Consider the following 130,507-nt stretch of genomic DNA (forward strand, 5'->3'; position numbering starts at 1 on the left):
CACTAATGCAGAATCTCTCTGCTGGGTTGATGCAAAGGTTTTATTGACCTTGTAAAGACTTTGGCACAATTTGACCAATAATTTTAAAGCCAGAAGGACCTATTGAGTAATTAAGTTATTTGGGTTTAGTCTAAAGAAAATGTTCTAAAAAATATTTCCCCATTTGCACTTACATAGGGCAGATAAATGTGAATTAGGAAATGAACACAAGTACTTTGAACAGCATCTGCTTTCCTTTTTTTTTTCAGTCTTTAGTGGAGGTGTTGTTTATTTATAGAAAGATAGAAGCTTAATCAGAATTTGCAGTCTATGTGGAGCTCGCATTAAGACAGAGAAAAGGCTTTTTTTTTTTTTTTCCCCAAATGGCCTCTCCAAGAGAGAGGGAAGCTGGACATCAGATGTTTTTGCAAAGCACAAGAACTGCATTCTTTTCACATTACATTTGAACAAGCAGTTTCTGGTTTCTTCTGCCTCATCCTGCAAGTGCAGGAGGAATTTAGAGGGACCAAGTATTCTAGAGTGTCAGCTCTGTCCAGTTTTCTCACAAATAAAATTACTTGGCCTTAGGTCACTTTGGAAAATTTACATCATCAAGCAGCCTTTTCAGAAATATAAATAGACATTGATAGTGACATTGAGACAAACCCTCTGGATGAGATACAGACACGGTGCACTGGGATCCAAACATTCCCTGGTGAAAAAATTTATGACTTGAATGTTTTGTTTTACAGGCATGTGTTCTCTTCATTCTAGTTACTGCAGCATTAGCCGGTTGTCTGCATTAGTTGGCTTGGAGCAGTAATGCCCTTTTAAGCCAAATCAAGAGCTGCCTAAGGTTGATTAAGTTCTCAGTAGTTTTGAATTGTACCCTCTGAATGCCTTTCAGAGAAAACTAAACTGTGCCCTGTGCCACAAATAAGCTTAATGGGGGCATTGTTTTTGGCTTTGCTCTGTCTGAACCCACCCAGTCATAAGACCAGCTAGCTTGCACTTAAGACTTATTTACCAGCGATGGTCTTTGAAACCCTAGAAAGCCCCGTGACATGCTGAGGAGCTCATATGCTATATAAAGAGGTCAATGCTCTGTGCAGTGTGCTCATTTACACAGCATTTATCATTCTTTTAAAATCAGCTATTAAAGTAACTTAACACTCAGAAGTGTCCAGGAAAACAAATACACATTAATAATACATTTTAATCACTTAATCCAAAGACTGACATTTTGTTGTCATAAATTCTACTCCTATTTAAATGAAACTTTCCCAGTCTCTCCTATCTTTGCATAGTTTGTCACAAGTGACGTGCAGGTGATTTTCATTCAAGTTGTTTTACAGATGATTTAGATTGACACTGCTGAGAAGTGCAGCACTCCTACTTCCACCTCTCCCCTGCCTCCCTCACTTCCACTGCCAGAGGTGAATTCTATCAGAAAACAGATCTGGATGAGTACTGTCCTCTCGGATCTGGGAGTTTTGTTGTGCTTGAGGTGTGTGTTGTGTTTTCTGCATTGGGTTTAGTCTGGATCACTTTTCCAAAGTTCTTTTTAGATGTTGTGCAGTGGGGTTTTTGTTCTGGGGTTTTTTAAATATTTTCAGATTATAAATTAGTGAGTGGAAACATGAAATGCAATTTGCATTCTTGAAACAAACTTATTTTATAATGGCTCTGTGCGAAAGAATTGAAGGTGAGGTTGTTCCAGTCCAAATTAAAGTAATTCCACATTGCTTACAGCACGTATTAGCAGAAAGAGATTAAGAAAAGAATGTTCACTTAGTCCAAGCCATGATTTTACTGAAAATGTAGGTCACACTAAATTTTCCACGTACTTAAACAAAATGAATAAAACTGATTAAGATATGTTCTGAGTGGGTTTGAATAACACGCTGATAAAATGGGATATGTTTTGGAATTCCCTGGAATTGCAAGAATATGAGAGACTACTTAAGTGGATAGTGGGAACAGAAGTTTTCTCAGCCAAAAAGAGATCTTTTCTCTTTTAACAGGACAGCAATGGCAATCTTTGCAAACTGTGTGCTCTTTATTAAACTGAAATTCTTGCCTATTCAGGAGAAGAGGAAGTTGAAAGCATCCATAGTAAAAAGGCAGAGTAGTTAATTTCGTGCTGAATCACAAAGTGCCATACTTATTTCTGAGATTTCAGAAGGAAAATACCAAGTAGTGCAAGTGTTGTAGAGTTTTGCCTTCATGTAGAGAAACAAGAACTGTAGAGATTATATATTGATTCAATATTTAAATTAAAATATTCAATTTTCATTTTTAATGCATGTGATGCTGTAGTACTGAAATGTCATATAAAGAAATGAAGAACAATATTCTCTCTCCACAAAAGAACCAGGGAGGGATTTTGCCCCCAGCTAAAGTTGCTATGCTGTTGTTCTTCTCTCATAGTTGGAGAGGGGAAACTCTGAATAAAGAAACACATCACTGAATTGCATTTTAGTTATGTTATTGTTAATGTAAGAATTTGGGGTCTGCAGACTGTTATGTCCATGTACCTGATAATTCTATGAAAGGCCTGGATAGTTTACTAATTGAATCAGTGAACAACATAAGCCTAAATGATGTAAGTCAATTCTTGTTACTCTGTGAGGCTGAATATGTAAATGCTGTTAGAAGTAATTTTTCCCAGGAAACATGTATGTTGTGTTTCAGATTGAGATTGGTGATTACAGTTTTGATATTCCTGTACTTCAGCAAACCCATGGAATCAAAGAATTGTTTAGGTTGGAGAAGACCTTTGAGCTCATCAAAGCTCTCCTCATCACTCTGCCAAGTCTACTGCTAAACCATGTCCCTAAGTGTCACATCTGCACATTTTCTAAATGCTTCCAGGGATGGTGACTCAACTACTTCCCATGCAGTCTGTTCCAATCCTTGTTTCAGAGACTTTTATCTCAAATTTTGCTTTAGAGTCGTAACACTAAAACCATGCCTTACTTCCCTAGGGCAGATGACTTTTTTATTTTATAGCAGTTTACACAATTTTCAGGATCCCTTTCAAGAGATAAATCAAATCATGTAAGAAGATAGTCACAGAAGGCAGTGCATGCAGCAGGTTTCAACCATCCTTCAGTCAGCTATTCTCTTGTAATGGAAAAACAGTTTTAATTATAGTCCCTGTTGCCTTATCAGGTGACATGTAATTAATGCAGAGCTACTGCTGAAGGCCTTTGGATATTACAGCTGCTGTTGAGAGCAACTGCCTATCCACCCACCCTTTTGTTAAACCTTTGGTTCCTTTAATCCCACTTTCCCACATACCTCAATTCTTTTACCTTGCCGTCTAAACATTGAAGAGGATAATCTTCATTCATGTAATTTGAGTTCCTATGACCTAACAAACTATGACTTAGCAACAAGAACCAAATCACTGTATAAGGCAAGAATTTTGTTCATCTCTGTTATAACTGAAGGCAAAATTATTGGAAAGGCAAAAAACATTGGAAGAGGTTTGCCAGTAGAATGTTCCCCAATTCTGGAATGTCTTTGCTTAAATCTTGTTACATGAAATTCACTTTTGATGCTCTTTCTCAATTTCTATATAGCAAAAGAGTATTCCTTTCACTTTTGGATGTGGAAATAATACGTATTTGTATGGATTCAGGTGAGTAAGGAGTACATTAGCAATATTGTATGAAAGTACTAAGAAACCATAATGACTACATTGAATAAATCAGCAAAGATACAAGGAAACACTATTTGTGATAAATGCTTTTTACAACATGCAATTGTATAGATATTAGGTTCCTGACGTATTTCAGGTAGGTGAAATTTCATAAGTATTTGGTAAATAATGTTCAATCATTGGTAGCTTTTACAAGAACTGGACCAAATAAACAAAAGAGATTCTGAATATCAATGCATCTATCTGTAAGAATTCAATAAAGCAGTTTTCACTAACTCTTTCCACTTATAATTAATTTACAAGAGAAATAGCATTTGTATTGAATGAAAAAAATCTCTGTAAAAAAACTTCACACAATAATCAAGAAGTGGGATGTTGTTCAGTTAGATTAACCTTTCATTTTGTCCCAAAGGCATTTGAGAGACAGAGACTAGTCTGGATCAATGCTGAAATGCAGTAAGACATTGCTATGCAGCCTCTTATGTCAACATCTTACTAGCTGTTGCCTGTGGTGCATGTAAATTAAAGAGCATTTTGCCTTTTGCCTCTTGCCTTGAGAGGACAAAATAATAGAACATTCATTACTATCATTTCATCTGTAGGTTGCACTTTATAAATAAGACTTCTACTGTGTGTTTTAGGATCATGTGGTGCACTTAAACATTTAGTAAGAAATTTATTATCTTCATGTTATTTCATCAATACATTAAAGCTGGCAATGTGAATCAACACAGTATTGTTCTCTTTCAATCTGATTTATATTCCATTTTATTTCAGGGAGGTTATTTTACTGTCTCTTAGCTCTGCTTGAGGTACTTTGCTAGTAGCCCAGTATGAGGGCAGAATAATATCCAATTGTTAAATACTGTTTTTAAATTCTAGCTGCAATAATTTATTTCATGGATATTGCACTAACAAAAGTTAAAGTTTTATTTCATTGTGGAATTAAATGATCCATTTTCAGTATTTATTTTTTCGTGTTCTTTCTGCAATTTTGCAATAGCTTTCAGTTTAACAGTCTCCTCTTTTACAGGTGTGCAAAGTAGAAAGTATTTTACTCCAAGATAAAAATGCACCTGGATGAGGGAACTGATGACGAGGAACTATAAAAGATGCTGATGGAATTCTATCAAGTAAGACATCACCAAACTGAAATAGAGTACAGAGTTTCCAGAAAGCTATCAAGAAAATAGGTCCTGTGGCAGATAACTTTTCCATATTGCTTGCAAGCCCTGTGCTACACCAGGTCTGAACATACTCACTAGACCAATGGACAAGATACTGTGCATAACTAGTCACAGGATGTAAGTTTAAAATAATTAATTTATTGGAATCTTATTATTAGAGTAACACTTATGGGGGAAATTCAGTGCTTTCATCAGGAAGGCCAGTTGCTCTTTAAATGGTGACAAGAGCTCCCATGGTAATCATTGTGAGGGCAACTCCAGCTGGTTCAAAGGAGAATCAGGGAACTGTTATAATCATCCATTGATCCTAACAAATACTCCAGCATATATACATAATTAATTTATCTTGATTATCCTAAACTATATGCAAAATATATCTGAGCTGTTGTAACTGCATGCACAGACTGCTCTGTGTTCCCTTTCCTGCATATGCCAGAACAGTTTCCAGAGATTATTTAATATTACCAATCTATGTATAGCTTGGTCTCCTCCTTCACCTACAGCATAAACTGCTCAGGGGAATTCATTGGACTGCCTGGATTGTCAGAGCAAGAAGTTAGCCAGCCTATCTAGACAGATAATACCTTCCAGCTGGCCTAAGCACAGCTGGTCTGCCTAGGGCAGTCTCCAAGGGACTCCCCCTAAGCTCCTGTGTCAGTTCTTTCATTTTTAAGCTGGGTAGGGGTTCAGTCAGTCAGGAGATGAGTTACTGTGCTGCAGGTCAGTCCATTGCTTTCTCTCTGCAGAAACCAGCAGGGCAATGCTCAGCCTGCTGGGGAGGACTGGCGGTGGCTCTGGGCGTGCAGTGTGCCAATAGGAAGATCAGAGCTGGTGGCCGTGACTGCTGGTGTTGGTAGCCAGGGTCAGTCTGTTTGGCCTCCTCATGCAGGCTCGTCTGCAGGTCCACATCAAACCAGGAACTTGAGTCCATGAGGATCTGGGACAGAACCAGGGAGGTACAAGGCTGGATGCAGACATTTTAGCAACATAGTTCAGCTGAGAGACCATGGGTGAGAGCCCACACTCAAAGGCACATGAGCAAAAGAGAGGCAGGAATTTGCTGTCTTCTCACAGCAGTCTTAAAAGGCTCCACAAATATGCTGATAAGGCTGGCACTGAGCCCAAGCCACCAGGCCCTCTCGAGAGGTGACAGTCAAAACTCTGACAGCTACATCATTCTTGTAAGTATGGAGCAAACACAAATTTTCCTCTTTCAATGCAATTATTATATAAATTCCATAGATCCTGTCAGAGATACCTCTTTTTGGGTTTTTTTTGGCAAAGGATATCCAGAAATTTTGCCTTGCTGACAATCAAATAAAACCATTCCAGCCTGTAATTGGAACTAGAGCAAGAGAGCAATGACACAGAGTCATTGTCATTTTACATTTACAATGTCATTTACAGTGTGCAAGTAAGAATTTTTTTCTGTTTATATATTGACTTGTTCCTTGAGTTTCATAAATGCTTATCAGAACCCTATTTTGAGTACTTGTTTGAAGTAAACATAATAAAAAGTAATTTGTTATTTGTTTGTGGATGTTACCAAATTAGTGGTTACCACGCGGCATCTGTGTAGCATCTGCTTAACAGATTTCCTACAGGCATAATTACCAACAGCAGTTGCAACTCCGGCCACAGTGTGTTTCAAGAGAAGAAGCAAAGGAAGTACTTCTACATAAATTATCAAATGGTCTTTAAATAATTCAAATGCAAGGTTCTGAACAAAGACCTTGTAAAGCTTAAAAAACTATCCTGAACTCATGATCCCTTAGATAGACAGCCTGCAGATCAGCGGTGCACAACACAGGTTTTCATTACAGAAACTTAGTGTTACTTTTGTGTTCTGAATCTCATAAATGAATGTGGGCCATTGATAAAGGATTACTTTCAATCATTCTTCCCATGTGTATGCTTCAAAAAGTAGCATTTTAATCTTTCATAAACTCTTTAATCAGCCTATGCATTACCAAATGCAAATCTTCCGAATCCTGTAAAAACTGGTCTTCAGGACAGACTGGGAAATGCATTCCCTCTGGAAGGTGGGAAGGTGTGGGGGGTGGGGGGGATTCAATCTCTAAGTGAAGGCAAGTCCTGAAACTGAGTAGAAATAGTTTTTATTCTTAGAGGGGCAGTCAAACAAATACCTAAAACTCTTTGGTCACTGAAAGGTTTGGCTCTATTTTTAAGTCTGGTTTCTGCCTATGTGTAGTCAAGTGATTGTTGTCGAGAAGCTTTCTGCAGCAGCATGAGCATTCTGTCCTCTTTAAAAGACCTCCTTGGCTGAACTGTAAACTATGAGGAATACCTAGGATGATAAAAGGTTTCTGGAAATGTATTTGTGTTTTGATTTTGGCTTTGGTTAGACAACCTAAGTTAGCTGTTACAGGTAAAATATCAATCACTCCAGAAGAAGTTGCTATTCTAACCTGAAAATAAGCTAATAAAAGTTAGCCAAGCAGGGTAGCTTGGTTTTTTAGTACATATTCCCTAAGAACACATTCTGTCAAGTCACAAGTCTTTTCCAATCCTGCAACATAATTCCACAATCTCCTCCCCTTTCAACTACATCCTGCCCCAAGCAGTCTTGATCATGATGGAGCTGTGGCTTCACCAAATCTGTCACCTGTGTCTCTGCACAAGAATCTGTATTCAAGGGGTTTAAGTGCCAAAGCAACCTCATAAAAGCACATAATGGTTTTTGTGCTATTACAGGCATACTGCAGAGGTAACTCCTTTTGTAGGCAATAGCTTGACATCCCCAGCTCTGCCAGTGTAATAAATAACCTTTAGAAGGCCATGTTTTCCTCTTCTTCTGGAAGAGATTTGATTAATGATTTAGAGAATAAAATTCTACAGCTGTATTTCTGGAGATGTCTATTTGTCAAGAACTGATGAATATTATACCTTCATTTCTAAAGTATAAATAGAAGTTCTAATTGTGGCATGCTGATTGACATTTTGTAGGGAAAAGCAGTATTACATTGAAGGTATTGATGTTTTAATCACAATTTAAATATTGCACAAAAAATACTCATTTTGGGTAGTGATGTTAGCGCCTTACGCCAGTTAAAACAATAAATCAGTTGAAACTAAATATATCTTTCCATTGGATGATAAAGCTGCCATTTATGGATTTGAAGCTTTTATCAAGGGAAAACTCATCACTGGAGAGAGAAAATATTTTTGTAGTTTGCCTTTGATGTAGTTCCTTCAATCTCAAGATCTGAAACCACTTAATTAGTAATGAAGATGTACAATGCTAATCTTAGTTTCCCTCATGACTTTTGTTGTTGCCACTTAGCAGTATTTCAATGTAGTCATGTCATTTAAGAGAATATTGGCTGAGTTTTATGTCTATAGAGATTAAATTACTTATTTTGGAAAAATCTTTCATAGGTTAAAGAAAAGAGTGAATCAAAAGAATAGGTAATATCAAAAAGCTATCAGTCAGGGTGATGGAGCTTAGCAAATGGACCAAGAAGCACCAGTATATTTAATATCGTGGTTTAGTGCCTACCAGAAAATTTAAAATTGTCCAGTAACAGACTCTTTGCTGAGTCATGTCTTTGTTGGGAAACTTCCTTTTACTAGAACTTATTTAGACCATTCATTTGATACCATTCATCATTTTTGCCAGAAATGAAGGAATTACGAGAAGTTTGGCATTTCATATTATTATTATAAATTCATTATCATTTCAATGCTTCATCAAAAACAATTAGTGGATTCTGTTTTAGCTTTTAGTTTCAGTGCCTCTAAACACTAATTAAATTATTGTTTTGGAAAACATGGGTTTTAATGAGATCATTAAATTTTGTTTCTGGTTTTTGTTTTGGGGTATTCTTAGCATGTTTTTGTAATAAGTGTTGGAAATTAATGTTCTACAGTTGTGATCTAATCACCTATGTCACTGCACTGAGTTTTCAGAATGGCTGTAGGTCCTTTTACGTGCCAGCTTCCGTGTCACTATGGCAACAGGACAAAGCATTGAATGAAAACATGCAGGTTTGTTAAAACACAGTCTTAAAATAACATCCTGTTAAGAAGCAAAAGTTCCCCGCCTGGAGGGATGCAGTTACACAAGAGACTTAAATAAGCTTACGATTGTTTTCCTTTTAATTTCACCTCTTCTGTTAGAGGATAATTGTTTGTAATCATTCTTGTCATAAAGCAACTAAACCATGAACTTAGGCTTGCTGTGATTGGTAGAAGGCCTTCTAACTATCTCTGAGGATGTATTTGCTCCTGTAGGACTTGGAGAGTTGACTTGCATTGGCACATCTCCTTTTTGAGTTATCTGCTGTGTCTCTGCTGCGATTTCTCCTTTGGCCTGCACATATTGTCTTCTGTCTGCAAAACGGGAGGTGATTCTACAACATCATGTGGTATCTTGGGTCTTTTTTGTATCTTGGTTGTATTATTAGACCTATCAAATTGCTTTTTTAATGCTATTGTGGAAGTAAACTAAGAAGCAAAATCTGCAAATTAAAGCAAATTAAAGCAAAAAAAAAAAAAAAAAAAAAAAAAAAAAAGGACATGCTGTTTTACCAGTGAGGTTTGGAATAGTTAGCCTGGGAAAATTATGAACTTGCCTTCTCTGAAATCCAGTCTGCCTGGCTGTTATAAAGCTTTGCTTTAGAAAATAAATTTTATGTGTTATAGAGGAGATCATGCCAAATGACCTCTTGATCCTTTCTAACCTTTTAAGCTATGAATCATTTTAAGCTATGACCTGTAATGAGTCATTGTGGTTATTCTTTGGGTAGCCTAGGAACAAAATTTGTCTAACAAGTTTGATATTCCCCACTTTCATCTAAAGAGTTAAAAAGGACAGAAAGCATAGCTCCTTCTCATGGATATGTCATGGCATGCAGATTAAACATCAACTTCCCTAGTGTGCCATTCATGGTTTTTTTCTTTCCTCTTTATTTTGTGGATTTTCCATGGATATGGGTATTAAGATACCATCTAATATTAAACACATACATAGATGTACAGATAAAGGTAAATTAATTTCACTGTAGTCATGTTTCTGCCTTGACAGTTCTGTTGTGTATTTAAAATGGAAATTTTATCCTAGAAAACGCTTGTGTCTCAACTCTTTGGCTTTACTGTTCATTCTGCAAGCAGCTTGGTTCTCTGTTTCAGCTGAAAATTTCTGTTGTGCTGGAAGCATTTACGGTTTGACTTCTAATCTAAAAACGCATTGGGGAAAGTGAATGATATTATGAAGAACATAAAATGTATATGGAAACTGTACCTTGTAGACTTTCTACAACCTCTTTGGGAATAGGTCTTGGGACTACCAATTAAATCTACTATTGTCATTCTCTGTCCTTACAAAATAATATTCACTATACTGTTATTAAATAAATATTTAAGTGCTTTCTTTTTCCCCATCTAGAAAACAAACTGCCAAGCTGTAATCAAATTAGTTAACAAGACTTTGTTCTAAATCTAGATTTCTAGATATCTAGATTCCCCAGGTGTACCTACCTCAAACGTGGGTAGAGAAGCATCCCAACAACATGAGAGACATAATGCATAACTTGTACTGTTAATGATGTAATAGTGAATATGCTAGAATATCATGAACAGGAACAGCTTCGTTTTAATGAGTGTTTCACACCGTGGAAGGGAATGCATTTTGATCTGTTTTCTTAAGTTGAGCATTCTCCAGAAATTTTCTTTTCAGTCACACAGAATCTTCTGGAGGTTTTTTATCCTTTGCCTCATACAAGTAGAATGTTTCAACACAGTGTCCGATCATTTCTGTTAAATCACTTTTTTTTCCCCAAACTGTTGTGCTGCTGTTTGTATTTCCTAGGAACGTGATTACAGTGTTGGTACAGGTGTTGCATTTGGAGCAGTGGATGTGAACAAACAAGTCACAGCTGAGGCTGGAACTAAGTGGCATCTGTGAGTCATGTAATTGCTGTACAAATTAAATAGAAACAAATTATTAAAACCTTACATTTTTAGCACTATATTTACAATTTACATGCAAATATTTATAGAATCTGTCAGTATTTTGCTCTAAGGCGTCTGGCCCTCCTAGATTTTGCATTCTGCTGTAGTTGTTGCTGCTGCAGTGATTTTTCTCAAACATATTTGAATCTTTTTCACTAAAAAGTGAAAAAGACAGAGCTGGCACTTCTAGCACTCTGAAGCACCCACAAGCAGAATCCAGGTATGGCTGTGTGACAGAAAAGCTCATTGTCACCACAGGAAAACATTAATAAAAGGTTAGGTAGGAACAAAAAGATCAATTCAACTCCCTTTCACTCACAGAAACTATTTGCCTGAGAAATACACTTAAAACTCAAGCAATATCTTAAAATATGTGATTCCAAGTTATTATTTTCCCACACATTTTATGAAGTCCCTGGAACTTTTCATTCTTTTCAGCTCCTTTTTTTTTTCTTACATAAGCGGAGGTGAAATGCAAAGTCTTCACACGACTAATCTGTCCATCCACTGCTGAAATTAATTAAAATAAGTGAGATGACTGATAATATTTTCTTTTCCACAATGATGTCTTTTCTTATTCTTCCTTTTCATCAGTGTTGCTTAGTTTAAATATATTAGTTTTGGGATTTCTTTCTGATGACTGCAATAATACAGCAACTCCCTCAAAGAAAGGAGAAAGGTTTGCATAAATAGGAATCACTTTCTTTCTTTCCCTAGTGGAAACACTTGCACTTCTTCAGGCATTTGATTGTTCCATTTTTGAAAACCTTTGTTTTTATAGCACCTCTGTTCTTAGGAAGGACAGTATGTACTTCTGGTTTACACTTTTTTTTTTTTAGTTCTAGTACTTCTCACAAACTGATGGTGGCAGTGATGACTAAAAGATTATATCTGTGGGTTTTTTTAAGATTTAGAGTCATTGCTGTTTGCAGAAGAGTAAATTGGATAAGAATATGAAACCACAAAATTAGTTTTTCAGTTTTTCATGTGATACCTGGGACATAGGTACAGGACAAGGAATTTTCACTTTTCAGGCATTAGAAGTAAATGACACATATATTTGTTAAAACTCTAGAATATGGCGGTATTCTGCTCTTATTATTCAAATAAGAATAATGAAGCTGTTTGGGTTCACTTGTAATGAAATAATATTTGTCCACTGCCCTGATAATTTTGCTTCTCCTCCTGTAAGCTTGCGTGCTTTTGTTTCAAGCAGATTTTGAAACAGCATTTGAAGAACAGCTGTCCAATGAAATTGTTATTTTTATTTTAATATATTGCTCAAATTCTATGGCAGGCTCAGCTCTACACCAAGCAAAGCCAATTGCTGTATGTGTTTTGGAGGGGTTTTTTTCAGAGAAAGAATGAATACAGTCAAATTTGGCACAGATGAGTTACTCTACTTCCTTTTTACCAAGAGCCAGCTGTTACTTTCTTGTCATGGCTTAATTTTATGTACATCATTATTATCAAACCAGCAAAACACACTGAACCATGACCAGGAATGTGTGGCAGTTTGTAATACTTCTATTCTGATATTCCAGTCATAAATATTAAGTTTGTGTTTCAACATTGTTGCTCTATGCTTAATATTTTAATGGTCCCTCACAGATTTCACAGAATTTTCTTCATTTTCAAGGAACATCATACATGATTTGACACCACTTGAAGGGGTTTACTACAGTAAGTAAATCACCTAGGTTGTATTCTAAAGAATGCTTTTTGTATTGAATGCTTATCATTGCAAAACTCTTAACATGCAAATTTTCATCTTTTTTTTTTTTTTCTTTAGGTCAGCTTTTAAGATTTTTCTTTAATTTAGTCTATTTGAAGTAAATTTGCCCTAATAACAAGCACAGTCACATATGAATATTATGTCCCCCTAAATATATCTTTTGAAGTCTCATACCTCTTACTGCTTGCTCATAGCAGAAATTACTTCCTTCCTTCTGGAAATCTGTAATGTGTCAGTGAAGGCTGCACTTAGACCAAAGAACATTCAGTGAAAAGGAAAATGCTTTCGCCACCAAAGGATCAGATGTAGACTACTTAGGGGAGGAGGTTTTGGTTAGTGCTGTATTTCATCAGTGCCAGAAGTAGATTAGAACCTAAGCAAACACAAACTGCAAAATTCCCAACAGCCCATGACCAAGTTTAAATGTGAAACCCAGGAGCACGTTTAACAAACCACTAATGTGAATTCTCTCCCTAGCAGTGATTGCATGGTGAAACAATTAATTGGCATCAGGCAAATGCTGGTTTAAAGGCCTTTGCAGAAAGTACTGGTTTTGTTGTCAAGAAATCATTTAAATAGCAATGTTGCTTGCCTTTTCTTCTTCCTTGGTTCCAAATGGAAAAGAAAAGCTACTGCCATTGATTGTTACTGTTCTCGTGCTCCAGTTCTTACAATGCACAAAGGAATTCAAAGGGATAGTTTTCAAAACAGTAATGAAATTGCAAGATTCATCTAATTGAAGGTGCATTTTAAAAAAAAATCTTATATTTAAATCCTCTTGACATACAAAGTCTAATATCATCCTGGAGATTGAATGCCTGTATTAAAGACTATCAGAACCAATATTTAATAGATTCCTTGTGCTGAAAGGGGAAGATTTACAGTCTTGATACTTTACTGGGCATGTAGGAAAAGGATACAGAAACAGTCAGGAGAGCCCTGGAAATCTTCCCTCCTCTTTTGAGGAATTTTATTACTCATTCTCCATCAGGTGGTATTTTATACATGCTGGATCATCATACGATAGAAAATTCTGTCTTTAAAACAATTATCCTTAGAAGCATTGTTTTTCCTGTTCCTTTGGTGGACTTACAAGATTTTATTATAATGAAACTTCATTTCTACTTACAGTGGTGTTCATTGGGCTTTTGTGTTGATGAAGAAAGCAACAGAAGTGATAAGAAGGCAATTTCCATCTATTTGCTACCAAGATGTACTTGGGAAAGATTGGGATTCTGCTACCAAGAAGATATTGGGTATCAAGTTTATCTAACATGAATTATCTTTCTGCATAAAATATTTAATGACATCATTCTTTAAGATAATAACAGAGTTAGCTTTCCTTGCAGTTTTATATACTGTCTTTAAGTTGAGGATGTTTGATCTTATATTGTTACTAAATAATAACTTCCACAATCACACACTTTAAGGTATGGAAACAAAAGGTCTTACAGTTAGTAAGTGTTGTTTTTACATATATGTCATATTTTACTTACCTGTAACTGTTTAAAGTACCTTAATATTTAATTTTTTATGCTAATTTCTGGTTTGTTGCACATTGTAAAGTACTTTTTTGATATCTTTGATTTCTGCTAAAATATCAGTGTTCTTAATTGGGTGGTTTTGTAATTCCTACAGTGTGCCAAGAAATGCAAACAGCAGAACAGTATTTTTCTACTGCACTGCTTTTCTTACTGATCATAGGTTAACTTCTGAATACATAGGTCAGTTTTTTTTAGGAGGAAAGAGTTCTCTCATTTTTCCCTGTTGTTACTCTGTATTCTGATTTTATGCTGATGAAAAAAACAAAATAATTAATTTTATTTTATACCGGACCGAACACTGTAGCCTAATAACAAAACCAGACTAACATTAATTTTAATTTAATGGGCTTTTCACAGGTGTTTAATGAACACATCATGTCTTCTAAATTAAGGAGCTGCACAGAAGGACACTTTGGTACTTTGTGATCTGATGAAATGTAGCTGGAGACAGCACAAAGGCTTGCACTGAGGGATCAAGTGGGTATGGACCATACTCCACACTTGTCTGTCCATCCTTTGAAAATATTCAGAAGCAGGAGATTCAACAGTACCATGGGTAATGCCTTATACTGCCCTTGCAAATGAAGAATGCTCCCTGACAGTTATACAGAACTAAGAGGTTGCTAAGGCAAACTGCAGAACCTTTTTCATGGAGGTTTTCCTGATGATTTAAGCAAATGTGCTTAGAGTGGAGTAGATACACTTGATTGTGGAGAGGACATTGCCAGGAGGGATATCCCGATGTCCTTCAGTTTCTTAGATGCTCTGAATCCTTGTTCTCAAGATGGAAGAGACTGGCTCTTTTTAGTAAAAAATACAAAGGAAGTATTTCTACTACATTATGAGAAGAGCTAGGATATGGGTTTCTTAAAAACTAGAAAGACTCCTTAATATAGACAATGATAAACTAGCTTCCAGATCTGCTGTTCAGTCTTTGCATAGTCAATTGCTCCATTACTAGAGTTACCTTAGAAAGCAAGTGCTGGCAAAAATAGGAAGATGTATTTTTTCTTCAGTACATCTGTCATTCTTGCAGCAATATATCCCACATGGATATGTGTGTGTGGAAGACACACATTCATGCTAAAACCCGAGTTTTGGTTCAGTGGTGTGTGATCCCTAAGGATCTGTTTCTGAGATCCCATATACTAACACTCTGGCTCTAGCAAAAGGCAGTGGAATAAGCAAATAGGGCGTGGTTTATTTGCTATTTCTTACAAGACTTCTTTTTTCTTCCTCTTACCTGTTAAAGAAAAAAAAGCTACACTTGCCAAGTACTTCAACATGCAAAATACTATGAAATTAAAACCAGTTCTTTTTCTGTAGTAAGGAACCCTATCAATGCCACAGCAGGACCTTGCCCTGAGATATCCATGTGTATCTTTCTTGCGCATTTCTCCAAAACCTCATCCAGCTGAGGGCAAAGAATACCTTTGATCCAACAAGTCCAAGTGGAAGATGCTGCATTTGGATTGGGGCAACGCCAAGCAGGAATACCGTCTAGAGGAATACACTGTGAGCAGCCCTGCTTGGACTTGGGAGTGCTGGTGGGTGAGAGGCTGGACATGAGCTGTCATTGTGCACTCGCAGCCCAGAAAGCCAAACGTGTCCTGGGCTGCATCCAGAGCAGCGTGGGCAGCAGGGCCGGGGGGGGATTCTGCCCCTCTGCTCTGCTCTGCTGAGACCCCACCTGCAGTGCTGCATCAGCTCTGGGCTCCCAGCACAGGGAGGACAGGGACCTGCTGGAGCGGGTCCAGAGCAGGGACACCAGGATGTTTAGAAGGATGGAGAACCTCTCCTAAGAAGACAGGCTGAGAGAATTGGGATTGTTCAGCCTGGAGAAGCCTCCAGGGAGAGCTTGTAGCACCTTCCAGTACCTAGAGGGGGATTACAAAAAAGAGGAAGAGTGATGGGCAGATAGCGACAGGGCAACGGGGGATGCTTGTAAGAGAGGAGAGATTTCGATTAAACGTTAGGAAGGAATCCTAAGGGTGGTGAGGCGCTGGCACAGGTTGCCCAGAGAAGCCGTGGATGCCCCACGGCTGGAAGTGTCCAAGGCCACAGAAAAGCCGTGGGTGCCCCATCCCTGGAGGCGTGCACAACGAGGGCGGACGAGGCTCCGAGCACGCCGCTCCCGCGGTAGATTTCCCCATCCATGGGAGGAGCTGTCCCCAGTCACGGCCGGGGCTGTCCCCAGCCATGGGCGGAGCTGCACCGGAACGGTCCCTGAGGCGCCTCCCAAGCCCCGCCCAGCGGCGGCCGCGCGGAGGGCTCGCGGCCCCGTGCGTCACGGGCTGCGCGCGCGGCCATTGGCTGGGGCGGCCGGTGCCCCGCCCCCCGGATGTCAGCCCCGCGCGTGTCGCAGCCGCCGTGCGCCCTTGTCGTTTGAAACTCGGCCCAAGATGGCGGCGGCGGCCGGGAGCCGGGCCGAGGCGGCTGCCAGGCTGGAGGGGGCGGAGGGGGAGAAGGAGGCGGCGGGGGCCGCGGCGGCGGAGAATGAGGACGGGGGAAAAGACGGCGGCGGGGCGGGCAAAGCGGCGGGGGTTGCGGCAGCAGCCGCTGGGGAGGCTGGCGGCGGCGAGAGCGAGGCGGACGAGGAGGAGGAGGGGGAGGACGTGTTCGAGGTGGAGAAGATCCTTGACGTGAAGAAGGAGGGGGTGAGTGCGCGGGTCTCCCACACTGGGCGAGGAGCACGTGGGAAGAGTAATCCCGTTACAGTTGCGATGTAAAGCGCTCTGCACAATTGTGCAAGGAGGCTTTTTGTCCCTTGTTCCAGGTTCAGTCCTCTCAGCCGAAGATAAGTTTTTGCTAAGTAGTTGGGTTTTGCCTGCATTGTTAAACTGCTCTTGTCTCTTGCGGTGCTGTTTTGATGTGAAATCTTCTAGTGTAGAGATGGGCAGGGCTGACTATAACTGAGAACTTTAGAGGTGTTTTCAAGGTATGTTGCCAGGGGCCGTGTTCACACACAGAAAACGGGGGAAGACCGCCTAAAATAAGAGACTCTTCTCCTAATTAAAATAATTAGCTGCAGCGATCTTGCGTTGTTTAAACTGAAATACCAGACCTTGATTTGTTTCTTTGACAGCAACCTAGGCTGATTGAAGTTCTTGAAAAATTTTTCTAAACCGCAAATAGAAAAAATAGTTAACACGGGGGGGAGTTATGATTTTGTGCTTGAAAGATTTTTATTGTAACTAATTTGTGTTTTTTTATTTTGGGCTTCCGTCGGGTACATGACATTATAAAATTCTGTCAATTTCACGTAAACGTTCAGAATCTTGGAACCCTTAGGCTGGAGAACCTTCACATCAGCATTTTTCTTGGATATTTGTGATGTTATTAAACTGCACCTTAGCAGAAAAATGATAATGTTTTAAGATAATGTTATGCTTTTAGGGTAATACAGTATTTATAGCTTTGCCTGTTCGAAGTGTTGGACAACATGAGTCAGGCTTGAAAACAAGAGGATTCTTTTTCTTTTTTTCCACCCGCCCCCAAGGGATGGAACCTGAAATCTCTGGGTTTAGATGGTCGTCGTGGTGAGACATACCATTAAAGAGTCCTGGAATACATCAAGTGCCATCTTAAAGATGTCCTTGGCACGTGCTGGTAACAGGGTGTCTCTTTTCCATCCCCCTCCAAGCACGCAGCACACGTTCTGAGCTCTGTGTGCTTGAGTTTTCCAGGCTGGGTCAGTGCCCTGAGCTCCAGCGTGTGGGTGCACCCAGCACATGCTGATTTGTGGCTTTGTGGTGTGAGCTCCAAAGGCATCAGGTGCCCTCTCAGTTGCTCTGCCGCAAGGCCTGTGCTCCTGGGCTCCACCAGTGCAGGGCAAGGCAGGAACTCATAGTCAGGTGTAACTTCCAGGATGGCTGGGCAGAGCCATGTGTCACCACAGAGTGAGTCAGCCACTGTCCAGAGTGGGTGAGGCCACTGGGGGTGTTCTGTCACAGAACAGCAGTGTGACAGCTGGAGAGCCCTGCACAGAGATGCTCTTCCTTCACACAGTACTGGTGTTGCTGGGCCTGGCAGTAGCAGTAGGGTGAGAGACAGCACTCCTGGGTTGGGGTTGGGCTGGGGAGTTAGACCTGTGGATAAATAAAACATTAATAAAACATTAACGTGTCCTACTTTACAGAACAAGCAGGGAAAGTTTGGAAATGTATTCTCTCAGTGTATCTATAATGTCTTTCATACTGCACCTCAGTTAAACAACAGGCTCTGGTGCAAATTGTGATGTTGCCCAGTGGAAATGGGAAGTTTTAACTCTGCTGTTTAATGACATGGTGGTACCCCTTTCCATATGAGTTTGTTCCAGCTCATCACTAGTTAAAGCAGTATAAAAATGCTTGGAAGCATTTTTCTAAGTGATAACAGAGGAAAAAAAAAAAATTGAGTGAAAGAGTGTTGATAGGTGAGTGTAAAACTGTGTCTCTTAAGTGCGAAGATCAGTCTTCTGTCTTCACTTAAACTGAATTTTGTATCACTCTCCTAAGCTGCATTTTTCTGTCACTTTCCATGTATAGGATGTAGTTGTTCAACAGCCAGATGGTTTTGCATTTGCATTAGACTTTATTTTATACAGCTTTCTCAGTTAATGAAAAAAGGACTTGTAGGTTATTTGGTACCTGAGTTACAAGGATGTACCTAACTCTGCAGCTAGAAGAAGTCCTGCATCTGAAAATAACCCTGTGTCACCAGGCAGGTGAGAGTCAGCTGGCTAGGATGCAGATCTGCAGCAAAGGAGCTGGGAGTCCCCACAGGCAAGTAAGGTGAACATGAGTCAGCAGTTCTTGCAGCAGAGAAGGCCAGCAGCATCCAAGAGTGCAGCCAGAAGATGAAGAGGTGCTTCATTTTCTCTTCTCAGAGGGCTGAGAAGCACCCCGAGCACTGTGTGAAGTCCTGAGCTCCCCAGGACAGAAGAGACACGTGCACAGCAGAGGGAAGGGCAGTGAAAACAGTTAGGAAGCTGAGAGCTGGATTTGCTTTGCAGTAAGAAGAGAAGAATCAGGGGAGATCAAAGTAATACCTGTATCTAACAGAAGGATGTCGAGAGGACAAAATCAGATCCTTCTTGGGGGTGCACAGGGAAAGGATGAGACAGACAGTGGACACAAGCTGGAAGACAGGGAAACCTGCATAGACACACTGACTGGGCAGATTGAGCAGCCTGATGTAGGCAGTCCTGCTTTGAGAGGGCATTTTACTTGTTAGCTCTGGAGATCTCTTATAACCTAACACACTCTGTGACTGTAATGAGAAAGTTGCTGGTTGCTTATTTTATAAGTAACTCAAATAGAAGAAAGAAAAAGGAGAGGGGAATATGATTTTGAAAACTTAATTCCTAAATCAAGTGATGGGTTAAGCTAAATTTTAAGAGAAATGTTAAACTAAGATGTTTGAATATAGGCTACTTCTTTATTTAGATATCTGTGAAGCAAAATACAGAAGATTGTAAATAGAGTTGGTTAGTTGGTTGCTGAAGTTTAGTGGCATGTGTATACACTTGGCCAAAGGTTCATTATGCTCAGGCAAAAATTTGTGCATAGACTTTTAAAAGTAAGTGCCAAAAGACAATTCTTCTGGAGCTTTCTTTCTCCAGGCTTGGTTAGCACTGTAAGGTCTTTGAGAGCATTATCAGGCCATGTTTGAACATGAGAGGTACTATTTTGCCTCTCCAAGGGTGCTTTCCTTATCACATTTGCTAAAAAATTAATTTTTTAATGGAAAAGGATTTCGTAATTTAGTAGAAAAAACTGGATAGAAGCTCCAGGGTGCAATTTTATCCCTCAATGAAGTTCAATCCTGTCAGATTTTTGTATGTAATCTACCAAAATCTTTGTAACTAACTCCACTGAGATGCACAGGCTCAGATTTTTGTCTAGGTTTAACTTGATCTCATTGCTGGGGTTTTTTTCCTAATTGTTGGTATTTCAGTTTATCAAAACTAGAATTGATTACCAATAAATGTGAAACTTGGTGAATGGTGTTAATTCATTAGAAGTCTTAAGGGTTTGTATCAAGTTAATCAGCAAAGAGAAAACAATCAAGCTTAAAATTTTTATGGAAGAAATATTAAAACTTTAAAAAAAGTTTCATAAGTGTCAGAAACCCTATTTTGATAAACTGACTGGGAATTTATGATATGTACATTGTAGCTGTGGTTCTGAAAAAATGTTATATACTGCAAGTATTTTGGATTAAACTATTCCAGCTACAGAAATACTGATTTTTATATACACAAAATTGTATATCCACTGATCTCGGGTTTCTTCTCCACTGGAATGCCCACCCAGGGATGCAAATTCTTGGGTTTGGTTTTCTTTTCCCGAGATTCAGGTGGTGGTTCGAGTGAGCCTTTTTTGCCCTCTGAAGGCCCCGAGCCAGACGCGAGAAAAAAGCGGAGTCTTCAAGGTCTTTTTCTCTTTGGTTTCTCGTGTTGTTTATTGTTTTCTTATCTTACAATTTTCTCTGTGCCTGGCCTAGATGTTCACAGCTGCTTGGACACAGGACGACTCCCCTTACGATGGGAGGTTGCTGCCTTTATACAGACAACTATGTACACCTTATTTACAATTATGTGCCAAGGCCTATTACCTATACTAAAGGGGTCTTTACTCTACTCTGACCCAATCTCCTTTAACTACTTTGTGCCACCGTCACCAGAAGATGAAGGCCAGGGGAGAAGAAGGAAGAACTCAGGGCAACACCCTAAATCCTCCATCTTGTTCCCCATGCACCTACATACTAAGAATCCTAAACCTACAAGATTTTCCACCCTGTGACACACTACACTACTGTCTGTCACATCTTTGTGACTTGTAATTCTTCTCTCAGTGTTAGAAGCTTTTTTCCATGGACTGAAGTCAAAGACGGTGTCTCTCTGGGCTCTGTGCCAGGGTCTACAACCCCCCTGTACAGATTCCAGACTCCCCTGTACAGATCTCAAACCCTCTTGCTCGGGTCCTAGACCTCTCTGCCGAGGTCTGTGGCCTCCCAGGGCGCCCAAAGGAATGCCCTGGACTCCAACGCACTGACATCTTCAAGAACTGACTATCTGATGCAATACTGTGCCATATGGGATTAAATGTTGCGGGTTTTTCTTACAGGGTAAAATTCTCTATAAAGTCCGGTGGAAAGGATACAGCTCTGATGATGATACCTGGGAACCAGAGGTTCACTTGGAGGACTGCAAAGAAGTGCTTCTGGAATTCAGAAAAAAGGTTGTGGATAATAAGCTTAAACCTGTTAAAAAAGATTTACAGGTGTATTTCAACTTGTGGTATCTTACATTGGAGACATAATTCCTATCTAGACTCTAGTAATGAGAGGAGGGGAGAAGGGAAGGCATTTGAAATGTGGAATTAGGAGGATTTAAGGAATCTCATCTAAAACTGCTTTGTTTCTTATGAAACTTAATTTTGTTGCTGTTCTCTGGTTAGGATTTTTTTGCTGACGAGTTTGCTTGTAGACTGAATCCATCAAAACTTCATTTCCATTTCTAATGGGATTATATAAGTAATGTGGGGTCATTATAGTTTGTTTTTGACAACATGAATAACCCCCTTTCCCTACCCACATGCATATTGTCTTGTCACTCTCACACTATTTCAATCACCCTTCTGCTTTCTGTAGGAAATCAGTGAGTTTTAACATGTAATTGTTAAGTTTGGTAAGAGAGGAATACAGAAAGCTTAGGTGCCAGAGGGAAGAGCATGGCTTTTTCTTTTCTTCTTTTTAACTGCTCAGTTAGTTTGAGAAAGCAGTGTAAGGATCCTTTTTGGAAACTGGTACCCTGCTTCTGGCAAACCTGGAGGTAAATCTTACAGAATCAGATCAATTATTTTTGATGTAAAATAGCTCAGATTTAGTTCTGTTGTGGAATCTGGTTGTTGGATGTATATAATTGGTTTACTTGAATTGTTTGTGCATGTATTGATTCTCATCCAAGCAGATAGTAATGTAATTTAGGTAAGTAAGCTAGAATTGTATTATCACATTTTGCAATTTGGCAATGAGGAGTGATCTTGGCAGGGATCAAAAGATTAAAGTGCTTAAAAATTTACTTTTCCCAAGCATGACCACTGCCATTTTTGTATAATTTGTACCAAAGTGATAGTTTATTGGGGAAGGAAAAACTTGAATTTTTTTTCTTTACCTTTTAGAAACTATCTCTAAATGATGATATATTTGAAGCAGAGTCTGACAGCGACTGGCAGAGTGAAACAAAAGACGATGCTTCATCCAAGAAGAAAAAGAAGAAGTCGAAAGAGGGAGAGGATAAAAGTTCAGATGACTCGAAGAAGAAAAAATCTAAGTCTCCAAAAGTCAAGGAAAAGCCCAGAACAGAATGTGAAAATTCCTCAGATACTTTGGTTTTAGATTCAAAGCCAAAAAAAAGGACTTTAGAAACTGAGGATCCAAAGGACCCAAAGAAACAAAAGAAAGAAGATACTAAAGAAATCAAGAAAAAGAAGGGAGAAGTTAAAGATTCAAAAATAAAATCTAAAGAAGATTCTAAAGAAAATAAAAAATCACAGAAGGGGAAGCATGGAGATGTTCAGTTTGACTCAGAATCAAGCACTGTAGATAATTCAATTTGTCAAGGAACTGATAATGAAAATTCAAACATAAATTCTGAAAACAAAGATGAGAAACAAAAGGTAATTAGTGGGGAAGAGAGATTGGAACCAGAAGTTGATGAAAAAGATGTCATTACTGATAAACATCTTGATGGATCAGCAAGTAATGAAGATGATGGTATTGATACTAGGGCAAAAAGAAAGAAGAAAAAAGTTCAAAAAGCAGAAGACTGTAGAGAAGAAGGTGAAAAAGTAGAAATTCAGGACACTCATTTAGAGAAGAAGAGCATGCACAAAAAGCAGACAGGTCAGGAAAAAGTACCTGGAGAGCTGGAGAAAGTGTCACCTGCTCCTTCACCAGTGCAGAAGAGTTTGAGATTGAGTGCTGACGAAAGGGTGTGCAAGCCCACTGATTCCCCTGGGGAGGTAAGCATGGTTAGGGTGGGGGCTGGGGGTAAAATTAGTCCTCTTCCAGGTACAGATACCTCAAACCATGACTGTTCATGATGGCAAGGAGAAAAGTACAAATTGGAAAGGTACTGAGCTGCATGAACTTAAAGAAACAGCTGCTGTACAAGGCATGCTGTTGTTTTTAGCTGTGTTTGTGCCCACCTTCAAGAGTTTCCTCCTTTGACTTTTTTTCTGCTTGTGTAGTAAGATGGAACAGTGTTGAGCAACACTTGCTCTCTCAGGCACTGGCCATTCCCTTAGGGCTTATGTGTGGTGGCACCAACCTGAGAGCTAGGATGCTGAAATCACTTCTAAAGCCCAGGTCTCTCAGATAACTGTGTAGCAGGCTTGTCTTGTTAGACATGGAGTGCTTACAGCAAATGCTTAATTTCATGACATGGTTTAATATTAAATAGAAATGCTGTTCCTGTTGTAAGAAATGAGCTAAGCACATACCAGGATGTTTATTTTTCCTTATTTAATACAGCAGTCTTTTAAGAAGAGCAGTATCATAAAGGCAAAAGAAAAAAATTGTGACAAAAATAAATGTTTTTTGTAATGTTTCTGGGAATATAATTTCTTTCAGCTGCTTCAGCCTGTTCTAATACAGTTTGCAGTTCATGAAACATTGGCTGCTCAGAGCAGCCGTGTTCTGATTTAACAGGATTGCAGCCAAAGCACCTTGATACTTACTGGACTATATCCCACTTCAGAGACCATAATTCCATGGTTTAAAGTTTCTTCTGCAGGCTCAGCAGTGGTCCTCTGCTTGTGGTTGTTTTGTGTATGGAGCAGGTCGCCTTAAGTAAGTTATTTTGGGGATAAAGAATTATGGCATAATCTCAGAGTAGAGCTACACAAAAGAGTGTTTTTGCAGGATCTTAGTGGTGAAAGCTCTGGAAAACAAGGAATTACTCTGAGGGATAGGCCAGTTTCAGAAGACTGTTTAATCAGTTGAAATGGTATGGTCCTTTATTAGCCAAATATTTTACTTATAGTTTGAGGCTATAGTATTTGTGAGAGAGAGAGACAGGAATTGGAAAAATCTTCAGAATTCTGTTCTATTTACCAGTAGTATAGAACTCCTGTCATCTTGACCATGAATAAAAGAACAGCAGAGGAAAGTGGGTTTCCTTGTGGCTCTTCAGTCAGCATTCTCACTAAGTTGTCTCTATGCTTTTCTCGTGGTCATGCTCCGAGGTACCAGGAAAGTATGGAAGGTGTTCTGCTCTTTGCTTCGTTTGAATATAGAAGGCTCAAGCAGTGTTTTCTGTAACCAGTTAGTTATTCTCTGGAGCAGCTGCTGATTTGCATGGGTAGGTTCGGTGGAGAGTTCTGCAGGGGTTCTTTTGTTCACTAAGTTGTCAGCCCAAGCAGATGATGCCTTTCAAAGAAAGTCATTACGTGTATTTCAGGTACCTGTGTCTGTAACTCTGCTTATAGAACAGCAATCATGTCAATTTGTAACACAGTATTTTCTGTTTGGGGTCAGTTTGCATGCTGAACCATTCCTGCCATTTCATTTGCCTCCAGAAATAAATGTGTATGTTGTGCACGTGATCAGCATTAGAAACCTGGAATAGAATTCAGGATTACTGATTTTAACAGTCCCACTGTAGCAAATATCTGGTAGTCCCTTCAGTGAGTTACGGATTTCCTCCTAAATACCGAGCATCTGGCAGGATTAACAGCTGCCTGTGTTAGCAGTAATCACGTCAGTGATCAAAAGCCAAGCTCTGTGAAGGGAAGGGAGGCAGTGAGGAAAGCAATTAAATGTCTCAGCTCTGCTAATACATAATGAGACACCAAATTAATCTGGTTTAATTAAGGTTTTTGCTATTCCAGATGGTAGCATATATATAAATTTTTTGTGAGGGCTGTTTTTCAGAAAGACAGTGCTACTCCCTGTGCCAGGTTAGTGTCAGAGACTGATAAAAAGCCATGCCAAGGAGCCTTGTCCAACCTACTCTGCAGTGAATTTGCTGAGTGGAGAGAGAAGATTAAAGAAGGAGAAAGGCAAACTTTGGTAGAGACAGTTGAATTCCATTTTAGCAAATTTGTTTACATATCTATACCTACAGTAAGATTTTTTCTGTGATATTAGATACTGCTAAGCTCAGACATCTGCAGAGATATCATGAGTTCGGGTGGATTTTGCTGAGTCTATTTTCCAGAAATAACTGTTGCCATAATTTTCTGTCTGTATAAATTGGAAATCTTGGAACCTTTTGTGTCCAAATATCAAGTTTTCTCAGTTGAGGTTCAAGTTGATGTTATCATAATGCTTTGAATACGGTGCTACAAAATTGTTAAATACTCTGAAATAATTACATTCTATTCAGGTTCACTATTTGGAACAAATGAAAAGTTAGTAATTTTGAATTTCCTTCAGAATGCTGGTTTTGTCACATCTGCAGCTTTTCCATAAAGCAACTTGAATGGCTGGGGTGCAGTAAAAATACGAATTGAAGTTACTGTGTTCAGGAAATAGTACCTCTGCTGTTAGGGAAGAAGCCTCCACAGGCTTAATTCCTGACTCACCTGTTTAATTCTTAGGAATGTGTACAAGATTGGTGCATACCGGTTTCAGTAGTATTAATTGTAAATATGCTTTATTGTTGGTCAAAGGAGTTTATTTTATATTTTCTTTTCTACCACTGAAATTTGATCTTTGTTTTCGATTTTAGGAAAAAGAAGTAAAGAAAACTGAAATTAAAGAAAAAACTCAGAAGAAAGAGTCTGAAAAAGAAGAAAAAACCAGAAAAGAACAGAAGGTCCTAAAAAGTAAGTGCTAAATTTTTGAAGCAGAGAAGGGAATGATCCTTCAGGGCATTCTCTTCTTATTTCTACAAGGGCAGATATTGTGTAGTTTTGTAACAAATACATTCACCAGAAATAAGGCATTCTGTTTTTATTTTTGGAAGTGAAAGTGTTCTGTTTAATGGCTTTGCTAGCACATGCTTTGTGAGAATGTTAATATATACTTCCTGTATGAAGCACAGAAGTATCTAGAAGTCTGACATTTTTGTAGACAAGTCATGATTTTGCCCTTTTTAATTTAACATTGGCAACTGTGCTTCGCTGGCATGTGATAGTAACCTTTTTTTTTCAGAGGAATTCATCCAACTATTGGCTATTTTCAGAAGTGTTCTGACAATATGCTGTGTATACCTAAATGTACCTTTTATATTTAGAAAAACTAGTAGGGGTTCCCATCAGACAAACATCTTGCCTCCTGCTTTAGCGACAGAGACGAGTTACGTTATACAACCCTGGATGATTAGATACACAGTGAAAAATGTCTGGGTTCTGTTTCTGTTCCCAACAGTAAAGTGGATTATTAGTGTTACTGCTCTTGATCTCAGAACAACTCTGGATTACTTTTTTCAGAATACATTCCTTCTCTAGAGAAACACCTTTTTCTGAAAGTGGCATAGATGCTTACAGTGCTTAAGGAAAGTAGTAAGAAGCAGAATGATTAATGATTGTTTCTGTGCAGCACTTGTCCTTTGTCTGGTCATCACAGATACTGAACTATAATTTAGAAATAGTAATTTATGCACAATTCTAAACTGCGTTTCTGAAAAGGAAGATGGTACCATGTGGAAAGCAGTCGGAACTCAGACTTGCCAGGGTAGGTGGGGGTGGACTAGCTCTCCCTGACTTTTGTCTTATGTTAGGCTTGCTCCTGTGCTCCAGTACTTACAGAAAGAGAACAAATCTTTTCTAAATGGATGCTGGTCATTTACTCAAATTTTGTTATGTAGTAGTCTTTAGTGGCTCAAGTAGTCACTTTTGGTAACTGTCTTAATATTCTAGGCTTTAAGGTCATCAGAAGTGCATTTGAGTTGTTTAATGTAGCTTCAGAAGAAAAAAATAGTAAATATTATGAATAACTGCAAAAGAGAAGAATCTTTGCTAGAATATAAATTCATAGAAGAATTAAAAGAGCAAGGTGTACAAGGAAAGGAGAAATGAAAGAGCTGCAGCAGAGACATGAACTTGCATTGCTGCAGAAGTTGATTGAGAAGTTCTGGGTGTGTGTCCAGTGGAGAACACTGGTGGTTGAGATTTTCTCCATTCCTGCTACTATCTCTGGTGCTCCAGTTCTTGTCTCTGCAGGGGGCTGAAATGAAGTTTTCTTTTGAAACTCACTGGTACCTTTTCAGTGTGTTTCCAGTGCTTCTGCTACTAAAGTAATGGAGTGTTCACCTCCCCATAATCACTTCAGCCTTATTTATTACAACAAATTAACAGTTTCTTTCAACTAAAAGCATTTTATGTAGCCTTTGTAACCTAATGTAGCCTTTGCTGCTGAGAACCATTTCATGCTGACTGCCAGAGTTTATTGGAACGAAAAGTAGCAGTAGTTGTTTGTTAAGCTGCTGCTCATTGAAGCAAGGGCAAGCGTTCCTTAGCTTGAAAATGTACAATTTGTTACTTATTTTACATGTTTTTTTCTTCCACAAAATTAAACACATGATAGATGGCAAGCAGCAAGTCCTGAGTTTGGGTATGGACATGCAGTTAGAATGGCTGACACTAGAAGAATTCCAGAGGCATCTTGATGGAGAAGATGAGAATCATGTATCAACGGAACCAATATCAAGTAGTGAGTATTTTTCGGGAAGAAGGGGTATTTCTTAGCTGACATTTCTAAGGGAAAAATCCTATAACAGCATTGAATTTATTTTCTAGCTCTTCTGAGAGATGCTGTTAAAAGTGGAGACTACATGACAGTGAAAATGGCGCTATCTTCAAATGAGGAATATAATTTGGATCAAGAGGTAATTTTTGTGCAGTAGAAGTATTGGAAGACAGTAGGAGGGAAGAATACAAATTTTGATTTGTTTGAAAAGCTTTCCCCTCTTGTGTTGTAGCAGATTTCCATCTCACCTAGGTGAAATAGCACAAGGTATGAAAAAGGAGTACAGACTTGGAAGTTTCGGTACTTGTTATCCATTTCTTCCAAGAAAAAATAAAGTGTGATAGAACCATCCCAGTAGCTTTCCAACCAACTTGCCCAGTGTATTTAACTGACCAAGTGTGGAACTTTGGATGCTGTTAAGAATGATAGCCATCAGTTCAAGTGGTTAAACTGTGTGAAACATTGTGCATGGGAAACAAAACTCTAAAAAGCCCCAAAAACCTGAAAGTTGTTTGACACACTGGGACCACTTGACTTCATAATTAGTTTCCTGCTAGCTTGTCATCAGTGTTGTTACTGGGTTTACTTTCAAGGATCTATTTTCCTGTTGAATAGTACTGTAGTTCCATTTTTGAGTTTCAAAATCTCCAATACTGGTATTTTCACTGGTGATCTTGTGTAGTTGTATTATGTAGCATTTTGAGAACTTGACATTATGCTAAGACTTCTGAGGTGTCATAGGGAAGGTACCAAATGAACTAGTGAGGCCAGCATGTATTCTGTGAGTTGTAAGGTCTGGTGAAAAATGCAGGAATGAGTGAGGAGACTGGCTGGCCACAAAGTGTCTTTGTGCTTACACTCTGATAAAATTGAAAAGCAGTGTTGTGGGAGCAGCTGACATGCGCCATAGTGGTTTTTCTCCAGGGGTGCTAACTTCTATTTCCAACAGTCTTGCTGTCTTCCCCACCTCAAATACCTTACAGCCTTTCTTCCTGGTTCATTCTGGTTTTCCTGCTTCTGGTTCTGGTCCTCAGAACTGCAGGGGATATTGTAGATTGTGGAGCTCAGAGTGTGAGACCTGCAGGCCAGAGGAGTGGGAGGTGATGGTTTGCTGGTATCTGGCAGCCCTGTATGTGTGAATTCCTGCCAGGGAGGGAAATCTTGGTGAAACATGTTGATGCACTTGAAAGTTTTGTCTTGCAGCTTTGATTTATCTTGAAGTATTTCTTTTTATTGTTATTATTTTTCATAATGGCAGTGATTCTTGTTCCAGGACCCGAGTGGAATGACCCTGGTAATGCTGGCTGCTGCTGGAGGGCACGACGACCTTCTGCGGGTGCTAATCAGGAAGGGAGCTAAAGTTAATGGTAGACAGAAAAATGGAACGACTGCATTGATACATGCAGCTGAAAAGGTTGGCTTGGTTTTTGTTGTATTTGTGGTTCTGGGCTCTTTTACTTACGTTTAAAAGTGGTACACAATTTTTTACCCTTGCATGATGCCTAAAAAGTAGTTAGCAAGATACAGCAGGGTGACCTTAAATGCCTAATTTCAGCAGCTCTGGTTATTGTAGTGTAAATAAGTTCTGATCACAAACCCTGTCCTGGAGAGAGAATATCATAGGAGCAAAAGTGGAGGCAGAGGGTATCTCTGAATTTTTTGTCTGTTATGAGAGCTTAAGTTCTTGTGCTAGAATTCCGTGTTATGCTGTCTGGCTACACAGGATCCAAACTGGAGACACTTGGAAAGAAAATCTCTGATCAAACACGATTTGGTATTTTAAAGCTGCTGGGCAATGGGCACGGAGGCAAGCTCTTCCCACACTAAGACCAGCCAAAGCAGTAAGTTAGAGCAAGTCAGGGTTTCATGGGTGCGCTCTTCATTCACGTTGGTCCATGTGCTTTCCCAGGTACAGAAGAGAGCCTCCTTCCACTTTGGTGGCAGATGCAAATACACTGCTTCCTTGCTGTGATATTTATTATTGCAAGATTTAGAAAAAAGTAAGAACTGTAAATAATTAGGGCTGTCCACTTGCCTAAGTCTGAACTGCTCTTTATTAGCCATGGGAAAGAGCAATGTTAATTGTGCCATGACTCATATTTTGAATTCTGTGGATGAATTTTAAGTAAGCGTCATTACGTATTATGAAACAAAATCAGATATCTTTTACTTGTGTTGTGGTTTGGGTTTTGTTTTTTTCCCCCAGAATTTTCTAACAACAGTAGCTATTCTTCTGGAAGCTGGAGCATATGTGAACATGCAGCAGAGCAGTGGTGAAACTGCCTTAATGAAGGTAAATCCTGTGTTTCTCCTTACATGGTTTTATAGGAATACCTTTGGAGAACTAATAAATCGTAAAAACATATTTGTAGAACTCATTTCAGCAACACGTACCATATTTGAAATAAAAATACTATCCATGGTTACTCTAAGCAGAGTTTTAATCCATTTCTTTAATGTACTAAACATCTAAACAAGAAACGCAGATGCCTTCAGCATGCAGTGCTAAATGTGGATCATCATTCTCTTCTGTTGTTTAGCTCAAAGAAATGCAGATGTGGTCTTCCAGCTGAGATAATCAGATTTTCAGCAGGAAAACTTCCCAAAAGGAAAATCTTTCACTTGGGTGTTGCTGTGATTGACACCTGCTGTTTTATTGCAGTCCAGAAATAAAGTAGCTGATTTACGGTCTAATTCCCAGTGCCTGTTCTGCACCATTTCTCTCCCAGTCACAAAAGAAATTTTTAATTTTGTTGTAATGGGAAAATTCTCTTAAAACAGTCTGTGCTTTTAATATTTTTTTCTTTATGTGATGAATTTCACCGAAGTTCCCCTTTGGATGAACTTGCTGTATTTATATGTAGGCTGTTTGTGTAGTTTGTTTGTTGAAGAGGTTACAGAAGCTTTCCTGCCCAGACAATGTGGTATTGTTTCTGTTCTGCCTCTGTGAGACTTAACAAGTGTGGGGAGTTGGCATTTTCTATGAAGACAACAACTCACTTGCGGTTTCCTCAGCCACTTCAATCCAAAGTCCCCTCATAATTTGGCCACTTCCATGAACCTCAGTCTTGACCTTCGCTGTTTTTAAAGTTTTTATTAGTCTTTGATGCACAGCTATACAAACTAATTAGCAGCCAATGGTGACTTATTCCAGGGGTTTGTTTTGCAATCCAGATCCAAAGAATAGGATCTTCATTTCCAGTGACTTCCTGGGACAAGGTTAGTCCTCTGTGGATAAACCTATCAATGTGTTTATCAAGTCACTCTTACTTAACCTTAGGAGTTCAATCATCCTTTCTTTAGGAGAGATAAAAGATCTTAGCACTCAATTCCTTTCTGTCAGGTGGTGTGAGGTTTTTCTGTGTTTTTTGGTTTGAAGAAGGCAGGTGGGTTGTTCTACTTACAGAAGATGATGGAATGAAGGCGCAGATGAAAGTTCAGAGCAGAGATAAATTTCAGAAGCTGTCTTCTGAAAGGTGTTACAAAGATAAAAATATTGTGTCTCTTGTGCCTTTCCCTAATTTATCTGAGTGAAGTGTTTGAAAACAAGTGACCAAGAGCATGTGTTTACTTTCTTCAAAGTAAAACCTTTTTTAGGTTTTCCTGTGCTTTTTTTAAGTGTCTGGTTGATGTGCCCCGAAATTCTTGCTGTAAGTAACAGAGAACAGCTCTGAACATTCACGCAGAGGATAACAGTGGCTGTCTGACGCAGCTACGTACCAGTCTGGGACAAATTCTGTACATTTACTGCATACCCAAAGCACCATTTTAAACTGAGATGCATAGAAAAACAGACACTTGGAAATGTTACTTTAATAATTTCTAAATAGTTCTACAAAAACATATTTATTCAGGTAAACAATTGCAATAAAATTTATAGTTACTGAACTCCAGCAGATCAGATGTTTTCACAGAACTTTTGGGATTTACTTTCTTTTTTTTAATTTTTTTGATTTTTTTCCTCATTATGTCTGCTTGGTAATCCTCAGCGTTGCTGCTTCTGTAGGGTTGGTTTTGTAGTATTGGCCTGGATAAAGTATTTATGGGGTTTCAAGTTGTGTTACCATTCACAGAGCAAATAGTTGAACTTCTGAATTGTAACTAATTTTGGATTTTAATTCACTTCTGCAGTTCTGTTCAGTGTCACATTGTGTTGTGTTCTATCAGGTTTGTCATTGTTTTCTGTCCTTCCACTTTCGCCCTTTCCACACAGGCTTGTAAAAGAGGAAATTCTGACATAGTGCGGCTCATGATTGAAAGCGGAGCCGACTGCAACATTTTGTCCAAGCATCAGAACACTGCCATGCATTTTGCTAAGCAGTGCAATAACAGCCTGGTGTATGAGCAGCTCAGGAGCCACTTGGAAATGTGAGTAATCTGTGCTTGGAAGTTTGTTCTGACATTTGCAGTGCTAGGCATGTCATAATTCTGGTTTACGTCAAGGAAAATGTAAGGAAAGAAACCAGATCTGATTTGAGCAGAAAGCTAACTAATAAATTGTGTGAAATTAATATTCTGTGAGCTAGCAGAATTGGCATACACTTGCTCAAACACTGAGTATAAGCATGGAAAGGAGGAAAAGGTAATTCCTAGAAGTGAAAGATACCTTTAACTTAAGGTACTGCAATCTTGAAAAACTTAGCAGTGTATAAGCACTGGACCATTGAATGTAAGCTCTTAGTAGAGCATGCCAAATAAAATACCTTGCTGGAAAGCATAGGAAAAAATCAAACCAAAGAACACCAAGCATAGACACCATGAGAAGTCTGTGCAGGCAGCTGTGGTGTTGTCGGACCTTTTTCCATCAGCTACGAGCTGAAAGTGCCAGGCATAAAGCTTTCATGCCAGTAGGTGATGGAAATCGTCACCGTCATCATCATCATCATGCAGCAGGATGACTGAAGAGCAGTGCAGTGTATGTGACATGTGAAGTGTTGATGTCATATGGTCATGTAAAAATATACTGAGTTAAACTGAGACAAACATAAAGAGAAGGAGGAAACTCTTCAAATACCCATTTGGAATACTGTAGTTAATGTATATGGGCAGAAAATTATACCCAGCAATCTCTAAACTTGGGGAAGACTCAGGGAGGGTTTCAGGGCTTCTGCAGCAGGTGAGGTTTTGTCATGAATGCATAGTTAGTGCTGGAAGAACACTGTCTCAGTGCAAGATTTTTTTCTTGTTTCATGATGATTTAGTCCTGGTGTTTTGTCTGTGTAATCTAAGACAATCTGTCAAGTAGTTTGTAATCCAAATTTACTCTATTCCAGTGTGTGGAAAGCCCTGGCTGTTTTCTGCCTCATAGCTCTTGTATTTCCCATCAGCTGACTTTTTAAGTCTGTCTTTACAGAAGCTGCCTTGTAATGGTCAGTGTGTATCAGTCAAAAAACACCTGAAGTGATAGGGTAAAGGGGATGGAGTCACATTGTTCTTAGTGGTTCCCAGTGACTGGACAAGAGGCAATGGACTCAAACTGAAACACAGGAGGCTGGCTACCTCTGAGCATCAGGAAATACATTTTTCCTGTTGGGTGTGATGCGGCACTGGCACAGGCTGCTCAGAGAGATTGTCAGGTCCTTGGAAACTTTCTAAAGATATCTGGACATTGTGAGGTTTCTGTCAGCCCACTTGTCAAGCCTGTTGAGGTCTCTTGTGGATGACAGAAATACAGCAGAGGCTATCAGCCACTCCTTCCAGTTTTGTTTCACCCGCCAGACTGCTGAGGGTTTGCTGCACCATCCTCTGGGTCATTAATGAAGGTGTTAAACAGGACCAGACCCAGTATTGATCTCAGGGGTGCACCAGCAGTGACTGGTTTCCAGCTAGATTTTGTGCTGCTGTTTTTTGCTGAAGTAACGTTTGGATCCAGTTTCATACCAGGAGGAAAGTATTCTGATGGCACCCTTGTTAGTGCCCTGTAAAGTTTGTCTGAGATACTGTAGATCACTGTATCAAACTTCTGTCCTGAGCCAATGAACACTATAGGGAATGTCTTTCTCTTGTAGAATGCTAAAGGGAAATAAAAGTGCCAAAAGCATGAAAGCTAATAATTATTTTTCAGAAATTGGATACCTGTTAAAGTGAGCAGGGGCAGCTGAAGTGGGTGAATGGAGTATGCTGATTCTTGCCTAGGGAAGCAAATCATGACTTGTTAGTTAAAGTTTTGAAGGCAACAGCAAGCATGCAGATAGATAAGTGATCTAGGATCTAGATCAGTGTAGTGAGACTTTGTCACTCATTCGATGTTTGATGCCTTGCCGATTTGTTTCCTATTTGACATCTGCCACCTTCAGTTTTGGCTCATCTAAATAATGAGTTTTGGAAGATCTTGACTATGTAATTTTGCCAGTGAAGTGGCAGTTGAAATTAAATATTGATGATTGCAAAGTGATGTCTGAGGATATCACTACGCTGATGTGAACTATACAGGGAGTAACACAGCTCTCGCTAATTCAGGAAGCTTTTAGACTCACTACCTGAAAATACCTGTTCAGTGCTTTTTGTCAGTCAGAAAGGATGACAGTATAGTAGTAGTAGTGAAGCGGAAAATAAAATGGTTAAAAGATCAATATGTAAAATCAGGAAACAACAACAGAAAATAACCCAAAGCCATGAGACAGGTTCTGCAGGCCATCCTACTTAATGATCTAGTGATAGGTTTGAAGTGGAGGAATATTTTCGCACAGCAAAACTGCCTCATGAATCTCGTTGTTGCAGAATGCTCTGATCACAAATACATGGGAATTAGAAGGGATTAAGTAGATCTAAGGAGATGTGATTGGGCTGCAGTTTCTAGTTCTGGATGGCTCTTAATCAGGTTGGAGGAAAATAGGGCAGTACTAAAAAAGGACGACTGTTAATTTCTCATATTTAATATGGCTTTGTCAAGCATATAGAAAATAGGCTACATGGACTTCGGGGCTTGCTTAGGCATTCTTGTGGCTTCTTTCCAGTGAAACACTCAAGTTTTAGATTCTGCAGATGATAGCTTCAGTTAGCAGGGTGGGGAAGTGTGCTCTGAATAATAGCTGGAAAAGCTACAAAGCTGCCAGAGGCGGGACCTCTGCTGTGCTAAAGCATTTAAACCCCAATTCTGACAAAACAGCTTTCTGAAGAGGATTACTGAGTAATCTGCCTGCAAAGGTGCCAGACACCGGTGGGTAATGTGGTTTCTCTTTGAAGTCTGGGCTGCCACTCTCCCTGCCTCCCTCACCCACCCAAAAAACAAACGAAACCCCCACTTTGCCTATTTAGTGGTAGAATAGCTACTTTTTCACTGTATTATTCACAGAGTTTAACTAGGAACTGCATTTTTCCCCTAGTATTGCCAGTAAAAGTATACAGGGATGTACTTTTTTTTTTATTTTTGCTTGCAGGCAGTTTGATAATTCAGTCAGGCTGGGAAAGTGGGGATGTCTGTTTAGGTATATATTGATGTTTCTGGGATATCTTTCTGTACATACAACCTTCGAAATACATGACTAGTCAGATTCTTTCTTTTAATCTACTGTAGTGCATTTGTATTAACATTTTAATTTTTTGGACCCAGTAGTAGAATTTCACAGATTGCTGATATTTTATTAACAAAATATTGGGACCTGTGGTTCCTCTATGCATAAATGCTAGTGAGGAAGGCATTCACTCCTGAAAATCAGGAATATAAAAAGGTGATCTGGTATCCTTTTTTTGTGTGTGTATCAGGTTTCACCAAGCCTATGTCTGGTAAAATAATTCACTGTGTGTAGCACAGGCTTCACTTCTTTGGTCTTTCAGGCTCTCAAAAGTAGCAGAAGATACCATCGGGATTTATTTTGAAACTCGCCTTACTCTGCTGGAGCCTGTGTTCCCACTTGCGTGTCATCGTCTCTGCGAAGGGCCAGACTTTTCTTTGGATTTTAACTATAAACCTCCACAAAATGTGCCAGAAGGTAGGGAGGGTTTGTTGTTGTAGTGGGGTTTTTGTTTGTTTAAAAAAGGTAGAATATGTTTAAAACATGTCTTAAATTATCTCCTATGCAAAATTATTTTTGTGTGACTTTGCAGTACATCACATTAAGAATGCTCTGATTATGGAACATAGGGAGCAATTACATATTGATGTATTATGGGTGTGCTTTGTGGGGGGGAGGATTTAAGACTTTTTAATTGCAATGTACAGAGTGTCAACTTCTTTTTGTTCATGGGTTACATTAGCGCAGTGACAGGCATTATAGGAAAGGAGTGGTTAACTTTTACCTTAGAATTAATGATTCAGGAAAATCTAGGCTTACTAGATTACTAGAGAAGATCCTGTAGTGGATCCTTGTGTTTCATGGACAGTAGGTCATGTGTTGAAGACTTGGAATGTAGTCCTAGCAGTGCCCTGAGACAAATGCAGTCTAGAAATACTAGGAAAAGGAAGCAGCTGCAGTCAACTGTTTTGCCCACAAACCCTTTGAAAAAGCTGGGAATCAAATTCCCAAGGTATTTGGAAATGTTTCTGTATTTTTCCAGGAATTCAGATACTATTCTCTGCTGCTTGGCTTAGCTAAGTCATTTTTGATGAGTATATCAGGGAAATATCTACTGATACTGATTTTTCTTAAGGTGATAAATCAGTGCGACTATTATAATCCACTTAAACTGAGATTGAAAGTGGATATATCTGCCCAGTTTTCTGGTTGTTTAGAGTAGTTGGATAAGTCTTCCAGTTCTTGACTATAGATATCCTATCTTACAGAACTAAGAAACTTTACGTAAGTTTATGTATTAAAATGAAGTATTTGTGGGTAGTTCAAGTTGCTGTTTATTGAATTTCAGTGCGGTTCATAAAGATCTATAATTGACTGGGCTCAGTTGTTTTTCCTCTTGACTAGGCCCAAACCACACTAAATTCCGTAACTCTCTGTGGGTAAACCTGAAACCACAGAAGTGAACTGTGCTGAGGATTGCTGTTTCCATTTGCATTCCTTCTGAACAGCCACATAAAATTGCTTTTGCTGTGAAAAGTCCTTAACTTGGTGACCAAGCCAGTTGTTTTCTGGATCCGCTGGCTTGCGAAATGTGATTTTTGCATGTTGGTTTGTTAATATATATATACATCATATAATGCATTTTATTTATCTGTATTTGCATCTGTCTTCAAAGGTCCAGTGTAGGCAGTTCTAGATAATGGATCTCATTTCAAATTCATGTAACTCAGTTGCCTTCCCTTTCAGGATCTGGATTTCTTCTCTTTATTTTCCATGCAAATTTCTTTGGTAAAGATGTTGTTGCTCGGCTCTGTGGACCATGCAGTGTACAAGCTGTGGTTTTAAACGACAAATTCCAGCTCCCCGTATTTTTGGTAAATCTTTTCATATAACTGATTGACTGTAAAACTATTTCATAAAGTCTTTGTAGAGCGGCCTGGGAGATCTCAATGCTGTAATTTGAATTTACAGTATTGTGATGAAGCATACTTTTTATTATGATGAGGTTTCTCTAAAATGAAACTTAATTTTCTTTGGATATGGAGAGAACTATAAAGTTGCTTGTGCTAGATTCCATAAAAATTTACAACTTAAGTGTCAGGGACATAGTGCTGGACAACCTTATTCTAGGTGGCCCTGCTTGAGCAGGGGCTTGGATTAGATGTCCTGGAGAGGTCTTCTCCAGCCTCTAGCCTTCTGTGATTCTGGGACTAAGGCTTCTCTAATTGACCAAGCCTCTCACATTTTTGAGCCAAGTAAGTTCTTAAAAACCTACCTCAAAGTTCTAATAATTAATATCTGGGGTTTCTTTTTTAATTCATTAAATGCATCACTCTGCACAATTTTGAAGTTCTCTTGTTTTCCCAGTGGCTCATACATCAAAGATTCATACACAATGTTCTTTCAAAAACAAGCATAGTGAAAATGTTGTGTTCTGGTAGTCTTCTTACATAGCTCTTTCAGCTATAACCTACCATTAACTTTGTCCATTTTCTTTTTTTCTTGTAGGATAGTCACTTTATTTATTCCTTCAGCCCTACTGCAGGCCTTAACAAGCTTTTCATACGGCTGGCAGACTCTCCTACTGCCAAGGTACAAAATGTTCTCGAAATTAAATGTGTGTGTTTATTTGTTGTACAATAGCTCTTCCACAGTCTGAATGTTTTACATTCATATAGCTTCTAGCTGCATGTTGCAAATGTAAAACTAAGGATTTTCCTCTGTCTCCTCATCCCAGTTTCCATCAGTTACAGTTATATCCTGTGACATTGCCAGAACTTGGGAACATTGCCAGGGGTTAGTTCTGTTATAATTAAATGTTTTTATGTTGCAGTCAAAATAATTCATACAGTAGGATAAACATCTTCTCCATCTGTATTGTGAATTTGATGACTGAAAGAGTGGCTACCATTATTTTGCATACAGACATTTTTGCTTGTGTGTTGGAAATATTTACTGGGGCATGCACTCTGCTTTTAAATAGTCTGTTGCATTTTACAGGTGGTTTGGGAAAACCAAACTGCATGTTGCAAGATGAATCCTGTTCTGCTAGCACTGATTTTGTCTTAGACACACAAGTAAATTTTCCAGATCTTTAGATTTAAAAGTTGCACTGAAGATACACTCTTAAATATTTTATTGTACTTTCTTTTCTTTTTTTAAGTGGAAAAATGCGTATTCAGATGGAAGTATATGTTTGTCTGGTTCGGATTTGGGGCTAACTTGTTCAAACACCACCTGATGCTGCAGTATTCTAATGGAGTCCTCTAACAAGCCATCTATATTTCAGTAGGGCTACTATAAACTGATTTTATTAAGGACTTTGTCATTCCTCTTTTTTCCTTTCTTAAGTCAGTAGCAATTGTGTGCCTTTTCTTGTGCCACTCCTGCATTAGGAGCGTTTAACACAGTAATCACGTGTGGCCATTGATATGGAAACCTTTGTTTGCCTTTACAGATAAAGCTGCTCATAGGAGCTTACAGAGTGAAGTGCAATGATGACCTGTGAACATGAGTGAACTGACACTTTTTTGGATATACTTCCCATTCCTCTCGTCAGAGACTGACAAAGCAGTTTGGAACTTTTTGGCACCACACTCTGAAGACTCAGTTCCCAGCTTGCTGCCACTAGTTGCCGTCACAGGAAGTGTGTGTTGGAGAGCAGTTGAAAACGCTGCACTGGTGGGACAGGGTTGTCAGCTTTTTTTACTGTGTACAGATGTAGATGTAAGTATTCGTGCCAATACATACAAATTCTGTTTTTCTTTAACTTGTGGAGTACAGACTGCATATTTCAGCTTTTCCACAATGTGGAATGGTGCATATAAGAACTATTTAAGGTAATTACATGAAATCTTTTTTAAAGATCTTCTTCATTTGTAAACTAAAGTTTTCTACTTATTTTAACGTTTCTCTGTGAAATGCAGAACTGGCATATTATTGGAATGGGTAGAAATTACACTTTCAAATGACTGCATTAGGTTTAAATTGCTGAGGGCTGTGTTCTGGTTTAAAACCCCTCCTGTTCTGTCTCTCAGTGAGACACCAGTTATGCTTAGAGTGGTTCCCTTTAAACAGAGTTTAGTCTGCAGGCATGAGCAAAGACCTGTGAACAGGCTCAGTCCACAGAAGGGTCAAAGTCAGGTTCCCAGTTAAATCACTGCTTAAACCTGCTCTGGTATTAGAGAAGCAACTGGTAGTTTTACAGACATCTTAACTTTTGAGGTCTTAGGTGACATCTGGAATAACAAACACAAGCTGAAAATAGCAAACCAGAAAACTTGTAGCTACCTTCAGTGTCCAGGCAGTGGTTTTTGTAGACGAGAAGCTACATAGAGAATTTCAGATGTCCTCAGCCTGACAGATGACAGAACACATGTTGTCCTTTACTTCAGAAATTCAGTTCCTCAGTGCAAAAAGCTGCTATCTTTTTATTATTATTATTATTATTATTTTATTTAAGTAACCCATTTTATCAGATGACAGCAGTTTTGTAGTGGTCGTGTGCTGTAAAATATACATGTAATACTTCTGCATGGAGTATAGAATATTTTTCTTCATAAATCAACCAACATCTTGAAAGGTAGGAAAAACCAAACCGGATCGTGCCTTTGCTGTTCTAGTTGTCATGTGTAGTTTACATGCCACTATGTGCCTATTTTATTAGCAAAACTATTGTGCATAAATTCTTGATGATTTTGACTGCTCACCATCAAAATGGTGCAGCTGTATGAAGTATCCTTTTAAGAACTGTGACTTTTTTTAATATAAAGTTCAATTAACGAGTTTTTAATTTTTGGTTCTTGAAGCCTAAATCTTTCACATTTAAGAGATGCCAAATGAGTAACAAAGGACACCAATTTTGTGGAATGTCACATTAAGCTATATAAAACTAGAACAGCAGCATGACATACAAATACTCATTTCTGTTTTGATTTAGAATAGTTGCTTATGTTTTTGCACAGTATTGATGAAATCTTAACAAATGTGGGTTTTGAACAGACTTTTGATACCTCCACCTCTCTGAAATATGTCAGATACCTCACTTTGCTAAGTGTGAATTCCTGAGATGCACGAAAAGCACTGGCTGAGAATCAGGTATGTCGCTGCCAGCACTTGGGACTTTGTGTAGCTGAAATTTAGGTCACTGTGCATAACCCTGGATGATGCATAAGGAGAGGGGCCACTGGTGTTTCCTTATGCTGGAGTACCAAGTTTCATCTCCGTGGCTGCCCCTCGCAGTTACTCCGGTGCGGGACATGTGGCAGCACAGCGTGTGTGGGACAAGCTCGGTACAGCACCTGCCAGTGGGGAATGCTGGAGCTGCTCCAGGTGGGGATAAAAGGTGTTTTGAACAAATGTCCAAATGATAGAGATGCTGTTTAGAAACTGTTGTACAGTCTAACCTAAAAATGTCTAGTAATGCTCCAAGAGTTGATAAAGCAACTAGTTTGTTGTTTAGCTGTTGATTTGGGGGTCGTTTCGTTTTTTATCTTGAGACACTTGGGAGAGGAGGGATGAGTTCTGCAGAATATGGGAATGAAATCAGGGGTTCATGATGCTTTTATTAGGGATGGATATTTTGCAGCCATCTTCCTCTTTTAGTCGGCAATATAAATTCAGAATCCCTATTGAAGATGCATAAGAAGTGTACGAAAAGCTGTTTGAAGCTGGGTTTTGTCCGTTTTTATTGTAATGGTTTTATCCAATTGCTGAAAATGGTTTTGGTGGACAAAAGATGAAGTAGCTACAATAAAAGCAATTCTTTAGGCACTGTGGAGAAATACCTGTGAAGTACTTGCTCAGTTTCTTCTTGCTGCCACCAGCAAGGGCTGCAGCTGCAGGTCCCATGAACTGCAGTGGTAGCAAATGGTTCTGAAGGCTCAGGGTCCTTACCTTCACTGCTCCAGCACCAGTACTGCTGTGCCGGGCTTCTTTCACAGGTGCTGACAGTCAGTGAGTGACACAGCTAAACATGTCGCAGGTCTTCTGTGCTTTCCGCACCCATTTGCAAAAACACGATGGGTTTGGATCAGTCTAAATTTAAGAAACCTGTTCCAATATGGGGAAGAGACAGCACAGTGTTGCGCTGGCATCTTAGCCAGCCAGGACTGGTACCATATGGTACTGGGAAACAGCCAGTGTAATGTCATTCCTTGCGTTAGTCTGTCCAGATGGTGGCTGCCCAGGATCATGGGAGCAGTGATGACCCTGCAGGATGCATTGCTGTAGCAGTGCTGGAGTCCATAATGTTTTTCAAGAAGGCAAGAGAACTATAAAGGCTGTGTGTTTCTAGGCACTTTTAGCATAGGCATGTGCTGTAAGCCCATCACTGAATCCTGACACTTCAAAATTCGTGGTTTTCTGTGTCCCATGTAAACAAGAAAAGTATTTTTCGCCTTCTGAATGTGTCTTAAAATGTTCAAGTGAGGGGCAAAGACAAGTTTGGAAAAAACTACCTGAAAAGGACACCACACACTACAAATTTGTGCAGAAGTGAGGCAGCAGGAAAAATTAAGCTTAGGGTCTCCCAAATCTCAGATACCTCAAGTATAGCAGTCAGCAGGAAGGGACCAGGCAGCAGATAGTTCTTTTTGATTTCAAGTCACCTGTTTTTCCACAGCAAAGTCTCACCTATCATGTGTGGTAGCTACAAATGAATCTTTTTCCAAGACTGTCTGTAATACTTCCTACATGATCTGAAGTGTAAGGAACTCCTCTGATCAGTTACTGGTGGCAGTGGCGCAGTTACAGGAGAGAGGTCAGACCTTAGCATTGTCTCCCTCCTCTGCTGTGCCTGTTGCTCTTAAGGGAAGGCACAGCTCTGCTGCTGTGACAACCCAAACCCTGTGTACGGGAACTGAAGATATTTTCACATACCCAAGGAGATGAGGACCTGCTCCAAAACTGGATTCATTGCAGCTGTGTGGGCATAGGCCACCAGGGCTTGAGGGACAGGATTGCCCATGTGGTGACATCTCAATCTGTCATCTCAATTCCTCTCTCCGAGATGAATTTGGGAAGAAAGCCCTGTTAGGCCTGCTACAGCAACTGCATGTCTTAGATTGAACACAACCCTCCAGCTGGGGAGAGGGGAAGGTGCAGTTTGGGCCCCTCCCACCTGTAAAGGCTGTGCTGACAGAGTTCTTCTCAAAAAGGCTTTACAAAGTTGGGTGAGACAACTTGTATGGAAAAGCTTGCACAGGAGCTTTAAAGGCTTTGAAAGTTCCCTCACCTTCCTAGATCTGTCAGCTCTACCGTGTCAGAGAATAGTTCTTTCTGTGAACAGCAGGGTTATGATCCCTAAAACCACAAGTGAACCCCCAGACCAGGTCTGCTGCATCCACCCTTCCTGAATCCAAATGATTACCGGGAGGCCCCCAATGGTTCCCCAATGCAGGGAGTCCAGGTAAGTACAGCCACACATCACTGCCTTGCACTGTTTTTCTTAGTGGTATGGTGCAACACTTCCATGCACTGAAACAGTGATACAAGACTGCCACCTTGGCACCACTACCATGAGCCTGGCTCCACCGTCTCTATTCACTTCACTTACACAGCCAGATTAACAGGACCTCTTAACCCCCCCCCATCTCCTGTTCTCCAGCTGGAAAAACCCTGCTGCCTGGCCCCATGGCTCCTGTGCTCCAGTCTTCTGATTGCCCAGTGGATTCCATGGGACTTGTTCCCACATCTTCTTGGCTTCAAGATACCAGAACTGGGGCAGTGTTTCAGGTGCAGTCTCAGAAGTCCTGAACAGAGAGATTGCTCTTCTGGCCCCTGCTCAGCCATGATCTTCTAATGGAGCCCAGGATGTGGGTGGACACTTTCATCTTCATTTGTCCCTCAGGGCCCCAGACCAACCTCTGCAAAGCTGCTTTGCCAGCAGTCTGTGCCCAGGATCTACAACTGCATCAACTTAGTTCAGTTCCTGCTGCCAGGCTTAACTCTGTGAGGTTTCTGTCAAGCCTTCAATTCATGTCCACTGCCTTGCTGATTTCAGGAAATAGAAAATAAACATGCTGTTAGTAATTTAATTTGAAACAGTTTTACAATAGCTATATAAATTTTTAAAAACCCTGGTGATAAATTACAGGCCAGTGTTCACATCACATAAAACTAATTTTTCATTCTTCATTCATGGTTTTTCATCTTTTTATTGGACTACATTAAGACAGCAGGTTTTTGTAGCATAACTTCCTACTCAACCGTACAGACAGCTTACTGCAGCTGTAATCTCCCCTATGATTAACATTTCCTTCCAGTTCTTTTCAGCTGTCACTGGCTCATACCATTTTTGTCTAGGTAATTAATACTTTTGTGTTTGCCTAAACTTCTGCAGCATAAACACAATCCCCATTACTGCTTTTTCTTTAAACCCTACCACTTTCCTGTGTTTTTTCATATATTGTAGGGCTTGAAAATATTTTCATACTTTTTAAAGTCCAACAGCAATCATTTAATATATCATTTACTCTTATTATTCTTGTAGATTGTATGAACTTTAATCCTTTTACTGACACCCATTTCCCTTAACACTGATGTTTCTAGAAAGAAAATCTGCTTCGAGTGGAGTCTAGATGAAAAGGGCATCAGTACCTCAGTTACACATCAAAGTAGGCCAACATCAGCTCTACTCTGAAATGCTGAACTGGCACCACCTTCTGTGCCAGAGGCTGAAGACAGTAACATCACAAAAGCTGTAACTTGTCTCCTCATGTAGGAAGAGGTCTTGGAGCTCACAAGCAGATGTATTCACATTCTTCTCATGTCTTTTTCAAGCTGAGGTATTGATGGAGGACACACCACCTCCAAGCTGAGTCCTTTTGTATCATTTCAAACAGCCCTTTTCACTCAGGTCTCACAGGTCCTGCCTTTCTGCAAGCAGAGAGAAAACAGCTTAACTGAGAATGACCAGTTTGTCCTTCTTCTACCTTCAGCCAGGTGTGACAGAATTAGTTACTGTTTTATTAGATAACAGCATTATTTGTGTGCCCAAGAGCACAGAGAGATAAAAAGAAAGACATACACACATTAAGCACAAAAATAGTACTAACTGAAAACTGAGTAAAAATGTACCATTACAGGACTTCTAACAGGCGACAACATTATATTCTCACCTGGATTGTCCGTGCAACTCCAAGGTGCAGAGCAGCATTTTGCACATCATCACAATGTAACAGCTGTCTTCAGTTCTGAGGCTGGGCAGCCACCAGCAGCTTTCATTGAAACCTAATGCATTCAATGGAGAGAAACATTTCCAAGATATAAGTATGATTCAGGCTGAGGAGTTACAAGAGACACTCGAGTGATAACTTCCTTTGAAAGTGTGCTTCGTCATCAAAGTGGAGCACTTAAGAAGACTCAAATGGCAAGTAACAGGGCAACACATCAGCAAATACAGCTGGATAAAGAGCTGAAAAATGCTAGCAATTTTTCAGACAGCCCTCCCTCCCCCCCCAAGGTTACCTGGAGCTCCCTCTGTTCAGGAAGCCCAGGAGCAAGCACCCTGGCACAACACTTAACACAGTTTCATTAGGCCATTGCACTTTGTCAGCCAGGTTCACACTGCAGTCTGAGGTCCACACACAAGTGACGGAATGGTGGAAAAGAATAAAGGTTTTTATCACTTCACTGAGACAAGGAGTTGTTATTTAGCCAGTAAAAGGAACACTTGTATCTCCAAAGAACCTTGACCATCCTTTTTTATCCCTCACAGGAAGGAAACTAAGCTGACAGAAAAATTCTGAGATGCCTGGGAAACCTGCCAAACACTGAGGTTCCCAAATGGCTCTCATGCACAGCAGCACTCTCATATGTAGTGACAACCAAGACTGAATTTCAGTTGCTACATGGTCAAGACAAAATGTCCTCTGGATAAAAAGAAAAAAAAATCCACCTGAATCAAACTCTGAAAAAATTAGGCATTTTCTGGTTTACTACTACTATTCTGACAAAGAGCTTTAGCTGGTTGGGTTTTTTTTTGGATTTTGTGAGTAAATGCTTGTAGCTTGCTTATTTCCATAGTCTGGTTTATATTACAAATCATTGTGTGATAATTTTTATACTGTAATTTTACTACAACTAGAAAATAATGGGACTCCTAAGTAAAGGGCAAAAGCAAAACCACAAAACAAGGTGTGCAACAACTTTCCCACCTCCTCAGTGCCCCTCCAAGACCATGACAAGGGTCCAGGTTAGGGAACACAAACTGGACAAGTCACATGTGCTGAGCCTGATGGGATGCTCCCATGAGTGCTGAAGGAGCTGGCTGCTGGTGTTGCAAGGCTACTCTCCATTGCTGACAAAGTGTGGCAACTGGGAGACGTGTGCAAGGACCAGGGGAAAGCAACAGTCACTTCAAGAAGGGCAGGAAAGGACTGGGGTAACTACAGGCCCTGGGAAGGTTATGGACCAACTACTCCAGAAAACCATTTCCAGACCAAGAAGGGCAAGAAGGTAAGTGGCAGTAGTCAGCATGGATGCTGCAAATTCTTAAGGATCCCAACTGGAGAGCCTCTCTGGTGGGTGACCAGTTCAGTGGATATGGGCAGAGTGGATATTGTCTGTCTTGGCTTAGGAAATCTTTTGACACTGCCATAGTATCTCCAAGTTACCATTTTTGATCCTGTCATCATACTGACAGACTAGTGACAGGCTCAGTAAGTGGACCATGAAGTGGACTAAAACCTGGCTGAACACATGGGCCTAGAAGGTTGTCAGTGGCATGAAGTCCTCTTGGATGTGAGTGAATAGCAAGAGTATCCCTGTACTAAGGCCAGTCTTTTTCCAGATCTTCATTTCTGCCCTGGTTGATGGGACAACACATCATCCAGTCTGCAGGTAACACAAAGCTGAGAGGAGTGGCTGCTAGGCCATGGTGTCATGCCACCATCCAGTGATCTCTCAACTGACTGGAGAAATGGGCTTACAGGATGTCATGAAATTCCAACAGAAGGAAATGCCAAATCCTGCACCTGGGCAGAAATAATCCCAGACACCAGGCTAGGCTGGAGGCCAGCTTACTTTTGCAGGTAAGGACATGGTGGCCCTGGTGAACACCAAGTCCAAGAACCACCCTGAGCAAAGAGCACAACCTGGCCACAAAGGCAGCCAGTGGCATCCTGCTTTACAAAGGAAGTTGCCAGCACATGGAGAAGGATGATCATCTGGTCTGAACCCCTGCCATGGACTGGGACACCCTTTCCATGTGATTACGAAACAGATGAATTGGTCTGGTCCTTTATATATCCAAGTCTCTTATTTACTGTTAACACAACTACTGAGACAGCTCTGAGTCCTTTTGCTAAGCCAGAAATACACAGGAGAATTAACACGAGTTTCTCTTGCTTTACCAGTAGAACTTCCACGTCTTGGTCAAATCCCACCAGTGTTTATGTATAAAAATAACTGGTATTTTAGAATTTTTAAATTGAACTTAGCTGCATAGAACTCCTTTTAAAACCTTGCTATCTGTCAGCCCCACTGAGATGCTCCCCACAGTCAGGGCAGATGGCACTACACCCGTGTGCACGCAAACCAAACTGTGCCCTGGGCTTCCCAGAGCACATGGACACCACCTTCCAGACCAGAGCCCTCTGATTAATTAACAGCCAAAGACTGTTTAGAATCAGTAACTACTGTGTTGGTTGTACAAGCCAACAGGATTCTGAGTGCAATGTACCAGTAACATGCAGGAGCTCAGACATAGCATCATATTAATGTGGCACTCTGGGGTTTGGACAGCTCGCCAGAGCTTGAGCTGACTGCTAGAAGCTGTGTACATGTGCTTGAAGTCCTTCAAAAACATAACACACGGCAGGAATTATGCCACGACTTGTATTATCTGAAATCAAGTATTACTTGAAGTGTAGAAGCACAACTACATCAAATCACAAATCTGAACTAAGAGTGGGGTACCTATTTCAGTAACTGCTGGATAAAGCCATATACCTTAATACGTACCTTGTACTAAAACCTGGTTTAGGAGTCCCTTTTGTCTGCGTAAGATAGCAGAAGCGTTCTGCACAAGCCAGTCTTCATCTGCATTTTAAGATTTTAATAGTAACCTAAAAAATAAAGAGACAGTAAATAACTGACATTTCAAGCAAAAGGGAAAAACGCAGTAGCTTCTCTTTTCAAACACCCATTACATATGGAGTAATAAACCATGAAAAAAACTTCCCATTACCAGAAAAAAATCCATTTATTCTCTACCCATTCTTTCCACTTGGCTGTTTCTCCACAGATTTTTAGTACCCGAGCAGTTAAACAACAGCTGCTCTAAGAACATTAACAAGTTCCTAGATTTTCATATTTCTGCTTGGAGTAGATTAACTGCAGTTCTGCTCCAAAGAGCCCCAAGTCATTTCTCTTTGGCGGTTTTCTAAAACATACGTACTTCATGTGACAGAAGACATTCTACATGTTGTCTTCTAGGCCTGCCAAGGCACATGGCGAAAGTGGCATTTCATCCTTCTAATATTAGTGCCACTAAAGTGATCAGGATCCCTGCACACAACACTGAGTCATTAGTGACACTTGAGAATCAACAGCACTCACTGCAGTCTCCTCTGTCTGCAGTGTGTTGTTGTACATTGTTAACTAGGGGCAAAGTTATCTATCAAAATAATACAACTAAACTGAGCTGGAGTAAAATGTCCCACTTTATAATAACATCTCACAACAGAACTGCATACTAGTACCATTAAAATAGAGTTTAATACTACAAGCATTAGAAATTGATGCAAAAGTTTAGGACCTCCATAATTTTACAACTTCTGCAATAGATCTGCTTGCATTTGCAGTAGGTGCAGTTAGAAGAACAGCTAGTCAATATTATTCCTACTACATTTACTAATTAATAATTAAATTATTGTAATTTTATTAAAAATGCCTAAAAAGAAGTGTTAACAGGGGTATCCATCTTGCGCAGTGTGTGTCTTCTCATAGAGCAGACATGCAAAACTATCCAAAGTGTTTAAAATTCAGCAGCTCCATGCCCCAGCCATTCAGGCTTCAAAACAGCTCTCATCTGTAGGCACGTTCCCTCCTCCCAGAATTAAAATCACCTCTTCTCCATAAGTGCCTCCAAATTATAGTAAGATGTGAACACTGCAATGTTTGATAGGCTTAGCGTAATCCCTTACTCAGGCACAGAAACGCATTGCAGAGCCTGAGAGCCCTAATGAAATGTCTACAGAGAAGACTGCCCGGAAAGGTCCTGATGACAACAGCACAGAGGGGTAGAGAACTCCCCATACTCTCAGGTAAAGACTTGTTAAAACAATTTTCCAACATCTTGAGGTCCTGTTTGATGATCATAAAAGTTAGCACACCCTGGAAAGTATTACAGAAAGAATTCCTTTGGAAAGCCACACACAGGTTGCACCTTTCAGGCTAGCTTCACTTTAGGAACAGTCCCAAAAAGCAATTCAAGAAGTGACATACGTGTAAATTGCAACACACAACCACAAACATTTACAATAAAGGTAACATTTACCTTATCAGGCACAGCTGAAAACAGGCTGAGACTCACAGCTCAGAATAAACAGTTTTAAACTTGGCATGATTTAATGTCTGAGTCCTATTAAATCAATTCTCCCATTTGGTTCCTTTTTATCTTCCCCCCTCCCCCCCCCCCATGGTGAAGCTTGCTATCTATCACATTTCAAAAGTTCAGTTATCTATTCTATCTGCACCAGATATTCAGCAAGATAGATACTTTCTTCCTAAAGCAGAAATGACAGCACACAGCCCACTAACCCTTTCTAGCTAGAGCTGTAACTCTGCAAGTGTTGATACTACAATCATTTAGCAAGTCAAATGCAGTAATAGTTGTAGTGATGAACATAGGGAGCTGGCTGGAACTGTCATGTGGACAAATGTTACTGTCCTGAGACATCTCAACATGGTGAAATTAAGGCAGCTATTGATAGGTATGTACCTATCTAACAGGAAGGCTAAAACTAAAAACTGCACATCTTTCAGTCTGTATTTCAATATGGAAAAAAGCAGTGATTAGTTTCTCCCTTTTCCCCCCTTATCAAGAAAGCCAAAGCATCATGGCCTAACCCAGTCTCTCCAGTTTCTGTAAGTGACAGTGTATATTGATTTCTCTTTCTTAGCCACACAGGTTTACTGAAGAGAAAGCAGTGAGCCATATTCTTGGCAATCAGGAGTTATTAGTGACAAAGCTGTAGCCAAATAATTATGGTGTTTTTGATGACAGGCTCTAAAACCACCAGTAAGACTGCTGGGAGTATTAAAATGTGTATGGTTTTTACTAGGAATGTGCCTCTGCACTATTTATTCACGATTCCCTCTCTTCTAAGATCATTCCAACCTCTTTACCCTATATAAACCTATAGAAACTCTACTGTTTATGATTAGCAGTAATTTGTTTGTTAGATCTGCATGTATCCAAGCAGCCAGTGATGAAAAAAGTGATTTCTAAGAGTGAACTGGAACACAACAGAAAGTTGTTTTCAAAGTAAGAGACGGAATTTTCATTCATATGATAATGCTCTTCTTTAAATTAAAGTTCAAAGTGGGTATGGTGCCAAGCAAAATGAATCCGAAATAGTCTAAAAGGCTAACAGCATGATAAACATGCCTGGAGAGAAGAGAGGCATCACACACGAACTGATACTGTGCATATATTGTGTCATTATGAAGGCAAATTGGAAACCACCTCCGAAGTGCACCTATCTCAGGTAACGCATACTCAGCGTGGCAGGGTATCTCCAGCTGTGCGGGACAAGCTCCAGGCTGCCAGCGCTAATTCAGAGCAGGAACAGCTGTGACACTACAACACTGAAGGACATTTCACACATTTACCTTGCACACAGATGCGCGGCAGCTTCACCAGCTTGACTGACAACGGGGTTTATGGCTTGGTTGCGGGTTTTTTGGTTTTCGTTTTTTTAATTAATAAGATTATTGGTGACTACTGTAACAAAGACCTTCCCCCCTAAGTTTCCCCTTTATTTTAGGTCCACTGAAAAAAATTACCTAGCAACACACAACAGCAGCACAGGTAAATTTTGACTTCCACTGAAGTGACCGTATAGCATTTTGCACCAGCAGGCACAGGTATGATTTTGAGTAGCAGAACCACTATCCAGCACACAGAAAGAAGAACTCCAATGCCGAGCTGTTCTCAGGAAAACACACAATCCCTTGTGGCCACTTATTTGGGGTTTCCACAGGGAACCCGAGATGATCCGCAGAGCTGTGTTCATGTTTGCATTTGTTCAGGCTTACCTATCAAAAGGTAACAGATAACAGTGTTGGCTGCTGACATACTAACAAAAGATATAGTGCTAGACATTCTTAAATGGTCAAGCAATCCTATCCTCCCCATTCTTCTCTTAGTTTTAACTTTTGTCTGGCCAAACCTGCTCATCGTAATTATGAGTAGTCCCTGCTGAGGACAATAAAACCATCAGAGACTAAATCATTACCTGGCATCACTGCATAGCTGCCAGGGATTATAGGTGACAAACTGCAACATAGTTTTTCTCAATCTTGTGTTTGTCAAATTCTCTTAAAAACTGCATATACTTGCAGAGAAGTAGAAGCAAGCAAGCAAGCATTTAAGGGAAAAAAATATTACCAAATTAGGGCTCAAAGGGAGAATTAAGTTCCTAGAAGCAAAAGGGAAAACACTGCTTTAGCTCACCCAACATGGCATTTAATTTCCTTTGCAAGATTATTACAAATATTTTACACCCCATTTCACAACTTTCAAGTTACAAGGTGTAAGGTACCTGAAGTTAGCATGTTACACAGAATGAGGAATGTGAATGCAGTAATATTCCTCTTCTGGGATCAGATTTCAAAAGCGAACAAATGGTGGCAGTTACTAGTAGCCAGGCAATGAACCCATGCCAGTGACAATCTGCGATCAAGGGACATTTGTTTGTTTTGCTTGGATTGCAAATCTTCACCATACAGAAATTAGATGATTTCTTCAGTGTTTAGGGAATGATGAGCATTCTGAAAGTATTTAAACAGAAGACACAGACGTTTTCATCTGCACAGCTTCAGCAAGGTCTGAACTCAAAGATACTAAAATGTGTAAGACCTTCATAAAATTAATAAAAATTGTTCATTTGCAACTCATTACATTCCTAGATGCAAGACACAATATCATAAAAGTGGTGTGTATATATATACACACATATTATATTTTTTGCAAAATTTTGTGCACTGTGAGGCAGTAGTCCAAGTAATTAAGATAATCCTGTATGAAACAGCAACTAAAATCTGTATTCTTTAATACAGCCCCCTCCCCTACATGACACTCCCATTTCAAGTTGAGGAACCTGCAGCACCAGAATAGCTGGCTCATCAGTGATTTCCATAATTACCCATTTTACAAAAGATGTCATTGAAGCAGCAGAAATATCTTTCAATGTTCAGATTTTTACTTTCAATGACTCTGTTTATGAGGAGCAACTTGGAAAAACGCCCAAGTAAGGGTGTAATTTTCTCCATTCACAACTCCCATGACACATTACATGGACGTGAAGTTCTGAGCATTTTGTGATACTTTATCATGAACAGCTAAAAAGTACAAAACTGTTGAGGGAACAAGGGAATAACCTTTAACCCTCATCATCTCTTTCACCTAGAAATGATGTACAGAAGTGACTTCACAAAGAAAACTTAAGAATCCTGACTATGAAAAGCATCTGAAAATGCTGCACTTGGCACTGGAAGCTACAGTTAAAATTTCACGATAGTTCTGCCAGGTTTTGGAAACTCTGAAGTCACCTATTACAGAAACAGATTCAGAAAAGTCTGTTGTAAACAAGACATTAAACCAGCATAGCTAGCACAGAGTTAATGAGGATCAGTACAGTTCTACTACTTGAGAGAAGTCAGGATACCATTGTGCTACACACAATGCAAACAAATTTACACTTATGCAAGGAGTTAAGAAAACCACTAAGATTTTTGCAATGTTTGAATAGGCATACTTCTATTAAGACTGATTTTTTTTTTATTTCAAAATAATTTAAAATTGTTTTAAAGTAGCAAAAATGTGTATATGCAAAGCCTAAGAGACAGTGTTCTCATATCTTACTTTTAAGACTACAGAAAATCAGCTTAAGCTTTGTATTCTAGAAAAATTCTTATATAGTGATGACCTCACTAGTTTGAGGATATTTTGGATCTTCCAAAACCTATGGGTGATTCTAGTTTCACACAAAACTTCCTGTACTGTGCATAGTACATTTTTCTCTAATTTTCTCTATTTTTTCTCTAATTCCTAAGGAACTGTGAAACTCACTAATACACAGCTTCTGAAGTGTTTGCAATTCTGTTCTACAGAACTTCACACAGTGCTCCCCATTCCCTCCTGTAAGGTTCCTTACCTGTCATTTTTGCAGCAGGTGCCAAGTTAGGCCAGTGTCCTAACCTCCTCTTCCAAAATAATGACAGCAGAACTGATTATCTTTGTGGGGCTAAAATCTCTGAAGCCGTTAAGACTGGGCTGGGGAAGGGCAGGGCAAGACGTGGTCACACAGTCTTTATTAAACGACAACTCATTCACTCCGAGAGCTTTCATCCTTAACATGCTTCATTTGAAAATGTAAAATTTAACAATACTACCCAGTACATACATCTACATGGAAATGAAACCTAGTAAGGAAGGATTCAAATACCTAGGCATGTAATAGGGTTTAACTGTTAATTAATTCATATAAAGTTTAATAAATTCAAAGCTTTGCTTAGATGACAGAATTATGGACATGTTAATGTCAGAATGGATCTCTAGAGATCATCTGGTCCTCAGCTCAGGCAGGGCCACCTAGAGCCAGTGCCCAGGACTACAACCATATGCCATGTGGCATCTCCCCAGAATGGAGACTCCACAACCTCTCTGGGCAGCCTGTGCCAGTGCTTGGACACCCCTCACATTAAAAATGTTTCCTGATGCTCAGAAGTAACCCCGTGTTTCTGTGTGTACCTGTTACCTCTGGTCCTGTCAAAAGATTTGTTATTCTTTGTGCAATTAAGTAATTTCCTTCCAGTACTAACTCTACTGGGTGACAACATCCATTTCAGTTTACTTTATAACAAATACAGAATACCAACTTCTGGCTTCCACCATAATAAAACCGTATTTGGTAGAAAACAGAAAACCTTACATTAGATTTGAAATACACAGGAAAAGGAATCTGTATTTCAAAACAAAATCAACAAACAGCATTAAAAAACTGCAGGGTATCCTGCAAATGTTCTACCCTATGTTGGTACACCTGACATAGACTTACCTGTTTCTGAAAAAACCCACAAGGCAATGTTGAATAAAGGAACCATTTCTCTATTTGCTACTCTTGTACTGCCTGGCAGGCTGGGACTCAAAACTTGGCTTTTCGTCCTTTCCCTGCACAACTGGACATATTGCTGATGTTGCACTATCAGGATTTATTTCAGCTTTATACTACCATAGAATGCTGTAAATTCTATGTACAGCATTCCTTATTTTAGCAGAAGTCACTACTAACTGGAAGATAATGCTATTCTTCCTACGCAAAGTGAAATAGTTTTTTAAGTTAATATCAAACGTTTTTTAAAAATCTTTAAGTTCAGCTGTTATATGGTAAGCAAAGCAAACACCTACCAACATGTAGCAAAGAGGACTAAAAAGAACTGTATTAGAAATAATTTCAAATCTGATTAACAGATTAGGCATCTTAGTGAGTGTTAGGAACAGTATTAACCATTCCGCCATACACCCCCCTTAAAGACACTCCAGTTGGTTACCATTTTCTTCACTTGAGAGCAAAGTGAATGCCTAAGTGATGACTCTTGCACAGGACTAGGCCAAGACCACATTGTGAGAAGTGGAGAACTCCCTTTTGATATCATCTCATATACAAAGGCAGTAACTTGGCATCATATTCAAAATAAGTATTTTTAATCAGAGACTGATTGTTGGTACTGTTTTTCATTATAGCTCATTCAGATTTCAAGATGCAAGCTCACACTATAATTCTCACATTAAAAATACTAATTTACAAACAAGCTACCAAAATTAACTTGGGTGCCAAATCTGTAAATATCAACACATTAATGAGAAAATGGTTATGCACACAGACTAAAACATAAAAGCTGTTACTTCAGTTACCTGTTTGTGACTTCTAATAGACACAAGTAAAAAACATCCATTCTAATACACTACAAACGTTACTTGTGACGTCTTGAAAAAGAAACTCCACTTAGGCAAGCAGCAACTTCTCCAAAGAAGTCTGCATTTCACACTGAAGGTCTGCCTCCTGATGCATCCATTTCTCTGAACGAATAACAGTACATACTGTTATCAGGTTTTTTCATACTACTTTTTACAGACCACCTTCAGAGCTGTTTGCTCTTCTATTCTGCTCAATCTTGTTCTGGTTTCCTCATAACTTTACTTCCATCTTATTTAACAACTTAGTTTGGTCAACTTACTTTCCTTCTGGACTCTGAAAAATCTTGTATCTGATCAGCACCTTACTGATAAGTATGCTCTGACTGGGTATATATATGCATAAAGTTTGGAGGACTCTAGTTTATATCAAGCTATGAAAATTAAAATAAATGGAGATGTCCATACAGTTTAAAGATGAACCTCAGAAAATGGAAACAGAACAAAATCCAAGTATCTTTATTACAAACTTAGGGAATCAGAACCATCCAAGAGATTAATTTTCTGTAACACATCTGGAATTATTAAAGGAATTTGTCTCATTGACAGTACAAATGTAACTAGTTTGTATTTTCTGTATTTGCTTAAGTCTCTACTCAAACTTGCTCAGATCAGTACCTCAGTGAGAACAGAACTTTCACTAATGGAAAGTAGTATTTGGAAGTGCACTGTAATGACAGAAGAGTATAAACTAAGATGACTGCAGCTGACAGGAGCAAATGCTGTTTTAAGCCACCACATGACGGCACCACTCTCAACCCACAACTGCGGTGGCTGTCACTACCTGAGGGAATTTGCTAAGCAGAAAAGATGACTTTGAAAAGCATCCGTGCAGCCACGAATGAACTTTATTAACTGAGGCACATGAAGCAACTGCTGAAACAACCACAGGCACTACCATATTCTACGTCCCAGGGAAGGCTGTGACAATCATGCAGCTGTACACACACCAACTCACCAGACAAACTTATCTAAGATGCTGACTCTTCTGCCGTTCAGATATTTATCACTGTGGCAAGATAGCTATGTTCTTCATAAAATTAAATCCTGATAATCCTATTCTTGGTTTGTCACAGCCAAGGCAAAGATGACATTTTCCTGCGATAAGAACAGGATCAGATTTGGACAGCACTTGTTTCTAAGCAGGAGCTCTCTAAATTCACGACAGAAGTCCTCTGCTGGAAGCACTGGTACTTAAGTTATGCATATTTGAACTTCAGTCCTTTCCCAGGAAAATTTTTCCTGTACATTTCGCCTTTCCCTGCACATCATTAATTTTGCCTCTGTTCCTTTAAGGTTATGTAGTCAAAAAGTAAAGATACAAGTAAATACAACTAACTCCCCAATACCGTTACTCTTCTTATTTTGATAAAATACAGGCTTTCAGAATTACTTTTTCTATTAAAGCATGTATTTTATTTGAATATTTATACTGAACTAGTTTTGTTTACAGCAGAACTCGAAAACATTTAAGATTTTTAGATGGGATTTGTAAGAGTCATATTTGGGGGTTTTAATTATATGGTAGTTTCCAAATTCTTAAAAGCTGCAAAGTGAAAGATGAGATCAAGCCACATTTTCCTGCCTTTGCACAACAGCATCTTTCCCATCCATAAATCCATGAAGAGCACTTATCTACTTTTACTTTTCTGTATTAGTATTTGCACACATCCGTGAGTTCAGAAAGCCTAACTATCTATGAAGTCCTCAAGTACTCTGTCACTTAATTCTTGTGTACTTACTCAAAAGAGAAACTATGAAATTAAATTAATCCACAACAATTTTTTTTTCACCCTTAAAAGACATAAATCTATTTTAAAGGCACAACAGGTTAAGAATACATACATGATATATACTAACAAAACATATATGAAGAGGTAAGTAACAATTTGTCATATCATAGACAGAACTGGTTTTTACTATGCATCTAACATCTTCCCCTTATTTTAAACCATTTCCATCAAGTTTAGTGTTAGAATCCCCAAATAAAGTTTCATACAGCTCAAATCTTCCACATTATCAGGAAAACGTGAAGCCTTTTACAACAACAGAAAACCTAGAGTACAGAAAAGGAAACAAAATCCTGAAAGGAATGGATTAGAATTATCAGAGCAGGCTAGTGACAAGCATCAAATCTGAATGATTTGGCCCAATCCTACAGTCAGTGGGTCACTTAAATGCTCACATCACTTTCAAAGCTTGGCAGAAGCTTGCACAGTTTCCAACATAATTGTAGCGTAAGGTTAGAGTTAAGACACCATGTCCTCAGTGTCAAATCAGCAAAAGGTTTAAAGATCAAGTAAGACTTCCAGTAAAATACTTTTCCTACATTCTTTAAAGATACACCATCAGGCTTCCTTCACTCTGGACAGTTTTAAAAATACAAGACAGTTTTTTTAAAAAAGTAAATTTTTAAGCAATCATATAAAGAAGATTCTACAATACCAGTTTTCCCACAAAAGACCTCAAGAAGCAAGCAACATACCATAATCAATCCTTTACCCTCCTCCATATATTTAGATGAACACTTTCAAACCTGCGAGTATTTTTGTGATTACCACTGCAATAAAGCAGAGAGGCAAGTGCAGCATCAAGGTTCTGAACCACTGAGTTCTAAAACATGGTTATGCTCCATATGTATCAGCTCTTATCCAACTAGGCTTAAAGGCACAACAACATATCATCAGTAACTACCAACACTTGAATTACCCTATTTTTGATATTTATACTACATGCCATGATCTCCAGTAAAGTAAATGTGCCTAAACTAACCAGTTCTATTTTTACAATGTAGCAATGAACTAATAACTGGATAAAATACGATAAATTATATTTCCTTTTAAATCTTTGTAACAAATGGTCCCAATGTAAACAGTAAAAAAATGCATGCCCAGGAACACAATGCAACTGAAAACAAGAGTATAAAGAGTATTCTCCATAAATCTGTGCTTTCTCCACCCCCACCCCACCTCCAGGGGACTGGCTAATTCAGTATTTAAAAACTATGAAACCCAAAAAATTATTTTTCTTTATGCTTAATACAACTTGGGGAGATAAGAGTACTATTCAGAGCAAACATCGAGACATTTGTGTTTAATTTACTGTCTTGTAAACACACTTAGGATTACAACAAGACAGACATTAAACGTTTTGTTTTTAACCTTGAATAATGATTCGTAAGCGTGCTGTAAGCAGGAAAAAGTCTAGAATAATCATGCAGAAAGTATAACAAGTGATTTTATTCTCTTGAGTCAGCTGTCATTTTAGAAGCAGTAAGAAGCATTCAGGACTTCCATTCGCTTTCCTAATAAACACTTTTTCATTACTTGCTACTTTTTCCCCCTATATAAAGTAGAGAAAGTGTATTTTGCTCAGAACATGCAGAGTAAACACAAGACAGAAAACAAGCTTATCAATGAAAAACCCTACTTACCAAGTTACATAATACTAAACAAATGCTCCAGTACCCCCCATCTACAGACAGTTGCATTCATCAGTGTGAACAATATATTAAACGACACAAGTGTGATGCAAGAATGATGCCAAACACGCATTAAGTGGTATTACAAAAACTACACAAAGTAGAACATGGCAATAATAAATTGACACATATCCCAAAATAATTTTACAAGTACAGCCATCCCTGCTGCCAAGTTGACAATTTTCACTGTTAAGCCAGCAATTCAATAGATGAGAATTCTTTCATACATTTTCTTTCAAAACTCAGAACATTCAGCTTTTGAATTGCAGTAATTACACTCCTTACACACTAAGGCAAAAACTTTATTTGTATGATTTGGCACAGCTCTGGTTCTGAAAATGTCAGATGTGTACTGCTACTGGTACAATGCTGGAAGCTCTAAAAATACAATGTTCCACACTGAAACAAAACTGAAGATGAACTACTGTTTCAATATTACAGGTGTGTCTTCTGGGAAAAACCTTTTATTTGAAGTTGATTAAAACTGAAGCTGTGGCTTACCTTTCACATGTTCTCTCCCTTAAAAGCAGAACATAATATATGGAACAACACAATGCTATCATGTAAAAGAATGAAGAATGTTAGCATTTTAAAAACCAGTATTTCCCATCTTTGTAATGGCAGTTTATATCTTTTCTTCCAGGAAAAAGTACATGTGAATAGTCTTGCTTCTTTTTAAAGCAACTGTGTATATCATCATCTCTCCTGGAGAAATCACGGAGAATACTATTTTCCATTTTTTTACTGGGTTGCATGTAACCTTCTTGGTAACTGCAGAAAGTGAACAAGACAGATCAAGCTCACATAAAATTTGGCTCAACATTTTAGTGTACATTTCTTTCTTCATTGCTTGAAATATTTGTCCTCTTGGACCAACTATCACCAAGAATGTAAACCATAACTGTGTTATTCAGACATCTGAAGTCCTCAGCACGCTTTTTACCCATTTGTTCTAGGCTAGGTATTTCTTCCAAACTCACTTAATGAGAACATTTATTAAACTACATTCTGTGTCAGCAGCACAAATTACCCTATGTATGCACAGGTATGAATCTTGCTCTACTGCCCCTCCTTGCTCTTCTTTCCTTCCACACTGAAATGAGCAGAACTGATAATTCTCACTGAGTCTCCTTTACCCACCTTTCCCTGGGTCTCCTGCTCACTGCCTGGGGACACAGAGGAAGCAGCACCAAGCAGCAAGGAGGGCAAAAGGCTATTCATATCTGCAGCAAGGCATGTACTGGATTATTTTAAATGTGCACACAAATATTTCAAATTTCCATTAGCATACAAATATTTAAAACATTTGTAAGCAGCCTGGAAGATCAATTCAGCTGGCAGTTCAAAGACTGCATTCTACAGTACTGCAACAGCAGTTTTTTGCAATTTTACTGTATAAAAATACTTAAAAATTAGTAACAATAAGTAAATTTAGCAGAATAAATCCCCTCACAACAAATAATGAGCAGTAATGGAACCCTTTTTTTTTTTAAAGAAGCAACACTTTAAAATGACTAGAACATCAAGAGCTAACAGATGCAAAAAGAATTACAGTAAACCCTTGTTTTTTACATATTTTTAGATTTATTTTCTCTTCCACCTTGCTTAAGTATATGTGATTATTTGAAGTGGGAAAACACATTTTGCTTGGGGTTGGGTTGTACACTGAGGTATTTAGGGTTTGGGGGTTTCTTTGGTAGAGGTGTTTTGTTTTGTTGGAGATTTTTTTTCTTTCAAGTATTAACTGATAATAAAATTAGTTTCCCTGTCACACACACAAAAAATGATTACAGTGAATTAAGGCAAAAAATTAATGAAAACACCTTAATCCCATTCCATCACTACTAACAGATGTGTATTATTTCATTTTCCTTTACCATGGTCTTCTGTTTGGTGCTTCTCTGTCTATGGTGCACTCAGGTTTAAGACTGGATTCTCACTGGTTTGAAGAGAGGCTAACAACCTTTAAATCAGCTGTTACATACTTACATGGTGTGTGTACACTGCATACAGTTGCTGTATTCAGCCACAAAATCAAGTCCTACACAACAACTTCATAAAAACAACACAGAAGGGATATATCCAACTGCAGTGATCCCACCCTATAACCCAGGAATATCAAAATTTTTTAGAACATTAATTCATTTCAGTTTTTTTGCTATTCCTTAGCCATCTGCACAAAACTAAATTCAGTTCAAAAAATCCAAGACATGAATGTAACTGGTATTTCCACTTCTTCTATTAAAAATTATTTGGTTTGTGGTTTTCAAGCGGAACAAGATTTAAAGTTATTTCTCTGAATCTGCTGTAGATATAAAATTAAACCACACTTCTCTCACTTTTATTATGTTACTTTATTCCCTCTCTCCCATTTCTTTTTTTGTTCAATTTACATACAGGACCCTCCACACTTATTCCTTTCCAAGGATCTTCACAGTTTTTACTTGAAGTCAAGAACAGTATCTTTATTCTTGCTGCAATTCTTTCAAGTCAAGCACTTCATGTCCCGCATACAATCAGCATGTAAATTCAATCAAATTATACAGCTATGCTTTACTCTACAAAAATTGAGATATAAAAGCACACTAGTAAATCTAGGAACAATGGAAGCTCTAGACAAATCATTTACCCAAACAAATGGAAAAACCTTATCCACACGTGTACGTAGCAATACAGTCCAGTTCCTCTTGAATCTCACACCTCTTATTATGAGCATTTTATTCTCCACTCAAGGGACCACATACCAATCACTTGAGTTTTTTACCCACATTAACAAAGTTGCTTTTTTTCCTTCAATGTGATTTGTGTGTATAATAATCATTACATTAGAGAAGAGTTTTTTAACAGTTTTTCGTAGTTTTAAGTATGCTGTACTTATCTCTGAATGGTTTTCTGAATAGCTCCTTCAATTAGGAAAAAAGGGCTGCTGTTCCAAACAGAAGAAACTTCTTGCACTGCTTTTAAAAGTCAGGCTGAAGTCATTAATACGGATGCCTCCAAATTTCAATTATATTAGCTTTCAGAGTATCTTAAGGAAGTTCAAGATGGAAAAGACCTATTAAATCTATCCCACGGAAAATGAACATATTGAGGGATTGTTTCCATGCATTTGAAAACATTAAAAGCACTCTTTTCATGAAAATTTCATGTTTAGTTTATTTATTCTACAAATAACATTTTAGACAATTTTATAACTAGCTTCAGTATTTCATGGATTACTGTGAAAACACACGTGAAATGCCTACAGCTATAATTTTAAAAATACTTTATGGGAAAACACCCAAAACTATTAACAAAAAATAGTAAACTGGGGAGGTTGCTAAAACTACTTTACAGGATATCTGTAAAGGTAACAAAAGGTAACATAAAAACAATCCAATGGGAAAAATTATACCTGACATTAGGTATTACAACTTTTTAGTCAATGCTCTTATTACTAAGAACTTATTACTAAGCTCTTACATTTCAGTAAGTGAATTCTTAAGAAAGCAAATGCTTTCAGGTTCCTACATTTGCCACCAAACTATCACTGAATAGCCAACAATCTAAAGTAGTTATGTCCAACCTCCGCATTTCCCATAGGCCACACTCACTCCCTCCTTACCACTCATGAATCAGGAAAGCTCGGACTGATATTCCCTCGTGCTAGGAGCTAACACCAAAGTCCAAGATGAGCACCTTAGCAGCAGCACAGCACCCATATTAATAATTTGAGGGCTCTGAGAAGACAATTAAATTGCATTGGAAGTATGTGCTCTCTGAAGTCCCCCACTCTTGGCCACAAGCAAACAACAGATGCAGACTGTAAAACTACCCATGAATATGCACTTCAAGTCTCAGGAATGGGATTTAGAACCCCTTCACATTTGTGGTCCAACATAAACTAAGTCTAGTGGCTAACCTACCTTCTGTGCTATTTTAGTAATTCAATTACACTTTAGTTTGACTTATGAAAGGAAAAATCATGATCCAACTTCTTATAAAAAATAGATAAATTACGAAGTATGCAAAAAAAAATTGTTTCTGCAACATACTTAAGTAAAATAAACTTCATGCCACCAGAGCACACCACTTACTTGCTGAACATCTCACCACCAAGCATATTTTCTCCCTTCAAAAGCCCTACAGGGTTTTGGTTTTCACTTGAGAATCTGCCTTTAGATTGGTTATTTCAGCATTTTTGAGCCAAGTTATCTCAAGGCAGATTGCAAGATTTAACAACACATAGTTCATAAATGTCACCATGTTTGTGTTTAGTACCTTTCAAAAAATTGTAATTACAAATTATTCTGTATCTGAAATAAAAAGTGGAAAAGAGGGAAATTAATTTGGTATAACATTTTAAAATGTGGCAGCATACTTCAGATCAGAATGCTCCTCAAAGAATGCATACAATAAAATCCTAGTGGATTATGCTTAAAATTAATTAATGCAGCATTTAGTTCATACTGTCTGACAGACATCTAATTTAAATTCTGTTCTCGTAGGAATCTCCATCTTAATATATCTTTATGTACAACTGCATTAAAAAACCATGGACAATAAATACAACAACTGCACATCAGGAATTTTCTTTCTAGGTAATCCACAGTAGTTCATGATTTTCTTAGGAAATAAATACACTACAGTATATCAGGATCGCCACAAAGTTTCCAAAGATACCAACATGCTTTATCTAATGAGCACATTGGTCAGAACAGTGTTTAAAGTAAATGGAATAGTAAAGCTTTGTTATCTTTAAGTACCAAAGTGTATCTCACAGGAAAATTAGGCAGTGTAGGAATATGAAACTTCAGGAATAATGTAAAAGCTCAGTAAGTACATTACAAAAGTAAGTGCATTGTAGCTGGCAGATTCACATATATTCCAAGCCTATTTGTTTTAGCATACCATGTAGCCAAGAGCCAGGACTTCACTGTGCTTTACAGTCAAACAGTGCAAACGTAGTTAAAAAGTTGAGTACACGTGTACACAGAAAAAATTATAAACTGATCAACCAGATGAGGAACAAGAAAAATAAATCACTTTAGCAGAAGGCCAGAACCTTCATGCAAAAACACTGGTTGGCCAGATCTACACATTTTTAGGGAACAATTTGGGACCATTCCTTTTTTAACAAAATTAGGTGTATAGCTAGGATCAGTTACTACCACATTTGGCAAAATAAGAAGCACTGCCTTTAGAGTTGAGCCAGGCAGCCCAAAGAAAACTTTTAAGAGCTGAACTTAGCAGCGTGTCATCAGCTACAAAAGGCAGTCTTCCTTAACTCTTTACAGTCTGCCCAAAAATACATTTCAGTATTTATTTGTTAGGACTTGGTTCATGGACATTTAAAAATAAATTATTTTCTGCAGTAAGGACAACTGACAAATCCACTGCTACCATGCAGGACAGCAATCCAAGTCAGAGGTTTACAGGAAGGGCAGGTCACAACTGTGGAATGACAACCACTAATGTTAAACAAAATTTACAATAAATTTCAAATACATGCATACCTCCACTTGCTACCAAAAACACAGTGCAACAAATATGCACTTAAAATAGCACAAAGCTGGCATGAAAAGTATAAACTACTTTTGCAGATTCAGTATATTTAATGTTCTCCTGAAACATACTCAGACACTACAAGGAGGAGTGTTTACATAGCTAAACAAATATACAGGAGCTAGCTAAAAAGCGTGAACAATACAGCCTTTTCCTTTGAAGAAAATGCACCAACCTTTTGAATGTAGTTTAATTTGTATTTAAAATGTGCCCTGTACAGGTTTACAGTTGAGAACTACCAATTCACATCAATACTTTCTCAATCCCCTAAAAAAAGTCATGTACAAGGGCAAAAAAGATGAGAAAAAAGTAATCTAATATTTAGAAACCTTACTAGATACCAACGTAAACTATTTTTAACTGAATAAAGGACACTAGAGCAGAGAGCTGAAGTAGTTGCCATATGCAAACACTAGTTTAGAGCAGTGAAAAACAGTACTTTTCCCAAATCTCAAAGTTTAGGACCAGTGTGTCAAGTAAAACTATTTGCAGTTTGGCTGAGGTTCATTTTAAGAATGAGTGCTATAATATGATACATATACAAGGGAAAGAGTATTTCAGACTCAAAAGGTAACTCAGTATTGTATTATGAAGTGTGGCATGTATCAAGTCAAGCAAAAAAAAAATGGCAACATTAAAGACAGTCTAAAGGACAATGCTTAGCAGCTACAGATATCACAAGTGAGGACCCACACACTTAGTCACACTAAGGTAGCTCCTGAATTGGATGAAAACCATATCTTAAGCCATAAAACACTGGTAATTTAAGTAACAGTGTATTTCCAAAATGCCAGCAATGATGCCATTTTCCTGTTAACCATTTGTTCAAAATTCAAGCCACCAATATCACTGCTACATTAACAAGTAACACACACAAGCCTTCTCTGTTGCTTGCAACCCATGCTGAGCTATGCATATACCATTTGGATGTTATTAGGGCACCAGGTTATTTCCAAACAGTTTTTAACTAATTTAGTATCACAATTCATGCAGATAAAATTTAGTAATGTCTACCTCTGAAAATGTGGGTAAACTGATAAAAAAGAACACTACTATTTTACAACTACTTTGCACAGGAAAAAGAGTAATAGTAACCAACCGATAACCCTACTTATTTGCCATTACAGGAATAGAACCAATAGGTCTTTTCCATCCATCTTCCAAGACTGACAAAACAGAATCATATTAAGCTTCCTAACAGCTTTACTATTAGTTTTATCTTAAAACTCAATCAGCAAATCGACCCTGAGTTGTGCTGTAATGGGCATTTTCCAAGTTCCTTGTACTGTAAAACCTTTATGAAGAATTCTTCTACTATTTAAGTAGCAGAAGACACTCACGCAATCATTCTAAATGCATATTACTCAACTATAAGCAAACACTTACTGGAAAACACGTATTTGCTTCTCAATTAAACAGTTAGTCATTGATAACAGACATGTTTTTATTCAAACCAACCACTGGGGAAAATGTATACTTATTAATAATGATGTGCAAACACAGTGGGAAGCTTTCGACCAGCGTGCAGAAATGTTTCCTTCCTTGCAATGGAAGACACATTAACCATCAGCAGAACACACAGATGTCACAACCAATTTTCTCCTCTATCAACATAGTTTAGGTAAATTCACGCATACTGTTATGAATAAAGCATACATAGAGATTCCTTTCCAAAGTTGTTTTTTTCCCTCTCCAAGTTAAATTTTCTAGTAATTTGTCTCACAGAAAACCTCTGTTGATAACTGCTTACTGTGACTAAGTTTGCAATGGAGAATTGAGATGCAAGGACACAGTATCTTTGAGAACACTTTGTATAAAATTTTATGCTCTTTGAAAGTCAAAACAAAAGCAGTTGTGTTATAAGTTTTTCATAGTATGTACTGCACCATGCAGTTTAGCTAAACACTATTAAGAATGGAACGTTCTTGACACATAGTAGAAACTATGTAAAAATGAAAATGATGCCACTTAAAATTAAGCATGAACTTATTTTTACTCAATATTAGTAATAACATTCCCAAAATCCTTTCCAGTGATGTTTTATTGTAATCAGATAACTGCACATTTTACAGCATAGTCACACATTGTATTTTGCTAGAGTCACAAACACATTGCCTTACATAATGATCCGCATCATTTCTGCTCTATACTACAAAGCCTATGACTGAATACAAAAAAAGTTTTACAAAAGAAACTGTTTTCAAGGCTACAATAACAATAGAACCGTTTCCAGATAACAGCTAAAATTATAAAGGCATATCACTGTATAATTTTACTGGAATTTCTAAAACAGTAAGGAATGAGTTTAGATTTAGTATCTGCGACGCTTGTTAGGTCCTTCAAAGTTGCCCCCTGGGTTTCCTCTACCAAAGCCACCAGGTCCACCACTGACGGCACCTACACCACTCATTGGCGGCTGAGGAGTTTCAGAGCCCGTTCTACTAACCAGAGGTGAACCCATCTGGGATGGGCCTCCTTGAGGGAATCTCTCATTATGCTAACACAAGTCCATTTGGAACATGCCAAATGTGAGTTACAACAAAAACCACAAGTGATGTTGTCATGGAGTTCAGCAGAAAGTCCAGCAGAATCAGGATCACACATAGAAGGAAGAAAGGAGCAATTCAATTAGTTATTATGGAAAAAGAGCTGGAAATTAAAGAGTGCTAACGTTATGCTCCAAATTTGTAAAGTAAATTAAAAATTAAAAACAATACTTTAGACCAACTCTGGTGCTGAATGTAACCTCATCCTTACAAGCACATCTGAAGCAATACATATTTCTCTGTGTAACAGAGGAGACAGCAAAAAGTTTTACATCTGAGCCCTACTCCGCTTAAAATACCAACTACAAAGCTTCTCCTTTAAATAAATTAGACAGAGACACATTGTCAAATTAGGAGGGAAGGAAATCAGCTTTTGTATATCTAGACACAGTGTATTTATTCTTTTAATAGCCTTAAGACTCCTATACCCACATATCTATGGATATTTCAATTCCATGCTACCTGGAGTTGGCCTTTTGTATGACACTTAAGAGATCTTAAGTTAAGGTTTTCAAAATTCTGAAATTCTGTCTGAACAAAACTACATTAGTGACAAAAGGCCTTAATTTGGACTACTCCTAGTTTATAAAAAAACTCTATATTTAACTAAGGCTCATTCTGAAATATCAGTGTGAGATAAAAATCCAATTAATATTCCATATTTACTTTCCTTAGCTCTATGCTTAATATTAATAAAGGTATCTATCTTTACGCAATTTATTTGCTTAATTTCTAAGCAAAAAACATCCATCTGAGCACATACAGTTCAGTACTAATGCAAGTGTTTAAAAATAGAACCCCACATTGACAAATTTAAACTCAACATAAACCACTAAAAGCATAGATACATGGTACAATCAGATGTGGAAATAACTGATCATTCACCAGTTAAGGACAGTTTTGCTTTCAGAAGAAACTCCTTCTGCAGAGAGATCTACATCAACTCCCCAGGTATTCAGAGTTCAATAAAGGACATTTAAGGTCGACCAGCACTTTATTTAGATGCCTAAATCAGAAAAGAATTCTTCTGAAAGCCTAACTCCAGTACCAGTAGTAGTGCTCAGCAGCTCTGGAGTCTGCTAATTCATATATTTATGTATATGTATATGTATATATGTATATATATATATGTATGTATGTATACATAACTAAAACCCCAGCATTTTATCTATACAGATAAAAGTACATGCAACCTAGATCATGGTTGTGCATTGTTTCAAGTGTAACATTGTATACAAGAAAGGTCACTTCAAGAGCTGCATAAAGATCTACTACTGAGCCAAAGCACCTTTAAATCTGTAGCAATGGGTAGTAACAGCTTTGAAATTATCTAAATGCATGCCAGCTTGTTAGCAATGGATATGAATCATTTCAACAAGTAACTTATCACATACTCCTGACTCCTTTTACCATTTGAATTTTGGACAAAAAGTCAAGTCCTCCTTCTAATAAGGACCCCTCTTTCCAGCTAACAAGAAAACTGCTTATAATTAACTACCTACATTAGTAAGTGGGGGAAGCTACTTTTAAAATGTTACATTCAAAGACAATCCAGGTTTCAAAAGATTGCAATGAAACAAACAAAAAAAAAGATTGCTACAATTTTCCCTTCAAGACAAACATCCAATTAAAAACATTAAATTTGCATTTCTGGTCTAAAAAGCATATTCTTAATTTCCCTCAGTGGAAAATAACTTACAGTGTTTTAGTAAATAGCCCTCAAAGGATCTTTTAAGTATCTTTCTAACAACAGCAATAATACAATAAGGCTATGCCTTTCTGCAGGTCATTTGGCCTGATTCCTCAAGTTAAAAACCTTCGAAGACCAAAAGGAAGAAAAACTAAAATCTAATTTGTCCTTCAGAAGCATGCATAAGAAAACGGAAGAAAAAAGAATTTTTTTTTAAACATGCATTTTGAAGTGTCGGTATATTTCCTACATTTCCATACCTGGAATGACTTTCTGTAGAAAAACAACTGTTTAAGTTAGGTACTGTGATTTATGACTCCACATTCTTTTCCACACATCTTTTACAGTGTCTATATAATCACAGAAGAAGGTTCTCAAGGTGACCAGTAACACAGTGGTCTCCAGCAAAAGCATTCACAAATCGAGTATTTTGTGAATAGCATCCTCCCCACTTTGTGAGAAATGACACAACTGATAAAATGAGCTGACTCCTATGACGAGAAGTAAGACCCTCTCCTTTTTATCTGGTAAAGACCAGACCCACAATATATTTTGTGCAAAATCAAAATCTCATTTTCTTCTATGGAACAAAGGACTCTGTTCTAACTTTATTATACCGATTGCTCAATCACAGACAGATACTGTTGAGAAGGTATATCTAAAAAAACACAGCTACAAAATGCTTCTTTGTTCCAATAAAACTGTAACAGAATAACTGTTAATATTATGTATTCCTTTATATTACACCACCACTAATCCAAATATCTAGTAACAAAACAATACTGAAAAAATTATGCAAAAGTCAGATTTCAAATTATATAGTTGTTTCTCTACATAAGACATTACAGCTAGGAAAAGTGACTGGCTATGAGAACAAAGCAAGAATGGCTAGTGCTTTAACTGCATCCCAATGGCCTATCTGCTCTTGATTAAAAATCCCAGACATAAAAAAAGACATTCTCTATTAGCCATGGCAATTGGGCAATATTATTTTTCCTGTATTGATATAACAGTTATCAATAGCTGTTGCCTACTGATTTTCTAAGTGGCATAATTACTGTCAATCTCATGCATTTAACAGTGTTAGAAAAGAAATACAAAGAACACTAAAGTTGCTTCAAAAATTTAAATAGTTTACACAAAGGTATCTTCACACTTTGCACCTTCCAACATTTAACTGTTCATCAAAAACCCCAAGAAACTAATTCACAGCATTTGGTTTCACTAAAGAAAAGAACCGCCAAAGTCTAATTTTACAGATTTTTGTTCCTAAGGGAAGTAGGATTTTCATATTAATATCAAAAAAATATTTCTTTTTTTTGGGTTGTAAATTGTTTCCATGAAAAGGTTTTATCAATTACTTTTAACAGATCCAAAACATGTAACACATTCTTACTCAGTGTGAAAATACCTTTGGTAAGAAAAATGGGCCATGAGACATGACAGCTATTCAAAGGAATTAAATTTGTGATACATTACCACTGTTCCATTATCTGGCATCATTGGTGTTCCCATATTTGCAGCTCCTTCTGGTCCCATGGAAGGACCAGGACCCATTGCAGGGCCAGGTAAAGTTCCTCTGTTGTTCATATTCATACCCATCATTGGAGGAGGGCCTTGGTTACCAGCAGGTGCTGGGCTAAACGCATCTATGCAAAACAATCTATACTTAGAGCTGTCCTATCTTAATTTTACAAGAACAAACAAACAATTTACAATGTTTAAAAAGCCAAATGTACAAGACTTCAAATACTTGAAAAAAAATATCCTTTGAGACTGTACATTTATCTCAATCATCTGCTTTTAAACAGATTTTAAATAATCTCTATTATTCTGCATTACAGAATTTGCCTCACATTTTTGAAAATCCCAACCTTCACAGCTAAATATAGCTGTATGGTTTCTGTGCAGGAACCAAAGCATTCACATTGCCTCTATACAGAGTATGCACACCACAAATTAGCAAAAATCTCAAGTGATTTTACACATATTGGCAGCTATATGGCAACTTGCCTCTTCAGGGATCCTAACAGATGAAATGCAGATTTGCAAGAAATCTTCTACCAGTAGTATGTTAATTGATATTGTGTACAGTAGATTAGTCTAAGGTCTAAGACATCTATAACAGAGATGGTACTCAACAATAAATTATTTGCAATATAGAATCAAAAAAATCTTGCATTTAGCTGTAATTTCTTTTAAGTACCAGAAAACTAAGTAGTTTTGTTAGAACTTGAAATGACAAACAATCTCCTCCAGAAGTCTGAATCAAAGAAGTAGATGATGATCTTGAAAACTGAGGAGATCATCTAGCTGTAATATTACACTAAGAAGCACCACTCTGCCAGTACTCACGAACATACTGAACACAGAGGTAAAAATGCCTTCATGCTGTTTTTGCACGTTGCTGTAAGTAAAAAGTCTGATTATCTGCCTCGCACCTTACTATTATGAAATATCAGCTCCAAGGCTGGTGGTGAGGCACTCTTCCCATTCCCCACAATAATCCATCTTTTTCAGCCCAAAAGTATGCATCCAAAATTTGATAATGGAAGAAAGCATACCTTTGGAATTTAGTGTACACTTTAAGTATACACTTTCGTAATACAAGGAAATCTGACATGGTGCTAGACTTATTAATAAGTCTGTTGTTTATATATTTTTAAGAAACCCTCTCCGTTCTCACCACAACTGCACTTTTTTAGAAATGAATATATATACATCATTCAAAGGAGGCCACTTCCCACAGATACGGTACTGTGACTATCTGCAGATATGCACAATTACATCTTTACTACTTGCCTTGAGAACACCATGTCACAGCAGCCAGTGAAACCATGGCATTCAAGACAGTGCTGCTAAAATTGGAGACTTGGGATTGATTGATATGCATTAGGCCAACCACAAACTCCTTAGCAAAAACAATGCATGCTACACAGTAGCACATGGGAAGTGCTAAACAAGTTTACTACAAGTGACAGAAATCTTGTCATTTTGTAAAGCAGAAGTCTTTGAGCATAGTAATGAGTAAGTCCCAGACGTCTCCCTATAACAACAACAAGTCAAAGCAAAGGTACACTCAGGTTGGATGCTTCTTACCTATCCACACACATGATCAGTTCATGTAGCAGGGAGAAGACTGGGCTACAATTCAAGAAAATTACAGTAGTGTATGCTTAAAAACGGTTTTTTACTGTCACGCATTCAGTTAGTATAGAAGGAAAAGAAGTCTAAAGTGCCAGCATCAGGAGACACCTTTATTCTCAGAGGCCAGAGGCACTCTGCAAGACTACCATGATGGCAGCAGCACTTAGTGCATGCAGTAGTGCCATTAACTAAATGCTAAATTACTTGCTATTGGTTTGCTAATCAGCCTAATTAAACTGAGCCAGGTGGCCACCCACAGGTACTGTCACTCATCTGTCAACCGCCACAAAGTTCTCCTGCTCTGTATCATACAAACACACCCAGGGTGGCAGACAGCAACCTCTATCAAACCTCCTGTTTCAGGCAGAGTCAGATATAAGAAAAGAGCAAAACTACAGAGTATGATGCAAGGAGAGAGTGGGTTGCTGCATATTTTCAGCCACAGGCCACTACAATACATTAGCTGTAACTCAGAGGTCCTCCCAAATCCTCCTATCTCCAAAGAAGACCCTAGAAGCTAAACACTTGATTGTCCCTTCTTTTTAGTGGGACATTAATGTGAGGAGTTAATTTACAGGACCATGTTCAGCAACAGATGGAAAGCAGTCATTAGTGGTCATGCCACAATGCAGACACTAAAAAAAAAGCCCTTTTCTGTAAACTGAAGGGCTGAAGAAGTCCAGTCTAAATGTCTGAAATGCACCAACAAGAAAGCCAATAATCTTCATGAATGCAGAGATGGCTCCCCAAAAAAGCCCCTTTTTTCCATATTTAACTTTACAATCTGCACTTAGCACTACAGAGCCAATTAAATGCTCTGATGAGGTATTCATATTCTCTCAGAACTTGTTTGTCACAGAAAGTTGTAAAAATGAGCAGTTCTGCACAGGTCAGTCCAACACTTTTCACAGAGGTAGTCTGCTTTCTAAGACAATCATCATGCAAGTATTTCAGTTACTGGAGATATTCCAGCTCCCTCTGTCCCACATTATAAAAGGTCACAAATGGCACAGGTAAAAGTCAGTTAAAAATCAAGTTATAATTCCAAAAGAAATATTAAGAAAGGATGCTACTGTCAACAACTAAAGATCTCCTATTTAAAGGTCTACTGTAAGGTTTTGGGTCAATTATTTTGGTTGTACCAGTAGAGTTAATATGCTAGGAAATAAAACAAAATCTCTATAATGAGTGAATCAATGCCACACTTATTTGCTATGAATACTTTAAAATAGAAGTTCAGTGTTACTATAACTTTTTTTTTTTTGAATGATACAAAATTTCTAAGAGTATGAAGTCTAAAATCAAGTTGTAACATAAAACTTAAAAAGCAAGACCAATAACGTCATTGTTAAGAACTGCAGGAAATACACATTTTAAACCTGCATGTAAAAAGTGCATCTTGTGGATCTGGACAACTGGCACAGTATCAATATTTAGAAAGTCTTCTAATTAAATGAAATTTTCAAGTATGATGCCAACATATGACAAAGTACCACTATAAAATAAGAAAAATTAAGCCTCAATTTATGCTTCAGTTTAACATTTGTAGATAACTTCAAAATGTCCTTCTTCAGAATTATTTGTAAATAATTTTCATCATCCCTGAAAGCACAAGCCTATTTCTATTTTTCAGCTCTAAATATGCCTCAATAAATGCAAGGAAATAATGAATAATGTGTTTTAAAATCTGAAGCAGATTCATTACTCCATAAATTCGCACTACTCAAAAGACAAGTGAAATGTTTACTAAGTTTTGTATGCACTTTCAATTTTAAAATATTTGGAAAAATAGTTTTATTACTTTTCTTTTAATTACCACCTTAATTTATTTTAAATTTCCATCAGGAAGCTTCCAATAGATTAACAGTTCACTAAGGTTAGTTAGATCTGGTGGTTTTGAAGAAATATTTTCAGTCTTGTTTAAAAGCAGATATTCTGAGTAAGAAAGATTCCAAACCGTTTCAGTCTGCATATCTGGAGCAAGCACTAATTATTATATTTGTCTAGATTATACAGTAGTACTTTTTAGCAGTGACAGTATTTTAAGTTGCAAGAGCTAACTGAGAATATTTGCAAATAAGATACTTGGAAGAAATTGGTAGAACACTAAGCACACTATTCATTTATCACATCAAGTACATCAAGAAGAACTTGTCAATTTTAACCTCTACATCACTTCTCTGCAGGCAATTAAAGTCACAATTTCTTTGGATAGTCCCTCCAAAATAATGCCAAATATTTTTTTTAACATAAAATTCCTCTTTTGTATCAGATAACTCTCAGAGCATCACTTTTCACTGATTTTTGTTTCTCTTAACTTGCACATCATTTTTTTTGCCATGCAGAGTCAAAGCACAAAAATAAAGATACACCAGGGGTAGGGGGGGAAAGCTGCTGGAAAGCAAGATATATATGTTGGGGGGGGGTTATTTTCTAATATTGCTTACTCCTTTTTTACCAGTTATCACTAATTAATAGTGCTTGAGTTACATGTACAGTCCCAAAGAAAAAAAAAATTACATTACAGAAGCCTTTTTCCTTCAGATCCCTACCTCCCATGTTTATTGCTCCACGAGGACCCATATCACCCATTCTCATTTCCTGTTCTCTCTGAAAGCAAACATAGTTTTCATGGTCAACCTATCATTCTTAGAACTTAAAACATTCCCATTTACTCCAAGAAAATAAAAATGATAACGTTTCAAGTTTCCATTGATTAAAAACAGTGCAAGGAATGAAGTTAATTATACTCCTTTTTTTATAATATCAAAGGGATGAATAAGTTCAATATAACAATGCTGTACATTTTTGTATTTAAAAGATTAAATATCCCAAATTTCATTTATCAGATGCAGCAGCCTAAAGCTCCCAAATAGTTATGTGATCAGCTGCAAATGAATCCATCTTCATGCAGTGTTTTTCACTAATAGATATTTGTCTATTTTACCTGTAAACAAACAGGTCTTATTACAGTACTTGCCTAAAGGTTGTCATTTAGTAATACTCAATATGATTTCATGACCCAAAAGTACTTGTGTTGATTGAAAACCAAGACCTGATACATTATATTATGGTATATAAATTCAACCTACCAACTATTGTTCGAATAGTTTTAACTTAACTTGGTGGTTGTATATTTTTTTTAATGAATTATACTTTGCTATTGATGTTAGTTCAGATACTGATCATCCTTTTGAAACCAGCATAAAACTGTAGTATCACCAGAAACTGTAACATGCATTTACACTAAACAAACAAATAGCACATCAAATTGATCCAGATTCAATTGATGCTCAGTCACCCAACAGCAAAAGATTCCTGACATTACTAAACATGAACCCCAGCCTGCTGTAAAACAATACTCAAAAGAATTGGAGTGGCAAAACAATCATCACTTATGGGAAAACAAAATACTCTACCAGAGACAATTCCAAGGGGTTTTAGGATTACATCAAAAAGGCTAAATAGAAACAAATTCACAGTTCAAAACAAAACCTAATGAAATTTCTTTTTTAAATTCTCCTTATTTTTTTACAGGAATATTAACAAGTATTCTGCTCTTGAGTAAACACACATGTGCTGAGAATAAGAAAATTCAAAAAAATTTACCTCATTCTGAAAAACCATTCCACTTACGATTTAAGAGCCTAAGTTCAGAGGCACTTTGAAAACAAATCCACATACTAAGCAACTAAATCAGTCTATTAGCAACTTTTACATGGAAATATTAATAAATCAAAACACATTCATAGTCTTTGTACAGGTTCACAAAAGTCTGGTTTGGTCAATCATACTTGGGATGCCAAACATGAGTCTTCTATCTTCAGCCACTTGAAGCAGCAGATTCCACTATGTGACAGAATAGAATCAACAGTTTTATAAAAATATCCTGCTGTAGGAAATTGCCATGAGATATATGATAAAGAGCTCTCGGGACAACAACTTTGTTTGCAGTAACTTCTGTTAATCTAGAAAAAGTACTTAACGTAAGAAGAATACACACTGTTTTCAAAAGAATATGGCTTAACGTGGAGGGGAAAAACAAGGACTGGTAACTAAAAGACACAGACGGGTTATAAAGTCCAGCGAAAAAAGGCCACTGATGGAACACTAAGGAGGATCTCTTCTTCTGACCCTAGAACTCACGTTAATAATTGATTAGAGAACATTCAGCTACTCTGACAGGCCTTCCACAGTAACATCAACTGACATTTTAAGTAAAACCAGCAGCCCCACAGGGATCAACCATACCTATAAACTGACATGATTTAGTCACAAATTAGCATACAACTGTGTTATTAGTCTGCTTGTACACCTCAGTCTTGGTATCAGGAAGCAGAAGGAAAAGTGCAGTATCATCCCTACTGTCAGTCCCTGGCCCAAAAGGACAGGGAAACACCGTGGTTACCAGTTTACACTAGTCAGATTGTGTGCACACATGCACTCCTGTATGCTTGTGTGCAAACCGGACACGTCTCCAACAGCTGTGAGAAACTTTTTCACTACAAAGAAAAGCACCAGACTTTACAGTAGGCACAAACCTTACTTGACTCATCCCGGGTTCAACTGCAAGTTGGTTGGTATTTGCTTTTTGAAGTGACAAGTGCCATAAGGCAAGGCTCAGTACAATACTGGCTAGGTAAGGATGATATGTACAGAGCTGTAAAGTTGCACTAGTTATGAGAACTTAACTTGTTTCCTTTGTAAAGGACAGAAGCATATGCAAGCTCTGATGGACATTTCAAAAACACACTAGTCTTCCTCCTAGCAATCAACCACTTTTCCCTGTCTTGAAATGCTACCAGTCTTCAGTTAACTGAAGTACAGCAAAAGACAGGTAAAATCTACTTTTGTTTAGTCTAGTTTAACATTTGTAAGAAAAATTATGAAGTAATTATTTTCCATTTTTTAGCTTTAACTTCAGTGTTGAATTATTACATTATAAAAAACATTTCAGGTATAGAATCAACATCCATAAATGTGCCTATTACTTGATCAACATGTCTGTAAGATTAAGATGCTGATGCTGTTTATAATTATTCCTGCTGTTGCATGTTCAAAACATATCACGCTCCCTTGATTTTTTCAGCACAGGAAAATTTTTCTGCACTCACAACACAGAATTAGCAACTTTACACTTCTGTCAGATAAAATACTCAATTTCAAATGTTAACCAGCAGTTCATAACATTAATGTCATCAGATGTTTGATGTATTCAAAAATTCTATCTGGAGGAGTCCTGGGTAGTAACAAAAATTTAGTCACACACAAATCAGATCCTAGACAGCTCTTTACTATGTGAGCATAAACGCGTTACTACAGGTAACCAGGTAACCGTGTTACTACAGGTCAACTAGTCCATGGGTTTTGCCCAAAATTTAACAGAAAGGAGTACCAACAGGCAGTTTGGCACAATAGCTGAACCAGTGCTGGCTGGTAATTCCAGCCCACCCCCGAGGCTCATTTTTAGATACTCAGGCCTTTTGCAGCCTTAACAAAGATAGTGTTACCTTCTCAGAGCTTCTTTGCCTTACTATATGACTTCCCATTCTTCTGTTCAGTAGCAGCCTGCTCTGACTACCCGAAGTCACCTGTAACTACCCACAACAGGGAGGTGAAACTGAGCAGCAAGAGAACAGGGCTAAACTCTTACGAGAGAAATATGTGGGGTGATTGAGAACCTCTGAAGTCCCCCATACCTGGGAAAACAATCTTAACAGTAAGAAAACAAGAAAAATGGATGACATGCTATTACAGGGGAAAAAGAAAGCGAAAAGACAAAGGATGGGCCGGAAAGCGAAAGTTAAGCTTCATGAATATCAGAAAAAAACATTATCAAAAAGACAAAGTCAGCAAACAAAAAATGTCCTATTGTAAAAGCACTGTTTACACAACTCAAACCTTTCCAAATCATCTGTTGCCAGGATTCTTGTAAAATACTTCAGAACTCACTAATGCAGACAACCTTCAGAAAAAGGTCCAATTCATCTGAGTAATCTTTTAGAAAAACTGCTATGATGGCAACTATAGCATTATACTTACTAATTACTGTAGACAGAAGCATTAAAAATTGTATTTCTCACAATGCCAACGAAATCCAATGTCAAATGTAAAATGCAGATCTACACCAAAATATTGAATATACTATTTTCAAAATATATATTTTACATTTCATATAGTATGGATTCTCCCCTTTTTACCAAGTACTTGAAACCAGTTTTCCTAAGTATTTGAGGTGTATCATGTGCTATGTTCTTACACCTCTAATCACCACTGACACAGTAGTCTAAATATACAGAGAACTGCCAAGATGATTGTTCTGAGTTTGTTAAATATATTACACTATTTTTAAATGGATTCTACAAAACCATGAAAGTACATGTTTTGAAAAACACCTAAAATAGGTCACACTGCAAGCAAAAATACAAAGTCATAAATCTGACTTTTTAAACTGACAAACCAGAGCTACTTTTTTTCTTTAAAAATAGGCCTTGCAATTGCAGCAGCCCAGCAAAAATTAATCTTGTTTCCAAGTGATGCAATATTCATGGTAACAAAGCTGTCAAAAATTATGGTATGAATAAAATATGGCACGGAAAATTTTAGAACAGCAAAAACGCAAGATATCTCAGAAATGTTATGATACAGTTTCCAATGGTTTGTGGCCAGAAGAACATGTGACTATTTACTCACCTTTCACAGTATAGTAACCACTATAATGCTAAGACATGGCATCCAAAAAAAAGTCTTGGCAAGAAAAGAACACTTTTCCCATAAACTTGAAAATTAATAGTTTAATCAGTACTTTATCTAGGTTGTGGGTATAGAGCAAAATGTAATTAACAGTGCTGTTGATTCTCACTTGTTTTCAATAATGTGAAAACCAAATTTTATTCTCTAATAGACTATATATTTGTCAAAACAGGTATGACATTTCTGTCACTCTTACTAGAATTCATCACTCCCTTTTAGTGTGGGTTATTTCATTAAGCTCCTTCTAGGAAAGAAAAATTATTTCCAAAGACCTCTTAAGGAGGCATAAGGCCCTTAAACCTTACATAAAATGCAACTTACTGAAAGACACCTATATTTTAATGACATAAATCATACAAGTTATTAAAGCTGCTAGTTAGCAATCAAAACTAGAATTTGGGGGATACTTTTGATTGTGTTATTTGTCTTTTCCTCAGACTAGTCTACTATTGCACTCCAATGAGAAGCGTACTGGAAGTTAAGTGGCAGAAAGAAGTTAAAGTACAAAAAGGCTTCTCTTCCATCCACCCCTTCTTGTCACCCTCCGCTCTTTGGTTTGATGCTCAATTAAGATCTCTGTGTAAGATCCAAAAGTCACAAAATCCCCACACAGTTCCTATAGAATAACAGTAAGTAATTTTAAATGAAAAATCTTGATCTTTCAAAATCCAGCATTTGTATGTGTTCCTGAGCACCAAAGTCCAAATTCAGAACTGATCCCCACTCTAAGCTGGGCATCATTCTAGATGATTCCAGAAATGTCTTCCAGCCTACACTGCTCAAAACTCTATGAAGTGAGTGATAGCACTCACCCAAAAGTCTAGAAAAATATAAACTCTCTAACTTTACAAATGCATTAAACCAGATAACAATAAAGTAAATGTAGCTATAAAACACACAGCATGCTTATGTCCTGGTTTTAAACAGCAATCCCAATGAAAAGAATTTTCATTAGGTTTACCAGCCGTCACCAGGACTCAATATTTGAAAAAACATACTAAGAAGGCTAGAGGAGATCAAGGCAATTTACTGCTTTCTGACTTGAGTCATGAATAAAGCTGATGGAGGTGACTCATTGAGCTCCAACACTAAAAAACCCTAAACATTAAAAAAGTATCACACAGGTAAAATCAGGAATACACACTGCATGAAACACAATCAGATACACATATTCCAGTAGATGATACAAATTGGGAAAACACTTCTAACAGTCGTAAAAACTACAATTACAGAAAAAGAAATGTATTACTGGTCCAGCATATTTCTTAAGTATTCTTGTCATTTCAGTAAGATTGTAAAGCAAGTATCAGTTTTACTTGAAGAGGGGAATTTCTTTTAAAATTAACAGCAGAAGTATAGGGATGTATTTGTGAAAAACCTCTATGTATTACATCTTTGTTGTCTTCTTTAAGTTCTGAGAACAGAAAGTCTTCTGCTTCTCTGGGGTCTCATTTTCCTTCTGCATCAGTTGCTAAGGATAATCCTTGGCAGCTAAAGGCCACAAACAAAAAACACCCAATTGAACAAATGTAATTAAAACTACTCAAAAATATTTACTATTGTAAATTGAACTATTCTTTAGAAATACTTTTTACATTAACTGTCAAACAGCTGTGAACCTCCCAGAATGTTTTGGTTTTGTCATTCTCTTACAGCTGGATGCAAAACCCAATCCGAACTAAAGTTAGCTTCCTTCCAATACATCAATCCTCACATGACGTTTAAGTGACGGTTTTGGAAAAGAAAGCAGTTTAATTGCACTAATATGACTCTCAATATAAAGACCGTTAGAAGATATATCACTAACCAGCAACATTTAGTAATCCTAAAGATTAAAGAAAATGTTAATCCTAAAGGTTAAAGACAATTCTGTTTAATACACACCAAAGTAACAGCTTTGTTTTACACAAGAACTTGCATTTTCAGAATGCATTACAGGTCAAAATTCAGATTACAGTCTAACTTAGTAACAAAACAGAAAATAGTCTAGAAGCCAAGATATGCCATGGAACCTATTCTGGTGATTATAGAACTTGGTTCCATATTGCAATTTATATATTTTCTGCTTTATTATTTTGTCTTGTAACTACTTGCTCCTTCACTGAATTTTAATATTGTATTTAAGCCACTGCATTAGTATAATTAGTGGGGTTTTCTCCCACCTCTCTCATTTCCATTCGTTAAAATACAGTAAAAACATAGTACATACAGTATCTATAAAACTGACAAAAAATGTATTTCATTTTCTCATAACTTAAGGTGAAAGTTATTTGTCATCCTAAAAAAATAATGTACACAGAGGGGAAAATCAGGCCCTAAACAAACTGCATACGTATACAGTAGCTAGGAACAAAATCAATATTCATATTTTAATTCCATGCCTCCAATCATCATTACATCATCTGTTCAGGTAATGAAAAATCCTACCATATCCCTTCACTGTATATGAAGCACTCTCTGAGGATGTAACTGCAAAGAAGGATACTTTTTCCAAAGGCCTTTGCTGTTGATGATTTGAGAGAAATCAAATACAGAGGTATTCTGGCAAATGTTCCCCTTCATTTAACAACTAAGACTCAAAAGAAAGGTAAAAACCTGCTCCTCAAATACTTTAAGCTAAAATTTGGAAATAATTTTTCACAAGACAAAGGTGCTTAGAGAAGGTAATCACCTTCAACAGATTTGGAAATCTTCTGAAAAATTACATACCATTATATCAATTCCCTTTAATAGCAACCTTCTCAATTCTGCCACTTAATCTGGTTCTGCTGGAGTTAGGAGCCACCTTAGATTCGTGGAACCAAAATATAAAATACATTTCTCCCATTTCTGTTAGGTTCCTTTTTTCCATAACAGTAAAAAAATTAAACTATAAATTAAATACAGATCAATGGCTGGACATAATACAAATACTTTTTCAATGACATTTTACTCTTTACTTACCCACAAAAACACTTTCTAGAAGAAATACACAGCATATCACCAAGTTCATGACTGAGACATGTAACAATTACACTACATTCACAATATATTCACATCTTCAGAGGCATATTAGAGAATTTCATGCAGCATCTCAGAATTATTCTGGTTTTATATGAGCTAAAGAAATGTCGGAAGAGTGGACGTAAAGTGTCAAAACAGACAACCTGGCAGGCTGCAAATGATTCACAATGCACTCCACTATTTACCATGGTGGAGGTGGACTTGAAGGGCTGCTTAACTGGTAACCAAGACTGGGCTAAGTGTACCCACATGCAGAAATGCACTAAAATACTAAACTGAAAATCAGGTGTTACAGAACAATGCTGCAATTTAGATTTCCCAAACTTACGTTTTCCTTGTGCAAACCCCAAGTTACACAAATATTAAAAAGAGTGAACATTGGATGGAGTCAAAAAAAGTTTTCCCCAAGTGCAAGATTCAAGGATAAGATGTAGTGAAAATCATCAATGTTTACTAACAAGAGAAATTAATCAGCCAAGAATACCCTTTATCATGGAATGTTTATATGAAAATCTACTTCTTAATTCAAGTGTCATCTGCAAGACTGCAAAAGCAACTTAAAAGCACCACCAGTTATAGCCACAATGCACTAAAAATGATTCTTTGCCAGACTTCTGTAGCAATAATTTTTCCTCACCAAGAAGATATAACATATGCTAAATAAATGACAACATAAAAAACAGTCCAATTGTAGTTGCTAACTCATAATTAATTTAAGATACCAAGTAAAAATGCAAGCATTTGTCAAAAGGAAGCTGAAAGCCAAAGTCTTTCAATGCTACAAAGAGGTCCCGTAGGAGAAACTTCAAGCACCCATACAGTGTTTTTAAGACATGTTGCTTACAACCAGACTAGTTCAATGTTTACGATTTTGCCAATTAACTTATGGCCTGTCCACACATACAGCACACTAAAACATAAAAAAATATAAACAGAGAAGCATCAGTGAAACTTTCTGCTGGAAGCCAAGCTCCACAGTTATTTCCCAAAATTCATAGGCCATTTCCTGTAAAACTAGAGCAACATGAGGCAGACTTGAATGAGGAAGATGCTTGTCATTTGAACACAGGTTGGACTGATGAAAATAATATATTCTACCAGGCAATTAAGAAACTGGTCATCTGAATAAATGCAAACAGATTGAGAAGCGTAGCTTTCTACCTAAACACCCTAACCCAAGTCCACACACTCTTAAGCTACAGTGTCTGGTTTCATCAAAAATATCCAACAAAAACTACTATTTGATTTACCTACAATGGACCCCAGGGTCACAATTATGTTAGGGACTCAACAGGGATCACCCAATCAATAGGGACAAACATGAATAGCTGGCTCTTACCTAAACTCAGAAGTTCCCCATAATTAAAACAAATGTTAAAAAATTCAGAAATGGTGCGGGGAACAAACAGGAAGATTCCATAAGTATGTAACATTTTAAAAGTATTATAAAAACCAGAAGCATTCAGGAAGATAAACAAAGCCTGAAGAACCTAATTTCAACATCATATTATCTTTTTCTCAGAACAGACAACTACCAGCTATCCTGTCACAAGCAGATAGCCCAAACTGCATTTGGGACCTGCAGTAAGAGCTTCAGTCGTGTACAGAACAAAACTAATACAAACACTCTTTCATCCTACACAATTCTAAGCCTAAACTAAAGAGTCATTAGCCACTGTAGGAAATCATAATGGTAACAAATGTTTTAGTAGGGCATGTTGTGACAGGACATGGGGTGATAGTTTTAAACTAATAGGGGGCAGACTCCAACTAGGTAAAAGGAAGAAATTTTTTAACAATGAGGGCAATGAAATACTGGAACAAGTTGTCCAGACAGGTGGTGGATGCCCCATCCCTGGAACCACTAAGGATTGGATGGAGCTCTGAGCAACCTAAAGTAGCTTAAGATGCCCCTGCTCATTGCAGGAGGCAATGAACTAGATGGCCTTTAATGGCCCCTTCCAAACCAAACCATGCTATGATTTTAAGATGATGTTCAGGCAGCAACATCTTTGAATAGCAAACCTTAGATATATCTAATTGACTCTTTAAGCTTTAGTTTATACTGAACTCCCCATCTGAACAGTTACAAAACAGCTCTACCAAAACTCATTTTCTTACCAAAACCCACTATTTATTAGAAGTGCTAATTAATTGAGAAGTAATACCCAATCTCCGCACAATTGAACTGTACTTGATGGAAGAAAGTAGTATCAGATTTAAACTCCATTTTCCTCGTGGAAGATTTAATAACCAAAAACAAGCACGACCTCCAGTAACCAGAAAAAACGACTTTGACAAGGAGGCTTGTGAAATATTCCTGAGAAAAATGATGAATATTTTAATTCAACAAACAACAGTTAGCCTGGTATCAATAGACAGGCAACAACACTAAGTTAATTTCTATTTTTTTCTATCAGTTTACTGTATTATCAGTATTAAAATTTTCTGCTCTGTGAGAGCTACTGAAGCAAAATGCTAGAGGCCAAGCAAAAGGTCACATTAAGAAAAAACACAAAACTACTTGCAAGGCACTGGCTTGAGAGATAGAAACCAGATCACTAACAGACTTTGCTCACACTACACATTAACAGGTTTCCTCACATCCAAAAAAACCTATTTATAAAGAAATCTCACTTATTGCTTCTTGGGTGCTTTAGTCTTTCTTTAAACACAGATCCCTTGAGCAAAGACAAACTTTTCTAAGCAGAGGAGCTTATTTTGGTTGCAAGTCTCAGTGCCACCAAGCAAGATCTCAGGATTTAGTGAAGTGTATGAGTCCAAAATAGGTACCAAGCAGACAACTGAAACTGAAAATTAGTTTCTTCTTAGTCTGGGTAAATACGTGTACAAACTCCAAGCCAAACTTAACTCCAGTAGCTGAGGAAGAAAAAATGAAAATTATTAAGGCAAACATTAATTTTAGCTTCTTCATATATATATGGCATTTATCAAACACACCAACAAAGAATTTTTCTAAGTTATACATCTAATTCCTAAGTATTCTTACTTGTCAGAATACAAAAAACTGAAGAACTCTATTTGAGTAGCTTAAGTTGAATAACTAGGTTTTATTTAAATTGTGAGCACCAACAATTTTCAGAAATAATAGTAAAATATAGAATATAGACTTATTAAATCCGCTCTTAATTAGATTTTGATGTTTTTATCTGTAAAATCCATGAAACAGCAAAAGTATGCAAATGTAGTATTCTATAAACAAGCACAGATGCATTTGAGGTCTTTCTATCATCTATTGAACAAAAATGGCATTTGCTCCAGCTGAGGCCTCATGAAACACAGAGACTGACAAAGACCAATGTCATTTTGCCATTACAGAAGCAGCATCTGAAAAGTGATAGTTTAGTTTCTTGATCATCAGTCTTACTTACTCCCTTACTCTCAGTCTCACTTACGGAGAGAAAGAAAGGTTATAAACAAAACCAGATAATCTGAAGAATATGGACAGAAAAATCTGTATCAATTACCGTAGAAAAGAACAAATTTGGGAAAGCTTAAAAGCAGTACCAAAACACCTAAATTCACACTGGAGACTTATGCACATTTGACAGCACATTAAAGTATAAAATTACTTGTGAAGAGTCACTTGTTCTATTTGCAAGTTTACATGAAGTACACATTAGTGTTCTCCAAACCCCTTTGTGCAAACGCTACAAGATGACTGCAACAGAGCAAAAGATTAAATATATCCTAAATAAAACATAAAAATATCACATTGCCTAAACACTCAGTTCACACATACAGAAATATAGTTATAAATTAAATATAATATTGTAACATTTGCTGTTACTGAAAAATTACTTTAAGCAGCATCCTTGACATACATAAAAACATGACCTAGAAAATCAATTATGAACTATCCTAAATTGGTCATGAAATACTTACAACCAAAGGTCTTATTCCATAAACACCTTCCTTCATTTAATGTATATAAACACATAATATGCTACAAAAAGATACCTGAAGTTCTGCATTGATTTTCATGCAATGTCTTTTCATACTAAAAGCAGATATGACAGTTAAATAGTTTTTTCTACCTGATAATGTAATTGAAGGCTGAAAATAATTTCTTTAGTTGCTGACAATAATATAAATTGAGTATTTTAAGGCTTATTAAGGAAGTATTATTCTTGCCCAAAGCAACAAATTTAGTAGCTGAAACACCAAGGAACAGAAGAAATGCATCATTTAAGAATCTGTCTACTGATGCATATGGAAAAATAAAAATAATTTAGTGCTGCTGCCAAAACCAGGACTGCCCACAGAAACACAAACTGCATATTTACAGAATGCCGTTCTATAATTTATAGAACCCTACCCTATGTTGATTTATGCATAAGAAAAAATTTGATCACTGAAGTAAAACCACTGCCAAGAAAAGCAGTATTCTGCCAGGTTGGTGGTTTTTAGTTCTACATTTAATGATTTGCCTTTCTCCAAGCTAGTTTTACCTTAAAAAGCCTTTATGTGTCACACGTGAACTCTGTAAGCTGGACTGCAGTAAGGATGCAATTCATCTTGCCCAATCACGCTCTACAAAGAGCTTTTACCAAGCTGCAAGAAACTGAGATTTTATTCATACAAACTCACAAAACTTCACCACCTTTAGCTTCATTACATATACAAGGCTGTCAGGATAAAATAACCAGCATTTTTTGTTAGAAAACTTAACAAATTTGAAAAGATTCTTAGAAATATTTCAATTATTTATTTTTGGGCCTCTGCCTTAGTTCAGTTTTGAGTTAGGTAGGAAACAATTCACTATTCAGTGAAAATTCCAACTGCTGACATTACCAGAGCTTTTGAGCACAATGCTATGAGAAAACATGACCAAAATACAGTTCTATTCACTTAAAAACACAAGAAGTGCAAAAATGTAGTCCTGAATTACTGAAGTTTAAGGAAATGTGAGAGTCTTGTTTCAAATATGTCTAATGCTTAACTTGCACGTGAACAAAGAAGTGAGGGGTAAGAGATGCCTCAATAGGGCTCCAAACAGGAAGAAGTGGAAACCTACATTTATGAATTGCTCCAAAGGACCAAACTCTTAGAACAAAAGCTATGTTGCAATGGCATTCCTGAAGCTATAGACTTCATTGCTGTTTTGCAACGTGCTTTTTTTACTTTCTTACTCTCATCGGTCTTACAGCTTTTGATCCAAGTCCACTACAATCCCTGCTGTTGAAGCATCTCCACTGCTTTAATGGCTGACACTTGATGCTGATAATGACTCAACACACATGAGAGCAGTGCTTCTGCAAGAAAAACTAAAGGAAAGCAAAACAACATCTAAAAATAATTCCTGAAAAGACTAGGAGATTAAAAAGGAAAGTAATTTAATATACGAAGTCTTACATGAAAAAACAGCAAGCATTCAGAAATTGAAACTGATAAATTCTCAAGAAACAGTCCCTTACGCATTCAAAAAAGGGTTTTCCTTGGAGGGCAGTGGGCAAGGACGTCCAAAAATCTCAAATCTCTCTTTAAACTCTCAGTAAGAAGAGCTGTAAGTTTCAGGTTGGCACTGCAGCTATTGTTTCATTAAGTACAATACCCACCTGACACTTTTACAGTGTTACTACAGACGTAAATCCACGCTCACAAAACTAGGACTGCAACTCCTACATACTTTGGTCTCTGTTTCAGACACATAGAACCTATTTTAATACACTAAATCCAAACCACTAAGTAGGTGACACAAATAGGAAGGTCTTGGAACTGGAATTATTTTGTAAAATGGCTCTGACTGAGATTCAACAGTGTAAATCCAAGCAAGTCATCCATAACTGGATAATACCCATTGCATGTTTGAGTAATTAACGTATTCCTGGCACTCAGAAATACTTTCTTTTTAAAAAATATTTGTGCTGTTGCAAAATAAATCACCATCAGCAAGTTCCTCTTTCAGCCAGAAGAATGTATGCAAAATAAAAATTAGCAAAATACTACTGGAAAACTCATTCCCCAGTTAAGCTACGGTGAAATCAGAATGCATATAAATTATTGAGCTATAACAGCACATTTCAATTAACTGACTTTTAGAAAGGAAGGGAAAAACCCTAACCAATATGAAAATGTTTATTAATAATTTATCTAGTACAGATCACACAAGTAGATTAATGAGCTGTTTAGGCATCATCAGGCTGCCCATTAGATTAACAATCAATGCAATCTAACTTCTAATGTTAATGATCACCAGCCACAAGAATGCTTCAGGAAAAGAAATCCTCTTCCAGAAAATATTTTTATCATTGTAACAAAATCAAGTAACTGCTACCTGCACTAAACTTGATTACAAGATGTTTTTCAGAAGTAGTTTTATTTTTTTAAAAATGCAAGTTTAATGAATTAGGGAAAAGACACAGATAGAAACTTTCAACGGGAAAGTCTAATACTGTAGCTTTACATGAGAGGGTCCAATTCTGGTTGCCATTGCACTTACCATTTATCTTCCTGTTTTAGACTGAGCAGTAAAAAGTGATAGGATATAAGTGAAGGAAGCTTACTTTTCAAAGCTTTTAAGAAACAAAAACAAGGATTAGAAACAATTATTATTGTCCTACAAAATACATTGTTGGCAGAAGACTTTGGTATGTTGTAAGTATAATGCCAGAAGAATTTATCAAGACTTGATATGGTAAAGAACTATCCAACAGTATCAAAAAATGCAATTCCCACCAAGAGTCAACTTTTTCTCTGAAAATAGAGAATAACTTTCTCAGTACATGTACCGTGGTAATCCGAGAGTAGAAGTGAGTGCAAGATGGAATCTGTTCACAGTAAACAAGTATTAGTAAGAACAAATAAAAACAAATGAGTTGTATAAGAAATTCTAAACTGAAATCAGATTTCATGTGTCATTTTGCTCTCTCCAGAAAAGGTTTACAGTTTTTCTCTGCTGCTAAATGCAAAGGCTTCTTCAATTGCCATTCACACTACATAACTACAGTTATCTAAAAACATTTTATAAAAGCATCTATAAAATGATAGGCATGCTTAGTCACAAGGCTGCCCTGATTAGAAACTGTTGCTAAAGAAACATATCACTTGCCATTTTGTTTCAAATTTTCCTCTTTTAAAGTTTAAAGAGCATTAGAAGTAAAACCTAAGTCAAGACATAACCAGAATACTAAAGACTAGTCAAGAGAATACATTTTTTCATGTATTATTGTGTATGCCACTTCAATTTCATATGATGTTTAAAAAAACAACACCTGTACTCTACAGTCCTTTATAAATAAATTGAAATGCTTTTGGTAGGGCTGTTACTGCAAAGCTACATCTCTGCATTTTTGGAGTGTACAACTAGGTCCAAATGAACACACAATTTCAGTAATGCATGAGTGGGAAAGCAACACTCTTCCAAAAAAGTCTTCCACCTTTTACCTTTCCCCTCCAAAAAATTTGATGCATAAAATTCATAAAAATTATACACAGTGATTGAAGCGCTTGCCATTTGAACCACTCTTCTTCCCTTCTCTTGCTACATTTTTGCCAAGTCCAGCACACCAACTTTAACAGTTTCTATTCGTATAGGGTTTGGAATTTAAAAATGGAGATAAACAACAAGGTTGGACAACTGTGGCAAGCAATTTAAGCACAGAGACTAAATACTCTTATCTCAAGACAGATGTAAGAATAAACCAGTAAAAGCTGTGATGGCAAACATTATCTAGTCTTCCCCACTCCAAGCTGCAGATTAGAGGCCACAACCTCCTGACAGCAATGGAATCTGAGGGAGCTCCTGCTATCCCAGGGCTGTGGCTCCCCAGCTTCCTATTCCTGCAGTTCTCTGCAGCAAGAAGCACACAGAGGGTCTCACAGAGGAGCCAGGAGGTTCTGACAAGCAGCTGACAGGGGCAGAAAGTCAGGCAAGCCCAAAAGACGCTACATTAAGATATTACAGTGATACAAAATTTTACATTTGGCACTACAGAAGTCACCAGTAAGTACTACTTCTAAATGACATCAGACAACTGTTACATGCTATTTCCCCAATTATGTTTACTAATATTTGGAACACACTAAAGGATAGTGTGAGTTCTGAATTCTTGGTGTTTGTTACCCTGAAGAAAAGATGTGCTGAAAGCAGTTTTTTTTTAGAGAGAGGATATATTGAAATAAATTACCATCTGCTTTTGGATGCGAGCCCCTCAAAACACAGCGAGCAAAACCAAATTACACCTGTTAGTGAAATCAAAGCAACTATTTTGCTTCCTCCTCATCTTTACTAAAAACTCTAAGGGGCAGATGAGGGGAAAAAACGCCCTGCTGAGAATAGGGAATCATTTATTTTCTAACATCACTCAGGATGGCTCAGAACATACATACTAAATTCTTCACAACCTTACAGAAAATTTCATTGTATAGAATGTAAAATAGGTTTTTCTTTCACAGGAAGTAGCTGAGAAACCAGCAGTTAGTTCATTTCTGGTTGAGATGTATGAAGTTGCACCTGTGAAGGGGAGCAAAATCCCCTCCTGCAGTCTACAGTTGTTTTAATAATGTAAAAGAGCATTGTGTGAATTGCTTATTCATTATTTCCTCATTAGGAACAGCTGTAATAGTAAAAGGTATCCTACCCAAGAGAAACTAAAGCATTTGCACCACAGTTTGCATTCACTGGACTGATCTGGTTGGTAGAAAAAAAAAAGTCATATACCCTTTGGCCAAAAAAATGTAGAAGCTGACTCCTCTGATAGCACCATTTTGTTAGTCCTGCAAGGACGAGTCTTCCGAGGCAGAGCACACCTAAATTACTAATATAAATAATGTACAGGTTATAGCAAAGGACAAATTTTCCCTCACTTTCATAGTATTTCAGTCCTCCTTTAGTAATGATTTGGATGTTCTCCTCATCTAGTTATACACAGGGTCAAAAGAGAGAGTGATTTTAGGCTCCGTATGGAATTAACATTGCTCTTTTTGCTTCTGAAAACATTCTTAGTAAGTTAAGCCTAAACCAAAACTACTAATTCAAACAAGCTTAGCAGCATGAACTGGTTTAAAATTTAAACCTTCAGGCAGAGCAGAGCACATCAGGATGGGTGATTCCTATCACCTCCCACTCAGAAAAATTATTTTACTGAAACATTTCAATTCCGAAGTAAAAAAAATTAGTATCTGAACACCTTAACAGAAGCACTACATCATCAGCTTGTGGGGAAAATGGCAGTAACGTCGTCCTACAAAAGAGTAACTACACTACTGAGTATGTTGCAATTCACTCAGGAGAACAAGGAAATAATTAAGTGAAACAGCTAACAAGAAGATGGCAGTTCAATAACTAGAATAATGAAAGAATTCTTCTGCAATTTGGACTTTCACCATAGAATTGTACTTACATTGTCCATGAAATTTGGCTTAAATCCTCCCTCCTGCTGCCGTCGTAACTCCTCCTGTTCCCTCTGGCGCAGCATCTCCTCTTCACGACGTCTGTGCTCTTCTTCATGTCTAGGATGGTTTTCAAAATTATGTCAGCTTTGTCTCTTGACCTGCTGAGGCTTGCCCTCAGTCTCAGAGGTAAGATCAAGTATATAAACAAAACTGGTCATTAACTATTTTTTTACACAGTGTAAGGCACTAAGCTACTCAACTTCATGGGTTTGAGTACTTTTGAAGTTTTGGGTTTGGTTTTTTTTTACTGATACACAAGCAATTTCAATACCAATACATTCTATCCCTACTCATCCAGGTATATATCAGTAAACAGGTTAAAATATTCCAGTTTTTAAGACACCACTATGGATTAAAACATTTCAACAGTGCCAGAAGACACATTTTTAATTCTGAGACATGTTTGCGCTGCTCTTTTTACCTTATTGACATTGTGATATTTAACACAGAAAGTATAAATCAACATGATGAGACTATGTCTATTTTCTTAAACTTTAGAAGAGGCATTAAAAAAATAATATGCATGAATCAAATCCTGAAAGAAAAATTGTTTTCAACATGCTAGAGTATCAAGTGAAAATAACTTCCAAAATCCCATGTCAGACTATAAGATTGCAATGCTATATGATTCTATATGCAGATCACCTGCCCATAAAATTTATAAGCATGTTCCTATTACAGCAATGCTTCGGTCACCTTGAAATAAACATGAAACAAAAAAATAGGCTAAGACATTTCTACACTATTTAGGAATCTCAGAAATTTACAACGAAACTGGCAGAGCTGAAATAACTGGAAAAAAAAAATCAAGCAACACTTGAAACCAATCTTATGTATTAGCATTATATTATCAGAAAGATCACACATGATGCTTTTGAGCAGCAAGTTTAGCTAACACATCTAAATCCATAAAGGCCTACAATGGCTGCAGGCCACACCTCTGCACAGTAGAAGACAAAATACCTCAGTTGGATCTGTTTGCGCTTCTGAAGTTCTTGGTTCCGAAGTTCTTCCAAGCGCCTCAATTCTTCCTGACGACGCATGAGATCTATCGGGATGAAAAGTGTATTTAAATATAAAAGCTGCCCAGCAACACAAAAATCTGTTATTACTGTCAAATTACAGTTCTAACATTCAATTTTCTGAACAAAGTTTTCAATGCGTTTAACTCATCTCTTTCCATAAAGCTAAGTCTAGTACTTAAAAAACACCGGATCTGTGGCTTGCAAACACAGAAAGGTACAAAATGGGCAAAGCCCCCAGAGCAGGTTACAGAAACAGAAATTTTAGGTTCTCAAAGAAAAGGAAGAAAAACTCCCTCAATCCCTTCAATCACATACTGGTTTTACATCTACGACAGGGCATCAATTTTCTCACAATGCTGTATGCAGCTGAAGTCCCACTACTAAAACCACGACCATATTTATGGACTTTCATGCTCTTCACTACCTACTGCAGACCCAACATGGCCCACATCAGAAAATGAAAAATCATATGAACTTCAGGTGCATGAAGTCTGAACCTCCATGAAGGTCTAGCACAACTCTGCTTACTGCAACTTACAAATGATTGGTCTTTCAATCCCACAAAAAAGGCACAGCCACAGCCTCCTAAGAGGCACTTAAAATGCCCTTAAAAAGCAGGGCACAACTCACAGTAATTACTTTTGCTGACCAGTCACATTATTGATTTCTGCCTGGAAATTTATGCTTTCTCCAATGAATAATAATTTTAACCATTTGTTAAAAAGCAGGGTTTTTATTTGTTAACTACCTAGGATATTGGCCACAAGGTACTATTTATAGAAATGACAAGTAACATTTTACCATACCACCCATTACCTGCCTTTTATGCTTTAGTTGAACTGTTCTGCACATTTTCTCTCTGCATTTCTTCACTATACTAATTAAAATATCTTCTTAGTTACGCAAATCAATTTCTTCAAATTTGCATCAGCATTAAATTATTACAACTTCAAATTGTACTTTAATATCCAAAAACTACAATGGCCAGTACATTCTGCCAAAATATAATGCATTTGTTTCTTTCCGAACAGAGATGATTATCAGATATTTACTCTCACAACATCTCTGTTGACATTAGAAGTCCTTTTTCAAGCACATTCTACAGGGTTGCTTTTCCCATTCTCTTCTGCAAAATTAACACATTTCATACTTAAATAGAATAGGACTACATTGAAGATTCACTCAAATCATAAAGTCTGAGGACTGCTTCTTTCCAAATATGCTTGCCATAGAAGGTCTGGCCACTGGTATCCTGATCATGGAGCAGTGTTATAAGCACACTATTTTTGCTCTTAAATAACCTTTAGGTTAGTTCAGAGTACAAGTACTTTTCTTTTAAAATGAACCTTTAGCTTGCTTCACAGTATTACTGAGATCAAAAATTAACCCGTTCTGTACACAACATTGTCCACTGTGGGAAAAGAGGTTTCCTTTCCAGTTCTTTGTTCTTTCAAATTTATACAGCATTCCCTATTTCTTGTGCACACAGGCACAGGATTTCCTACTTTTTCTCCACCACTGTCATTTAGTGTCCTAAGTCTACTTCCCTCAGTGTTCTCCTAATTTTTCTCCATAGCACAGTTTATTGCCTTTCCTGAAATTGTGAGCATGTTAAAAGTTCAACACAGCAAATGGTGATCCAGTACCATTTGAAAGCTGCCAAATCCTGGCAGAAAGCCTTACTAAGCCAGGTGAAGACACAGATAGAGAGGTTCAAACTCTGCACAAGAGCCATTCATATTAAAAGACCTATAGCGATGGTAATTCTTGACTGACAGGCCCTTTCTCTGAACAGAAAAACATCTGTACTAAAGCAGCTATGGTAGGAAAAAAAAGAAAACAGAGAGCATTGTTATTAGCCTCTGCACTTTCTTATGCTTATAACAAGGGCAAGGTGTTCATTTTACCTTCAACCTTCTACATAGCAGACAGCAGAAGGTGAAGGTGCTCTCTCACCTCAGAAGTTAATCCTACAAGCTGGAATATCAACCCCACGAAGACTTTTCAGCAGTTCTAGCTGCTGTTTTTTCAGATTCTAAAGATGGAAAATAAATGCCAAGTTTCCATATAATTGATAAAAAATTAGCTTCTGGTTAACTCAGTCACATTTTCCAGTATTTTCATCATCTATTTAACCATAGTTAAGAGAGAATATTTACAAATGTTTGATGCACACCACCAGTACACAGATCAGAAACACCATGCAATTTACTTACACATGGAAACATCTATTCTGCTTTACAAATTACTTCTGACTCAGTCTGTCAAAATATGACACTTAAAAGTGAAAAATTACACATACCAGAAGAATTAAATCTACCTTCAGAATTAATACCACAGCACAAAAACCTGAGTACTCAAACCAACATGCTCTGAAGTTCCAGTCCTACTAGCTCTCATAGAGCAGTTTCAACACAACCTTCAGCTGCTCATCCTTCCTGCCTTCTTTTTAACTCCTACACAACTAACACATGACATTTTATATTGTAAATATAAAATATATTTCATAATGACCGTTTCAATATATCTTTAAATTTCACTTTGTGCACTAGGGATACAAACGTATTAATTCTAGGTTCTAGCGCCTTAGAAATGTCATTGCATCTTTCTACAGAATACTGTGATGCAATCTCATTAATATAATCAATATCCTTGGCATGGCATGAACTTACACCCACTGTTCAGAGCAACAAGAGAAACCTGATCTTTGAAAATAAATGCAAGTGAAAAAAACCACTTTATTTTCATTCAGACTAAAGCTGAAGAATTGAGAATATTAAAACAGAAGGAACACTTACTAAACCCTAGAGCTCTGAATGCTGGCAGGTAACTAAGAAGAAACCTAATTATCTTCACAAAGTTCTAAGTTATCTGCTACCAAAGAGGTACTCTGCTAACCAAACTGTGTGGGGGAAAAGCCCTCCTCCTCCACTAAAAAACCCCATATTTTCTCACTGGAATAGTAGCACCACATGCATTCATGTTTTGTATGAATTTTAATGGAAGGAATAATTCTTTTTTCATATAAAACTAGCACTTAACAAATATTCAAAAAGCAGAATTTCTTTTCCTTCATTTTGTCCTTAAAAGAAAACCTAACATCCAAAAAACACATCATATATTTTTTCCCATGTTTCACCATCAAGTGCTTTTCTATCTTAAAGAAGAGGCCACTGTAATCTTGTCTCAGTTTAACACATAATTAAGACATGAATTTAAATCAGAGTAATCTCTAATCTTGCCCTCAAGTACAGGCAACAGGTGAATAAATTCAAAGGAAATTAAAGAGCATGAGTTCTGGAACTGGATTATTAGCACTGTTAAATATTAACAATTAGATAAGATAAGAGTAGATTTATCCAACCTGTATCTTAGGCACCGAACCATCTTTACAAATGTCAGTCACACAAAATTACAATGTGTGTCTAACTGCCAAGGGAGGGCTGCGCTGTGCATTGCTGGCAGCATTCTTAGATCATATTAATATGCACATTCCTCACCTCTCATATACACCTGTGCTTACAAGGAAACTTAAAGCTTCAACAGTTTTTCTTGGAAAATAAACCAAGAAACAGTTGTCAGTCATTTAAGGTGCTGCAACAACTACCTAGCATTTCTAAACAGTTTTCTATGTTATTGCACTCTGTAAAGGACCTTATGCTTTTGATGTTGTTATTATAAAGTTATGGTTTTATGTCATTATCTTCTGCATAAGACCTTATAAAACCATGGCTCCACACTGGGAGTGCATGTGCCTATTCAGGAAAAACAGTCTAAGTAAACTTTTTCCTGAAGTTAAATGTAGGAAGTGAAGAAAACAGATTTAAACAATCACCTCTTTATCAGATTCTTAATTAATTCCTGCAAATCATCAAGGAATATGTGCACAGAGAAGTATTCCTTCCTTTTTCTGAGTTAAATGCATTTAATTAAATGGTGACCAGCAGAATGTCCAAGTATACAACTCAACATGCTATACAAAAAAAAAAAAATCTGTGACAAAACAACTTTAATACTAGTAGATTATCTGTTTTTACCTTGCCTCATCAGCATTAGCTGATGCTCATGTCTAGCTGCTTCCATTTCTGCCTCAAGTTTCTCTTTGGCTTCTCGAATGTTCCTGTCAACCTGCTCACGCTGCTGCTTCTCCATCTCATCCAGAGCCTTCCACCGTGACGCGTACTCAAACTCAAACGTCCCCGGCTGGGCAAAGCGTGGCGGCTGCTCCCTTTCCCTGATAAAAGTTTGGCAGTAAAAATGTACACAAGGACACATTGAGATCAGCAGCTGTTACAGCCAGAGAATGGATAAACAATCACTTCAAGGGTAGAGCTCACTTTTTATCAACCTGTCACATAACTATGTTCTAAATCAGACATTAAGACAAGGAAAAAGATGATTTTCCAAAAATTGCCTAAATAATGATTCAATTTATTTCATTTTAAGATAAAAATTAGTATTGACATCAGTACAAAATACTGAGCTGCAACACTAGATGAACAGTGTTCAGCCTTCTAAATCAAGCAGTCAAATCACTAAACCAGTTATTTAAATAAATATCAATGCTTACTAGACAGCCCAGGATATTAGCCAGAATCTGTAACCACTAAAATGAGCCCACATTTCCCATTCTAACACTTATATTGTACCTTACAGTGACAGATTTTTAAGAAGTGGTGCTCTACAGTCTACAAAAATAAACATTTTCGATTCAAGCAACATGAATAGCAAATTACAATATTAAAAATTAGTATTTTCAGATTAGGGGACTTTATCTCATTACTGAGATTCACTTTCTCATGTCATGTTTAAAGTGTTACCTGAACTGTGGAAGCTGCAAAGATTTACAAGCCAGGGAGGCTGCAAACAGTCATGGGGCCACTCAGAGAACATAAAGATCTGTGGGCATTCAAACTCTCTGCAGATTAGACCACACCTCTAATCCATAAATGACTACACTTTGCTGGCAACAAGCTCTCACTGACTGCAGTGTAGGCCAAGAATCTCTCTACTACAATATATGCCCAGAATGTTAAACCAATGAGCCAAGTCTGAACTTTACTATGACCAGGAAATTTGGGAAGGCCCTGTTTAATCCTGACACAAAACAGCACAACCTACAAAAGCTACTACTTCCTGCTACACAAACTCAAAAGTAACAAAGGTAACTAAGTACATAAATCATGTTTTATAAAAAAAGGTTGATCACAACTTACTTGTGGTACTGTTGTGTTTTTTGCATGAGCTTCTCAGGGAGCCCATCCTCATCATCAAATTGCTCCATTGGCTCTACAACAACAGGTCGAGGTGTTCTGGAAAACATTTGCAATTTAATAACTGAATCATTAATGAAGAAGTTACAATTTATTTTAGCAGTTTGAAAAAACACTCCAGAAAGCTAACATGTAATTCCTCTGTCTTGTCTTAAATCACAGAATTCCAATGAATCCCAATCTTAGGAATTACCTTTGGAAAATAATTGTTTCTATGCCCAAATCCAGCTATTCTGCCTAGAAACCCAAACTTACTTGACACAGTTCTGTTTGCTTTTTTAAAATACCAAAACCATCTACCAATAATTACAAAATATTTAGGAAGGAACTACCTTTCTGTTTTCATCAGTGAAGCACCAGAGGCCATGACTGTACTGGAAAAGCAACAAACCTAAACAGAGCAGCACAACCTGTTCATGTTTCTACTGACTTTTACAACTTAGTTTTGCAAGTTACTCTACAGCTGAAAAAGCTTGATAATTTTGTATTAATATTACAGTGACAATCAGAAAAACAGTTGTGTGTAAGTTATTTAAAACCCATTACTTGAAGAACCACATGCTCACAAATCAGAATCCTAATTTATCTCTGAAAACAGCTGCCTTGATACGTAGTAACCAGAGGCAAGCATGAGCCAGTACTGCCAAAGAGAGCAGTGTAAGAACTCTGAACCGTTTAAAAAGCTCTTTGCATCAGTCTTGGGAGCAGAGCTTACAAAACACAGAGCACTAGAGACATGATTTTCAAAACAACAGCACTCAGTTATTGTGTTCCATGCTTTTATTTCACTTCACAGATCCTCCCCTACTGCCCATGTCCCTCACCAGAAAAAAAAAACAACCAAAACCAAACCAACCCAACAACCTCCCAATATATTTTACCCTGGGCATTGAGTTCAGATTAAAAAGATGAAGTCCAGAATCACAGGGCACAACTCAGCAACTGTTTTTTCTGATGTCATCTGCCTGGCAATTGCTGAAAGTTCTGCTATTTAAATGCAACTGAACTATGGTGCTAACAAGTTATGATGTAAAACAATGTTAAAATGTTAGTTTGAATGTCTGGTTTTGATACATTTAAAAAGGAACTGAAAGATGTTCTGATCAGGCAAAGAGTTTTCAGTTTAAAAAAGTAAAACTTTATAAAAAGCAAAACATGGAAGTAGATGGCAGCAGATTCACACTAATTGTCTTTGCAACTGTACATCAGAGAACATGTCGCCTTAGCAAGAAAACCATCAAGTGCTTTTTACTCACTCAGGCCACGCTTAGATGGTCATTTCAACTCAACTGATCTGCCCAGCTGGTAAAACAAGAATACCTAAAACAAGAGTACCCTCCCCTCACATCCCAGCCAAGAGCAGCACTCATGTAACACTGAACTCCATTACTTCCCTTGCTTGACTCACCATGCTTCCATTCAATTCATAAAGCCAAGAAAAGCCAAGAAATAAGAACAAATTGCTGGCACCTCCTGATAACAGTCAAGATGTATTCAGACTAAATTTACTACAGAACCATCAAATCAGTTCAGTAGCACACAAGATTTGGAGCTCCAGATCCCTTACTCACCTGCCAACTCCTCCTGGCAGCAATTTTTCCTGCCTTATCCTCTGCTGGACCTGACATTACAAGCACCCTCCTGTGCTTGAACAGACTGCAATGAACCCCCACACAAATTAATGCTCTCCTGTTGTTTTTGTAGCAAGTACAAGTGGCTTACAGAAGTGTCATGAAGTTCTTGAGCACATAAGAGAACAGCACAGGCAGAGCAAGAAAAGAACTCCAAGCTCAATTCAATGGCAGCAAATTTTCATGCTGTGGAACCACTGCTTTATTTTCCCAATGAGAATCAGAAAAACAAAAAAGAATCAGGAATCTGTATAATTTCATACAGTTTTTAAGAAAGCATTTGAAAACGTCACTTGTGACTGTGTAAAGTACAGCAGTTAACAACTCTCTTTGGCAAGCACAGAAAGATGAGATGCAAGAGAATTGAGTATTGCTGTTTGCAAGCTTGCCTGCCCTCGAAATAGATTGTTTTCTAAACATCACTAGTATTAAGCTCTTCAGAATCTTGGTCTTCATTTTAAAATGGGGAGAAAATCCTGGCCTTACAAGCCACGGGTGATTTTTGAGATACAAGCACTTTCTTTAGTCTACAGAAATATCAGCAATCTCATGCACTGTTTTGCTAAGAAACAAAGGAATATTATTCTGTCACTTTGTTACTGGGATCAGGAAGAGTGCAACCAATGAAAATAAAGTCTCAGAAAATGCCCTATTATATAGAGAAGGAAAAGTAATATTGCATATAAAGAAGAAAAACCCCAGAATTTTGCTCCCAGACTCTCATATGGTAATAAGAAATCTTATAAACAGTAAGCAGAGAAAGATGGTTTTCTTTTAAAAAAAAACAGTATTTGTGGTATTAATGCAAAACACTTTCATTTCTAACTTCATGGCTTTCAGAATTTGAAAACAAAATAAGAGCTAGGGAATACCACAAAAAATGCAATTTTTGCTCACATCAGGAAGCTACAATCACCAATTGTATCAAAAATCTGTGAACTTACGTTGTAAGCAGGAACGCCCCATCACTGCACCTTTCCAGAGCTTTCCGTGCCGGAGGTTTTGCTGCAAACTCCACAAAACCTTTCCCTGTGGCTCTGCCGCGATCATCCACTACAACAACCGCTCTCTCCACCGGCCCGAACTGCGAGAACGCCTGTTCCAGCAGCTCGTTGGAAACCACGGGCGACAGATTCTTCACGGTTAAGGCGGCGCCATGGGTGGCAAATCGAATACGAAGCGGTCTGCTCTTCAAAATTGTACCGTCAAGTTCTGCCTTTGCTATTTCGGCCAGGGTCCGAGATTCCTTTATGAAGATAGAAAATATTTTGTATCTTTTGTTTTCAAAGACAACGAATTATCACTTTCGTGCGCCCTCCCCAAAAAACAGCAAAGTTGCTTTGGTTCACTTGAGCATACTGGCACGAGGATGATTCAACTTCTTTCCCTGCAATCAAAAAAGCAAAACAAACCAACAACCAAAAAAACAACAAAGTCTCCGTCCTCTGACAGAAAAAAAAAAAAATGCATTCACTACCCCATCATGTCCTCTGACAGAAAAAAAAAAATTAATTCATTACCCCGTATGGTTTATTCTCAAAAACAACACAGGTGCAAAATTTTTGTTGCACATTAGAGGACTTAACAAATTCTCATGATGATGGTGCTCCTCTATAAAGGTTTTGAGCAGAGTTGAAAACTTTATGTTTTTTCACGTTTACCTACTCAAATGTTTATATTCTTCGACCCTAGCTCCCCGCAGCAGGAAATGGCATTCAAACGTTACCCTACAGGATCTAAGGTGTTTTGAGTTGGGTTTTTGTTTTGCTTTTAAATAAGTGAAAATATCGCACTTGCTCTCAATGGATGGCCAATTCAAATTTCTTCAACAAATGAAATTATTAAATTACCGTCTTCGCTCGTATATTCATTTGTCTCACGTTAATGGGCTTTCCGCACCCGCAACCATGAGCCAGTGTAAATCGACAACTACCTTTATTCCCTCTTCAAAAAACTTCACCAGGTTTGATACCTGCAATCCCTGACACTTAAAGAAATTCTTCATATCCTTCTTCACAGTTCAACTGGCTAGGCAAGCTGTTTAAATATATATATATATATATCCTAAACGTAATGGTAAAGGGAAGCTCACATAAAAACTCTATCTAATTCCTATTACACGCAAAAATGAGTAACGAGATGTAAATATATCTCATTTTCTCCATTAAAATTGCTATTTCAGGCCGGGGAGCTATCAGGGTAAAAGATGCATGGCAGAAGGCCACAAGTATTTGAAGATGACAACCAAAAAGGGAAAAAAAAAAACCAACCTAACCAGTAAAATATATGGAAATATATGGAAAAATCATAACTAGATACCGAAAGCACTCTAAAGCTATTCCCAGAATGATACAAATCGGTGCATTTTAAACAGAGCAATCGTGAAAACTAACCTCGCACACTAAATTACCATTTAAATACGGTATCATGAACTTTTCGGATGATTCCTTTTTTTTGCACGCTTAACTCGAGCATGCTTAATCAAATACTGTATTACCCCTAAAAAAATCTCGTCTTATCTGAGCACAACTAATTTAAACAACCCGCGGTCCGCAACCTTTTCAACTCCGCGATTTTATGTTCTGTGCTCACGATGTGCGAGCAGCTGTATTTCGAAACAATCCCGTCCATTCCTTAAAACTAACCCTTTTAAGTGCCACGGGGTGAGGCGGGGACCGAAACGCCCGGGGCTGGGAGGACGAGTCTGAATGCAGGGGTCTGGCTTGGACCAGACGTAGAGGCGAACAGGGGTGGGGGAAGAAGGAAGAAGGGGCGGGGGGAGCAACGCTGGCAGCGAGGAGAAAAGAGAATGGGAAGCAGATGCTTTTTTTACACCAGCCGAAAAGGAGGGGAAGGGGGCGGGGGGCAAGGAACCGAAGCCTCTCGCTTCCAGACGCAGCCCCAGGGGCCCGCCCGGATCCTCTCACCAGACGGATGAAGCCGAAGCCGCGGTCCCGATTGATGAAGACCTCGCTGGGCTCCCCGTAGCGCTCGAAAAGGCGCTTGAAATCCTCCTCGGTGATATCAGTAGGCAGATTCCCCACGAACAGCCGGCAACGCTGCGTGTAGCTCTTCTCGCCAGGCTTGAGAAAGCTCTTGATATCGATGGTGAACCCAACCTCCTGCTCCTCATCTCTGCCACCTTCTTTGCTCGGCGCCAGAGCCATGGCCGCCGCCGCCGCCTCACTCTCCGCTTCTAGGCCGCGCAATCCTTTCAGGTTGCCGCCGCCGCCGCCACCCCCCACCATGCCCAGCGGCGCCGCCGGGGAGCTGTTTTCGATCCGCACTTGCTTCAAGTTCCTATTCGCGGCCATATCCGCTCCTTCCTCGCGGGCTCTCCCTCGGGGGACGCGGAACCCTGCTCGGCAGCCGCCGCCTCGGACCCTCAGCCAGTTCAAAATGGCGCCGCCGCCAAGCCCGGCGAGTGATGCCGTCCCCGCGGGAAGCCCCGCCCCGGCCCCGCTCCCCCTCAGCTCCGCCGCACGGCAGAACGGCCCCGGGCCCGCGGAGGGGCGCTCTGCCCTCCCTAGAGACAGAGATCCTCCCGCGGCTGCGCTGCCGGGTTGTGTTCGAGCAGTGGTCTCCTCAGCCCGTGCCCAGGCAGAGGAGCCCCTCGCTGGGGTCTCTCCCGAGGGAAAGGCAGCCGGGTGGGATGCCCTGGGGCTGTCTGGTCGCTGCGGGAGACGCTGAGGTGGCGGCGGCGGGGATGGCTGAGGGAGTCACAGAACCACAGGATCAATTAGGTTGGAAAACACATCTTGAGATCATCGAGTCCAACCTGTGGCTGAACACCGCCGTGTCAACTAGACCACGGCACTGAGTGCCACGTCCAATTCCACCACCACGCCGAGGAGCCCATTCCAATGTCTAATTACCCTTTCTGTGAAGAGTTTTTTCCTGATGTCCGACCTAAACCTGCCCTGATGCAGCTCGAGGCTGTGTCCTCTTGTCCTGTCACCCGTTGCCTGGAAGAAGAGGCCGACCCCCACCTAGCTACACTCTCAGGCAGTTACAGAGAGTGATGAGGTTCCCCCTGACCCTCCTTTTCTCCAGGATAAACACCCCCAGCTCCCTCAGCTGCTCCTCACAGACCCCCGTGCTCCAGACCTTTCTCCAGCTCCGTTGCCCTACTCTGGACTAGTTCCAGCTTCTCAGTGTCATTCCTGAAGTGAGAGGCCCAAAATTTGACACAGCACTCGAGATTCCGCCTCAGCAGTGCCCAGTACAGGGGGACGGTCACGGCCCTGCTCCTGCTGGCCGCACCATGGCTGATCCAGGCCAGGAAGGGCTGTCTGGGCACTCCTGTGCAGCACGAGAGGACCTGCAGACAGACAGAGCACAAAAAAGCATTCACGAGGCAGATGCGGGAGACAAATCAGAGTGAGGAGAGGCCTTGTTACACTGCATCCAGGACAACTTCTCACAGAGAAACAGCTTTCAGTGTAAAGGGGGCAACTTTCTTCTGAGAGGTGTGAAGTCAAATGTTTCCTGCCTCCGGCACACCTTCTTGTAGCAAAGACTATTGATCTCCCTAATCTGCAACACCAGACTGTGGTTTGCTCTCCTGCCAGATTCGAAGCTGCTTGGTTTGGTTTGTGTGCTTCAACCAGTAGTACCAGTGCATGATTTCTCCGATTTGTTTCATTAATACAACTCTAGCACTGAAAAGGTCCAGACCACCTTATGAGGTGAGGAGTTACTTCAGCTAGTGTGTGACATATACAGGTCTTCAGAAAAAGCGGTATCAACATGACAAAATAATTCTACAACAGGCGTGAAGGTGTTTCTTGGGGGTTATTTTGTCTATTGCAGAATATTTTAAGTTGTTCTGTCTTGTTGTACCATTTGAGGCACAACAAAGACATGTCCCTGTCTTCCTACCTCTGAGCTTGTTCAAGGACCTTGAGAAGACACAAGTTCCCAGCTGTATCAGTCCACCTCTTTCTGAAGCAGGCTTGTGGATGTAGGGCATCAAGCTAAATGCAGATTTTAACCTCTGAAATTCAGAAAGTACAGAGGATAGGGGAAGGATATCTACTCATAGAAAAGGCAGGAAGTCAGGCAGTGTAGGAACACAATAAAGGCATTAGAGTCGCAGTATGGCGTCTCTAAAACCTGATCATCTTGACTGTCCAAAAAACAATGATTTGAAGTATATTTTGCATTCAATAACAAGTGTTAAGACACGAGTGTTTAAAAAAGAAACCAACTTACACCAAAGCAATAGCTTTCTAAAATGGGTAAGCATGAAAAGGGAGTGAAATATATATTAGAAATGACATGATTATACACTGAAGATGTGTACTCATCAGTAGATGGGGAAAAGGAGATGCAAGGTAGTCTGGCTGTTAAGTTTTTACCAATGTGGTGTAATAAAATTTTCATGGTTTTCAAACAGATATTTCCAAATCAGGTTAGTAAAAGCTACAACCATTTAAATTGCAACCACAATGTCCTGTGCACTATAAGAATGTCAATAGGAAGAGGAAGGAGTGTTTACAATTTCCATACTCTTCTTACTTTTCCTTAACTATAGCAATATATTAATAAAAAAATATAGTTCAGTAAAATACAGCAACAAAATGCCACCTTCCAGAAACAAGGAAATATGTCTGAAAATGTATTTATACTCAATATGTTCACGGATCCATACATTATCTTAATTAGTCAAATTCACAGTAGAACCATAATGCTTGCACTTGTTTTAGCTTTTCTGAGAAGGAGCTATTTGTACATGCCCTACGGTGAAACATTTAAAGGTAACATACAAAAAGAACCTGATATCTGCTGTGTTCAGTCACTTCCTTACCTTCATTTACACATCACTTCACAATAATTTACTTATTCATCAGAAGAGCCCCAGACAATTTATTTCCCTAAGTGCCCAGAGTCTTGGTGGCTTGATGACTTCTACACCTTGCCACTGACACCAGTTAACCAATAAATATTTTGAAAGGAGAAAAAAGGGTCCCTTAAAGTTCTTGTCCCAATGTGTTCCTTCAGCTATAAGCATCCAGAAATCTTTATGGCTTACCAAATCAAATTCATATCATTGAAAGAGATATCCTAGGCTGTTCCAGCCACTCTCCATTAGTTTGGTATTGTTATCTTTAATATTTTGAATGTAGTTGAACTACATGAAAGTGATTTCAGAAGAGTGGGGGAGAAACAGTTGTAATCACATGGCAATTTACACTCATTCTGTCATTCTTGAGGAGTTCTATAGAAGCCTGAATTTATTCAACTTGGCATTCAAAAGGCCACAAAAGACAGCCCTGATTTTGACTAACAAAACTTAGTTTGACTTGGAATTTATTTAAAGCTCTTAAAACAGTCACGACTTCCTCATTTCATGAAAAGAAATGAAATCTTGAGATTTCAATGAAAACAATTTTGTGAACTTCCAGCCCATTTCATTGCACTTCCATTCTTTCCATTCCATTGTTTTCACTTTTTTCCCATTATTTTTCACTTAATTTCAGAATTTTCATTTTTTAAAATTTCATTTAATGTCATTATATTTCCTTCCCTGCCATTTAATTTAATTAAATTTAATTTCTATTTTTACATGTACTGCCAGGCTGTCTTTTCTTACTCATGTATTGTTGTGGATTATCATCTCACAGATGGTTTTGTATTTAAATTTACTAGCATAAATACAATATTCTGCATATGCATGAGTATCTATAGTACAATCACTACTGCCCTCTTGAAAAGAACATTTATTGGGAAAAAAAGGAAAAGGGGGAACAGAATCATGAAAATCAGCAGAATTTTTCATTTTGTCTGCTACAGAAACACGTTATGTTTGGTGTATGCTAAAGTGTTCATGCTATCAAGAGATTTGGCTGTATTTCCAAAACACACACCATTCAGCCATGTGCCATATGAGACAGTCAGAACTGTCCTAGCCTTTAATTTTCTGTACTATAGCATTACTTCCTTACCAAATATCAGCATCCTGCTGAATACCAGGAAGGCATCAGATGTCTAAAAGGAAGCCACAAGAGTTTTTTATGCTACAAACTTGAAAATGCTACGCATCTTGATCTGCAAATAAAAATCTGACGCTATTTGTAGTTACCTTTGCACAACTTCAATGTGATGGCTCAGATGCCAGCACTCCAGTGATGACAGCTGTGATAGTGTTGAAACTGACTTCTCAAAAGGCAGCTCAGTGCTCAGCACATCTCTGGACTCCCAAGTTTATTTCCTTTTACTTCCTAAAATCTGCAATGAGTCACAGTTATAATCAGCAGTTGTAATTCAAGCTGCAGTGGTAGGTCATGACAGAATGTATTAGGGAGCACTATAACTGAGAGGCAAATGAGGGCATGGAAGAGGATGCTCTGTTCGAGAGGAGAAGGGAAACAAGGGAAAGGACAAAATTCTGCACTGAAAAAGTAGGGAATGAGATAGGTAGATAGGTTGACAGCCTGAGCCTGGGATCCTGTTCAGAACTTCAAGGCCAGGGAACGGAGACAAACCTCTATGCATAACCTGACCCGGGTGGGAGTTCCATCTCTTGCCATTAAAGACAGCATTTGCCTTAAGTATTGCTCATGGCGATATCTGGGCAAATTAACTTTAGGCAGGTATTGGTCTCCACTACTGAGCTTTTCTTACCAAGCCCAGTTGGCTAAGAATATTAAAAACTGCCGTAGCGGTGCCAGCAAGCCTGATGGTGTAAACATGAGGGCGTGGAGGAAGAGGGGCTTGATGCAAACTGAAATAGCGATGCGTTCCCTGTGGTTGCCTGGGGATGACCTCATGACGCCACCAATGGAGTATGAGGAGTTGTTAGGGGATCATGTCGTTGCAGTGCCATCTGGTGACAAATACTGGAATTATCACTTTCAGAGAATAATTCCAGCGGAAATGAACATGACAAACCTACAACAATACCATCTCTCTGCTATTATTGGACAGCACGACTTGGATTTTCTATTTTTAAACTTGGTGGGAAAGCTGCCTTTCTCTGTTTCTTTTCTTAACACTAGCAGAATTCAGCAACATTCTTTTTTTGTAACATGGATTGAAATGTACACGAATCACATTTATAAAATCTGTACAACCTAACCTAATATGGTTAGTAGTCACCTAAACTCATGCCATATTAATAGATATTTTAATGTGAATGAAGATCTGTATTTTGGAATTATCTATGTTTGAACAGTCATTATTATTCTTTGAAACAACATTGCTCTCAAGGAAACAAGGACTGAAGATATATGAAAATACATGTGTCTGTGAAGGTATTTGTCAGATGGACATATAGGCTCAACAAACGTTACCTGAGTTTTCCAAAGCTACTTTGAAAATGCATGCAATGCACTCCTTTTAGAATATTTTTCAGTCTTTACCTTTTCTGTAGAAGAGTGACAGTAAAGTACTAAGGCAAGCGGGAAGTTAAAGACTTAAGGAAGCATTTCCCAAAAATATTCAGCTCTTAATTTATATCTAAACAATCATTTGGTATCCTGTCAGCACATCAGGCAGTAGAGCTTTGCTTGGGGATCCGGTAAAATACGGTAGATGGCCAAAGGTTGGGGGTTTTGTTCTCTTTTCATCTCCAAATAATCTCTTTTACAGACTGTAGCAAAATATATTTCTTTCATTTGATTATTTGTATCCTCTGCATTTAAGCTAATGTATTCTGTAAATTTTCTTACATGATTCTGATTTGTTCACTATTTTTTTTCTTTTGGTTTTCCTTTCAAATTAGGATATAAGGCTATTTCTCTGTGAACTGACTTACTCTTCCACAGTGCCACTGGGACTGAAAATATTCTGTAATGTGAACAGTGACTGTGCTCTGAAAAGGTATAAGATATTTCTCTGTGGTCTTTATTTTTGCTTTGCAGTTCCAGGATTGAATTTTGTATTTGCCAAGGGAAGAAATTTGAACCAAATTAAGAATGTGTGAACTCAATTTTCAGGAATTTATCTAATACTTTTACCTAAACCTCTTTGATTTCACTCATATCTGTCAATCACTCTTACAGCTAGAGAAGAAATAGTATTTATAATCTTTGAGCATTTTTTACAGGTGAAAATATTTTACCATCCTGAAAACTCAAAAACTTGAAAATTTTACCTAACAAAAAATTAGGAAATAATGAATTGGAATATTGTTTTGACACTTTTTTTAATAGTTAACTTTGATTATTTTTTTAAGGTGGAATGTGGTTTGTCCATAGTGTAGCACACAGGAATTCAGGAATTGCCATATTAGAGAAACCTCAAGGCCTGTCCTATTAATCGTACTATTTTTGACTGGTAGTTGATGCCAAATGTTTAGGGGGAAAGTGTTGACCTGTCTAGGAAGTAAATGTAGGAGGCAGATGTACAGTTTTACTATTAAAAAAAAAATCAACACAAAAAATGCAAGATATACAATCTCTAAATTGATAAATTAAAATTGATACCAGAAAATGAAGCCTAATTTCATGTTATGTAACAAGGCATTAAGCTGTTTTTGACTTGCTAATAGTTGCTATTCAGTATTTGTTAATTCAGGTGCATGTGTAAAATTATACCACACATAGATCAGATTTTAAATATTTTTACTTCCCCCCGCCCCCCCCCCCCCGGCCCTCCCCCCAAACCTCTGGGAATCCAGTTTTTGTGAGTGTGGCCATGCCCAGCACCACTTACACTGCTCTGTAGAGTCTCTGCTCCATTCTTTGACCTGACATTTCCTACTGTCCCTGTCTTGTCTCTTACTGCAGGTTTTTTTGACACATTACTCTGCGGCTTATACAGTCACATGTAAATGGGATGGGGGAAATAATCTAGGTGAAAGAATAAAGGGTGAGGGACAAGAGGAGTAAGTCAAAGGTTGTTTAAGCAAGCATTGGTGGTTAATAAATGTGGTATTACCATTTCAACTTCATCTCAAACAGGACTTGACAGAGGCTTCCTGTTACCGGAACGGAGGAAAGAAGCACTCCCTAGGAAACTAGCTCCTTCCACTTCTGGAATTTGGAGGTATCCACCTTCATGAGCATGACAAAGAGTGTCCCTGTAAAAACCCCACTTAAGGCATTTGAGGAGATCCTACTACAGCTTTTAGAAAAACTTAAAGTTTTTCTATCCCTATGCCAGCCATCTTTCAGGTAAGTGTTGCCAGCTATCCGGTACTTTGTTCATTAAAGTGGACTTGAGCTGAAATTGTAGGCTGGGCTAAATGAGACCTGAGAACGTATTACTTGCTCCCAGATCATCTTTGGATTAAGCTAAAGTTACTTTGTCAAGGAAATAGCTCAGCCACCAAGCAGGTAGTTGATGAATGTAACACACTGAAACATGATAGTAAAATTAACAATAAAATTTGAGCAAAATCTTTAAATACAGACTCACTTTTTTTGCCCAAAGTTGTAGTCCAAAGTTGTGTGGTATAGTCCATTTTATCTTTTTTCAGACCAGAATAAAGAAGGCCACAGGCTCCCCAGTTAATCTCTCAAACAAAATCTAATCCCAAAATAAATGCAAGGGCAGTTTAGCTCATTCAACAAACAAATACTGTAAACTGCTGTACATGCTTGAAGGTCAGGCAGCCTTGCAGTGATAGCGTGATCTCAGAGAAAACTTCTTGCACTTAAAAACAACTCCCCTGCAGCCAGCCAGCTTCTATTCCTGTTGGAATTCCATTTAAGCCTTGTAGCAGGGAACTGCTCTCTTGAGTGCTTCCCTGCACTGGTGACTGATCAGTTAGAGGCTGGAATAAGTTGCTCCCACAGGTCCTGGTGGTGCTCCTCACACTGTGTGACAACTCCTGCAAGTCACTGGTTAAATCTGTAGCATAGCAAGATTGCTTTGTTGCCCAGCAATAAAGAAAACTGTTAGAAATTGTACTCTCCCATAGAGAAATTTAAGACAACAGTACATCTTACCTGATCCTAGATGAGACACATATATGAGATCCTTTTTGGTTTGGGTTGTGGTGGTTTGGGATTTTTTTTCCTCGTATATTTTTTTCCTAATATTAAGGAGTGTAAAGGGAATTAAAGGAGGGTTTCTGTTTGAATGTCAGACCAAAGGCAGATACTTAATGTGAACACATTTAACACATCATTCTGTGAGGCACCACAATTTATTTAAGTCAGTATTTTCCAAAACAGGTGACAAAAGCTAGAGACTAAAATCAGTAGAAGCCTTCAAAAATAAGGCCATTTTTAATACAGGTATCTATAAGACATACAGCCTACAAAGTCTTGTTCTTCATAATATCTCAGTTTCTGCACTGGGGAAAATGTTTACTTACTTCACATGGGTAATGTAATGTAATATGAATTAACTTTTAAGCACTCTGAATTCTCAAATGAAGGAAACTCCTCAAGTATAAATTCCCAAGATTACTAGTGTATTCTCACACACAGCATCCCAGTTATCCTATGGCAGAAATGTGAACAGGACAAATGCCCAAAGCAAGTGATGTTCATTAGATGTTCCAGTTCTGAGAAAAATTGGGACACTGTGGTCATTTTTCTTTGTAAGGCAAAGGACCAAATGTACTGCTTTTAGGAACAAGACTAGAAAGAAAAAAAAAAAAAACAAAAAAAACCAAAAAACAACCCAACCTTAAAGCCAGATACCCATACAACAACTCTGCAAATCTGCTCACATGATCACCTGGTGCTCACAGAGGCATCCTGCATGCAACCTACTTTGCCATGTACAATGTACGAAGCAGACCATAAGCAAACCCAGCAGCCTACAGTGTTTGCACAGTGGGATCCACATGCCTGAGCCTAGCTAGGCTAGGAATGAATGTCTCTGTTATTTCCTATACTTTCCTATTTTCCCTATTTATGGGAAACAGCATGACATTTGAAAAAAACTGTGATGATGCAGAAGCACCTGGAACCCAGGGTCCTGGAATGTCCTAAGTTCTGTGTCTAGTTACTCTGGACATAATCAAACCTGGAACTCTAAAGTTACAAAAAGTCACTAATTCAGCTTTTTGCAGATGAACTTTCTTGGTGGATACTCAGTGGAGAACTGCAACCAGAACACTTGAGATACTTTTTCTCAAACTATCCCGATCATGACACACTATGCTGAGTGTGATGAATGCAGAACACAATGAAGACAGCATCCTCAGACATGTGTACACACTTTCTAAGACACAACAGGTTTCAGTGAAACCCAAAAACAGAGAGGCCAGTTCGATGGGAAGAGAGAAAAGACTGGCCACGGTCCAAGTGTGAAGGGATCTCTGAGCTATCTCTGAACCTGTGTATAGAAAATTGGCCTGGTGAGAGAAGTTTGCTTATGATATCTTAATAACCTGATTACTTTTGCCTGAGTCTCTGTGTCAAAAAAATGTATTCTTTCACCGTATTTCTCATGGCTCAAAAAAATTTTCAGAAATAATTGCCTCCTTGTGTTTATTTTTACTTTTGCTTTCTTATGTAACCAAGTGAGATCTTTATATGATTTGGTCCTGAACTAGGTCACCTAAACTTGGCTAATGGCCACACTTACACATGGTACTAACCATGCATTGTGATAGAATGTAAATAGCTTTGCACTGGAAAGAATTTGAGCACAGGTAAAATTTGCCATACAGACAAAACTGAATATCAAAAGTTGAGACCTGGAGTGCTGTTAATCAATTTTGAACCATCAAGGTGTATTGTTTCAGAGACTAAACTGATTAGCTTTGATTAGCGTTGGTTTGGTAACCCGTTGACTGACTAGAGAACAGATTCCTTGTTTTCAATTAATAATAGAAAAAGAATTATGAAGATTATGTTTAAACTAAGAGAAGATAATGCAAAGGAGATTTTCTGCCATAATAAGAGGAAAAGACTTGCTATTAGGGACATATAATTAAGCATTTGGTGAGTACAACCTTCCCTTTATTACACTGAGGAATAGCAACCTTTCAAGCTGCATTGATACATGGGTAATATAAGGAAGCTACAGATACAGGTCAATAATAGGAACAAAAAGGAAAATAACTGGAGAAGGGTGACGTCTAGCCCATCCATCAAGACAAATAAGGCCAAATCTATAACACAGATGATAGAAAACCAAATGCAACATAATTTGCCCTTATATGAAAGGAAAGAGGAAAGAAGATGCATGAGCAATGTGGGGAACCAGGATGTGCCAACCTGCAGAGCAGGTGCATTGGCAAGATCAAAGTCTTCATTCAACAGCATGGCAACATCACCATCACTGCTTCATGCTCCTGCTATTTGTGGGAGATGCCTGAGACAGAGTGCTTGGATGATGGGGAGATGGCTGGTCAAAACACCAAAATACACTGAGGGCTGAAGCTATTATCTTTGGCATGGGTTGTACACTAGTATCCTCCACACCATCCACTTCAGTGAATGTTCCCATAAAAGACAGAAGGATGAACAGTGTTAAAACGAAAAAATGCTTCAATCAACACAAAAATTGGCTGTACTTGAGTGAGCAGCAGATCGAGCTGGGAGAAGGAGCTGGGTTACTCCAACAGAAAGAGATCTAGCTGCACTTGCAGTAAGTGGTCAGGTTGAAGTGGAAATTCCTTTCATGTGTGAAAAACACACTTTTTTTTATGTATATGGCAATTCTCTCATTTATTCTACATCCCTATAGCCTCACATAGCATTGCATCTCCCTCATCCTAACCTCTCATCTTTTAGAAAATGTGCTACCATGGGTTGTCTTTTAAAATACTTACTTAGCACCAAAAGTGAAATTCCTTGCTTAATTACTTTATTTTCTGCTATAACTGGAGTCTTAGCAGAGGCAGTACATAAAGTCACCTGTGAGGAACCTAATGAATAATTGATCCCTTCCACAATGCCAGCATGTCCTGTTCTTCCTGAAAGTGCAGGCTGATTTGTTTTGTTCTGCCATTTTCCAGGTTCATGCTGTTTCTCACAATGAACTGAGCTCACCGCCCTGCCACACAGGCAGGCCCAGCCCACCCAAGGGTCACAAGACTGTCAGAATAGAGGCCACGGGGCAAGAGTGGCTTCATTCCCTTTGAGAACCATGGGAACTGGACACTATTTTTAAAGAGAGTGCTGGTGCACTGTGGCTTTGCCCTCTGTGGAGGGTGGGTCTTCGTCTCCAGGAGTACTGGAAAATGGTCACTGATGGAGCACAGCCCCATATGTGATGCTGGAAGAATGCAGTGCTGGAGGTCTCAGTGGTTTTCAAGAGTGCATGAGTCTGAAATGATCCACCTCGTTTCCATATTAGGACAAAAGTTAGGAGTCTAAGGCTACACATGGTATAAATAACTTTCAACTAAATCAGTTTTAACTTGTCAACTAAGTAATTGATTTACACAATCCTGTAACTGATTTGTACTCAAGAAGAAAGCATTTAAATACTCAGAAGTATATTATCTTTTTGATACATATAATGAAGAGGTTGAGTCTACACTGATCCATCTGTTCATGCCTGGAAATGTCAGGACTGAGAAAGGTCTCCCAAGACAGAATCCCTTCTGCCAACAGGACTGAACATCACCTACCTTAATGGCCACTTGGCTAGGATTCCCCCAGGTGTATTTATTCCTACAAGACACTTATCCAGTGGGCAGTACATTTGAAAGACAATAATGTAATTTTACTCGTTCTTTTTCAATTTATTTTTTCCTCCAGGTCACATTCAGCATATCGTCACCAGAAGCGTTGTCATCCCTGCCCATTCCTGTTGCCTTGTGAATAACTGGTATCTCAGTAGCTGTGAGTATGCTGCTCTGAAAAATTGGTGGTGGACATAGCGCATAATACTGGCTAGAAATTGATACTGTTTAGTAAGACAGCAGTTGCCAGAATGTAGGCTGAAAAACGCTGAGTTTAATTTAAAACTTTATTGCCAGATTTCACACTTTATACTTAGCAAAAACTGTTTCTTGCCAAGTGAACTTTCAGAGGACCATACTGTACAAAATGGGTGAAAAATACACATAAATCTGTGAACATAGACTGCAGTCCATCCAGACAGTGTGAATGTTTAACCTAGAGAAGAGTTGCCTGTGAGAAGCACTGTATTTACTGTTATAAAACATTCTTTGTGTATTTCAAAATCACTCCAGGGAAGCCTAGCCCAGCATCCTCAGATGCAAATCATTTTGAGAGTGTGATAAAAGTTTTGGTTAATCAAGAATTAAAAATACATATTCCATATTCTGGTATGAATCTGCTACTTCTTCCAACATATGTTTGAGGATCAGAGGAATAAATAGTACAGAGAGGAAAACTGAGCACATTGTAGAAGTGTGGAGAGCTTACATTATACAAAGGAATGCAGTAAGGCCATCAAAGTCAACTCTTATTCTTTCTGTAAACTTGTGGAAAGCAATAGAAACATGCTTTCCTGAGTAGCTTAAATGAATGGGTGCATGGCATAGAGAGGTCAAGCTTGAATGAAGTCTCAGTGAAAAAATGCCTTCAAAGATTACAGAGGCCTTCTTGATATGCAAAGTTATTTGACATAGAATGACAGAAATTACATTAAAAAGTGTTTCGGAGATCATCACAACACAGTCAGCCAGTTGTGCTGCACAGTGAAATAAGGATGAAAGAAGAATATTCATCAGCCTGTTTTTTTCTTGGAGACTGGAGCTGCTGTTGATGTTTTTATAGGAGTGTGTGTCCTGCCTTGGTATTTGTCTTAATTCAGCAGGTCTAAAGATCTGTCTGGAACTGGTCACAAAACTATCGATCTACCTACAAAGACACTGCGGTAAACCTACCTAGTATCCCAAATACCAGGTCTTCCAGACAATGTATTTTTTAAAGTTATACATTTCTTCTTAGTTACATAATTACAGATCTATTTCTATTCACCTTCCAGACACTGACTGGGAGTAACTATAAAGTAAAAAGTAACTGTGGTTACTTACTTGACTGTGAAGTGGCAAAATATTGCATCTTCATTTACTCAGCAGAAGCTGGGGCATGTCTCCTAATATCAGAGATTATTTCACTAGAATACACTTGGTTTTACTGTAGTTAAAAATGCAATCTAATTGGTTCAATCTTACCTATAGAAACTGCACTGCTGCTGTTGTATAACTGTTGTCAGAACAATTAAGCTTTCATCAAAATTCCCTGGTTTTTTATTTTAGTTAATTTGTTTGACTCAAAAAGTTGGGCAGACTAGTTCTGAATTCCAAATGATGGAGAAAAAATCCTAATATTGTGACATATGGTTTCAAATTGCTTCAACACAAAATATTCAAGTTATATAGCCACAATACTGTGAGAGCCAAATACCTTGTATTTGTCTAGATCCACTAGTTCAGAAGGAACTATTTCTATCTTATCTTCTACCCTTAAAAGTCCTGGGGAAAAAAATGAAAGAGATGTTTTACCTAAACAGAGCTGTAATTAAGTAAAACTACATGTAATTATAACGAGTGCAATAAGCATGCTGGTCATTCATTGGAGTATTTCCCTTGACCAGGAGAAGCCTGAGACCTGGTTCCGAGTTTGTGCATAGTGGATCACCTTTCAGTTCAGATTTAATATAGATCAAGCATGAACAAAGCACTGCATTTCCATCACACTACCATAGCACTCGATAACAGCCTCTTTTAAAATGGCTATCATTTTTCATACTGTCCATAGGAGGCCAAAGTATGCCTGATTCAGCAGGAAGTCAAAGTAGCTTGATAGTACCTGATCCAATAGCAAATCCTCTAGAACAGGGTCCACCCTCACATTTTTTACACACACTTGAAGTTTCAAATAGGTTTGAGTAGGTTTGTGTGAGCTCAGGACTTTGCATCACCTGGCTTCAATGTTTGTGATCCAATACTTTGATCCTCAAAGTGGAGAATCACAGCATGGTACCACAAGAATGACAAGGGTGTGTTAATGCCAAAGATGGATCACCTACTGTCCAGGGAGACTGGGGAGAAGAGAGCAAGGTTGTCCGAAGATAATTAAAGATTAATTACCTTGATAAAAATTACACCCCTGAGAGGAACTGGACATGCTAATATCAGATCTCCTCTATGAGGTGAACAGCTGGAGCGTGTGCAGAAATGCATTGAACAAGGTGACCAATGAACAAGTTTTGTGCACCTTTTTCTTTGCTGTCATTTGTATAAAAGCCTGCAAACTCTACAAAGAGAGGTGCTAACTTCAAGAAGCCTAGCACCTCCTTCTGTGCAGAATGTCTTTAAAAGTGAGAAGTTGAGTCTGGGCTCTCTGCATCCACTGACAATCAAGCAGAGGAAGCATGCCTTCAGAAATCAACTACTGGATTTAATTTGCATAGTTTGGTTTGGTTTAGTTTTAATTAAAGCACCTGAATAATAATTCCAGCACCCTATAAAGACTGAGAAAGATGAAAGAAACCAGAATTCTTCTGAGCTAGTGCACTGTGAAAATTACTTAAAAAGGGACAATTTCAAGTCAATTTTCCTTCTCATAATAGACATGGTATATGGAAAGTTCATTATGTAATCTTAGGGTGTAAGAGAAGTTTTTGGTGTGTGGTAACTGATTGTATATTTGTCTTATTGGTCCTTAAAAACTGCTGGTTTTCTAATGGAAATTTCAATTAGTATCTTCTATCCATACTTATTTTCCTAAATGCATAGTTTGATTTTTGGCAACACTAATTAAAAGCTGCCAGTAACTTCATTAGGAACTAACAGCTATCACATTTAAAAATCAGTTGATTATTCAATGTCTATCTTAGAATCTCGTTCTTAGCCTAACAACATGACAGAAAATCTACCTGATCTAAATAAAGCATTTCAGAGTTTTTCTGGGATATTGAGAGCTGACATTATCTAGGGTAGGAATAAAGCATAGATATTATACCCTAGCGCCTGCTGTATACCTCCTGCAAAAATGTTCTTTAAAAAACCCTCAAAGTTGTACTTAAAACTTTAAAAGTAAATTTCCAGTCATGTGTGTCTGAAGGAAGTACTGCAATCTGCAATAAATACTGCAATAAATTAGGTGTGACTGACCGAGGGTGTGTAATCTCTAAGCCTAAACAAGAAATGTGAGCTGTGAGCGGAAACAACCACTTGGTGAAAGAACTATGCGAACAAAAGAATTCACAGATGATTTCTTCCACACTAAGGCACATGAAAAGCTTGGCTACCCAGGAGCACTATCTATGCATACCTCTTCCTGCTCCTGCTTCTGCTCTTAAGGGAGATGGGGATTCCTGTGGTCACTTCACTGTCCCTGAGTGAAGTCATGCCCTGAGGCCTCTCTGGGAATGGATAACTGAGTGTGCTTAGGCACGTGTGTGATCCTTGGGCGTGACCTGTTGGCTCCAGCAGTTAGACTTCAATGATCCTTGTGTGTCCCCTCCAATTCAGGGTATTCGATGATTCTGTGATACTGTTCTTGCCAGGACAGTGGAGAAGGCAGCTCCTGCCACGACTACTCGAGCAGAGAACCCACAGCAAAGTTGGAATCCCCTGTCATTATATACCTGAATCCATAGACTGCTAGGAGATGATGCCACATAAATTTATGGATGGTGCAGAGGGATTAATCAGACAGGTCTTTTAAACTGAGAATTTGCTGACTTCCACTATAGCATTAGAAGGAATAGGGAATTCTCTTGAGTCTTTGCAAGATAAAAATTTACATGATGACGAGGATATCTTAAAATAAATAGAATCCCTGACAGTTCATGCTTAGTATAAGTTGTGAATCTTCAGTCTCCACATGATGTTTAAAAGATGAACACCCCCTTTTCTCACTTCTCCACTTAAATACAACTGTGTCTACAGACCTTTAAATCCTAATACACGATTCAAATGATGATAAAATTGGAGTAACAGATAGTATATTTTTCAGGGAACTAGAATGGTGTAAAACCTGTTGTAAAATGACATAGATAAGGAAAAAAGCAAAGACTTAACTCTGCTATGAGCTGCAGATGGTGGAGGGACATCTTATACTGAAGATCTCTGGACAAAGAATAAATATGTATGGGTGTTACTACTGTGGGAACCTGTCACAGACCAGTAACCCAAAAGTTGTAACTAATTGTGGTCATGTAGACAAGTGGTTAAGAGCAACTATTTGATAATAATGTAGATTATTAATTAGGCTCGTTATCTGTTGGGGAAAGAACACAATGGGACACAGACTGTGCAGTCTGTGAAAATTTTTTGATGCAGCCGGAGAAAGCACCTTGAAGGAATGTTCTACGAGATACTTTTAACCAATTGAGGAACTGGTCAAAAATATGAAGTTAGGAGAACACCTTGGAAGGAGGGAATTGAACATAGGAATTCCAGATTTTTGGGAAGTAAAAGCAGGCAGAAATTGGGGGCAAGATACCAGTTCCTCGATAATGTATTGTCTTGGTTTGGGAAGACAGGTATCTGCCAGGTAATTTAAAAAAAAAAAAACAACTGGAGTTTTCTTTGGAATGGAGAGTGTAAACCTCCCCCTCCACCCCTTTTTTTCTTGTTCAATTATAAATTTACAATCAGAGGCTCTTAGGCAAAGATTTGGGAAATAGGAATAGCAGTTCTTTACTAGTATGTATTACAAAGCAAACAAACACAAAAAAACCCCACCAAACAACTACAGCATTAATAACAAACGAAAACAGTACCAAGAACCTTGAGGGCTTTGTTTCACAAAACCCAGGGCAGTTTGGTTTCGGTGTCCCTGCAGGATCCTCAGAGCACCAAGCTGAAACAGTGGAAAAGTCCCGGGCTGGTAGCTGGGATGGCAGGGTGTCCCGGCAGGCAGGGGCAGGATGTCCCGGCAGCGCAGGGGGTGCAGGGTCACGCTGCAGCAAGAGGAGCAGCGCCGAAGAAAGCCGAAAACGAGGCAGGGCCTGGACCAGCTCCCCGCGGGTGACCGGGAAAACTCCGGATTCAGGCCGAACCGGTGATAGTAGATTTCCCAGGACTGGATCCCTTTGGCCACAGTGAAACTCCTCCACTCAGCAACAGCCGTTCTCCGCTCGGCGTGCTTTGCGGCGGCTGAGATCCTCGAGGAGCGGCAGACACGCGTCTCCCGAACGCCGGAAAAAAAAAAAAGCACGCAGCTGCCTCAAGCTTTGTCTTTTACCTGCGTTATCTCCCCCTTCCACCTTTGTCCACCTCTTTGTTTCGGTTAAGTACTCTCAAGTATTCAACACTTGGTCTCCTTGGTAACTTATGGGGAAAAAAATTCTTTAGAGAAAGAAGGAACAAACCTAACCCCCAACATGTATGTACACAAATGTGAACTGTTTCATTGTGTGGGAAAGACAGTAAATGTACAAAGAGACCAACCAGGTTAAACCATGAGTTCTTATACAACCAGGAAACACAGAGAAAGTGCAAAATAGTCAAATTACCAAGGAAGAAATGAAAATATATAGCATAAATATAAAGGTACAAAAATCAAAGAGGTCAAGACCCACAGAAATATTGAAATACATTAGCAATACCATGCTAAGAAAATAATTAGCCCACTGATCAATACACAAGAAAATTATTAACAGATCTCATAGTTTAATGCCTTTTTTTTTTTTTTGCTTCAGCTTCCACCATCAAGGTCAGCTGCAATCAGATGGTAACACAAGACCCATAGCTAAAGGAGTAAGTATTCAGCCAAGAATAAGCACGAGCAGACTAGGAAAAGACTTCGAATTGTCAGCTTTCAAATTGTCTGAACGTAAGAAACCTGTGTCCAGGATACGGGTGAATTAGTTAGCAGCTAGCTTTGACAAATTCTAAAAAGTATTGAGAGATTAGAAAAGGGAAATCATTTAAAATGGGGAAAGGTAAATCACAAAATGATAAACCAATCAGTCTTTTCCTGTAAAAATGCTGGAACAAACAACTTGTAAGAATGAGAAAGAACAAAAGTTATAGCTAGCATAAAACAAATCATAGCAAGCTAGTTCAATTGTTTTCTGTGTCAGATTAATTGGATTTACAGATGAAGACCTGGTTGATGTTTTGTATAGTGACTTAAATAATGGGTTTAATATTCCAGTATGTGAGAGCCTAATAACCTGGATGAAACCACAGTAATGCAAAACTGTACTAATAGAGCTTTTATTGACTGTTTGGACAGCATATTAACTGGAGTTCTGCAAGGGCGGGGTTCAGTATTCTTCCCTATTTCAAAAGGTATCTGAGTACTTAAATAGAAACTTCAACTTTGCACAAAAATGGGAGAGATTTTAGCTGTGTTTAGTCAGGATTAGTATTCAAAATATACATCAGAGAAATCACCTGAAGGAAAAAAAAAAGGAGAAAACTCAACAGGGAAAAGATGCTAACTTTAGGCAAAAATAATTAAATACAGGATGGAGAACCATAAAATGCTCAGGTAACTGTTCTGCAAAGAAGGATATGAGACTCCTGGTGTACTGCTGACATACAGTGGTGTTACAAACACCCCAGCAATAGTGGAGTAGACCGGCTGACATACAGTGGTGTTACAAACACCCCAGCAATAGTGGAGTAGATGCACACTACAGTCTACTTGACACAGGAAATAGACACATATTATATGGCTCTGAAGACTCATCTAATGCAATGCCATGTTCAATTTGTGGCTCTGAACAAGGTCATGTATCAACTAACAAAAGTCCAGAGAAAAACAAAAGAATGACTACAGTTGTAGAAAGTTAGGACTGAAAGCAATTAGGAATATAGTCTGCTTATATTTGTTCTGAAAAAGCCAGAAATATTCAAATTGGATGTTAGAGAAAATGTTTGAACATTGAAGGTGTCGAAGTGTTGGATTAAAACTCTTGAGGCTGTAGAGCTTGTTTAAAACCAAGCTAACTAAAGTTCTAATGAGTGGATTGGGAATGATAAAGATAGAATTCATTTTGCATTGGGCCAAAGCAATGGGTTGCATGACCTTGAGAGATCTCTTTCAGCCTTAACATTCCATGTCTTCTTCAAAACCTAATTAGTTCTATGAGATTTCAGCTTAGTGAAGAGGATGGGATCATTCTCTGTCCTAATTACTCCACCTTTCCAAATGCTGCCAAAATATCTCTTTGTTTTTTTTCTTGTTTTTTTTTTTTTTTTTGTTTTGTTTTGTTTTGTTTTGTTTTGTTAGCATGAAAGCTCTGATGTTTTTAGCTGTAACTATTCAGTCATAATATTTATTTTCAGTATCCTTCTGTACATTAAGGATTAGGACATCCTGGTGAGGTCTTAAATTAAGTTCTGCAAAGGGTAGTGCCAGAGTGTCTTTCTACAGACAGAAGATTATTGTGTTGGTAACTAGCATGAGCTAGCTAGCTTAATACCATGCAGGAATGGAGCACAGATTGCTTTCTCAAATGGCTGAATGAATCATTTCACTAATCCATTCATGGCAGGAGGGTAAGAGGCTGATGTGTCACTTTGATACCGTTTCCTCAAAAAGCAGCTGGAACTATTCATATGTGAACTGAGCCATTGTAACTTTTTGTCTCTTCAGGGAATTCTTCTTTGTGGGATTTATTACTTTCACAATTTACAGTTCCTTTCATAGAATACTTAAAGATTATTTTAGACCTTTTGCATCTAAAGATACAGCACAGTAGTTGAAATGGAATTAATTACTAATTCTCTGATCAGTATCTGAAAAGTGCCAGAATATTTGTCTGATGCTCTAAGCAGAGCTGTTATGGCACACTGTCACACGCTGACCCCTTCTGATCACTCAATTGCACAGACTGCTGCAGAGTAATTAGCCATTCCCAAAGGTGCCAGACAGTTTCTTTTACACTTATTGCTGATGTCACTTTTTTCGACTTTATAATTTCTATTTGCAGAATATACTACAATACCTCCATAATTACTGTCATTTTTACTACTCATAGTGGTAAATTTGGCGGGAATAACTTTTCTGGCACTTGACACTATCTTTGGTACATTCTAAACTGTAATTTTAAGGAAATAAAGATGGAGTAAGTTGTTCACTTAACTAAGTCCTTTTTCTCAATATAATAACATCATAGCCAGCACTATAACACTTTCGATTTCATGTTGCATCTCTTTGTTTCCACAGGATTCCATGAGCCACTTCCAGTTGTGTATCTTGATAATCTCACTTGATAGTCTCACCTGCTGTAACTGATACAAATGTGAGAACCCACTACTTTGCTGGTCATTACTGTTTACGTCTTTATCATCAAGTTTTTGAAAACATTTGTTTCTCTAATGGGACACTTGCCATTCCAGGTATCCCTTTTTTCAATTACAAAGTAGGGTAGAATGTCTATGTTGAATCCCTCCCAGCTTCCCATCCAGTCTCACATTCACACCCCTGCTGAGGTGCACTCTTTCTGTCACCTGGTGGATAAAACAGCCCATCTGAATGCAGCTGTCACTCAACAAAGAAGCTGTCTCCAACAATGAAAATTAAAACTTGTAGATGTTACCTCTGGTGAAGTAAGTTGCTTTCCATACCCATAACTGGTGACACTTTTCCAGTTCTCAGAACATCTTATCAGTGTAAACATGGTTGTGTTCTACACAGGTAGGAGTTAAAAATATAAAAGCATTCAATATCATCCTAAGATGTTTAAAAATACTACTTTTCTTCTCTCTAGAGGAGGATGGCAAGTTATATGCAAATAAGTACTATGATATTAAAGGATCATTTCAGATTACAAAAATGCAATGACAGCCAAAAACTTTGGTCTCCTGAGACCAACTCACTTCTTCTCTACTGTTTAACGTTTCATTTAAATGTAGCTGTTCTGACCCAGTGGTAGGTAATGGAGCTGCTCCAATGACTATAATTCGCAGAAACAAACTTCAGAAAATCATACTATATAGTCAAAATGTCTAAAACCAGCTTTTTATTATGGAATTAACCTTTTAAGTGGTAAATATAAAAATAGGTAAGGTTGAAAGGGATTGCAGTGGGTCATCTGGTGCAACCACTGTGCTCAAGCAGGGTCACCCTAGAGCACATAGCACAGGACTGTTCTTGAATATATCCACAATTGCCCTGGGCAATCTGTTCCACGGCTTGGCCACCTGCACAGTAAAAAAAGTTCTTCCTCATATTCAAGTGGAAATATTGCCACAAGCCCACAGTCGAATTGCTACTTTGTTTGGCTGCAGTCTCTTTACTCTGTTCCCGCTAAAACCATGCTCAGCTGCAAAACACACTGTGGAGCTGAGAGGTGCGGTTGCTCACTTGTGCCACTGAGAAATCCAAGTAGCATCGATGTGTTAAGGCACACATTCTGTAGTGCCCTCCAGTCAGATTGCTCAGGCAGTGACTTTCTGGGCCAACAGCTCCGCAGCTGATCACATCAAGTCCTGACAAATTAGAAGCTGATCCTAGAGCTTTGTCTCTCTTTTCGCAGGAGATCCATCCCGTACATTTAGAGCACTGTAATTCTTTGCTGGTCTTTGCATTTAGGTTGTAATCATGCTCCTGGCTTTTGTCCTTGAGTACTTACTGGTACCCTTGAGATCTGCTTTATGCTCCTGTATTGTTTCCCTGCCACTAGTTAGTGGCACTTGTTTTTGATCAATTCACGCCAGCCCTGTGCATGCACTAGAACTTTCTTTGGTTCTTTCTAGCTTTGTCAGTGGACACTTGACTGACTACTTAACGTGTTAAAAATCCTTTGACCTGAATGCTCTGTCTCCCTGAGTGCAGTGTCTTCTTTATTTAAAATGAAAACCTGTAGGTTTTGCTGTGGCCTGTTTGCATGTTCTACTGCTTGTTGAGAAATAGTAGGTGGAAACATTTTCAGCTATTAATATATATATGATTTAAAGTGTTTTCATTTCAAAATTCTGCTTTCAGCATCCATCGACTTTGGCTAGACTCATCCTGGAATGAAGCTTGTCAACAGCTCTGCTTCTAGTTCTAGTAAAATAGTTTCATTTTAATTCTGAAAGCATCACATTGGATTTATATGGTTACTGTGATTATGATATTCACAGCAGTGACAGACTTGATACAGAACTTCAGTGAATTTTTAATGCACCCATTAATGCACACAAAAATGTCTGAACCAGATTACTTTGTCTAGCAAATGTAGACATTGACAACAAGGTAATTATTAATTTAAAACATCTATCTGAACTTGCATCTAGGTAACTGTAAAGAAAATTAAGCCCCTTGCTGTTTGTTGTTGGAGGAAAATTAGAATTAAGAAATGAAACCCAATTCAGGAGAAATAACTGGTCAACTGTTATTAACTGCTCTTTGTAAATAAAACACGAGTTTTTTTCCTGCTATCTTTCTCTTAGAATTTCATCATGCTTGAAAAGCTCTCCAAAATTAGTAATTGCTACAAACAACAAAACCAGCAACACAAACCTGCTTAGAGGAAAATACAATAACTCTGTTTAGTCAGTGGGTTTCCCAACAACTTTAGGTGTTGATTTGTTTTCTCCAGAAGAAAAACTGGTAACAGTCAGTTATTTCTTGACACAATCCCACTTATTTCCAAAGAAATAAAAAGATACATATTTTGAGGAATATAAAAAAACCTTAATTTTTCTGTTATAGCAGAAGAACAAGAAAGTGATTATAAATCTTCTTTAGCAGTTCTACATTCTGAATTTTTCTACTGTTCCTTCATGTGCCACCTACTTATGATAACCACATCTAAATAAACAGTAACACAATACTCGTCGGTCTTCCTCTGAAGAACTGATTAGACCACACATATTTTAAGTGTCACAGGACATTTTTCCATTTGTCTTCTTAATTCTAGCTAAACTACCTGGACCCTGTTACTGAAAAACAGGATATCCAGGATGGCTTTACTGACAGAAGACCAGGAAGGGCTGTTGTCTCTCCTCTGCTGATTGATTCTAGAATAGACCTTTGGGTGCCTAAACAACATAGAATGAAAGACTTTCTCAGAATTATTTGCCGTGTGAGTTATAGTACCACTTATAGGGGAAAAAAGTATTAAAACATTTGTAGTGATGAAGAATCCATACCAAGGCCTGATAAGTAGTTCCAGTGCAGCCTATGTCCTTTTTTTTTTTTTGTTTTGGGTTTTGGGTTTTTTGTTGTTGTTGTTGTTGTTGTTGTTCGTTTGTTGTTGTTTGTAGAGGGTTTTTTCTTGGTGTTTTTTTTTTTTTTTTTTTTGTTCTATCTGACCTCCACATTTAGGCAAGGAGCAAGGTGCTCTGATTCTACCAAACATAAGTTTCCTGGGAGAAATGTTAAATAAAGTTAGGATTTATACAAAGCTAAAATCACCTGAGCTTCTCAGTACAATGGTGTCTGTCATTACAGATTGGCTTCATGACATCCAAAAGTTGAGTGTTTACAATTAGAAAAACCAACTACCTTAAATGGTCAGTGGTCACTTCAGTACTAGTCCACAGCTTTGGCAAGTACAGCTGTAACATAACATCCCTACAACATCTTAATATGTTATTCTTTAAACATTTAAGGATTATAATGGTCCTCTAACCTACAAGACTGTGCCGAAGCATCATATTTCACTGGGTGAAATAATCATATTGACCCAGTTAGCACTGGCCAGAACAGTGCACCTGGACTCTAAAGATGGTAAAATTTCTTCTCAGCTGATGAGTTTGCATGTAGAAATATTAAAATGCCTACTTGTTCCTTGCACTCTTTTACTAAATGACCATATTATTTTACAAGAGTGACGTGCCTGCAGATTAACAGCATTAACGAAGTGGCTTACAGTCAAAACCAAGGAAGACCTTCAATTGCATTTTATAAATGTCTTACTAGATCACGTGTGCTGCTCCTGTATACAGTGGAAAGTGACTTCTCACCTCTCATATTTGGGTCCCCACAAAAGTTAAAGCAAGAGTTTCTGTAAATTATGCCATCATAAATTTTGCTGCTATTATCAGTAGCCGATCAGGTATAGCGCAAGAAAACTCTGAAACTCATTTCTTTCTCATTCCAGATTGTATGAAATACATGATTACATTTATTTCTGCTCTCTGATTCCCTAGTCATGTCCTGATGAATAGTTCTTCATAATGAGGATTTTCCACTAATTATCTCCAGCTAGTTTATGTTGTGTGTGTTGAAGAGTCTTTGTAGAGCAGTTTCCAGCCTAGGGTCTTTCCTCATAGGTGTGTTCACAGTTTTACTTGTTCCACATTTTTACTTCTGTTTTACCAACATAATTAGAGAGTGAGTCTCATACTCAATTTTTTCAATCAGTAAAATCTATCTGTTGTCACTCTTCCATTACATTAATCTTTACACTGCAGAGAGTTAAAATCTGTGGCATTTGGCATTGTTATAAAGGGATTTATCAGAAACGATATTTTAAGTTCAGATGAAACTTTCTCCTGTAGGTTATGTGGTTTTAAGCTCCCTCTTTTATGTGCTACATCAAAGTTCTACTTCTTCTTGAGACTGAGGGGAGACCTTCTTATGGTGCCAATCTCTTCTCTCTGGTGACCAGTGATAGAAATGAAAGGAAGCATGAAGCTGTGTCAGGGGAGGTTTGAGTTGGACATTAGGAAAGGGTTCTTCAATCAGAGGGTGGCTGGGCCCTGGAACAGGCTCTCCAGGGAAGTGGTCATAGCACCAAGCGTGACAGAGTTCAAGAACTGTTTGAACAATGCTCCCAGGCACATGGTGTGATTTTTGGGGTTGTCCTGTGCAGAATTATTGCAGTAAGTATCTGAAATTTGGCAGAAAATAAATCCCCTTGCATTCCAACTAGTCCTTAGAGATCAGAGAGGCTTGGTGCGGCTGAGCTTACTTTCTGATTTATGACCAATTAGGCACTAAAGTCTGGTTGTATTCAGTAAGAACATTCACAAATCACAGATTCAAGAATAATGTAGTTTAGCAATTCAACACTGTAAGTCTGGTCATGTTAAATAAGAACTTTCACAATCACATCTTCATGAATACTGTAGTTTATTGAAATAATAGGTTATAGATTCTTGTTACATTGCTGATAACTGCACTAGACCTACAAAATCTAAGTGCATAACTCTGTGTACAAGTGCTGCCAGGTAAGTTCCAATGCAGTCAGAGACACAAATCTTACCACAGAGTTGTCCCTGCTTTGGGGAGAGGAGCAAGCCCATTGACTTGTCTGTAGAGTAGGGTTGTATTCTAGTGCTTCCATAGAGGAGGATTTCAAGTATCAATTTTATACTTCTTGGACAAATGGTTGAATGACTGTAGTGAAAAATCATTGGCTGCCTGTTGCTGCCATCATAGGTGTGGGGTGGGGGGACATCTGTTTTCTTATTTTCATATTGGTAGGTGTGGTTTTTGATATATAAACAAGAGGTTAATGAGGGTCTTTGGTTACCTTCATCAAGCCAAGCAACCCGTCTTCTGGCTAAAAAGAGACAGCACAGACCTCTGGTACTTCTGTGTGCTCCTCCACACTGCTGAGGCATCAGTGGTGGCCATCAGACCTTCACCAGGTCTTTACTCCCATCATTGTCTCCTCAAGGAACAGATCCAAACCAAGGCTTGTTATGCACAGTGGAGGGGCAGTGAGGCTTAGGGCTGGCACAGAGATGTGGGTGCTCTGCTGCTCTTCAGTGAGACCACACTGGGCTGTGGGGCCTCTGCTTCAGCCCAGGCACCATTCTGTACTGAGCCTTGCTCAAGCCCAGGTGCAAGATAAGCAGGCGGCCTGGCTTGTGGTTTTGCTCAATCAGCCTCATCAATTCTCCACTGTCTCACCACAACATCTCTCTACTTTGGCATAACCAGCCAGTCCATTTTCCACAATGGCCAGGAGTTAGACTAGATGATTCTTGTGGGTCCCTTCCAACTCAGGATATTCCATTATTCTGTTCTATGATTCTATGATCCTTTGTCTAGCAATTAATTGGCATTCTAATTGAGTAGAAAAACAAGGCACTTACCTCAGTGGATCGACTGTTCTCCAGCAGAATAGTGACTTTGGGCTGGGTGGGTTGTTTTGATAGTATGGTCAAGGTTAGGCATCTTGAAATCCCAAATCTTTAAAATGTGACATAATGTTAACAAAAAGCCATGGGGCAGAGCTCATTGAAATCCACAAAAATGTCCTGTTTGTTCCAAAAGAAACCTTGAAACTAATGTATTTAACAACCATTATCCACAGCAATATATGCCATTTGTTGTTTCCCACCTCTCTCCCTCCTGATTTTTGTTCACTGACCTGTGTTTACAAAAGTGATAAGATGGAGGCTGAGGGAATATTTGGGAGGTATCACTGTACTGTTGTCTTCTGTTGTTCTCTAGATGTCCACCACCGGCCACTGTGAGAGATGAGATCTTGGGATCCCAAGATAAACAAACCTTTTTTTTGACTGCTTTTATGTTTTTATGTTCCTGTAAGTTTGAAAATTCTCTGTTTGCACAAGTTAGCTTGTGATTGATATATTCTTGATTACATACACACTGATTTGCTGCAGTCTTGAGGTCCAAACTCTGTCATTATTCCTGAACAGCTTGCTACAATGCCAAGAACTGAGAGCTGGGAAACAATGCTGGAATACATAAACGTGAAAAGATATGCTTAAAGGGACTGAATGATTACTGAGATAAGGAAAGAATGGGAGCTGAAACAATATTTCAAAGAAATAGGGGACTAGGATATAAGCCTCAAATGTGGCAGGATGTGCATCTTCAAACTGGAAGTTAAGTCATGAGAAAATGGAAGACTGAGACATAGGCTGCAGGGCAGGTGGTGGTGCAGAAGAAAAGGGTCCTCTTGAACTCAGCTCAGGATCCAGCATCCCTGAGTTAGCTGGTAAAGAGACAACCTAACATTTTAGCTTGTCTCTCACAAATGATCAAGCTACACAGAATTCACGGATTATATTTTTCTCCCACTTTAATTTGCTATTGGCTTATGTCACCAGAATTTGTTCAATAAACTTGTGAGTTTTGAACTTTTTGGATGAGCCCCAGGGATATAAATTTGCTTTAACAAGACAGAATTTCTGATGGTTGTTTTTCTGGATTAGCTAACTCCCAAAAGTAATTTGGGAAGTCTTAAGAGTATAGACATTAAAACATTCAAAAAATAGAGAGCAGTCAAACTCAGGTTACTTGTGAAAACTTAATTCAAACTCCTGGAAGATGTAGTCTTTTATCTGTGAGAGATCACATTCTGTTTGAGCCACAGGCCATTCCTTACTTGTCTCAGTACACAAAATATCTAGTGTTCAGAGTAAGAAGAATGCATGAAGTAGCCTGTGATTGTGTGACTCTTTGTATTTACCTTTTCTAGTACAAAAGCTACACAGTACAGTGACTGAGGCACCTGGTTTCACAAAGAAAAAGTGTGTTCTTTGGACAGAAGAATATCTCCTGAACAACTGGATTATCTCCTTGTCTTGTTTCAATGGATCTTGTGTGAGGCTGAATCTCATTTAATTCAGTTTTGGGACAGGCGATGAGCAATAGGTATTTTTCACTTTCTGGGCACCCAGCCTCATGCTGTTAAGGCTTCTCAACTGCAAACAAAGTTGATGTCAGATGTGATTGCCAAATAAAGTGTAGAAATAAATGCTATATCCTTGACAAATGTAGCCATCCAAAACAGGCAGCCAAATAACACATATTTTTGACACTAATTATATGCTCTCTGTGTATAACATCGGGATAAATGCATTAATGTTTGTGAAGCTGTAATGTGCTAGTGATAAATGTCAAAGTAACCATGGAATCATAAAATATCCTGAGTTGGAAGGGACCCATGAGGACCATAAAGTTCAACTCCTGACTGCACACAGGACAACTTAAAAGTTAAATCATATATCTAAGAGTATTGTTCAAACCCTTCTCGAACACGTAAAGGCTTGGGGCCGTGAGCACTTTCCTGGAGAACTTGTTCCAGTGCTTAGCCACCCTCTCAGTGAAGAACAAATCCAATCTGAATTTATACCAATGCAGCTTGAAGGTGGGATCATAGGGTGGGGATTTTTCAGTCTGGATCACCATAAGCTGACAAAGTGGGACAAGGAGCTGAACATAGGCAGTGAGACACAAGGATAGGAGACAGCAGCTCCAGAGAGCAGAGAGTATGGAAGGCAGTTCTTAAAGGCCATGTCACAAATTCGTTGTGATTTTCACTGTTGGCCTTTTAGAACTGAAGTTGAATGGGGATGTAGGGAATGTTGCACTTCTGACCTGTAGACATTAGACTTTGCCAAGTTTCTATTGCTTCAGTTACTTTTTCATGTATAACATACTTATTTATGATGAGCAAGAATGGTTTAGAACTAAATGAAGAAAAGTTTGTAAAGAAATTATAGTTTGAGAGTAAGAGCAAGAGATTGAAGGGAAGGTACCTTAAGATACACTAGAAAGCTAAAAGGAAAAAATGGACCTTTGAAACACCACAAAAATAAAAAAACCGCAACAGATTCAGCTCTGGGGGGGGGAGTGAGGGTGCACTAGTGTGGGGTCTGAAATTGAGGATAAAGCACTATTAATACAAAGAAGGAGGAAAAAACTGTTTATGTGAAAAAGATCCTGCACCATGATGACAGATGTTTAAAGAGCAAGAATTTTGGGGTTTGGATCACAAGTCCAAGTCAGTAGTCTTTTTAAAGGAAGAAATGGTTGGGTCAGTCAGAAGTTTTATGAGAGTGCCATCACAAAATCTCTTTGTGGGAAGTAGGGCTGGAGTCTACCCATTTGCAAGGCTCTGTGCAGGACGTATTCTGAGTCTCGTGGCAAGGAAGGGGCTCTGCTGTTTAGAATACTCACCCATCCACCTTACAGTTTAACAAAGCCATCATGGAAAGATGCTCTAGTAAATGCCCTGACAGCTCTAAGTTTTCCAAATGGCCTTTTAGAATATAAAAAAGCAGTGCATTAAAATCCAACCTGATGGTCCTGTTGACTATGGCACAGTCCTCATCCAACAGGAAAGGACAAAAGTTGCCTAAAAAAGCAGCTTTGTTCATTGCTAGAACAGGATCGCACACTAAATTAAACTGAACAAAAATGGCTTTGCTTTGAAAATGAAATCATTCACCAAAAAATTACTCTTTTTTCCAGTTTTTCTCTTTGAAGCACATGACAAAATATTGCCAAACTATCATCACAGTGATTTTCAGTAAGAGAATCTTATAATTTTTAATAATTTGATTTTTAAATTAAATTTTATTACAAGAAAGATATTAAAGAATGTTGTAAAAACTGACCAAATTTAAGCATTATGAAGTAAAATTTACTTGACAGTTTCATATTTTGCAAGTTTGGTTTTTCTCTCAGACAGCTCTAAACAATGGTAATAACCAATTAAAAACTACATTGTGGATCTTACTGAGGTAAAGCCAAAGCCAGGTCATCAGCCAAAAACTACTCATTCCTCTCTCTCTCTCTCTCTCTCTAGCACCACTTCAATTTCTGCAGGCTAGTACTGCTGCTTCAAAAATGGGATATACATTGTTCCCCTGTGGTTCCCACTGCACCCCCTTATCAGGCACTATCACTCATCTGATTGCTCATGCAGAAAGATCAACATGTTGGTCCCACTGAAAATCGGCCAATTTTTAGCTGCAAGAATGCTCATGTCACCATAGAAAGGTGACATAAATTTATAGCTACTCACTGAGAAGAGGACAGGACAGCTACTTTTGGCAGCAGCTTTATCATGCAGCAACTTGTCTGTGGTGAAACCATGAAGCCTGATCTTATTCAAGTTCTTCAGTATGAGAAATAA

At 38.3% G+C, this 130,507-nt stretch overlaps 2 protein-coding genes across 6 annotated transcripts; one reads left to right on the top strand and one right to left on the bottom strand.

The window, feature by feature from the left end:
- The first annotated feature begins 16,472 nt into the window (after nucleotides 1–16,472).
- MPHOSPH8 (M-phase phosphoprotein 8) lies at nucleotides 16,473–38,988 on the top strand. Its single transcript, XM_066175827.1, has 13 exons — nucleotides 16,473–16,742; nucleotides 21,195–21,308; nucleotides 22,251–23,093; nucleotides 25,805–25,901; nucleotides 27,604–27,729; nucleotides 27,816–27,904; nucleotides 29,039–29,179; nucleotides 29,972–30,058; nucleotides 31,979–32,133; nucleotides 35,542–35,696; nucleotides 36,966–37,093; nucleotides 37,728–37,811; nucleotides 38,677–38,988. The coding sequence occupies exons 1-13, from the start codon at nucleotides 16,488–16,490 to the stop codon at nucleotides 38,725–38,727; spliced, it is 2,325 nt and encodes a 774-aa protein (XP_066031924.1). The 5' UTR covers nucleotides 16,473–16,487; the 3' UTR covers nucleotides 38,728–38,988.
- A 658-nt stretch (nucleotides 38,989–39,646) lies between these two features.
- PSPC1 (paraspeckle component 1) lies at nucleotides 39,647–101,317 on the bottom strand. 5 transcript variants are annotated; one of them, XR_010719358.1, is made up of 10 exons: nucleotides 100,861–101,317; nucleotides 98,878–99,179; nucleotides 96,246–96,341; nucleotides 95,067–95,263; nucleotides 90,968–91,052; nucleotides 89,953–90,061; nucleotides 47,184–47,287; nucleotides 44,339–44,450; nucleotides 43,818–44,096; nucleotides 39,647–43,211 (listed from the first exon to the last, which is right to left on the bottom strand). XR_010719358.1 is itself a non-coding variant. In XM_066175829.1 (9 exons), exons 1-9 carry the CDS (start codon nucleotides 101,245–101,247, stop codon nucleotides 65,760–65,762), a joined length of 1,590 nt encoding a protein of 529 aa, XP_066031926.1. In that variant the 5' UTR covers nucleotides 101,248–101,317; the 3' UTR covers nucleotides 58,682–65,759. The 5 variants fall into 5 exon arrangements, 4 of the variants coding, with proteins under 4 accessions (XP_066031927.1, XP_066031926.1, XP_066031928.1 ...); XM_066175829.1 differs by lacking the exons at nucleotides 39,647–43,211; nucleotides 43,818–44,096; nucleotides 44,339–44,450; nucleotides 47,184–47,287 and adding exons at nucleotides 58,682–65,945; nucleotides 69,164–69,333; nucleotides 73,384–73,441; XM_066175830.1 differs by lacking the exons at nucleotides 39,647–43,211; nucleotides 43,818–44,096; nucleotides 44,339–44,450; nucleotides 47,184–47,287 and adding an exon at nucleotides 54,775–58,675.
- Nucleotides 101,318–130,507: the final 29,190 nt, after the last annotated feature.

The sequence above is a fragment of the Chamaea fasciata genome, unplaced genomic scaffold (genome assembly GCF_029207755.1).
Source record: "Chamaea fasciata isolate MVZ Bird 193981 ecotype frontalis unplaced genomic scaffold, bChaFas1.0.hap1 SCAF_2, whole genome shotgun sequence".
Taxonomy (NCBI): domain Eukaryota; kingdom Metazoa; phylum Chordata; class Aves; order Passeriformes; family Sylviidae; genus Chamaea; species Chamaea fasciata.

Excerpts from the sequence above, each read along its gene's own strand:
- MPHOSPH8 (XM_066175827.1), top strand. The coding sequence starts at position 16,488 with ATGGCGGCGGCGGCCGGGAGCCGGGCCGAGGCGGCTGCCAGGCTGGAG. Across the intron at positions 25,902-27,603 it reads AGAACAGAAGGTCCTAAAAA|ATGGCAAGCAGCAAGTCCTG; the intron begins GTAAGTGCTAAA and ends AACACATGATAG. Across the intron at positions 37,094-37,727 it reads TCCAGCTCCCCGTATTTTTG|GATAGTCACTTTATTTATTC; the intron begins GTAAATCTTTTC and ends TTTTTCTTGTAG.
- PSPC1 (XM_066175829.1), bottom strand. The coding sequence starts at position 101,247 with ATGGCCGCGAATAGGAACTTGAAGCAAGTGCGGATCGAAAACAGCTCC. Across the intron at positions 69,334-73,383 it reads TGGAGCAATAAACATGGGAG|ATGCGTTTAGCCCAGCACCT; the intron begins GTAGGGATCTGA and ends TGTTTTGCATAG. Across the intron at positions 65,946-69,163 it reads TGCCAGATAATGGAACAGTG|CATAATGAGAGATTCCCTCA; the intron begins GTAATGTATCAC and ends GACTTGTGTTAG.